General features: G+C 31.3%; 4 protein-coding genes, 2 long non-coding RNA genes and 1 other non-coding gene across 15 annotated transcripts; 3 read left to right on the top strand and 4 right to left on the bottom strand.

Annotated features, from left to right (window-relative positions):
- The first annotated feature begins 18,730 nt into the window (after positions 1-18,730).
- On the top strand, positions 18,731-25,429 carry LOC112801945 (zinc finger CCCH domain-containing protein 41). The gene is made up of 5 exons (XM_025844903.3): positions 18,731-19,139; positions 20,251-21,128; positions 22,213-23,424; positions 23,760-24,092; positions 24,624-25,429. The coding sequence occupies exons 2-5, from the start codon at positions 20,349-20,351 to the stop codon at positions 25,056-25,058; spliced, it is 2,760 nt and encodes a 919-aa protein (XP_025700688.1). The 5' UTR covers positions 18,731-19,139; positions 20,251-20,348; the 3' UTR covers positions 25,059-25,429.
- Positions 25,430-27,099: 1,670 nt separating this feature from the next.
- LOC112801944 (protein RST1) lies at positions 27,100-43,755 on the bottom strand. 4 transcript variants are annotated; one of them, XR_003202147.3, is made up of 26 exons: positions 43,207-43,707; positions 42,361-42,645; positions 42,184-42,267; positions 41,817-42,093; positions 41,120-41,370; positions 40,714-40,897; positions 40,431-40,618; positions 40,188-40,288; positions 39,775-39,850; positions 39,328-39,459; positions 39,160-39,241; positions 38,989-39,061; positions 38,494-38,653; positions 38,273-38,403; positions 38,093-38,184; positions 35,614-35,720; positions 35,328-35,540; positions 35,149-35,226; positions 34,641-34,823; positions 30,206-31,102; positions 29,816-30,112; positions 28,748-29,395; positions 28,418-28,568; positions 28,112-28,230; positions 27,414-27,929; positions 27,100-27,330 (listed from the first exon to the last, which is right to left on the bottom strand). XR_003202147.3 is itself a non-coding variant. In XM_025844900.3 (25 exons), the coding sequence occupies exons 1-25, from the start codon at positions 43,582-43,584 to the stop codon at positions 27,549-27,551; spliced, it is 5,553 nt and encodes a 1,850-aa protein (XP_025700685.1). In that variant the 5' UTR covers positions 43,585-43,755; the 3' UTR covers positions 27,100-27,548. The 4 variants fall into 4 exon arrangements, 2 of the variants coding, with proteins under 2 accessions (XP_025700685.1, XP_025700684.1); XR_011882252.1 differs by having other exon boundaries at positions 35,614-35,705; XM_025844900.3 differs by having other exon boundaries at positions 27,100-27,929; positions 35,614-35,705; positions 43,207-43,755.
- Positions 43,756-63,464: 19,709 nt separating this feature from the next.
- LOC112801943 (oleosin 5) lies at positions 63,465-64,415 on the bottom strand. Its single transcript, NM_001405420.1, has one exon. The coding sequence runs from the start codon at positions 64,283-64,285 to the stop codon at positions 63,755-63,757; it is 531 nt and encodes a 176-aa protein (NP_001392349.1). The 5' UTR covers positions 64,286-64,415; the 3' UTR covers positions 63,465-63,754.
- Positions 64,416-65,949: 1,534 nt separating this feature from the next.
- On the bottom strand, positions 65,950-72,582 carry LOC112801941 (uncharacterized). Of its 6 annotated transcripts, none has more exons than XR_011882250.1 (5): positions 72,441-72,555; positions 72,201-72,325; positions 71,970-72,007; positions 71,722-71,836; positions 65,950-66,236 (listed from the first exon to the last, which is right to left on the bottom strand). It is a non-coding gene; the product is annotated as an uncharacterized lncRNA (long non-coding RNA). The 6 variants fall into 6 exon arrangements; XR_011882248.1 differs by lacking the exon at positions 65,950-66,236 and adding an exon at positions 67,517-67,885; XR_011882249.1 differs by lacking the exon at positions 65,950-66,236 and adding an exon at positions 67,517-67,885 and having other exon boundaries at positions 72,201-72,355; positions 72,441-72,521.
- Positions 69,822-71,290, top strand: LOC112801942 (uncharacterized). Its single transcript, XR_003202145.3, has 2 exons — positions 69,822-70,387; positions 71,062-71,290. It is a non-coding gene; the product is annotated as an uncharacterized lncRNA (long non-coding RNA).
- An 8,843-nt stretch (positions 72,583-81,425) lies between the features above and the next one.
- Positions 81,426-81,824, top strand: LOC140173242 (uncharacterized mitochondrial protein AtMg00810-like). The gene has a single exon (XM_072196032.1). It carries the CDS (start codon positions 81,426-81,428, stop codon positions 81,822-81,824), a length of 399 nt encoding a protein of 132 aa, XP_072052133.1.
- Positions 81,825-86,596: 4,772 nt separating this feature from the next.
- On the bottom strand, positions 86,597-89,285 carry LOC112801939 (uncharacterized). The gene is made up of 3 exons (XR_011882245.1): positions 89,144-89,285; positions 88,826-88,888; positions 86,597-87,537 (listed from the first exon to the last, which is right to left on the bottom strand). It is a non-coding gene; the product is annotated as an uncharacterized protein (transcript).
- Positions 89,286-117,120: the final 27,835 nt, after the last annotated feature.

Here is a 117,120-nt window from a genome sequence, read left to right as displayed (position 1 = left end):
AACCTCCCCTACAATATTTTAAGAGCAACAAATCAGTCAAATAGGCTCAGTTTTATTTTCTGTACTCAAATGAACTGAAAATAAAGCAACTAATGGACTAAAATAAGCACAAGTTGGAAAGTATATTACCGCCATGATTTATGGCCAGCGCATTTGCTACCTTGTCAGGTGTTATGTATATTCTCCCATAGAGAATGTCCATGTATCCATAATAGTCATCATAGCAACCAATCAATTCTCTCAAGAACTTGTGAGAGACGTTCATTTCTGGGACATTTGCTAGTGCACCAAATCTCATTTCTTCAACAATATCTTTCTTTTGCTAACTCATTACCTTGAACACCCTCGTTATTGCTTTTGTCTGGCATTTGAGATCGTGAGTTTTCTGCAAGGTTTTGAAATAGTATGTTATGATATATTTATAATACAAAATAGAGTTTATTTGAATGAAAGGTGATAAATATATTTAATGTGTATACATGCTTATGTTATAGCGCGACTTTGGCATTTTTGTCACCATCATCTTTTTTATTTGAGGTAATGACCAAATCAGTACCCGAAAGATTAAAACACTGACATTTCGGTACCTGACTATTGTAATTGACAAAAAGGTACCTGATGAGCGGATAATTTATACGCTTTTTGGCATTGTTTTTAGGTAGTTTTTAGTAAGTTCAAGCTACTTTCAGGGATGTTTTCATTAGTTTTTATGTTAAATTCACATTTCTGGACTTTACTATGAGTTTGTGTGTTTTTCTGTGATTTCAGATAATTTCTGGCTGAAATTGAGGGACTTGAGCAAAAATCTGAAAAAGGCTGACAAAAGGACTGCTGATGCTGTTGGAATCTGACCTTCCTGCACTCAAAATGGATTTTCTGGAGCTACAGAACTCCAAATGGCACGTTCTCAACAGCGTTGGAAATTAGACATCCAGAGCTTTCCAGAAATATATAATAGTTTATACTTTATTAGGGAATTGATGACGTAAAGTGGCGCTTAATGCCAAGTACATGCTGCTGTCTGGAGTTAAACGCCAGAAACACGTCACGACCCGGAGTTGAATGCCCAAAACACGTTATAACCTGGCGTTCAACTCCAATAAAAGCCTTAGCTCGTGGATAGATCAAGCTCAGCCCAAACATACACCAAGTGGGCCCCGGAAGTGGATTTATGCATCAATTACTTACTCACGTAAACCCTAGTAGCTAGTCTAGTATAAATAGGTTAATTTACTATTGTATTAGACATCTTTGGTCTCAGTTTTGTTTTATTCTTCATCTGAGGAAACTATTGATCACGTTTTAGGGGCTGGCCATTTGGCCATGCCTGAACTTTTCACTTATGTATTTTCAACGGTGGAGTTTCTACACACCATAGATTAAGGGTGTGAAGCTCTGCTGTACCTCAAGTTTCAATACAATTACTATTATCTTCTATTCAATTCTCTTTTATTCTTATTCCAAGATATACGTTGCACTTTAACTTGATGAATGTGATGATCCGTGACACTCATCATCATTCTCACCTATGAACGCACGTGACTGACAACCACTTCCGTTCTACATTAGGCCGGGCGGATATCTCTTAGATTCCCCAACAGAATCTTTGTGGTATAAGCTAGATAGATGGCGGCATTCATGGGAATCCGGAAAGTCTAACCTTGTCTGTGGTATTCCGAGTAGGATTCTGGGAATCTGGAAAGTCTAACCTTGTCTGTGGTATTCCGAGTAAGATTCCGGTATTGAATGACTGTGACGAGCTTCAAACTCCTGAAGGCTGGGCGTTAGTGACAGATGCAAAAGAATCAATGGATTCTATTCCAACCTGATTGAGAACCGACAGATGATTAGCCGTGCTGTGACAGAGCATTTGGACCATTTTCACTGAGAGGATGGGATGTAGCCATTGTCAAGGGTGATGCCTCCAGACGATTAGCCGTGCAGTGACAGCGCATAGGACCATTTTCCCGAGAGGATGAAAAGTAGCCATTGATGACGGTGATGCCCTACATACAACTTGCCATGGAAAGGAGTAAGAAGAATTGGATGAATGTAATAAAAAAGTAGAGATTCAAGAGGAGTACAGCACCTCCACATGCCTATCCGAAATTCCCACTATTAATTTACATAAGTATTTCTATCCTATTTTATTTTCTTTTTATTATTAATTTTCAAACTTATCATAAACCATTTAATCTGCCTAACTGAGATTTACAAGGTGACCATAGCTTGCTTCATACCAACAATCTCTGTGGGATCGACCCTTACTCACGTAAGGTATTACTTGGATGACCCAGTACACTTGCTGGTTAAGTTGAACGGAGTTGTGTCCACACATAGCAAAGAGCCATAATAATGATTCCATACAATAACAAAGAGTACTACATTAATGTGATCACAATTTCGTCCACTAAGTTTTTGGCGCCGTTGCCGGGAATTGTTCGAGTATGGACAACTGACGGTTCATCATGTTGCTCAGATTAGGTAATTTTCTTTTCAAAAATCTTTTTCAAAATTTTTCTTTTCTTTTTCGTTTTTCCAAACTTTATTTTCGAAAAAATTAATAAAAATCCAAAAAAATTAATAAAATCATAAAAATCAAAAATATTTTGTGTTTCTTGTTTGAGTCTTGAGTTAATTTTTAAGTTTGGTGTCAATTGCATGCTTTAAAAATTTTTCTTGCATTTTTCGAAAATTCCATGCATTCATGGTGTTCTTCATGATCTTCAAGTTGTTCTTGACAAGTCTTCTTGTTTGATCTTGATGTTTTCTTGTTTTGTGTTATTTGTTATTTTTCATATGCATTTTTTGTTTGTTAGAGTCCAAGCATTAAAAAATTTCTAAGTTTGGTGTCTTGCATGTTTTCTTTGCATCAAAATTTTTTTCAAAATTATGTTCTTGATGTTCATCATGATCTTCAAAGTGTTCTTGGTGTTCATCTTGACATTCATAGTGTTCTTGCATGCATTATGTGTTTGATCCAAAATTTTCATATTTTGGGTCTTTTTTATGTTTTTCTCTCTCATAATTAAAATATTCAAAAATCAAAAAAATATCTTTTCCTTATTTTTCTCCAAATTTTCGAAAATTTGAGTTGACTTAGTCAAAAATTTTCAAAATGAGTTGTTTCTTACAAATCAAGTCAAATTTTCAATTTTAAAAATCTTATCTTTTCAAAATCTTTTTCAAAAATTATATCCTTTTCATTTTTTTCTATTTTTCAAAAATTTCAAAAATCTTTTTCAAAATCTTTTTCTTACCTTTATATCAAATTTTCGAAAATTAGCTATATTAATGTGATTGGTTCAAAAATTTGAAGTTTGTTACTTTCTTGTTAAGAAAGGTTCAATCTTTAAATTATAGAATCTTATCTTTTAGTTTCTTGTTAGTAATTAATTTTAATTTTAAAATTAAATCTTTTTCAAACATATCTTATCTGTTTCAAAATTTGATTTTAAAATATTTTATCTAACTTCTTATCTTCTTATCTTTTTAAAATTTGATTTTAAAATCTTTTTCAACTAACTAAGTAACTTTTTGTTTGTTTCTTATCTTTTTCAAAACCACCTAACTACTCTTTCCTCTCTAATTTTCGAAAATATCTCACTCATTTTTCAAAAATTCTTTTTAATTAACTAATTGTTTCACGTTTTAATTTTAATTACATCTTATCTTTAATTTTCAAAAATTACTAACCCCTTTTTCAAAATTATTTTCGAAATTCCCCTCTCTTTTCTTATTCTATTTAATTATTTATTTACTAACACTTCTCTTCACCTCTCCTATCCTTACTCTTTATACAGACTATTCATTCTTCTTCATTCTTCTCCCCTTTCTTTTTCTACTAACATAAAGAAATCTCTATACTGTAACATAGAGGATTCCTCTTTCTTTTTTTTCTTTTTTCTCTTCTCTATCATATGAGCAGGAATAAGGAAAAAGGCACTCTTGTTGCAGCTGATCCAGAACCTGAGAGGAAACTAAGAGAAGCTAAATTACAACAATCCAGAAGTAACCTTTCAGAAATTTTCGAACAAGAGAAGGAGATGGCAGCCGAAAATAATAATAATGCAAGGAGAATGCTTGGTGACTTTACAAAGCCAACGTCCAAATTTGATGGAAGAAGCATCTCCATTCCTGCCATTGGAGCCAACAACTTTGAGCTGAAACCTCAGCTAGTTACCTTAATGCAACAAAACTGCAAGTTTTATGGACTTCCTTCTGAAGATCCTTATCAGTTTTTAACTGAGTTCTTACAGATCTGTGAGACTGTAAAGACGAATGGAGTTGATCCTGAAGTCTACAGACTCATGCTTTTCCCTTTTACTGTGAGAGACAGAGCTAGAATATGGTTGGATTCACAACCAAAGGATAGCCTGGACTCCTGGGAGAAGCTGGTCACTGCCTTCTTGGATAAATTCTTTCCTCCTCAAAAGCTGAGCAAGCTGAGAGTGGATGTTCAAACCTTCAAACAAAAAGATGGTGAATCCCTCTATGAAGCTTGGGAAAGATACAAGCAGCTGACCAAAAGATGTCCATTTGACATGTTTTCAGAATGGACCATATTAGATATATTCTATTATGGCCTATCTGAATTTTCGAAAATGTCATTGGACCATTCTGCAGGTGGATCTATTCACCTAAAGAAAATGCCTGAAGAGGCTCAAGAACTCATTGACATGGTTACAAACAACCAATTCATGTACACTTCTGAGAGGAATTCCGTGAATAATGGGATACCTCAGAAGAAAGAAGTTCTTGAAATTGATGCTCTGAATGCCATATTGGCTCAGAACAAAGTGTTGACTCAACAGGTCAACATGATCTCTCAAAATCTGAATGGATGGCAACATGCATCCAACAGTACTAAAGAGGCAGCTTCTGAAGAAGCTTATGATCCTGAGAACCCTGCCATGGCAGAGGTTAATTACATGGGTGAACCTTATGGAAACACCTATAACTCATCATGGAGAAATCATCCAAATTTCTCATGGAATGATCAACAAAAGCCTCAACAAGGCTTTAACAATGGTGGACGTAATAGGCTGAGCAATAGCAAGCCTTATCCATCATCTTCTCAGCAACAGACAGAGAATTCTGAACAAAACACTTCTAATTTAGCCAATCTAGTCTCTGATCTGTCAAAGGCCACTTTAAGTTTCATGAGTGAAACAAGATCCTCCATCAGAAATCTGGAGGCACAAGTGGGCCAGCTGAGTAAGAAAGTCATTGAAACTCCTTCCAGTATTCTTCCAAGCAATACAGAAGAGAATCCAAAAGGAGAGTGCAAGGCCATTGATGTGATCAATGTGGCCGAATGCACAAGGGAGGAGGAGGACGAAAATCCTAGTGAGGATGACCTCCTGGGACGTCTCTCAAGCAAGAAGGAGTTTCCTATTAAGGATCCAAAGGAATCTGAGGCTCATATAGAGACCATAGAGATTTCATTAAATCTCCTTCTGCCATTCATGAGCTCTGAAGACTATTCTTCCTTTGAAGAGGATGAAGATGTGACTGGAGAGCAAGTTGCTCAATATTTAGGAGCTATCATGAAGCTGAATGCCAAGTTGTTTGGTAATGAAACTTGGGAAAGTGAACCTCCCTTGCTCATTAATGAATTAGATACCTGGATTCAGCAAATTTTACCTCAAAAGAGACAAGATCCTGGCAAGTTCTTAATACCTTCTACCATAGGCACCATGACCTTTGAAAAGGCTTTATGTGATTTGGGGTCAGGGATAAATCTTATGCCACTCTCTGTAATGGAGAAGCTGGGGATCATTGAGGTACAACCTGCCTTGTTCTCATTACAATTGGCAGACAAGTCATTGAGACAAGCTTATGGAATAGTGGAGGACGTGTTAGTAAAGGTTGAAGGCCTTTACATCCCTGCTGATTTCATAATCTTAGACACTAGGAAGGAAGAGGATGAATGCATTATCCTTGGAAGACCTTTCCTAGCCACAGCAGGAGCTGTGATAGATGTCAACAGAGGTGAATTAGTCCTTCAATTGAATGGGGACTACCTTGTGTTTAAGGCACATGACCATCCCTCTGTGACAAAAGAGAGTAAGCATGAAGAGCTTCTCTCAGTTCGGAGTCAAGAAGAGCCCCCACAGTCAAACTCTAAGTTTGGTGTTGGGAGGTCACAACCAAACTCTAAGTTTAGTGTTAAGACCCCATATCCAAACTCTAAGTTTGGTGTTGGGACTATACAACATTGACCTGATCACCTTTGTGGCTCCATGAGAGCCCACTGTCAAGCTATTGACATTAAAGAAGCGCTTGTTGGGAGGCAACCCAATTTTATTTATCTAATTTTTATTTTATTTTATTTTATTGTTATTTTGTGTTTTATTAGGTACATGATCATGAGGAGTCACGAAAAAATAATAAAAATTAAAAACAGAATCAAAAACAACAGAAGAAAAAAATCACACCCTGGAGGAAGCACAGACTGGCGTTCAACGCCAGTCAGGAGCATCTGGCTGGCGTTCAACGCCAGAACAGAGCATGAATCTGGCGCTGAACGCTAGAAACAAGCAACATTCTGGCGTTTGAATGCCAGGAATGTGCCTAGAGGAAAAGCTGGCGCTGAACGCCAGTAACAAGCATGAAATTGGCGTTCAACACCAGCAACATATTACATATGGGCGTTGAGCGCCCAGAATGTGCACCACTCGGTGTTTAAACGCCAGAATGGTGTACAAAGGCATTTTACATGCCTATTTGGTGCAGGGATGGAATTCCTTGACACCTCAGGATCTGTGGACCTCACAGGATCCCCACCTAACATATTCCCACCTTACCTCCTAATCCTATTTCACTCTTCCCCATGTCACACTTCCCAACAACTTCAATCTCTAAATCTCTCCTCCCAATAAACACTCTTTCCCAAAACCCTTCACCAATCACCTCAATCTCTCTTTCCCATCACCTCTTCACCACTCACATCCATCCACTCTTCCCCATAAACCCCACCTACCTTCAAAATTCAAAAACACTTTCCCACCCAAACCCACCCTTCAATGGCCGAACCTACCCTCTCCCATTTTCCTATATAAACCCCTCCATTCCACTTCATTTTCACACAACACAACCCCCTCTTCTATACCTTGGCCGAAACCTACACTCCCCCTTCTCCTCCATATTTTCTTCTTCTTCTTCTTCTCTTCTTTCTTCCATTGCTCGAGGGCAAGCAATATTTTAATTTTGGTGTGGTCAAAGCATAATCTTTTTTTGTTTTCCATTACCATCAATGGCACCTAAGGCCAGAGAATCCTCTAGAAAAGGAAAAGGGAAGACAAAAGCTTCCACCTCCGAGTCATGGGAGATGGATAGATTCATCTCCAAAAGCCATCAAGACCACTTCTATGATGTTGTGGCAAAAAAGAAGGTGATCCCTGAGGTCCCTTTCAAGCTCAAGAAAAATGAGTATCCGGAGATCCGACATGAGATCCGAAGAAGAGGTTGGGAAGTCCTAACCAACCCCATGCAACAAGTCAGAATCTTAATGGTTCAAGAGTTCTATGCCAATGCATGGATCACTAGGAACCATGATCAAAGTATGAACCTGAATCCAAAGAATTATCTCACAATGGTTCGAGGGAAATACTTAGATTTTAGTCCGGAGAATGTAAGATTGGCGTTCCACTTGCCCATGATGCAAGGAGATGTACGCCCTTACACTAGAAGGGTCAACTTTAATCAAAGGTTGCACCAAGTCCTAATGGACATATGTGTGGAAGGAGCTCAATGGAAAAGAGACTCCAAAGGCAAGCCAGTTCAACTAAGAAGACTGGACCTCAAGCCTGTGGCTAGATGATGGTTGGAGTTCATTCAACGCTCCATCATTCCCACTAGCAACCGATCTGAAGTTACTGTGGATCGGGCCATCATGATTCATAGCATCATGATTGGAGAGGAAGTAGAAGTTGATGAAGTCATCTCCAATGAATTCTACAAAATAGCCGAAAAACCCTCCACCATGGCAAGGCTAGCTTTTCCTCACCTTATTTGCCATCTATGTTACTCAGCTGGAGTTATCATAGAAGGAGACATCCCCATTGAAGAGGATAAGCCCATCACCAAGAAGAGGATGGAGCAAGCAAGAGAGACCCTCCACGGATCTCAAGAGATGCATGAGGAAGCTCATCATCAAGAAATCCCTGAGATGCCTCAAGGGATGCACTTTCCTCCCAATAACTATTGGGAACAGCTCAACACTTCCTTAGAAGATTTGAGCCACAATGTGGAACAATTAAGGGTGGAACATCATGAGCACTCCATCATTCTCCATGAAATAAGAGAAGATCAAAGAGCAATGAGGGAGGAGCAACAAAGGCAAGGAAGGGACATAGAAGAGCTTAAGAACATTGTTGGACCTTCAAGAAGAAGACACCACTAAGGTGGATTCATTCCTTGTTCTTATTTCTTTCTGCTTTTTGGTTTTTATGTTGTGTTTATCTATGTTTTGTGTCTCTACTTCATGATCATTAGTATGTAGTAACTATGTCTTAAAGCTATGAATAAATTCCATTAATCCTTCACCTTTCTTAAATGAAAAATGTTTTAATTCAAAAGAATAAGAAGTACATGAATTTCGAAAATTGTCCTTGAATTTAATTTAATTATATTGATGTGGTGACAATACTTTTTGTTTTCTGAATGAATGCTTAAACAGTGCATATTTTTTATCTTGTTGTTTATGAATGCTAAAATTGTTGGCTCTTGAAAGAATGATGAACAAAGAGAGATGTTATTGATGATCTGAAAAATTATAAAATTGATTCTTGAAGCAAGAAAAAGTAGTGAAAAAGCAAAGGCTTGCGAAAAAAAAAACTGGCAAACAAAAATAGAAAGAAAAAGAAAAAGCAAGCAGAAAAAGCCAATAGCCCTTAAAACCAAAAGGCAAGGGTAAAAAAAGGATCCAAGGCTTTGAGCATCAATGGATAGGAGGGCCAAGGAAATAAAATCCAGGCCTAAGCGGCTAAATCAAGCTGTTCCTAACCATGTGCTTGTGTCATTAAGGTCCAAGTGAAAAGCTTGAGACTGAGTGGTTAAACTCGTGATCCAAAGCAAAAAGAGTGTGCTTAAGAGCTCTGGACACCTCTAACTGGAGACTCTAGCAAAGCTGAGTCACAATCTGAAAAGGTTCACCCAGTCATGTGTCTGTGACATTTATGTATCCGGTGGTAATACTGGAAAACAAAGTGCTTAGGGCCACGGCCAAGACTCATAAGTAGCTGTATTCAAGAATCAACATACTTAACTAGGAGAATCAATAACACTATCTGAAATTCTAAGTTCCTAGAGAAGCCAATCATTCTAAACTTCAAAGGAAAAAAATGAGATGCCAAAACTGTTCAGAAGTAAAAAGCTACAAGTCCCGCTCATCTAATTATAATTAATATTCATTGATATTCTAGAATTTATAGTATATTCTCTTCTTTTTATCCTAATTGATTTTTAGTTGCTTGGGGACAAGCAACAATTTAAGTTTGGTGTTGTGATGAGCGGATAATTTATACGCTTTTTGACATTGTTTTTAGGTAGTTTTTAGTAAGTTCAAGCTACTTTCAGGGATGTTTTCATTAGTTTTTATGTTAAATTCACATTTCTAGACTTTACTATAAGTTTGTGTGTTTTTCTGTGATTTCAGGTAATTTCTGGCTGAAATTGAGGGACTTGAGCAAAAATCTGAAAAAGGCTGACAAAAGGACTGCTGATGCTGTTGGAATCTGACCTCCCTGCACTCAAAATAGATTTTCTGGAGCTACAAAACTCCAAATGGCACGTTCTCAACGGTTTTGGAATGTAGACATCCAGAGCTTTCCAGCAATATATAATAGTCCATACTTTATTTGGGAATTGACGACGTAAAGTGGCGCTCAACGCCAAGTACATGCTGCTGTCTGGAGTTAAACGCCAGAAACACGTCACGACCCGGAGTTGAACGCCCAAAACACGTTATAACCTGGCGTTCAACTCCAATAAAAGCCTTAGCTCGTGGATAGATCAAGCTCAGCCCAAACATACACCAAGTGGGCCTCGAAAGTGGATTTATGCATCAATTACTTACTCATGTAAACCCTAGTAGCTAGTCTAGTATAAATAGGTTAATTTACTATTGTATTAGACATCTTTGGTCTCAGTTTTATTTTATTCTTCATCTGAGGAGTCTATTGATCATGTTTTTGGGGCTGGCCATTCGGCCATGCCTGAACCTTTCACTTATGTATTTTCAACGGTGGAGTTTCTACACACCATAGATTAAGGGTGTGAAGCTCTGCTGTACCTCAAGTTTCAATACAATTACTATTATCTTCTATTCAATTCTCTTTTATTCTTATTCCAAGATATACGTTGCACTTCAACTTGATGAATGTGATGATCCGTGACACTCATCATCATTCTCACCTATGAACGCACGTGACTGACAACCACTTCCGTTCTACATTAGGCCGGGCGCATATCTCTTAGATTCCCCAATAGAATCTTCGTGGTATAAGCTAGATAGATGGCGGCATTCATGGAAATCCGGAAAGTCTAACCTTGTCTGTGGTATTCCGAGTAGGATTCCGGGAATCTGGAAAGTCTAACCTTGTCTGTGGTATTCCGAGTAAGATTCCGGTATTGAATGACTGTGACGAGCTTCAAACTCCTGAAGGCTGGGCGTTAGTGACAGATGCAAAAGAATCAATGGATTCTATTCCAACCTGATTGAGAACCGATAGATGATTAGCCGTGCTGTGACAGAGCATTTGGACCATTTTCACTGAGACGATGGGATGTAGCCATTGTCAAGGGTGATGCCTCCAGACGATTAGCCGTGCAGTGACAGCGCATGGAACCATTTTCCCGAGAGGATGAAAAGTAACCATTGATGACGGTGATGCCCTACATACAGCTTGCCATGGAAAGGAGTAAGAAGAATTGGATGAATGTAATAAAAAAGTAGAGATTCAAGAGGAGCACAGCACCTCCACATGCCTATCCGAAATTCCCACTATTAATTTACATAACTATTTCTATCTTATTTTATTTTCTTTTTATTATTAATTTTCAAACTTATCATAAACCATTTAATCTGCCTAACTGAGATTTACAAGGTGACCATAGCTTGCTTCATACCAACAATCTCTGTGGGATCGACCCTTACTCACGTAAGGTATTACTTGGATGACCCAGTACACTTGCTGGTTAAGTTGAACGGAGTTGTGTCCACACATAGCAAAGAGCCATAATAATGATTCCATACAATAACAAAGAGTACTACATTAATGTGATCACAATTTCGTCCACCAGTACCTAAAAAATTTTAAAAACTGACAAGCGTGTCCATGTGCTTGCCGGACCAAAGCTCCGGTGAGGACAATGCTGACCTGGAGGCCGAATTTTGCTGACAAAACATGTTTTATTTGAGTTATAATTTTCAATTAACTAATTTCTTAGCCTAGGTGGAAATTAAAGTAATTGAAATTGATTTGCCCCCAAATTAGAGGTCTTTGCCCTAATCCCCAATACTGCTCTCTTCGTTCACTCGCGGGAGGGGAGCCAAAATTGGAAGATGCATATAACAAGGGCTCGTGGAAAAGCTGCAACGGTGATAAGGCAGTCATCGATGCAAGGCTTTGACGTGGATGGTGCTTCTGGTATTGTGAACAAAAGTTACGATGGCTGTTGCTTTTGTCCCCTTCCAGTGGTTCCGTTGAAGTCGAAGACAAGTAGCAACCCTGATAGATGATTTCTACGCTGCCCTATGTGGAAGGTAAGCTTGGAATTTTGATGAATATGTAAGGAATTAATGCAATATCCCTTCTTGGTCTATCGTCTGTACTTATTCAATTGTAGTTATCGATTGTTATCTGATCTTTGAGATTTTCGTGTTGTGCTAGAACACACAAATACATTGTGGATATTTTTAATGGTTGGATGAAATACAAGAGGAATGTGTGGAAGGAGAAGTTTCTTCAGAGAATAGTAATATGTTGGGCAAATCAGAAGCAAAAAAGAAAAGCAGAATCGATGTCAACTGTGGGGATGGCCAGGAAATTGATAGGATGATGATGGTACTATCTGTGGTGAATGACATGAAGGAGCAGCTGAAGAGGGTTGAGTTGTGCCTAATTTTTGTGTGTATATTAGTTGGGTTAAATGTGGCTTTGATTATGTTTAGTTTGGCTAAGTAGGTAGATAGTGCACAGTATAATTGTATAACAATGACAGTTTGGAATTTTGTAATCTTCTCGTCATTGTAAATGAGATGATTTAATATATGCTGTGAACAGATTTGTGAAGAAATTATTGTTGTCCTCATGTGAGCAAGATATACAAATTAATAGTAAGCCATGTAAAATAGATCTGTGAACAGAATCTCAATAAAAGACCAGGAGATATAAAAGGAAGTTATAACCATTAACTATTCAGACTAACAAAGTTTAGACCCCAAAATAAGACTAGCAAAAAGACACTTATGTTCATAGTAGCTGCAACAGACCCAAAATGACATTAGCAAAACACAGAAAGACTTGGTTTGCACTGACATGCCATAATGGCACTTGGGTTTATGTTAACTAAATTATGTCCAAACAAGAGCTAACAAGAAACTAAAAAACCCAAGATCAAAATCAATTCAGTTCTTGTCATTTGTTGATGGATTTGATGGTGGTGGTCCAGATGGCTTTTTCTTCTTCAAGGATGGGGTGGGCATGAAGCCAGTGAACCTGCTCTGTATGGTTGGACTTGCTGCTGCCATGGTCTCCCTAGTCACAGTTGGTGGCCTAAATGGTGCTGTACGTTGGGCCTGAAGATTGGGCCTCACTAATGGACCCTGTGGCATTGACCCAGACCCACTACATGGGACTGCAGCATTGGATGGAGATGCAGGAATTTGGGAGCTAGACCCAAGATCAGGCCTGACAACCCTAGGTTGAGCAGGAGGTGATGGTGCAGCTGATGCATTTTGTCTTGGAGTGGTTCTGCCCCTTCCTCTTGGTGAAACTGGATTGCCCTTTACAAAAGATGGTCTGCCCCTCCTCCTTGGAGTTGGTGCTGGTCCTGAAGTAGGTGTTGGATGGACCAAGTTGGTTGCTGCTGGTATAGTGCCTACATTAGGGGGTGCAACATTTGTTGTAGTGTTCCCAACATGTGTTGGACTAGCCAAGTTATTCTGCATCAATTTGTCCATTCATGAAAACAGATCCAAGAGTTTGGAACAACAAGGTAACATGAATCACATTGTATACCTTATCAGGCTGACTTTGTGGATGGTTTTGAGTGAGGGCTTCCTCATCTGCCACATGTGCAGCGTGTGCAGCCTCCATGGTCTCCTCCCAATTAGCTTCTTGCTCCCTAGCTTCTTCCTCATCAAGATATGGTTTTTCAGCTCTTCTTCCAGTTCCTTTCACAGGAAAAGTTCTGCTATTATGTCCAGACTTACAAAGAGGACATAAGTAAGGTAAATCAGCATTCATCAAATTTACAAATGGCAAATCAAATGTAAAATAAATAGATATTAATATTACTGACCATCTTGCAGATTTGGCATGTTATCTGTCAGTATCTTCTCTTGGCCTTGTATTGGCTCCCAGAACTTTCCTCAGTGCTATCCTTTCTCCTCTTCTTGGTAGGTCTGCCAATTGGCCTCTTGTATGGAGGGGGCAGACATGGCAGCCATTCGTGATGTTTCCAGTACTCTTGACTCGGTATGCTGCTAATGTGAAACTGGTAAGTCCTATTATATGCCTCGATGGTGAGCTTGTGATGGACATAGTCTTCAGGCTTCTCATTCTTTCTCTGGATTGCTGCAATACCATGACAGCACGGTAGTCCAGTCAACTGCCATTTTCTGCATGAGCATGTCCTCTCTCGTGTATTGACTCTCACTTTATGTTGCCACTTTGTTACCTCAAACTGGTTGTGCTCATCATCACCACACCATTGTGCTTCCCAGTAGTTAGCTTGTCTTTTCTCTTTCTCTAGCCTACTGACTTGTACAGGGGCTATCTGTCCAGTGTATGCCATTAGTGATTCCTTGTGAGTTGCCATTGTCTTCATGATATAGAACCTAAACTCTTCAAGCATTGTCAAAATGCTCTTCCCCCGCAGACCCACAATTGTTGAATTAAATGACTCACAGTTATTGCTTGTCAAACTATCTACCTTTGGCCATTCTGAAAACTTAGATCTCGACCACTGTTCTTGTTCAAATTTGGACAAATACTCCCATGCTTGTTTGTTGATCCGTTTTACAGTTGCCAGTGCATCATTGAATTCTTGATCAGTAGTTGCTTTTGCACATTGCCAAAATGCTGCCTTAAGTTCCTTATCCTTCCATCTCTTGTTCAGATTTCTCCACATATGCATACAACAAAATTTGTACTTGACACCCGGCATCACGTCCTGCAATGCTGGTATTAATCCCTGCATTGAATGGTAACGACAATAAATTAGGAGACATTAGAGAAGTTACTTCTAGAAACACACAAGAATTCAAATACAACAGTCATAATGCACATCACCTTCTGCTGGTCCGACATAAAAACCAACCATTCTTATTATAGTCCCCTATGTCAGTGTGCAGCTCCTCCAGAAAGAATCTTCAATTTTCCCTAGTTTCTACATCAACAACCCCATACGCTATTGGAAAAAGTTGATTGTTCGCGTCCTGACCAACAGCAGTTAGTAATTGCCCTCCAAAGTAGCCTTTCAAAAACGTCCCATCCAAAACTATAAAGGGTCTACACCCTGCTTTAAATCCATTCTTGCAAGCAGCCAAATAGATGTACAAGTTCCTTAACCTAGGCAACCCCTCTGGCTGTGGAGTAGTCCCTATGTTGGCTCTTGAACCAGGATTAGCCTTCATGATTTCATTCAGATAGTCTCTAAGCCTTAGGTATTGATCTTTCTCTGTTCCCTCAATAACTTCTTTGGCCTTCTCCATAGCCCTATACATCATCCTCTCATTAACTGATATGTCATACTCCACTTTAAACCACTCTTGTGCCTCCCTCTGCAGCATATTGGGATGGATTCTGAGCTTTGGCACCAGTTCCTCAGCAACCCAAGAACAACTAACTGACTTACTCTTGTTGCTTCTGGGACACGTATGTTCGTCCACAAATGTCTTTATCTGAAAGGATGTTGGGTAGTTGGTCCTGGCACAGTAGCACAACGAAGGGCAGTCGGGGTCATAGCAAATCACCCTACACCTCTTCTTCTCATTCCTCAGATAGAATACCTGTCTCCCAATTTGTATGTTATACTTCTGCACTGCTGCTTTGAATTGGTCCATGGTCTCGAACTCCATATTCAACTCCAGAGTTATTTTCCCATATGGCGTGTTGGGATTATGTTGAGAAAATACAGGTTCCTCTTCATCGTCAGATGCAGGAGGGCTACAGAGTTCTTCAGACTCATATTGGTACATCTCAGGTTCACTTTCACCATCTTCTCTATTCGGGTTAGGCACCTCTACCTTTGGTGCTTCATCCTCCTTTCCAGGTACAATTCTTTGCCCAGACGGTTGAGGCCTTTGATGATTTCTCCTTGTGTTGGTTCTCTCAGTTGTTTGTGTTACATTATCTGTTGCAGAATCATTTGAGATACATGAGAATTGATGCAATGCTTATTCACATAGCCTCTAACACAAAAAAAAAAACAAGAAAGAACTTTACTTGTTGGATTCTCTATAACATGTTCCTCTTGGCTCAACTCATCCACAACTGGTTCTCCAAAATCAGAACCTTCATTCGGATCATTAACATCATCAACATTGGTCTCGTATGTGGGTTCATTTACCGCTTCAGCTTCTCGAGTATCACTCTCAGGAACCTCATTTTCGGAAGCTCTTCTTTCTCAGGATAAACCACTAGGTGGTGGTCTTGGATGCCTCTTTCTAACCTTCTTAACATCCATCTGTGGAGCTGATGCTCCTTCAGTTCCTTTCTCCTCATTAGCAGCTTCTTCCCCTGCACCACTCTCACCTTTGTTCGACTCCTTTACATCACCAGTGGCCTCATTTACAACCTCCTTCACAGTCTCCTTCACAACAGCACTCAAAGCCATATTCAATTCATTACTCTCAGCTCTGGTCTCTTTCACACCTTCATTCTCCTTCTCATTAACATCGTTCACATTATCACCACCTGGATTGACTTCAACCACATTATCACTGCTACCATCAGACACGACTTTTTCATCTATGATTTCAGGGTTCACATCAATGGGGTGATCAAAATATAGGTGTACAGTGTTGTCATTCTTCATCGCACTCTCACACATCCTCATCACTTCAGCATCTGTCCTAAGCACTCTAAGACCCTTACCTAAGTCTAAACCAGGTTCTAACCAGTACACCTCATTGTATCTAGGGTAACCCAAGTCTAGAAATAACCCCTCAACAAAAAATAAATTACATGTCTCCACATTCACCTTGTGTATCTCAGTTACCAAACCTCCATCCTATATCACATTACCGTCCCCACCCCTTTTCAAGGCACCCATGTGATGATAAACAAACGTAACAAGATGATCCATCTAAAAAATGATTTACAAGCACAGAAAACAAACAACAAACATGGCTCACTACTAAAACAATCAAAATGATCATAATGATGTCCACAAAAGTCACGTAAATGAGAGGATGGAATGAAGGCGAACTTACCTCCTCGTAGGTTTCTTCCTAACGAAGAATGGAGTTGTGATGATGCCACTAGCAAACCCTCACACTTGACGCTCGGACTTCGACAATGTCTCTCTCCTCGTTTTCCTTCTTCTTCACGCCAAGATCACAGAACAACGTCTCTCTCTCTCTCTTTACTTGACCTTTCAGTTTTACTCCTAGTAAAACACTAAGTCACAGTATGTAACCAACTAGTTATAGCACTTGTTAATTGGGGATTAGGGCAAAGACCTCTGATTTGGGGGCCAAATCAATTTCAATTACTTTAATTTCCACCTAGGCTAAGAAATTAGTTAATTGAAAATTACAACTCAAATAAAACATGTTTTGTCAGCAAAATCCGGCCTCCAGGTCAGCATTGTCCTCACCGGAGCTTTGGTCCGGCAAGCACATGACACGCTTGTCAGTTTTTAAAATTTTTTAGGTACCTTTTTGTCAATTACAATAGTCAGGTACCGAAATGTCAGCGTTTTAATCTTTCGGGTACTAATTTGGTCATTACCTCTTTTTATTTTTGTTGTAAGAACAAAAAAATTTGGTCAATACTTCACTCAATACACCGACAAGCACAAGCATGCATATTTTAATCAAGTGAATCAAAATCACCAACTCCAATAAACCGAACTCCATTCATGTTTGAATAAAACGTGTTAAACATTCAATTAGCAAGAAAAATATTTCTGCATGCAAAAGAACTCAACTGAACACATAATAATCAGGTGAATCAAAATAAGCAACTCCAATGAACCGATCTCCATTTATGTTTTGAATAAAACGTGATAAACATTCAATCAACAAGAAAAATATTTCTGCATGCAAAAGAACTCAACTAAACACTTAATAATCAATTGAATCTAAATCAGTAACTCCAATGAACCGATCTCTATTCATGTTTTGAATAAAATAGGATAAACATTCAATCAACAAGAAAAATATTTCTGCATGCAAAAGAACTCAACTGAACACTTAACAATCAAATGAATCTAAATCAACAACTCCAATGAACCGATTTCCATTCATGTTTTGAATAAAACGTGATAAACATTCAATCAGCAAGAAAAACATTTATGCATGCAAAAGAACTCAACTGAACACACTAACAATCAAGTGAATCTAAATCACCAACTCCAATGAACAGAGCTATATATCACAGAAAAAAAAATAACAACACATTTGCATTTGTATGCCCTAGTTACGCAAAAAAAAATGGAATCAGAATAAGTCGATCTACTAAATGAAGCAACTCAATCCAGTAAACTTTAAATCCAATTAGGAGAAACGCGAGATTGCGAGATTTTAAACGAACAGTAGTTTTTTTTTCATACCTTTCATAGTCTCTGTTCTTGTTTTTGTTTTTTTTTCTTCTTCCTTTCGAAACCTTCTCGCAATTCTTCAGTAAAAGCAGTTTTCGCAGAGAATACGAATGAAATTTGAAAAATTTTGAGAGAGATTTGGACTTCTCCAATAGCGATTTCAAGGTTGAAGAAGAAACGTTGTTTTATATTCAAAACGTGAATGAATGTTAACATTTTGGGAGGTTTGGTTGCGTGTAATACACACTTATTTAAATGGGATTGAATTTTTTTATTGGGACAACTTGAATAAATTTAAATAAAAAATTATATAAATGTATAACTCATCTGATATTTATATTCTCGTAATATTATTATGGATAAAAGCATTAGCCTAACTTAAATTGATGTAATCCCAGCACTATAAAAGTATAAACTGATTTGTTTGGATCAACAGATTTTTTTTTTTTTTTGTTTTACTCAAAATTACTCAAAATCTACACATATTAATCAAAATCCAAATAATAACAAAATATTACTCTCTATTTTTCGTTTATATTTTTGCTGAACATTGGTACACTTTTACCTACATTGGGTAGGGCTATTTTATTAGTTTAATATATATATATATATATATTCTAATTGAAAATAAAACCTTTTTGTAAGGGGAAAAAAACAATACATATAAATTAAATTCTTAAAAATATTTTGTTTAAGCTAGCTACTCAAATATCCGTGCCCTAGCTGATTAATTATTGATGTGATTAATTGGTTAACATTCAATTAGTGACTGAATTCAACATTGTGATGCAAGGACGGACAAGCTCACAAGAAAATAATTACATTAAATCTATTTATTATTTATTATTTTATGTTTAATGAAAAGAGAGAGAAAAGAAATTAATTAGAAGAAGAAGAAGAGGAAGAAGAAGAATGAGGAAAACATATGATTAAGGTGTGTTGTTGGCTCCTTCGTTCAACTCTCTCAACCTTCTCTCTCTCTCTCTCTCTCTCTCTCTCTCTCTCTCTCTCTCTCTCTAAGCATTGAGAGAGCCGCACCCACCAATACCACACTCTCCCCCCATCTGCCACCCGCCTCCGTCGTCAATCGCCGCCTCCCACGGTTGCGCGTGGGTCCCACGACTCACCCCTCTCTAGCTAAGGTTCTCTCTCTCTCTCTCTCTCTCTCTCTCTCTCTCTCTCTCTCTAAAATTCTCTGGATAAGATAGATTGTTTCGAATTTTGTCTCTCTCGTATCGTAGAAGGAAATTGCTGCGTGCGTGCGATACCTATGGATATGAACAATTGATAAGTCTCTTACTTGCAGCAGTAAATTTTTTAGGAGGGATTTGTAATTTGATAGTTTTATTTTTCACAATTAATTAACCCTAGGGCGGGGTGGATGTACGGTGTAGTTTGTGTTATTGGATGGTTTAGGAGAGACGGAGAAAAATGGATGGGAGAAAACGTGGGGTTTGGGGGCAGGGATTTTTGGTTAGGGCAAAATAGTAGTTGGAGAAGAGGTGAGAGGGGGGAGGGGGTTCTGGGGGATTTGAAACTATGGAGAATCACTTTGGGTTAATTAGTGTTTTTAGCAGTGTTGATGATCCAATGCCGAATGTTTGAGTGATTATGGATGTTGGAAATTAAAAAAAAAAAAAAGGAAGTAGTGCTGGAGTGGTGGGATTTTTATTTGTGATTAACAAGCAGCTTTAAGTTGTTGATAATTTTCTTATGGTATGTATGCTTGCTTAGAGTGGTGATGCTGAGTAGCTGCGTATATGGTTGGTTCCTAATATACATGGTATGATACTGTAATGTAGAATCTGTTGCACAATTTTTAGGAATGTAGGGTTACTCTGTAAGTAATGAATTTCATGCTTGTTATCCATTGAATATTTCTTACAGTTTGGCTTATTTTTATGAAGTTAACATTTGATCTCCTAGGGCAAGACCATTTCTTTCTTTGTGGTGCTTCCTGAGCTTTAAAGGAATAATATCAAATGACGTATTGATCATATTACTCCCTGTTAGGGCTTCATCTTTCGATTTTTATTAAAATGTGCAACTATAGATTTCTTTTTCATCGGAAATTTTCTGCAATAGTGCAATTCAAGAATTGTCTGTGCCCCATATTCCTTGGGTCATCACTGATTGCAAGGATAGATGATTGGAGACCGTGCTACAAAATGCATATATAAATAGCAAATATCATGCACAAATGTATTCTCTAACCTTGCTCATATTTGTTGTCCTAAATTTCTATTGATGTAGGCCCTTTATTCTTTTGGAACTCTTCCTGCCAACATAAGCTGGTCATACCTCGTTGGGCTTTGGAAGAGGATAGCATAAAACTTGTTATAACAGAATTAATGGAGCTGAAAGTTTCATCTCCAAAACCAGAGTCTGTTGTTCCATCTGATTGTGTAAGTAGCGATCCCGAGGAAAAGGAAGTTAGTGATGATGATGATGACGATCGGAATCATAAGCATCGGAGGAGGGAAGCTCGTTCTCAATCTTCAGAGAGAGATGTTTCAGAGCCTGTTAATAACAGGCCGTTCAGAAAACGTAACAAAAATTTTGGGAATCGGCATCCTTTCAGGGAAAATGAATCTCTAGGATTTGAAACAATGAAAACTTACAATGATGCCACCACAGATAAAGAGTTGTATTCTAAGTTTGAAAGAAGGCGCCCTGGATTGACTTCAGGTCCTCGAACACCTTTGGACATGAGACTACGGGCAAACCAACCTTTTACTGGAGATCCAAGTGTTGGTAGGGGAAGAGGTAGAGAATCTGGTTTTTGGAACCATCGGGATCCTAGGTTCAGCTCAATTGATGTTGCTACTCAATTGGTTCCAGGCTCTATTCCTCCAAGCCTTTATACTGGGCGAGGATTACCAAATGTTTCAAATGCACAAAGTGCATCCTGGAACACGTTTGGTTTAATTCCAACAGTACCCAATGGAGGACTAGATATGCTCCATCCCATGGGTTTACCGGCAGCTCTGAGACCTCCTATTAATCCATCACTAAATGTGAATATTCCTCGCCAACGTTGTAGAGATTTTGAGGAACGAGGGTTTTGCCTTAGAGGTGACATGTGCCCAATGGAGCATGGTGTTAATCGGATTGTTATTGAAGATGTCCAGGTACACTTTTTTGAAGATATTTCCTGTTGTTTTATTAATGAGTTGTTTAATCTTCAACTGCTGTAGTCATTCCATAATTGAATAAAATAGACTGACTGATTGCTTGTGAAATCACTTCAGAATTACTGCACAACAATTGTGTTCCAGTTATTCATATTACGAGGGTGTTATAATTAGGGGAAAAACAATTAGGCCATTTTTGTGGGAATATATAGTTTGTGGAATTATTTGGTGTATAATTGTGCACTCTTGTATGCAAATTATATCTGACTGAAGCAGTAGCCATCCTATAAATGTGAAATGAAGCAAAAGGATTAAAGTGATCATAGGACAGCAACTTATGCAATTTTGGTTAGCACAGGATACGTGCATGGTTATGGTTTCCTTATTGCCCACGAACTTGTTTAATGGGTGGTCATTTCTACATGAATGGCAGCCCTCTAGCATCCTTGATTTTCTCTCTCCTTGAATGTGATCCTTATATTATCATTTCTTTCTATTAAAATTACTTTTCATCCATATATAGAAGAATGGGGATTTTTTTTATTTGGACCTGCTATCCTGACTTAAATGTTGTTGTTGCATCAAGCATCTGTTTTAAAGCAATGTCATGTCTTGTTGAACTAGTAACACAAACCTTAGTTAAGTGCGCCAGGTGCCACAGCATATCATTTTTGTTTTTCGCACTTTGGGTGTATGCCATTGGTAACCAACCCAACCCCCAAGGAGTATGGGGATGATTTTTCAATTGCTCAATGTAAAAGATATTCTGTGAAATTTTTTCCTCTTGCTGTCCCTTTTATGAGATTCCTTTTTTATTTTTTTTTTGGGGGGGGGGGGGGGGGTGTTCTTGACCATAAAATGTTGACAACTTTTGTTGATAAAATGTTAACATAAATTATGTGGGTTTTTTGGAACAAATGTGCAGAACATTCAGCCATTTAATGTTTGAGCAGCAATATATATTAACATTATCATTGCTGTAGTGTGTGTTGGTTGCTTCATTGAATTGGATGCTGCATAGTTCCTTTTCTATATGGTTGAATTCATTGCTAAACTAGAAGTTAATTTATTGTTGCTTCAGAGTCTTTCACAGTTCAACCTTCCTGTTTCGCTTCCAAGTGCACATCTAATTGGAGCTCCGGCAGGATCAGGATCTCTACATTCAGTAAATGCTTCCACCACAATAGTGAACAGCAAATGTATACCTGGAAAAATTAGCAAGTCTGGAGTTGGTGATGATGTCTTGCCATTGGATGGTGCATATCCAGGTTCTGGTTGCACAAGTGGAGCAGCCGATGTTTATGATCCTGATCAACCCCTTTGGAATGATGGCGCTCTGGAGTCTCTTCAGTCATCCAAGATCGAAGAAACGGAGGCATTTCCTAGTGATGCTTCTGCCCACCATCATATGAGGTTATCAGAAGTTCCAGATGGTGATTGTCCAGTGGGTACTACCAGAACTTCTGTCAGTTCACAGGGTGCTAGTTCATCTGTCTGGGCCAGAATTGGTGGTTCAAAAAACAGATATGACATGAAAGAAAAGACAAACTCTACCATGAATCCCCTTCATTATCCTGAGAATCAATTGAAGGAAGATAATGATGAATTAGTTGCTGCTCAAACTGCTTCCTCTCAAGGAAAGCAAATGATAGCAGATGATACTGACCCAAAAGCCTTGGATGGTTTGATGAAGGTACAAACTGAAAGCATGCGAACTTTACGGAAACCTTCGCAAAAGGCATTACGCACTCTATTTGTTAACGGTATACCTCAGAAAAGCAACAAAAGGGAGGCACTTCTTGCCCATTTTAAGAAGTTTGGGGAAATTATTGACATATATATTCCATTGAACAGTGAGCGAGCTTTTGTGCAATTCTCCAAGAGAGAAGAAGCTGAAGCTGCTTTGAAGGCCCCAGATGCTGTAATGGGTAATCGTTTTATCAAACTATGGTGGGCTAATCGTGATAGCATTCGCAGTGAAAGTACCACAAGTGGGAATGGTGTAATTGTAACTCCCCGTGGGCAAGCATCAGCTTTTGTTCCATCCATTCCTGTTCTCGCTGATAGGGGAAAAGATATACATCAATCTGATGCTTCAAAGACTAATGCTGAATTATCAACGCAATCTGATCAACCAAAGCCGGTCATCTTGGATGGGTCCAAGGGTCCACCTCCCATACAAAAGAAGCTAGAAAACCTAGAGCAATTAAAGGAAGAACTGCGCAAAAAGCAGGAAATGTTGGATCAAAAGCGTAATGAGTTCAGACGCCAATTGAGCAAACTTGAGAAACATGTAAGTTAAAATATCCTTGCCTTTAATTTGTAATTAATAATACATTGGTTATAAGCACATTGTTTTTTGGCTTTTGCTAGCTTAAATGGCTATAGACCTATAGTAAGTAGTGTGATCCGTTTGGTGTCAGGTACACTGCCTTCTATTTTCGGTCCAAGTCAAGGATATTACTAGCAACTAATAAAATGGCTTTTAGTGACTTGTCCTTTGCATAACTATTAAAAATTGGACTTACAATTCAAGGATGATTACATATCTCCTCTTACTTTATCTTATCATCTTGTTTCCTGTATTGATATCATTCCTCCTCATAATATAAACTTTGATTTTTTCAGGCTACAGGAGTCAAGGGTGAAGTAGTAACCGAGCAAGCTGCCAAGAGACCCAAAACTGGCATGGCATCTGATGTTGCCAAACTAGCTTCTTCGCAGTTGTCTGATGCTGATACTGGTATGGCATCTCCACATGCAGAGACAACTGCTGATAAAAGCAAACAGTTGGTCAATACTGTATCTCAAAGTCCCAAACCAATTACTACAATGAGATTGCAAGAACCCACAGGCCTAAAGCAGCCAATGCAACCATTTGCGCCTGTAAACAGATACAAATTGGATAATCGTCCCACTGCTTTCAGAATCATGCCTCCTCTGCCTACTGGTCTAGCAGATGTAAGTTTCTCTGCCTATCTTCTATTTCTGAACTTACTAGAATGGATTTCCTTACCTGCGTGTGGGTAATACAATTCACTTGACTATTACACATTATTGTTCAACACTTCCACATATCTTCATGCATGAAAATATCAAATATTGGATTCAGAGTTTCAGATGTGTTCACTTACATTCATAAAAGGTTTTACTTCTTAAATTTTAAGATTTTGGTAACACCTTTGACTAAGCTATGCCATCATGCCAAGTCGCATACATCCTTAGGATGAACCAGTGTTAAGTATTTCTTGTGTTTTAACACAGTAGATGCGGGTAGTGCCTTCGAATTGAAGGGTGTCATTTTTTAGCTGTTGTAAAGGTTTTGCGTTAGTTTTCTGTGGTGCATAAGAACTTGGTTAACAGAACTCATTTATTGTGTATCACACAGTCATTTTGTGTTGGACTTGTTCCTGTATTACTATTCTATATGGGACAGAATCAGTTTTAACTTATTATATTTTAGCTGAAATAAGTATAACTCGTTTTTGTTAGGTTGCCATTTTGAAGGAACACTTCTTACCATATGGCGAACTTTCCACTGTTGAACTAGAAGCTTCACAAGTCAATGGTAGTAACCAACAAGAGGCACGGATAATTTTCACCACTCGACGTGCAGCCGAGAGAGCATTCATTAATGGAAAATGCTGGAAAGACCATAACCTAAAGTTTGTGTGGCTGACACCTAGTAATTCTAGCAATGCTGCTGGTAGTAGAGAACATTCTCCTCCTGCTCCCAAGGAGCCTTTAGAAAAAGACCAACATCCTGAAGAACAATTGGAGAACTCTGCTAACCAAGAACCAATTGTATCAGATGATGATCCCAAAAGTTCCGAAATCAATAACAGTTCAGAGCATATGGAAATGGAACAAGGTGAAGATGATCTCCAGGGTACCCCCAGGCAATCACCTGATGCTAATGCCTGTTGAGAGGGTCTAATTATCAGATTTGTACAGCTGAGGTAAAAATTTTAAATCTATGAAACTATAATTTTCGGGAGCCTATTTTTTCAATTTATGAAAAATTTTAATTTTCCATATGTTCCTTTTTAACTATTGAGACATGTAAATTTCATCTTTTTTGGCTGCCTCCTCCTCCTCTTCATGTATTTGGTGGTATTAGTTGAATGGTTCAATGATGTTCTCAGCTTTGGATAGTTCAGTTGTAGGATCAAAGTTTTGATTATCAAAATTATGTTAGAAGCCACCGAACGGTTGCATAACAAATGTTTGGGAACCCTTCCCTTTTTTAATGTTTGCAGTTGCAGTAAATATAATTGAAGCTGTTAGTTTTTACTCCATTATGCTTCTGAATGAAACCTTTCTCTGTCGTTTTTTTTTTCTTTTTTTTAACGAATAAATTTCTGCTGAAGTATTTATAAAATAGAAAGAGCATTGATGTATTCCATCCACCCTTTTTATTCGTATGGCCAATAGGGAAAAAGAACCTTCATCGTTTGATTCTTTGCGTCAATCTTTCTGATAAACTTTTTATGTTTCTGAATAATATTAAACGTTAATCATCCGAGTTTAAAACGAAGTCGAATGAGAAGCCAGAAGTGCTACTATATGTATTTTCAATTCTGGCCATTGTATTCTATGTAAGTCTTACTCTCATTCTCGAATTATTGTTTTTTTATATTAAAAAAATGTTCTGTTTATTAAAAGTTGATATATCTAGATGCATTTACTTAGATACATCAATTTTAGTGAACCTCAAAAATTGAATGAGAGAATAAATTTGAGGAGACAATAGATTGCATTATTGCATAAATCAATGAAATATTGCGAAACTTTCAGATAAAAATCCATTTGGTTTAACCAAATCAGTTAAAAATAAAGATATCTATTCGTGTGTTTGGACGAATGATATATATGTGTATATATATACACACACAAATGTCATTTCTTTGTATACTAAAATTGTGTAGTTTAATTTATTTTTAATCTGTATTTTGTATTTTAATATGTATATTATATTAGTGGTTTATTTTGATAGTTGATTTTAGTATACACCTAACATGTTTAATACCTAGATATATAACACCATTAAAAAATCATTTATAGGATTTTCTCCTTCTCCTTTTTCCATATTTTTTTGGTTAATATTTGTTCATGATATTTTCTGCATTGTAGAAATAAATAGTTTCTACAAAATATGAGCCCATGTTTGAGTGGTGAAAATTGTCATTGAAATAAATAAAACAAGTAGAAAAATAAAAAACAACTAATTTGATATTTATAAAATGTAATTTAAGTAAAAAACCACCCTTGTTTACGATCTTGATACATTGTCATAATATCTTTTCCTAAACAATTAATTTACCAATTATAATTGGATTAAATTTAACTTAAACACTTCAAACATAAATATACCTTCACCATTGAGGCATATCTAATAAAACCAATATTTATTGCTTTTCTGGTTGAACTAAGATTTTAGAACAAAACCCACGATTTATGTCATTTTCCCATTTAAACCAAAACCATTTAGAGATTTACATTTTCATTTTCTTGTTTTAAACCCCGATTCATATACAATAAAAGAATTTACACGGACGTAACCAACTAACCATTCTTATTTTATGATATTCATGCAATATTGTATTTTTATTTAAGTAAACTTTTTTAGATCCAAACAAATTATTTGAACAAAAGAATTTTTAAATATCGTAAAAAATTACGTTCCCTTTTAAAATTCACTTTTAATGATTTTGGTTCGAACATAAGTTTATTATTCCCTTTAGTATCAATAAGATGGAAAAATGGTTAAAATTACTAGTTCCTATTATCATTATCTTCTAGTGGCAGTAAAGGAGAAATCTTAACGTAACTCTAATAATGGCAACCCATGAACAAGTGACAACGCAGCCGTGCAGGTGACCCATCCGCAGAGACCTTAGCATCTGAATCTCTACTACATATTCATTCCATCAAGTTCAAAACTTAAATTCAACCCCGACAAACAATGTAAAAGATGAATGTAAAATATACTAACATCTAGAATTTTAACCATTGCATCCAAATCTTACAATGTACAGCATGCTTGTATAGAAACAAGGAATGGTACAACATGCATTCTGGTTAGCTTTAGTACATTGGAAAACCAAAACTGTACATAATCAGCTGTTTGCTTTGCAAGAAACATCTGAGACGGTTGACTTCCACCCAATACTGTCCTCTATCAAACTCCAGAGTTCACCTAAACCATGGAAGTAAATTTGAATCTTAAAGATTAAAACTCGATTTAAAGACACAATCTTGTGAGCTTGTTATGAGTTTAACCTTGAGAAAAAAGCACAATGGAATGGTGCAAATTCTCATGCAAAGAACATTGTGCCATATGCTGTTGTGTTCCTTTACGCAAATTATTTACAAAGAACACACTTCATTTTTAGCTTCAGGATATTCCTGTCATCTTCAAGAATGTAGTTCCCATCTCGGGATAACCATGCTGGCGAGCCGAACCTGCTTTTCTAATGGCAAGTAGCCTTTAAGTAGTACACAAGTATGATGCACCACTTGCAGTAGAGAATCAGCGCCTTGATTCTCACTCTCATCAATGGATTGCGAACCAGGAACATAGGAACCATCTGCTATCTGAATTGTCCATTGGTATATGCGTTCTGCTGACAAAAAGAGATGGGAAACAACTGTTTCTGCAACAACATCCCAGCTCTTGTCATCAAGAAGAGACACAAGGATGACTGGTAGATCGTTCAGCACCGTTTGTTGGTCAACGATCATAAAGGGCATATATTTGCAGCAGGTGGCAGATAGCAAACCAAGAAACTGAAATGCCTGCAGAGTAAATAAGGAGATTTATTGTAAATGGAATAAGAATCACAACAAATTCAACTTGTACAATTTCAACAACATTTTGTTCTACAATTAAGTATAATTTTAAAAACAAAAATATCAAACCTATGATCGCAAAAATACGTTAATTTCTGAAGACATTAGCATTGACTATCAAATCCTACCGTGGAAGGAAAACTAGATATGCAGCTAATTTCAACTGTGTCAATAAGCCACTGTCTTTTAATACTTCGATCTGCATGCTGCAAAGCTGCTGCAATTTCAACGAGTACATCCCAGAATCCTGCAAAATATGAAATTTTAGCATTGACATTTAAAATGAACACATCCAAGCTTAACATGCCTCCAAGTTCCAAATAAAAGTAGCAATTCTAACTCAATTAAGAACCATTAACTGCTTAACCCTAAATTGATCTGTTTTCCTGTGCTCTAGAAAGTGTTAACATTGGGTCCCATAGCAGAAAACTTACCTTGGATTTTGGAGTTTAATACATATGATTTCATTTTTCCAAGTTCAACAAGTGCAAGGGAATGACTCTTCACTAGCTTGATCTTCATAAGGACCTTCTTTCGCACATCAACGGATTGGACAGCACCATGAACAAACTCCTCATATGAAACCTGTGTTTGTAAATGATTGCTTAGGTCACAAGTTCAAACAGACCTTTGATATATTATAAGCTTAATGTCACTAAACTTAGTGCAAAAGCAGCTGAACTAACTGCAAAACATCAGCATGAAACAGTAAATAATATTCTCAAAAGGAAAAGCTGATAAAGAGACAGTTCATGTATCCATACCTTCAGAAAATCCAATAACCAACTCTGTGGAGCCCTCCCTAAGCAACTTACTGCTTCAGCCCACTCCTCTGCAGAACTAACATTCCCTGACACTGTACCGCCAGAAGATTGCATAAGTGGCAATAAAGTAAATAGAACTTCCATGCACCTCTCAACAAGGCAAATGTGATCAGAAGTGCCCACAGAAACTTCATCTAGGCACTCATAAAGACCCTTCCAGCATGAAATACGTAACAAGCTGCCAGAATTTTCACACGAGGTAAATGAAGACAAATGATTATTTACATCACCAAAAAGCTTTTCAAGCCTGGAGCTTGAAAATACTTTTACAAAGTCTGCAAGATGAATTAGCAGACATGACTGCAGGTTTATTTCAAGTGTCCTGAACCTAGAGAAATCAGATAGCTCATCAAGAAAAGTTAGGAGTGAATCAAATTGATTTGCGTGAGCTAATGCAAACTGTACGCATTGCTCCCTAAGAGTACCCATCTCAAAAGCAGAATCTGCTTGCAACAATTCGACAACTTTGGCCTCGTATCTCATACAACGCCTGATAATTGCTCCCCAATCCAAACTAGGCAATCTGGGAGCTCTAGAAAGGCACCTTAATACAGCAACAACTGTAACAACATGTACAATAGTACCTGGCTGAGAATAGATAACGAAAAAAAAAATGAGAACAATCAGAAGAAATGAACATGTATGTTGCAAGTCTATCAAATATAAAGAGTCCTTACCTAAATCTGGAATGAAAAGTAAAATAGAATGATCAGATACAGTTATCACAATGGATTGGCATTCAATGATGTTATCATGGCTATTTCACATCAAATGGAGGAAAAACAATTCAGTTTGAACATATCATTTGTGAATAATTTGAGCTAATTCTGTGAAATGCCACATGATTTTTTACACAAACTATAACTTCGAACCCAAAACTACCTTCAAGTGAATGATTAATTGGACTAGAAATAAATGACATAGTTTACAAAATCTGAAGAAGGAATTGCATATGTCAAAGATTAAGAACTCCAGAATAATTTGCAAAAATAAAGGTAAGAGATCTACCACAGTGTATTTGAAATCCATAAGCCACGAACTGAGTTTCCAAACCACATTGTCCTCAGAAACACTTTGAGAAACAGATTTTGAAGTAGTTTCCGCTACATTATTATCACTTTCAATACCCAAATGTTCCTTGGACCATAAATGATGTCGAAGGAAGCCAAGTACCCAGGAAGCATATTGTTGTAGCTGATGATTATCAGAATGTTGTGCCACGAGAAAAATTTCTTGCACCAAAGATGTTAAGTATGGTTCAACAACAGAACTCATTAGAAGAGGACCCACAACAAAAGACGAATCCTGTTGTTAACATGGAGAGATGTTAAGATATGAAACAAAGAACAAAACCAAATATTAACAAATATGTGGGAAAGATAGCAGCTAGTAAATTACCTTCTTCTGATAATCAGTTTGCTTGGTGTAATTTGGAAAATCCACATGGACCAAAATCCCTACGCCAGCTCCCATAGCATTAACAACTCCTAGCATACCACCAAGATGGACCAGAAAAGGGAAAGGGTTGGAGTAACATTTCCTGAACAGTTCCAGCAAACCTTTAATGTTTTCGGCCTCAACAGGGTGAACGCCTTCATTAAGTATACAAGAAAGCACCGTCCCTGCTCCAACACATGATGCCATCATTAAATTCTGGTGCAAAATGCCAGACTTCTTCACAGAGATTAAGTCAGAAATAAACTCTTTAAAGCCAACCACAATTTGGTCCAACTCAGTATCATCCATCAATTCCATTCTCTGGCAAAAAGCAACTATTGTGGGAAGTGCAAGACAGGACCCTAGTGCTAAAACAATCACAGATTCTTCCCCATGGGAACTAGTCTTCAGAACTAATGAATTCACATATGGAAGCCATGATAATACCAAGCTTTTAATCTTGAGAACAGCTTCTAAATTTCCAGCTCTGTATACTGCACTAATGGAAGTAGCCAAACCAAGAACCAGACCAGCAACACCCCATATATCTTCTTCAAAATCATCACTGTTACTAAATGATTGTTCAAGTACCTTAGCATTCACCTTATGTGAACCAGGTGGAAAGCATGAGCATAGACTGTCCAAAACAACAGACAAAGATCGAGTTCCTTCACGTATCACTGTAGCTAAGGCTGTAACAATTTTTCCTAGCAACTCAGATTCTGGAACCATGTTAGCTTCGTTTTCAACAGTGGAGTTATCAGCAGCTTCAACCCTGGTAAGAAGATCTTGGCATGATAAACCCAATCCAACACCACATGCCCCTTTTACAAGGGAACTTCTGCTAGCAAAAAGGACCTGGAAAAAAGCAGATTTTTTTTTTTAAATTATCCCTCTGGAAGAGTGTAAGTATGTGTACAACTACACTTCTAAATACAACCTCGTAACTCATAAGAAAGCTGTCGAATCAATACAGAAGTCAACTACCACATCAGTGACAAGTTTTTTTACACATCATCACCTCCTGTCTTCAATCAACCCTCAAAACTCATCCATGTGATTTGGACCTAGCTTGGAAAAAATGATGGGACCCCTTAGAAAAACTGCATTTTTTAGCCTCTCTTACTACACAGCACATATATCCAATGGTGTTCTTCAACTCCCTATTCATGCACCCTTGCCCTACTACAAAGGTGAACAGGACCCCAAGTATGCTACAGCATGTGTATAATGTCATACAGGTTTGAATTCTTTTCGCCATGAAGTTTTTATTTGAATCACAAAGCAAAGACAAGGGAGAAGGTGGAGTTAAAAGACTCTGCTGCAAACACTTGCATTACATCTAACATATTTATAGCATTCTTAACCTAAAACTGCTATTCTTTTCGTATTAGAATAGATTTTGTTTCCAAAAATATTTTCTTAAACACAACCCTTTTTTTTTTCCAGAAAGAGAAAATAATAATACAATAGAAATACTCTGTTGACTAGATCAAATCAAAATCAAATTCCTAATTCCTTTCATGAATCTTTTATGTAAATAGAATTAATTATAAATCTTTTCCTTTTTTGGTTTTAGCTTAATTTTAGGGATTTTATAATTAGAAATCTTTCTTTTATTTTAGGCTAGTATTTTTTCCTTCTTTCCTATTTTCTAGTTATTTCTATTTCTGTAATTCTTCTATAGAGAGGCTGATTCCCTGTACATTTGATAATATAACATATTCAAACACTTCAGCTTGGTATCAGAGCAGGATCTCTGCACTTAGCCTCTGATTTATAGCTATGGCTGATAGTTCCTCAGTCATTAATCCTGAACAGAAGGAGAACACCACTCCTACTCCATCAGATTTCAAATCTGAGCAACGGATACTAGTTAGTGGTGACTCCCATTCAGTTCAGATCACCACATTTCGACTCAATGGGTCAAACTACCTTAGGTGATCTCAATCAGTTCAGATGTATATCCGTGGAAGAGGGAAGATTGGATATCTCACCGGTGACCGAAGCCAGCCTAACATCACTGACCCGCAATATAATGTGTGGGATACCGAAAATTCTATAGTGATGACATGGCTGGTGAACTCAATGGAGGAGGATATCAGCAGTAACTACATGTACTATACCACTGCCAAAGGATTGTGGGAGTGTCAAGGAGATGTACTCTGATCTTGGGAATAAATCCCAGATTTATGAACTTACTCTAAAAGCTAGAGAAATTCAACAAGGGAGTGACAATGTCACCAAATATTTCCACACATTGAAGCGGGTGTGGCAGGATCTTGACCACTTCAATAACTACAAGTGGAATTCAGCCGCTGATGCCAAACACCACCAACAAACAGTGGAAGAAGGGAGGATATTCCAGTTTCTTGCAGGCCTCAACGTGGAGCTAGATGAAGTTCGTGGCAGAATTATTGGAAGAGCAATCCTACCCTCAATTGGAAAAGTATTTGCTTAAAGTTAGAAGAGAGGAAACTCGTAGAGCTGTGATGATGGGGAAAGGCAAGACTGAACAGACTTCTTTGGAGTCTAATGCACTCTTAGTGGCACCTGCTGCCTAGGAACATAGAGGAAGCACTAGATGATCTCATGATCCCAACTGGAAATTAGCAGTGCTGGAAGAGTGGCATGCACTCAAGAAGAATGAAACTTGGGAGATTGTAGATCTGCCACAGAATACAAAATTGGTTGGCTGCAGGTGGGTTTTTACCATCAAGTGCAACGCTGATGGAAGCATAGAGAGGTATAAGGCTAGGTTAGTAGCTAGGGGATATACACAAACCTATGGAGTAGACTATCGAGAGACTTTTGCTCCAGTTGCCAAACTCAGCTCTGTGCGGATTCTCTTATCTCTTGCTGCAAATTACAATTGGCATTTACATCAATTGGATATAAAGAATGCTTTCCTGAATGGGGAGCTAGAGGAAGAGGTGTTCATGAAACTTCCACCTGGATTTGAGACTGAACTAGGGAGGAATAAAGTGTGCAAACTAAAGAAATCTCTCTATGGATGAAACAATCCCCAAGAGCTTGGTTTGAACGACTTGGAATGGTGGTGAAGGGACTTGGTTATACTCAAAGCCAAGCTGACCATACACTTTTCTATAAACATTCAGCAGCTAATAAAACTGTCATCTTAATTGTATATGTGGATGGCATTATTCTGACAGGTGATGATTTTTTGGAGCTAAAAGACTTGAAGGAGAAGCTTGCCAAAGCATTTGAAATCAAAGAACCTCATTAAAATACTTCCTTGGAATTGAATTTGCAAGGTCTAAGGAAGGCATTTTTATGAACCAACAAAAGTACATCCTAGATCTTTTAAAAGAGACGAGATTACTTGGTTGTAAAGCTGCTAAAACACCTATAGAGCCTAACCTAAAATTGAAGCCAGCTGAACTAGAAAATGTAATGGACAAAGGAAGATATCAACGGTTGGTAGGGAGGCTAATCTATTTATCCCATGCACGCCCGGATATAGCCTTTGCTGTGGGCATGGTAAGCCAGTTTATGCATTCACCTAGTCAAGAACATATGGATGCTGTCTTTAGAATCCTAAGGTACTTGAAAGGGTCGTCTGGAAAAGGGTTACTCTACAAAAAGCATGGACATTTTCAAGTAGAAGCTTATACAAATGTGGATTGGGCTGGGAATGTCATGGATAGAAGGTCAACATCTGGATATTGTACTTTTGTTGGCGGAAACTTGGTTAGTTGGAGGAGTAAAAAACAGAGTGTTGTGGCACGAAGTAATGCAGAAGCTGAGTTTAGAACAGTGGCTCATGGAATATGTGAAGCACTATGGGTAGAGAAAATCCTACAAGAACTAACAGTTTCCATTTCTCCACCAATTGGGTTGTATTGTGACAACAAATCTGCAATTTCCATTTCTCATAATCCAGTCTTGCATGATAGAACTAAACATGTTGAAGTTGACAAGCATTTTATCAGGGAAAAGATTGAGAGAGGATAGATTTGCATCTCATATATTCTAACCACGGAACAATTAGCAGATTCTAACTAAAGGATTACCCAAGAAGACTTTTGATAGCATATAATAAGCAAGATGTCAATGAATGATATCTTCAAGCCAGCTTGAGGGGGAGTGTTGACTAGATCAAATCAAAATCAAATTCCTAATTCCTTTCATGAATCTTTTATGTAAATAAAATTAATTATAAATCTTTTCCTTTTTTGGTTTAGCTTAATTTTAGGGATTTTATAATTAGAAATTTTTCTTTTATTTTAGGCTAGTATTTTTTCCTTCTTTCCTATTTTCTAGTTATTTCTATTTCTGTAATTCCTCTGTAAAGAGGCTGATTCCCTATACATTTGATAATATAACATATTCAAACACTTCAACTTACTCAAACAAGAATGGGGGGAAAAAGCACCTCAAGAAGTCCTGTGATGTTATGATATCTCTGTTTATGATCAGTTACATGAAGGCAACTTGAGATAAATCCAACAGAAATTCCAGCAGACCATTGACGGTGTTCATGTTCATGCTGAAGCAACCACTCCAAGAGAAACTTTGAAGCAGCAGATTTAACAGTATGAACAGATGGAGGCAAAACCTGAAATAGAAAGGCCAAATCTCATAACAATCTGGTGCTTATCACACAAGACTTGCCATTTCTTTAATGGTTTGTGATTATTTTATAGGCAATAATTTTTTGTGGGATTTTTTTTTTTTAATTTATTGTATACAAATAAGTTAAATCCAAATAATTCAATCACTGCAAATGATCATTTATATAGCAAAATTTAAGTCATTGTTAATACCCACATAATCAGAAGTTTGATAATCCTACCAATGGCTTATTGAGATGCCAACAGGCAGCAGTGGAGCAAAACTTGAGGGGAAAGGAAAAGTGTGCATAACTATGGAAAGTTTCTCACCACACAGAGTGCACCAATAGCCAGTGCAATATTTTCAGCAGCTCTAGGTATAGCTTCATCTGCTAGTGCCATCATTCTCTGCACAAAATAAAAAACAGAAAAGAACATGTAATAAGATAAATTTGTGTAAAACTTGCATATAGAGCAAACAGGATATCCATAACAACATTAAGCTAAACCTTTAAAATATCACTGGCAGCTTTAGACGTTTTATCTAGGACAGCCTGTGCTTTTGTATCATAGGACGCAATGTAAGCCTTCATCCAACGTCGCACAAAGCCTTTCCACGATTGCAGTGCCATAAGTGCAAGCATGATATTTCTTGAGAGCTGAAGAGAAGAAGCCATTTCCACTAGAGCATTTCCATACGCAGCATGTACATCTCTTAGCCTCTGAATACTTATGATATCAGACTAAAAGTGAAGCCAATTCTAAAAAAATATAGCTAATCTTTTGGTATCTTACTTTTGATTCCTGATAGGCTTTCACGTCTTTAGGAGTAAAAGAAAAAGATAACAAAGCTGCACCAGGCAATTTTCTAGCTTCACTAGTGTTACCTGCAAATCGGAAGTCTGTGTCGGAGCATATTCAAACAAGGACCAAATTAATACATTAGACCAGGGGTGTGCATGGCCCGACCCGGCCCGTAGATCCAGCCCAGCTCCGAACATTTTAAGGGCTAATTTGGTGTGATTTCACCAGGTCTAGGGTCGGGTAAGGATCTCAAAAATAAATCCGGTCATTATTTTGGGTCGGGTCCGGGCCATGGCTCGGGTCATCCGATCTTGGCCCAGTCATCACACACAATTAATATTGTGTTATTAATAATGGATGATGGCTATTCTTATGTGGTATTTAAGTATTGTAAACCTTAATATTTTGTGTTATTAGTCATTATAGTTAATGTTTTATGTTTAAAATGCACGACTTTAGACTAATGCATAATATTGTGTTATTTGTATTGATTTAAATATTTGGTGTTATTAGACAATATTAGTATTGATTGTGGCTATGCTTTAATTTTAGAGAAGGGTTAGTTTTTGTTATATTTTTCAAAGTGAATTTTACCATGTCAAATAATGGTTGGAGTCTTGGAAATTTGGATATTTTCACATGCTAGCTTACAAGAATGTATCAAGGTAATGTAATGTTAACTGCTCAGTTTTGACCGGTTTTTATCCGGTATAATCGTGGCCCAAAAGTGTGTAGGTTTCATCGGGTCTAGGGCCGGGTTCGGGTCTAACAAATAGGCCCGGTGTATATTTCGGACCGGGTCTAGGTCATATCAAACCCGGTTTCACCTAACCCATAAACACCAAAGGGTAAAGTATTAATTTTGTCTCAAACATTTCAAAAGTGACTCAATATTATTCCCATTTTTAACCACATCAAGAATACTACCAGAGAATATATACCTTCTCAAACCCCATTCAGCAATTTAGCAGAGAAGAATATGGGGTTATATAGCACGATGACGATTGGCAATGAGGAAAAAACCCATAATATTATTAATCTTTTATAATTTAATTTTTCTTTTTTAATTTTATTGTTTTTTAACTTTTCTAAAAAAATTATTTACTGTTGTTATATCATTAGAGTTTGCCACATGCAACATTTAATAATATATAAGGGTGAGCACGGGTCGGGTTGGTTCGGGTTTAGGGTTAAATTAGGTTAAATTAGAACCGAACCAATTGAATTGTAATTGGTTCGTTTTAGTTTGGATTTTTTTGGTGTATGTACCGAACTAAATAAAACCGATTAATAACGGATTGGTTCGATTCGGGTAATTGGGTACCTGATGAAACAAAAATTCATAAAAAAAAAAACAATTTTTATCTAAAAAATTCTGTAAATACAATAAACATGTAAAATTAATAGATGGGTTATGCTAGGTAACCAATAACTTTCTTGAACAACATGAACAACCACCAATCAAATCAAAACACACTACACCTCCAAATTACCCACCTAAATCTTAATATTAGAATAACCATCCGCACACCTAGTAAAATGAAAATCCGATATATCCATTGTTCACATTGTTTAGTATTTTCATTGTCTACCTATACTTTTCCTTAATAGAAATAATCCAAACATGTTAAACACCAAACACATTAAAAATTAAACACATTAAAATCCAAACATATTAAACACTAAACACATTAAAATCCAAAAATGTTAAATACCAAACACATTAAAATCTAAATACAAAAGTGCAATAGAGAGAAACTCAAAATCATTAAAAGACATATATATTTTAAATTTTTTTTGTTTAATTAATACATGATCGGGTCTACGGGTTGGTTCGAGTTCCGCACCTCCAGAACCGTTACCCAAACCAATTACTAGAGAGAGCCATTGGTTTGGTTCGGATTAGACCCGATTACCCATTGGTTCCAGAACCAATTTAATTGGTTCGGTTCGAGTTCGGACGGGTAATTGGGTACCCGCTATCCGTGCTCACCCCTAATAATATATGTCATCACTTAGTAATTTTTGTCAGAGTTAATGGTGATGATAAACATTGAATCACTTTTGAAATGTTTAAGACACAATTAGGACTAAGAATATTAGGGACAACATTGATACTTATTCCAAACATTTGGAACAAAAATAATACTTTGCCCAAAATATAAAGTAGCAAATTTTCTGCCACCGCACTAAAGGAAATATTGACCCCTTTTTTCTGCATTGTCATTTCTTGTCAACTTAGCTACAACCACTCTAGTACTCCGTTTAGATTTCAGGAAATTCAAAATACATTTATTTCTAATTATCTTCTGAACTAAAAATGCAAACGTAAAAGTCACAGGGAAAAGAAAAAGGAACACCATTTAGGAATTTTAACTCCTTTTTAACCCCTTTTTGGATCTTCTTAGTAAGCATGCCATGGAATTCTTATTAAGAAGAAGACAAAAATGGAAAGCTAATACTGCCATACCTGAAGAGAATATAACCTGCGGAAGTACATCCACCAATTTCTCAATCTTACTTCCTGAAACTCTTTTCTCCTTGACCAATCGTCGGCGATTTCTAAAACAAAAAAACACAATTTTAATGAAGTTAATCATATTATCCATTCATCAGATTAATAAAGGTATTGTATGATATGATGTTTTACATGTGCTCATGTGTAATTATCTTGACTTGAAAATCCTCCATGGCCTTCAGTATTTTGGGACAGGTCTCAGAAACAAACAGCTCCAAAGTTCTTTTCTTAAAATCTGCAATACTTTTTTCAAGCTGTGACACCTGGAAAATGGTAATATAACAATATTAATGGAGAAAGTATAACTCCTAAAATAACAACATTTCATACATTCAGAACCAGGCAAAGTATACTTCATATTGGCTAAGAGCTTCCAGGGCTGAAACTCTAGCTTTAGCCCACTGGGCCTCCTGACTAGAGGTAGCTACGCCCCAAATAATTTGCACCACACTCTTTGATGCTTCTGGATAGGCTTCTGCATCCATTGCACCCCACCTTAAAAGAAAGCAAATGCTGCAAAGACAGCAAATTATGAGGAAGTGTTCTCTGTTGAGACAAAAGGATTACAATTTAACATGAAATTCAAGAGGGAAAATAGAATTAATTTGAAATACCATTCTAATGCAAATCTAGTAGCTAAAAGAAGAACAAGGTTTCCAATAGTAGACAGAACCAAATTTGTCAATGCTACTTGATAAGAGTTGGGATGCAAAAGCCCAGGGTAAAAACTATTCTGTTTAGCCTGTCAACTATTTTCGGAAAAAAATAAAAATAAAAATACCCCCATCACTGGTATAGTACAAGTCAAAAAAATACAAGCATATGCTCAGAACCTTAGACATGCTTACCTATGTGCAAGAACAGGATCAGAATGGTATCCTGAAACATGCTTGGCAATGACACCCCATGCAGTGTAAAAATCTAAATCAACAACACAGCATATCCCATTAAAATGCTTTAATACGTCTTGATACTGTATTATTCCAGAAGATCTAATTCAAAGACAAAGTTGACAGTACCGATCACATCTGCTTCACAAAGGTGGGCAAGTCCTTGCAAACCAAGAACTTTAATTACAGGATCTGGGTTCTCAATGCAAGTCTGTATATTTGAACATAAGACCATGATTGCCAGAAAGCATGCATTGAAGGTTAGAATCAAGAAAACAATATACAGGCAGGGCATACCGAAACAGACAAGATAAGGTCAACACCCCTATCAGGGCTTTTATAGCAAATATCTCGAATGGAAGCAGCCATGCTTATACAGATAGCTCTCTCTGACATGAAATCAGTGAATCCTTTGGGAAGCAAAACACCCTAAACATGGAGAAAATATAAAATAAATTAAGGTAATTTTGATAGAGTAAGCTTCAAAGAAACAAAAGGGATAGTATAGTGACAATTTTATATCCAATATACTACTTTGTGCAAGAGCCCTTTGAATCTGAATTGTGGACTCTGGAAAATGCAGTCTCCATAAATAATAGAGTTAGTCAATGGAACTAATAATTCAATTTGTTCAACCTTGCAAATACAAGTTTAACTCATTATGCTACCAGTTCCATTTCTTTTGGACTAAAAGAGTTGTCTCTGCCTGAAGTATTGACAGTGTAGACTGGATTAGAAACTTACTTGCAAACTTGGAAAAGCTCGATCATTGATCTCCCAGGTTCGACACAGTAATCGAGTTGCTGTAGCATATAGCGAGCTGCATAATTTTTTTAAAAAGAATAATATAAAAACCTGAATTGCATGGAATGAGTAATTGAACGTAGTAAGAGTTCTAATTTATACAAAGGAATAGCAGAAACTATTCATGAAACAAATTGTATTTCAATGTCATTGTGGTCCCTTTTTTCAACTAAGTATGTATAGAATTAGAAGCTCAAATTTCAATCACTGGGACCAACTCTTGGATACTTATTGTCAAAAGGGACATCAATGGCACAACATTATTGCTATGCTAGATAAACAGATATGAGATATCATACGGCAAAACTACGACAATAGTAATATTTATTCTCAATATCTAATCGAGTACTCACACTTTTGCATCTTTGTTAAGCATCGGCAAGAGAGTTTGAACTACCAGTGGAATCATTGCTGAATGTGAAGCAAGTGATGGCAGCATTTCCAAGATTTTTAGCTGCAACAACAGTTTTAAAATGTGTGTGCGTGTGTGAGAAAGAGAGAGAGAGAGAGCCAAATAAAGGACCATACTGACAAATAATCGAGACAAATGAACAGTATGTCGAGCAATAAGTGCCAGTGAAGAAGGGAGAAATTACCAACATATCATGGCTAGCAACATCTTTTCTTGTGAATATATTGCTGTAAAACATAATGGTTAGCAACAAAGGAACTCCCAATCTGGGATCCATAATGGCAATAGAAGACAAAGTATCAACAGCAGCAGCCCCCATTGATGGATGAATCAACAAAACACCAACAACAGCACCGAGTAACAAGGGCATCTCTGCAAAAGCATACATTGAAATAACATCAATCTCTTGCATCCTTCTAACAAAACAATGCCAAATAACTCCATTCCCATAGGCTAGCGTCTCATACCAGTCAAGAATACTTCCTGAAAATGTGTGAGAGGTAATAAAGACTTTCGCCGGTCAATAATTGACAAGCAGAACCCTCGTACATGGGAAACCCAAGATATTGGTCTATCATGCATTATTTTGGTTTCATTTGTGCCATTCAAAGCCAAATTTAGAAGGAAGATTTTGGAAGAATATCCTCCATCCTGAAACAGAAGAGTGATAGTATTTCTAAATTATATTATTACTAGTTCTAATTCTTATTATTATACTTCTGTCATTCTAGTTACACTATTGGAGAGCTTGTAAATGAATATTCAACCTACAGCATTTTAATCCCTATATTCTCTGTGTTAAATGAAAGTTGGAAGGAGGAGAATAGAGAGTGGGGGAAAAAATAATGCCAGACAACAACCAAAAAAAGGAACCTGATACCACAGATGTTGCACAAGTCTTGAAAGTATAGTTCCTGGTGTGCTTAGATAGTGAGCTCCCTTCTCAGTTATTGGTTTATCATTTGGCACCACAAACATTTTTACAAGGAGCTTCTCCAAAACGAGAAGCAAATCGGCAGCCAGTCCTTTCACACATTTGGAAGGAGAAGACATAAGGCTGACAGTGGGAAGTAAAAACAAAATCTCTTCAATTGGAGAGGATTTAGTTCTGCTAATAGCATCATCTGCATGGGTAATTATCATAATAAACAAATTATATTAAAAAAATTGTCATTATACAGGATAACTTTAAAATTTTGAGCTGGAGCAAATTACAGCAGGAAGAAGTGATATAGCTACTCCCATATCAAAGAACTATATATGGCTATTCAGAATCCTGGAAGATAACATGCATAAACCACACATAGCATACTTGCCAAGTAGCTAACAAACCAACCAACCAAAAAAATTGAACCGAGTTCATCACACCAGGAAGAAAGAGTATGCAAAAGCAATATTATGTGCATAACCTTGTCTACAAAATACAAATGTTATTGGCTTAGGTTAACTTGAAACTCGAGGATTCTAAAAAGAAACTTGACAGTTTTAAAAAAAAAAAAATCATACTTCAAATTATTCAGTTTGAATGTATGAATAAACTCTGAAATCAGGACAATTATAGCAAACTTACCACTATCATATTTCCACTTCAGGACTAAGAGAAGAAGTTTCAATACTGAAGCCTGTTCATGCTCAAGTTCTGATTGAACAAATATTGTGAATAATGCTACCAAAGTCGATGACAGACCAGGTACCCATTGCAGCCCAAGATCCTTCTGTACAGATAAGAGGCGCCTTGATAATTCAAAGATGGGCTCGTGACCACTTGGGTACCACTTAAGACAAGTGAGCAGGGAAACAACTGTTTCTAGAAATTCCACAGAAGAGTTTTGAGCCCCAGTAATCAGCTGTTGACAGGGACCAAGAACAATATGAGTACAGGGTAGTACAATAAGCACCAGTGTGGACTGCGAATTACAAGAATACAAGGTACGTACCAATTTCTTTCTGGCCAGAGACTTCAGTACCACTATATATGCCTCCGTCATGTGTTCTACAGTATATACAAATTTATTGTAGTCCTAAGAAGAGCCAATAAGCAATAAAGTAAATAATAACCATGAAAAACTTATTTAACCCAAGATAAGCAGTTCTTCTTTCACAATTGCACTTACTTCTGAGGTCTCATGTGGAAGATACTTGAGGCATCCAACTACGAGTCTAAAAACAGGAATAGACTCATAAGGAAATGAGCAACAAAATGAAGCCAAAGATGAGACCAGTTGCATTGCAAATGAAGTGGAAGATGACTCAGAAACTAATAATCTTATGATTGAGAAATTCAACAATGGCCTCAAGAATTCACAAACTTCGTCCATTCCCAGTCGCTTATTTTGCAACATAAACATCAACACTTGCTGCAGCAGTTCAGGTTGAACTTCGGAACGGCTAGACAACACCTGCCAAATATCAAATCACACTTAATTCTATATTTACTACAGAAATGAGATGATAAAAAATGTAAAGTCAGTTTCATTAGCTTACTAATTGCTTTATGCACATGTGACATATTGTTCCAATAGCTAACAAAAAATACTATGTGCATGCCAAATATCAGTCTCAATCATTATAAATACATGTGTTGTTTCACACACTATTTTGTATTCCAACATGTATTCTGTACGCGACACATGGTTGATAATTATCACTACTCAACCAGCTAATTCTATTCAACTAACTTTATCACATGTCTAACACACCCAACTAAATGACATTTTCTCTGTTGCATTGTGTTCTGCATTTTCCAGATACTTGCACAAACCTACACACTCCTCAGAATTTCTTACAGAATCCCTTGCAAAACTAACACGGTATTTGCGGCACAAGATACCAATAATTATGAACTCAAACTAAAATGTTGATTCAAAATAACTCATAATCATAATAATAATTCAAAATTGAGCTGTTATATTAACAATCAAGAAGCTGATAACGGATGCAGTGAAAACGAGAGAAGAAACCTTGACGAAAGGGTGCGTTTCAGTGGAAGAGAATTGCCACGTGGCATTGTTCTTCTGGAAACCGTAACGAACAAGGAAGCCCAAACCCTTGACGAAAACGGGGACGAATCTCGTGTGGGATCCTTCGAGGGCAGAGTGGAGCTCCAGCAAGGCGAATTGGAGGGGGACGACGGAGTCCGTTACGAGGCGGCAAAGCTCGCGGACGGAAGTGTCGACGACGTTAGGGGAAGAGGAATTGAGGCATTGGGAGATAGCACGCCTTCCCGGGTCGGAATGCGGGTCGGATCGAATGTTCTGGAAGATTGATGCCACTGCGAATTTCTGGAGGGAAGGTTGGGGGAGTCGGGTCTTTTCGAGAAGAGGGTCGTAGGAATCCATGGAGTCAAGTGTTGCGACCTCCAGGAATCAAATTCAGAGAAGAAGAAGAAACCAGACTAAGATTTTCACTGAAATAAAATAAACAAAATTATTATTTTTTAAAATCCTATTTTTCAATACGATTTTTATTTTTTAATTTAGTGTTCTTTTTTATTGAGTTTGCACAACTCCGCGAACTTTTACGTCAATTTTTTCTAAATATACTAAACTCAAATTTTTAAGTTATTATCATCATATTAAAAATACATAAAAATATACAAAATAATTTTTTTAGATTTTTTTTGTGTTATGTTTAGTCACAAAAAAAATATACAGACATAATTTTTTTAATATTACTGATAATAATGACAAATATTTTTATTGTTTTTAGAAATATATAGATATATAAAAATAAGTCATATTTAAAATAAATTTTTTATTATAAATAAAAAAACATTATTTCCTTAATAAAAATATGATTTATTCTTATATACGCTTGTATATTTTTTTATACTCTGGAGACGATAATAATAATTATCATTATTTATTATAAAATTTATAAATTTGAGTTAACCATTTTTTATAATTTGAACGGGAACTAGCCGGGATTATGCGTACTCTATAAAGTTTGTCTAGGTGCGAATAACTTGCTCTGAACCAAAAAAATGTATTAAAAAAATTAATGTTAAATTAGTTTTAAAAAAATGATTTTTTAATTTTATTTTAGAAAAAAAATCCAACCAGGGTGTTTTCTTTCTGAGCTCGGACTTTACGTTAGTAAAGTATACTTTAACCATATCTACTAACCTTGTAACTAAGGGCTAATAATTTGTTGATTAAGATCTCTTAAAATAAAAGTGTCAGTAAAATGATAGAATAAGAATAAAATAAGAGATTAATTAATTTTTGAAAAAAAGGCCTAATTTTTAGTTTAAAGATATATAAATTTTTTATTAATTAAAAAAAATAAATTACTATTTTTACTTATAAAAATTTAAAAAATTGTCAAATTTACTCATAAAAAAAATTACTATTTATACTTATAAAATATGAATTCTATACAATAAAATTATTCAAATACTAAAAAATTACATAAAAATCCCAAACTACCTTTATCATAATCGTTTTTAACTTTTTATTGAATTCAGAACAGAGTGCTACCACCTAATGCCCCTACAACAAATTAATTGTCAAACTCAAACAGGATATATGGGAAATTGAATGAATGAGTAATCCTCACCTGAGTAGGGGTGTTCATGGATCGGATCTAATCCGCAAGGCTACCGGATCAGATCGGATCCGATTCGCACACTAATCGGATTGGATTGCAGATTTTGTGTTGGTATCCGCATATCCGCGTATCCGCAAAAATAAAGAAATAAATAAGCAAATATTCTTTTTATGTTTTATTTTAACTAATAATTATCATATATGTTGTATTATTTTAATTTATTATTTAAGAAAATTATGTTTAATATTATTTTAAGAGTAAACATATTTAAAAGAACAGAAAAAATAAATTTTATTGATATTTTTTAAATAAAAATAAGCTTTTAAAAATATTTTTGTGTTTTACGGATATATCCGATATCTGATCCGATCGGATCCAAGCTAATAAAACTGCAGATCTGAGATCCGATCCGATCCGGTGATTTTAGTGCGGATCGGATTAAAATTTTGGCCATATTCAATCCGCGTTCACCCCTACACCTGAGCCAAATTCTGAGAGACAGGGGTGAGCTAGGGTTCATTGGAGTAGAAGAGAGACAGAGAGTAGGGACTGAGTTAGGGTTCGGTGGAGGAAGTGCGAGACTGGTGAGTGGCTCGCTGGCGGTGATCTGGACCGAAAAAAAATGACTAGGACGGTGAGGGTGGCTCGGGTTCGTCGCAGATGGTGGAGACAACGGTAGTTCGTGACGGTTCTGGCGGCTGGAAGTGCAGACGGCAATGATGGCATGGCTGTGATGGTGTGGTTCAGAGGTCTATGGTTCTTGAAAAGGAAAGAAGAATGGAAAGAAGAGGAGAAGGAGAAGTGAATTAAGGTTCGGTGGTTTAAAACAGATGGCGAAAGAGATAGAGAGAAAGAGAGAGAGAGATCGTCCGCGGTAGTGGCGGCGGCGGCTGGCATGGTGGCCCGTCGGCGATACTAGTTCGGTGATGAAGAGAAGATAGCCACGGTAGGTGAGGGTGGTCAGCGGTAAAGAAAGGAGAAGCAGAGCACTGTGGCTCGAGGGTTAATGGCGGCGGCAAAGTAGGGACTGGTGCGAAGGTCCTCTGGTCAGCGAGGGCGAGACATAAGGAAGGAAAGAATGAGGGATGGCCACGGCGGAAGGAGGACGGCAGCGATGGTTACTGACGTTGAAAGCTGCAGGAATAGAAATAGAGGCCACGACATTTGTCACGGAGAAAGAGAGGTGGCTCGCGGCTGAAAAGATTGCTACTAGAATTGTTTGAAAATTAATTGATTATTGGTGAGAGACAGAGGATGAGGTTAGTGGGGAAGGGAAAAATGATGCGGACGATGATAAAGGTAATTTGGGACTTTTATATGATTGTTTAGTGTTTGGATAATTTTGTTGTATGAAATCCATATTTTATAGGTATAAATGGTAGTTTCTTTTTTTTATAGGTAAATCTGTCAGCATCTTCAACTTTTATGGATAAAAATGATAATTTACTCTTAAAATATAAAAATATTTTTTATTTTTTAAAACATGAGACATTTAAATTTTTTCATTTAAAATATATAATAACAAATTAGTTTTCTAGAGATATTTAAATGTTTTATATTTCAAAAAATAAAAGATATTTTTTATCTATTTATTTTATTAATAATATATTAAAAGGGCGCTAAAAAAAGCCTTCAGATTCATTTTTAATCTTCTATGTTTTACTCAACTTAAATGGTTCTAGACTTCTAGATCTATTGTTAGCTTTTTATTCCTCTTTCTTCATATATCTCATTATTTATTTTTTACGCCTTAACATCCCATTAAATTTATCAAATATTATAAGAAATAAAATCAATGTCAATTCCACTTTAAGGTTCCATTAAAATTATAAAATGTTACATCTAATAAAGGTCCCACTAAAATTAATGTAAATTTCACCTTAAGTTCTCATTAAAATTATAAAACGTTACACCTAATTATAAAATTTAATGTACAAGAAAAAAATAATTTATTCTTAAGATCCTACTAATTAAAATGAACAAATATTACAAGAAATAAAAAATAAACTTATAAATTCTCTTAAGCTTTCACTAAAATTAGGATAATCAATCTATTTTAAATGTAATCAATTATAATATTAATTTTAAAATGTAACTAAACAGGTTTTTAAATATAATTAAAAATAACATAATCTACTTAATATACTAAAACTGGGTTTTCCCTCAGCTACTAAAGGTGACGTGTCGATCTCTCATGCCTCCGTTTTTCCTCCAAAACGAATAAATTTTTTTTCTATTCTAAATTATTTTATTGTAATTATATTATAATTAATACTAAATGAATAATATATAATTATACTAATTTAGCAACATATCTTCATTATAATTATATCAAATCAATATTTAATGCACTATTAAACTATTTATCAATTATCAATTAAAAATACTTTTAATAATTTTAATGATAATAATAATATCAATAATAGTAATAATAATAATAAAAAATCTTTGTTACCCGATTCACGTATATCAAATAATTTTTTTAAATTATTTTATAAAAAATATCTTTAATATAATTATATTGTAATTAATATTTAATAAATAATATATAATTATACTAATTTAGAAACATATCTTCATTATAATTGTATCAAATCAAAATTTAATGCATTATTAAACTACTTATCAATTATCAATTAAAAATACTTTTATTCATTTTAATGATAATAATAATATCAGTAATAGTAATACTAATAATAAAAAATCTTTGTTACCCGTGATATGATGAAATTAATATATAATTATACTAATTTAGGAACATATATTCATTATAATTGTATCAAATCAATATTTAATGCATTATTAAAAAATTACCTTAATAATAGGTAATTTACATATTTATTTTTGTTTTACTAAAGTTTATATATAGTGTTTTTCTGTGGTACATGAATCTAAATTTGAGAGTCAATTTATAATTTTATATTTAATGTTTTATCTTTTTTACTACTTCATAGAATAAGAATGTATTCTTCGTTTTTTATTGAAGTTGATCCTTTTAAGGTACAATTTATAATTTTTTATAATATTTTTCATATACTCATTCTATTATATTATTCTTTTAATAATTTTTTATTTGTTGTTACTCTAAGTTATTCTTATCGTTTAATGTTCCAGTTCGATTGTCTTTTGCCACAATCATTTACAATGCATCACATCCATGAAATACCTCATCGAGTTGTCTTCACTGAAACTGGATTTTTTCCCGACTAATGAAAGTGAGGTGTCACTTTCTCGTGAACCCATTTTTCTTCCAAAATGAATGCATTTAATGAATAATGCATAATTATACTAATTTAGAAAAATATCTTTATTTTAATTATATAAAATCAATATTTAATTTATTATTAAACTACTTATCAATTATTAATTAGAAATATTTTTTATTATTTTAATGAATAATACATAATTATACTAATTTAAAAAAATATTTTTATTATAATTATATAAAATCAATATTTAATGCATCATTAAACTAATTATCAATCAAAAATATTTTTAAATATTTTAATTATATTTATATCCTTCTAATTCTTATTCATTATCCAATGATTTTATTAGTGGCAAGTTGTTAACCTATTTATATTGATAATAATAATAATAATTTTATTAGGATAAATATCAAATTCTATTCCTAATATAAAAATATAAAATTTGATTCCTTCCATTTTTATTTTACCACTATAAAAGACCATGTATGCTAGAAGAAAATATCATTTGTTTACCAATTACTCTTTCATTTGATAGCTTTTACAACAATTCTTTTTCTTCCTATGAGGCATCGTTGCAAGAAGACAATTATCGTGGATACAAACTACACACTCTCCAACTTTCGTGCTTATCATTCGGAGCTCTATAAAATATGTTATTTATGAAGTATTTATAGACCATGATGTTATCATGTATGTATAAATAAAAACTGTTTTGTATTTAAATTTAAGTCATTTACCTGTTTGTGATATATTGTAGTGTGAAATTACTTTCAATATGTGTTATGTAATGATATTATGTTCTAATTTAAGTTTTTACTTTAGAACTGTATTATAATTTTATCTCATCATTTTTTCTTAGATATCAAGTTGACGTATTTTTATTTATTATTATTATTATTGAAACGAATGTGATATGAAATGTACCAAAAAAACTCTCACATTTAATTTATTTTATTGTAGTCTTCTATCTATTCTATTTATTTTTATTTTCTTCTTATTCATTTTATTTTCTTTTCAAATGTTATGTAATCTATCATAATTTATACCAATCTACTTCTATTTAATATACTAAAATTGTGTTTTTCTTCAACTAATGAAAGTAAGATGTCACTTTCTCGTGAACCCATTTTTCTTCCAAAATGATTGCATTATTTCTCTCTTTTAAATTTATTTTTAAAAATTATCTTTAATTGATATAATTATATTATAATTAGTATGTAATGAATGATACATAATTATACTAATTTAAGATAATCTCTTTATTATAATTATACTAATCTCTTTTAAATTTATTTTAGAAAATTATCTTAATTATAATTATATAACAATATTATACTTAGCATTTAATGAATAATTCATAATTATATTAATTTAAAAATATCTCTATTATAATTATATAAAATCAATAATTAATGCATTATTAACCTAATTATCAATCAAAAATATTTTTAACTATTTTAATTATATTGATTTTAATTATATTAATATAATTCTATTTTTTATTCATTATCCTAAAATTTTATTAGTGACAAGTTATTATTTTAATGGTGACCTATATAATAATAATAATAATAATAATAATAATAATAATAATAATAATAATAATAATAATAATATAGAAAATTATATTTTAGAGAAATATAAATTGATTATTAATAATTAGTTATTAATAATAATGATAATTATATGATTAATTTTTAGTAATCATTAAATATATTTAATATAAGTAACCAAGTTTAATTAATTAACAAATGAAAGAAAATATTATCGGACGATTGTAAAAGCAACAATATATAGATCTATTTATAACCAATTTAATATTAATAACGATAATTATCGTTATTATTCAATAATAATAATAATAATAATAATAATAATAATAATAATAATAATAATAATCTTTTTTTTTATTAAAACACTCATTTAATTGAATTAATATAAATATTTAATGAAAATAAAGAATGGATTTTTTGGTAAATTTGTTAGTTGCTCAACCGATTCATCTTATTTATTGTGATTGAGATTGATATATAATCATAAAGATTTTTTTTTCCTCCATTAATTTTAGTAAAGAAATCCATGACGTAAAATAAAATAAAATAAAGTCAGTATCTACTTTTTTTCTCAAAATTTTTTATATTTACGATAAATATTAAATGTAAAAAAGAAAAAAATAATATTAATTATTATCACTTTTATTTATTTACATTCATAATTAAATTTAATATAATTATAGTAAGTTTCTATAATTATAACAATTTATATCTGTTACATATATAGCAATTATATTATATATAATTATATATCTCCTCTTTTATATATACTTATTAGCAAGTATTTCTATTTATATAATCTACTTAATATATTAAAATTGGATTTTTTTTCAACTAATGAGTGAGGTGTGAATTTCTCATGAATTCATTTTCCCTCCAAAATGAATGCATTTAATGAATAATGCATAATTATATAAAATTCATATTTAATACATTATTAAACTACTTATCAATTATCAATCAAAAATATTTTTAATGATAATAACAACAACAACAACAACAACAACAACAACAACAACAACAACAACAACAACAACAACAACAACAATAATAATAATAATAATAATATACTTCTATTTAATATACTAAAATTGTATTTTTCTCTAACTAATTGAAGTGAGGTGTCAATTTTTCATAAATTCATTTTTCTTCTACAATGAAAGCACTATTCTCTCTTCTAAATTTATTTTACAAAAATATCTTTATTATATTTATATTACAATTAACATTTAATGAATAATGTATGATTATACTAATTTAAGAAAATATATTTATTATAATTATATAAAATTAATATTTAATGCATTATCAACTAATGAAAGCGAGGTGTCAATTCTTTATGAATTTATTTTTTCTCCAAAATGAAAGTACTATTCTCTCTTCTAAATTTATTTTAGAAAAATTAAAATTCCATGCTGAATATATGTGGCAAGTAAAAAAAAATAAGCAAATTCATGGAATCAAATCATATTTCTATAACATATAAAGAATGTATATTTTTATTATATAAAAATTTAATTTCTGCACTTCATGATGGGCGTGACATACTTCTTAGCGTGTTTCTTAATTTATTTTTTATAACTCATTGAATACAATTTATTATAGCAAATTAATTATATCAACTAATTGATTTGATTATGTATTTAAATATCACACTATTTATTATAATTTATATCAATCAAATAATTGTAATTTATTATATCAATTATTTTAATTTATTAATTTATAAGGTACATAATAACATAGATGATTTATTACTTATAATGATTAAATACAATAAATACATATTAATTTAGTTAAAAAAATCATTGTGTCCTATGTTTTCCTATTTATTTTTTCTAATTCATTAAATCCAATCAATTATAATAAATTAATTATATCAACTAATTAATTCAATCAATTATTTTTTAATTTATTTTTTGAATTCAATAAATTAAATAAAATTAATTATACTAATTATTTGTATTGACTAATTGATTTGATTAATTCTTACAAATATTTTTGTTTAGCTTATTTTATTTATTTAAATATAACTAATTAGTTATTTAATTTTATTAGGATAAATATCAAATTCTATTTCTAATATAAAAATACAAAATTTCATTCATTTCATTTTTATTTTACCACTATAAAAAATCATATATATTAGAAGAAAACATCATTCATTTACCAATTACTCTTTCATTGGGTAGCTTTTACAATAATTCTTTTTCTTCCTATGAGGCGTCGTCACAAGAAGGTAACTATCATGGATACAAATCAGCACACACTCTTCAACTCCCGTGCTCATCATTCAGAGCAATATATGATATGTTATCCATTAAGCATTTATAGACCATGGTGTTATCATGTTTGCATAAATAAATAAAAAATTCGCAATTAAGTTTAAGTCATTTACCTATTTGTGTGGTATATTGTAGTGTGAAATTACTTTTAATTTGTGTTGTACAATAATATTATGGTTTAATTTAAGCTTTTATTTTAGAATTGTGTTATGATTTTATCTCATCATTTTTCTTAGATATTAAGTTAATGTATTTTTATTTAATATTATTGAAGCAGATGTAATATAAAATTTATAAAAAGAAAAAAAATTCATTCAATTTATTTTATTATAGTCTTCTATTCTTCTATTTCTTTTTATTTTTTTATTCATTTTATTTTCTTTTTAAATATCATATAATTTATTATAATTTATACCAATTAATTAATTATAATTCATTATATCAATTAGTTTAATTCATTAATTTATAATATACATGATAAAATAGATCATTTGTTACTTATACGTTTATTTTTTTAAATCTAAATCTGGATAATTATATTTTCATTTTTTGTTATGAACAAAATATTATTAATAATGAATAATAATTAACCACTCATACTTTTAATCAAAGTGTTTGGATGATTTTTATATTTATTAATATTAATTATTGATTATTTTTTCATAAATAAATTATATTATAATTTGATGTTATTTCATAATTGATTAATGTTCATGAAACTATGTTACTCTAAATTTTATATTTTATAAATATTTTATTTAAATATAATTTTTTACCATAAAAATGTATTATTTTTAATAATATCATAATTTTATTTTTTAATTATTCTAATTGAATATTTTATCAAATACTAATTAAAGTCATTCTTCCATTAATACTGAAATAAAGTTACAAAAGGGTCCATAGGGTAGAATAAGTAAAATAATGTGATACCCACATTGCAATATCCAAATGAAACAACTTAGAATTCAAAATTTTTATCTTTCTCTTTCTCGCCGTTTATTATATTATCTATTCTATCTATTCTATTATATAAAAATCGAATTTTTACCTTTAATGATAGAATCAACGTAGCATGCTTCTGCTTTTTTTTGTTTAACTCATTAAAGTCAATTCATTATGATGAATTAATTATATCAACTAATTTATTTGAATAGATATTTAAGTATCACACAATTTAAAATTATGTATATTAATTATTTGATTTAATTTTTATTATATATAAATTTAAGAAATAAATTAAAATAAGATAATTTATTACTTATTTAAATTGAATACAACAAATAAAAATTAATTTAGTTAAAAATTTAATATTTTCTAATCTTCTATACATAAAAATGACAAAACAAAATTATAAAAATAATCTTTTTATCACTTTTGCTATTTTAATTTTATTTTCTTTGCTTTTTTTTATTTATGATTTTATTTTATATTAACTTTGTTTATTTAATAATAAAATATACTCATATTAATTCTATCATATAATAGAAGTTTAACCCAAGTTCAAAATGCTAAAACAAAAAAAGAAAACAGTGGCTATATGATTAGAGAAAAATGTATAATAATGACAAAATATACTAAAACTTGGATTTTTTCTCCAACTAATAAAAGTGAGGTATTAATTCCTCATGAATTCATTTTTTCTCTAAAATAAAATCACTATTTTCTTTTTTAAATTTATTTTAGAAAAATATATTTATTATAATTATATTACAATTAACATTTAACGAATAATGCATGATTATACTAATTTAGAGAAATATTTTTATTATAATTATATAAAATCAATATTTGATACATTATCAACTAATAAAAGTGAAGTGTCAATTCCTTATGAATTCATTTTTCCTCCAAAATGAAAGTACTATTCTCTCTTCTAAATTTATTTTAGAAAAATATATTTATTATAATTATATTACAATATTACAATTAGCATTTAATGAATAATGCATAATTATAATAATTTAGAAAAGTAAAATAAAGTCCAGTAATTTATCTTCCGATTGCACACGTGTATAGAATAACTTTTAAGAATGAGTCATGTATAGTAAATACGGTCGATAATTGTAAAATTGTATACTAACATTGATATAATATTATTTCACATATATGTTTTGCAGGTATCAAAAAAAAGTGTTGAGTTGTTTTTTAGTAGATTTAAATTATTTATTGTTTATTAGAGAATTTTATGCATTAGAATTCTCTAATAATTTCTTATTTATTTTGAGATAATTTTGATATGTTCTTACTTGGCAGTAAAACAACATATAAAATTTTGTTGGTGGGTCTAAATATTATTAAGTTATTTATGGTCACATTGAATATATATGTTTGATTTATTGAAGAAAGTAGATTACTAAAACCAATTAATAACTAGTTTAGAGTTAATATATTTAACACTAGCTTAAGAAAAAACAAATAATACATAACATATTATATTTTTATTAATCAAATTATTATAATTTAAATTAATTTTAATAAAATAATTTAAAATTATAATTTCAATCTTATCACGTGCATGGCACGGGTGATTAAACTTGTTATATATTATATAATCAAATATTACAATAATAATTACAACAATCACTTTAACGGTCACAAATAACAAAATAACAAAGAATAATATAAATATATGTACATTTAAATATATTTTTTAATTTTTGTATGTAATCAAATATTATAACGGTATCTACAACAACAGTTACTTTAACAATCACAATTAACAACTTCTATCTTTACATTATGTCATTCTCATTGTATTTTTATCTCATCATAATAACTTATCTATATATAATATTAAAGGATTCTTTTTTAACTTTAATTTTTTATATTCTTTTATCCTTTATTTTTATGTAAGTTACACTATTATTTTTAATATTAATTCTTTTTAAGAAGTATAAATTTAATTAAAAACTAATTTCTTCTTTTTTCCTTTCATATTCATCACTCATTTCTATATTTACTATATAAATCAACATTCACTTCATATATTTTTTTATCTCCTCTCACATAATCTCATACCTCTTCTTCTTTCTCCTTCTCCCTCTCAATTCTTGCTAATCTTTTGTACAACTAAAATTTGATTGATAACCATAGTTTTTATTTTTAGTTTTTTTTAATTTGCTAAACGTATGTATTAGATAATTGTGTGATTGGATTCATTAGTTTTTCTATTATTTTATGTAATTGTATTTATGAGATATATATTTTCTTTGTCGCCTATATATCATTTCTTTTTTCTTTCAGTAATTTATATATTTTTTTAATATTATTTAGTTGTAATAATATTGTTAAAAATATATGTTGTCATGATTCATGAAAAATAAAATAAAAAAATAGATATCATTTTTAATTATCAAAATATTAATAATATTCATACTTGTATTTTATCTAATAATTTTATTATTGTACTATAGTATTTAAATATAAACTAAAGAAAATAAAAGAAAAACTAACTATTTAAAAATAAAAATTAAAAATAAATATTTAAAATCGGATGAATAAACTTTAATTGAATTTTTTTATTACTTATTATAATATATTAAAAGAGAGCACATGGTAGTTTCACAATCATTTTTAAATATTTAATTTTACTCTATATTACCACATAAGATTTTTTTTCTCTAGACGGCATAATCTTTTATCATATATTATGCCATAAGATTCTCATGGTACTTTTATCTCATCATAATAATCTATTTTTCTATAATATTACAGGATTTGTTCTTAATCTTAACTTTTCATATTTTTTTATCTTTTATTTTTATGTAGGTTACATTATTACTTTCAATGTTAATGTTAATTTTTTTTAATAGGTATAAATTTAATTAAAATATAACTCCTCTCTTATCCTTTCATGCTTATCACTCATTCTTATATTTATTATATAAATCAACATCCATTTCACACATTTTCTTTATCTTCTCTCACATAATTTTATACCTCTTTTTCTTTCTCTTTCTCCCTTTTCATTCTTCCTAATTTTTTGCACGACTAAAATTTGATTGATGACCATAATTTTTTTTTATTAAATTTGATAAATGTATGTATTAAGTGATTGTGTTAATTAATTTTTCTATTTCTTTGTATAATTGTATTCATAAATTATATAGTATTTTTGTCACCTATATATATCATTTCTTTTTTCTTTTAATGATTTACATTTTTTAAATATTATTTAGTTGTAACAATATTGTTAAAAATACATATGATCATGTTTCATAAAAAATAAAATTAGAAGATTAAATATTATTTTTTATTATCAAAACTTTAATAATATTCATACTTATATTTTATCTAATAATATCATCACTGAACCATACTATTTAAATATAACCTAAAAAAGAAAAAAAGTAACTATTTAAAAAATAAAAAAATAATAATATGAAATCAGGTGAATAAATTTTATTGAATGTTTTTATTACTTATAGTCTAATTTATGTATAATTTTTTATAATTATTAAATTTTGAATTAATTTTTATATTTTAAATTATCATTTATCATCAACTATTATAAAAATTAAATTAATAGTTATATGCTACTAGACAAAATTTTAAACGTCTTAATTAATTAAATTTAATTTATTTTATTATTCAATTAAATTATAAAATAATAGTTAAATACAATTATTATCTATATTAAAACGGTATATTTTTTCTTTATATATCTTTTTTGTTGAATAATAATATTATTAAATCATATAAAATTGTCAAATTAAATGAATATATTGTAGAATATTTTTTATAAATTAACTTCTAAGTTTAATATTAATTTACATATTATCTAATATATCCTAAGTAATATTAGCAATTTAAATTTATATTATATAATATAATTAATTTAGTTCTCCACGCATCACGCGGATTTTAATCTAATTTTTAATTAGTCGAAGACTTATTTATCTTCGAAATAAAAAGTCAGAGACCTATTTATTATTTTTTTTATTTTTAAATTAAAAAAATTAATCACCAAAAATACCCTCAAATTATTCAAACACTAACAATAATAACATCCAATTTATTATCGATAAAAATACCTTTCAATAATTAGAAAAACCTGCACGAAATACCTAGTCCTCAAGGAAGACGTTTTCCGTTAACGAAAACATATGTGTGACAAATAGAGATGCCTAACTGGCAACCCATTCCCAAATTTCTCAATTTCTTAATCTTAACCCCCAATTTTCTCCCATCTTATTCTTATCTCTTCTCTGATATCTCCACTCTCTTACTGTCCAACTCACTCATTTATCATCTCCAGCACTTCTCTGATTTTCAAGAAATACTTCAGGTGGTGACAACGATGATTTAAATGAAAATTATGAGGAAGAAGTTGGTAGTGGGAACTAAGAGGTAGTTAACAAGGTAGAGGCAGCTCAGACAAAAATAAAAAAATCACAACCATAAAATCAAAAATCCTAAACTCAAAACAGTTAGAAATTCACAAAATTCAGAAGCACAAAAGCGCAGAATGAGTAAAGGAGTGGTGAGTAGTGGCAAAGCGAGGCACAATGCGAAATGACGGACGATGAGTAGCAGCAAAACAAAGGTAAGGTAGCAAATGACGCAAAGTAGCACAATGGTGATGAGTCGAAGCAACGAAGAAAAGGAAAAAAATTGATGTGAGGCGAAGGAGACGCAAAACAACGGCAAAGGGCACCCGAGCTGACGAAGGCGAGACAGCGTAAGGTTGACAGAGGTGAGAGTGCGCGAAGCAAACGGAGGTGAGATGGCGTGAGGCTAACGGAGGCTAGACGACACGAGATGACGAAGGCAAGACAACTCGAGGTTGAAGACAGGAAAGCTGCAACCATGGATTTATAATGAGAGTGAAGAAGGTGAGGCGTAAGGTTATGTATTGTGAGACATTAGAGAAGAAGTGCGACATTAGAGAAGAAAGAAAATGATAAGAGGAAATTTGGGATTAGGGTTAAGAAATTCGGGAATTTAGAAATGGGTTCTCAGTCAGGCATAATCTTTGCATGTCACATATGCCTCTTCATTTGCCACATCAGACATTTTCGTTAATAGAGAACATCGTTTTGAATGGTTGGATATTTTGTGTATATTTTTTAATTATCAAAGAGTATTTTTGTCGATAACAAAAGTGGAGGTTATTATTGTCGGTGTCTGAAAAATTTGGAGACATTTTGGGTAGTTAACCTAATAGCATATATAAAGAAAGGGTAACTAAGCGCGTTAGTTATTATTGAATTAGAGTTCGTAGATTCTAAAGTATTGATATTTGTGTATAAATAAAAGTTTAGAGACTCTTCAATGTATTGTATAGAACACATATTAATAGTTAACATTCATTCTTTTTTTTTCTGCTATTGTTGTCTGTTTTACTTAGTTTTGAATAGACTTTATTTTCACATGGTATCAGATAGCGCACAAGATCCATTTAATCAGAAATTATCAACAATAATCCATCACCTGCTGCTGCTATTCAGACATCACCATCCGTGACAATTCTAAATCCCCTTTCTGTTCTTTTATCAGATAAACTCAACAATGATAATTTTTTCATCTGGCGCCATTCAGTTATTCTTATAATTTCAGGTCAAGAACTTCAAGATCATCTGGAAGAACAGAAGATTCCAACAAGATATGCATCAACTGCTGATGAAAAGGCACAAAATGAAATAAAAACATATAAAGAATGGAGGCTTAATGACTACAATATCTCTTTCTAGCTTTACTCATCACTAGATCCCTCTTTCAAACATCAAGTTATTGGTTGTCTTTTTGCTCATAATATTTGGAGCCGACTTCACACTCGCTTTGCATCACAAACAAAAGCTCGTATTAGGCAACTTCAACTGCAACTAAAATCAATCAAAGAAGACTCGTCCAGCATCTGATTATCTTTTTCAAATAAAAAAAGTGGTAGATGCACTCGCCACTGTTAGAGCTCCTCTAACTGATGTAAAATACACCAATGTCATTTTAGATGAATTAAATGAAGATTATTAGTCATTCTTGACAGATGTCACTGCAAAAGATACACCCTATTTCATTCTAAACCTTGAAGCTCTTTTGATGGCTTAAGAAGACATTGTGGAGAGATTCAAGAAACCAGAACCTTCAATGGTACAGGTCAATTTCACTCAATCTCAACCTTTTACTCAGACTAATTTTAATTTTGGCTATGCAAGAAACATACAGCCTACACCTAATAGAGGCACTTATAGTCGAAGAGGGCGTGGAGGAAGAACGAATCGTGGAGGTAGAGGTTCTTGGAACTCAAATCGGTCACAATGTCAAATTTGTGGCAAGCTGGGGCATATTGCTAGTTACTATTATTTCATATTTGACCAACAATTTCAACATGCATAGCAAAATTCACCCAACTCTTCTATGCACAATGTACTCCTTCCACCTCCCCCATTCCATAATCACAAAGCAATAATTGCTACATCTGCTACAATTGTTGATCCATCTTAGTATGCTAATTTTGGCGCTTCTCATTACTGTACTCCTGATAAGTCAAACCTACAACAAGCACAAGAATATCATGGACAAGATCAAGTTTATATTGGCAATGGTTTAGGTATTAAAATACAGCATATTGGTAATTCATACTTGCATCATAAACCAACAGAAAAAATATATCATTTATATGATTTATTGCATATTCCTTCAATTGCACATAACTTTGTTAGTGTATCTAAATTTGCTAGAGATAACAATGTGTATTTTTCGTTTTGGCCTTTGTTTTGTGAAATCTCAGGCTACTAAGGAAGTGCTTCTCCAAGGCACAACAATTAGTGGAATGTATCGTTTTGAAAAAGTGTCTCTTCTTACATTAGACTCTAGACAATTTAATACACAAGTTTTTGTTGTTCAAACTTTGACATTGGATACTTACCACAAAAGATTTGGTCATCCAACTTTACCAATTGTAAAGTAGATTGTAACTAATTGTTCTTTATCTTTGAATAAATAAAATACTTCTGATTCTAGTGTATGTGAACATTACTGCTTGGAACTCCAAAAGCTCTTTAGGTAGCAAAATTCTCAGTCTCTTCTAATTCTGATTTATTATCTAAAAGTATTCAAAGTGCTCTCCACAATTTCTTATAGAAAGATGCTATGCTCACGGAATATAAAGCACTACTATATTACAATACATGGTTCTTAGTTAAATTACCTGATAATGAAAAAGTAGTTAGTTATAAGTGGATATTTGCTGTTAAAAAAATGTGAAAGGTGAGATCATTAGATATAAAGCTAGGTTGATTGTAAAAGGTTTTTTTCAAACTGCTGAAATTGATTTTGATCAAAATTTTTCACCTGTTATTAAACCAGTTACAATTAGGATGATTTTAACCATTGCTTTATCAGAAGGTTAGAAAATGTAACAATATAATTTTCACAATACATTTTTAAATGAAACTATTTATGAAACTATTTTTATGTCACAGTCTCTATTTCTGTCACTCTAATCCAAAACTTGTATGCAAATTAAATAAAGCTATCTGCCATTAAACAAGCCCCAAGGATTTGGTACTTAATAATTATTTTCACCCTTCAAATTTTTGGCTTTACAGTAACAAAATTTAATCCCTCCCTATTTACTAGATATACTTCTACTTCTACCATTTATATTCTTATTTTTGTTGATGATATACTTATTATTAGAGATAACAAAACTGAAATAAACATTTTTCTTAGCAAACTTCATTCTATCTTTTTTATTAAAAAATTTAGGTGAACTCAACTTTTGTTAGGTATAAAAGTTATAACACATTCCACTTCCTTAATTTCTTTGAACCAAATCAAATATATACATAACCTTTTAACACGTGCTGACATTAATGAATCCAAACCAAGCATGACTCCAATGGTAAGCTCTCTTAGATTGATTGTCAATGTTGGAACCCCTTTTGAAAATCCAACTTTATATCGCTCCATAGTGGGTGGGTTGCAATATGCAATAATTACAGGACCTGATATCAGTTTTTCAGTGAATAAACTGAGTCAATTTATGTCCAACCCCTGCCAAGAACATGGGCTGCAGTTAAACGAGTCGTGAGATATTTGACAGGTACTGCTGAGCTCAAATTGCAATTTCATCGATGCACTGATTTATGATTTTCTATTTTTCAAACTCAGATTGGGTGAGTGATCTTGATCGATGATAGAAAATCTACAATTGGATTTTGTGTGTATTATGGTTCAAATTTGGTGTCTTGTAAGAGCAGTAAACAACTCATGGACAGTCGAAGTTTAACTGAGGCTGAATATAGAGTCCTAACAGCAGTGTTCATGGAACTCATTTGGATTCAAAATCTTCTGGCTGAGTTGCATCAACTTTGCCCATATTCTCCCACTGTATTTTGTGACAATATATATCTCAGCTATGTTGCTTGTTTATAATCCAATCCTACATAATCGGACTAAACACTTTGAATTAGATCTCTATTTTGTTTGAGACAAGGTGATTAAAGACTTCATTATTATCACACATATTTCATCAACTGAACAATTGGTAGATGTATTAACAAAACCTCTATCATTAGCCAGCTTTGACAAATTTAAAAACAAACTCAGGTTAGCATCAAAACCATCATGAGTTTGTAGTGGATAATAACATATATAAAGAAAGGTAACTAACCGTGTTAGTTACTATTAAACTAGAGTTAGTAGCTTCTAAAATTTTGATACTTATGTATAAATATGACTCTTTAATGTACTGAACAAAGCACACATTAATAGTTAACACTCATTTTTTTTCTTTTTCTGCTATTGTTCTCTATTTTACTTAGTTTTGGATATACTTTATTTTCACATAATCCGAATTAAAATATTAAAACTCATATACAATGAAAATTATAAATTTAATGTAATTAATCCTTTACTGACCGTTTTATCATTTTTTATCATTTTAAATAATATAAATTCATGAATTATTATATATTTATTTTTATATTTATTTAAATAAATAAATAAAATAATCACTTAATTAATTTAAATTGATTAAATAAAATGAGTATTTAAATTTGGATTAATCATTTTATCTGTATTTATTTATTTAAATAAATAAAATAAATATATCATTTAGCAATGTATGCAATTTTTTGTTTTGAAAAATTATGATATTTTTTATTTTATAATTCTAATATTATATGTACAAAAATATACAATAAAAAATTTGATAATAAATAAAGATTGTATAAATTTTAAAGAACAAAATATTTGTTATGCTTAATATCTTTAGTTTGGTCTTTATTTATATTAACTCCACTCTTTATTTAAATAATTTTCTGTTGACAAAATTACTCGAAGCCGCCTATGCTTTTTTGAATCCAATTTTTTCACTTTATTACATATCTTATTTTTATTATAGAAAAATATATATAACAATATCTTATTTATTCTGTAAATAAAATATATGCATAATCTGTCGTATATAGATATATGCATTAAAAACAATTCATGTATTAGTGTAACTTTTTTTTTTTATATATAAGCCATTACGGGTGAATTTCCTAAAAATAACTCAAACTGTGCGTTACACATCGTTGTGCATCTACAAAAATTTATTGACGTGTTGTCCGATATAATTAAAAAATATATTACTAATGTAAGTGTCGTTATTTTACATAACTAAAAATAATTCTTTTATAATACGTCTGTAATAATAGATTATGCTACCATTATTATAGCAAGTGTAAAATATTAAAACGCCCAAATATTTTTATATTTCACACAAAAATTCTTAATAAGAAAAAAATTTAGGCGCAAACTAATCTACACCATGAACTAATTCATGACATCAACAACTGAAGCAAAATAAAGAAAAGCAACTGGTCCAGCAGGGACTCAGAATAGTGTCATTATACAAATTTGGACACACTGCACTTGTGTTCAAAATTAAAGGACTGATTATCACAGTTTTCATCTGTGATATCATCCAAAGAAAATTGCAGATGGTTGCAAAGATTTTGGGACCATGGCCCCATTATTATAGATATATAGTTCAATTTGATTCAAAGTGGCAATTGTTCTTTTGCTAGAAGAGGTTCCTTGATCACCTAAAAGTTTTGAGTGTGATGTTATGATGAACTGGAACAAAGACTATGAAGTTGTATGGGTCAGCAACAATGAGAATGTGACATCTAAAAATTTTATTATTTAGACAAATTTTATTCGCTTATTTTTATAGCAAATAAAATAAATTTTGACCGGATATTAATAAAATCACCTGTTTAATTTGAACTTGCAAGTTAAAATACTACTTTGTCAAAAAAACACTCCACTTCCTCTGAAATTGCTATATTAGTTCACCTTTCATCACTATTTTAATTTTACCAATAACTTATCTATTACAAAAATAATTAGATATTAACCTTTTTGGTTGTCTAATTTTTTTTTTTTTTCTTTAACTTTTCTTAACAACCATAATTTCATGTACTTTTCTTGTATCTTTAATTTAATTTAATAAGATTTGAACCCATAAAAAATATTAAAAGGTGATAAATAAATGCCATATAAATCCTGTTCAATTCTGGTACTTGGACACCATAAATTGTGCTAGCTTATTAGCTTAATGTTAAGATTATTTGATGAAGAACACTTAAACTAGGTTTATATAACACTGTTTAAAGAAAAATATAATAATTAACAGACTTGTTGAACACATTGAATATAATATAATAATAAGTGGAACAAATACAAATGTAACAAAACAAGATATCTAGAACACTTATTAATTAACATAAAACACAAACATAGCACAAATTAGTTAACAAAGACCAAAACACAAAATGAGACCTCCAAATTCAAAAGTACCAAAAGGTACATACATGCATAATAACTATTATTTTTTTTCCAACATAATCGATCAACCCTAAATTCAAATTCAAACCCGTTCCTTTTTTTTTTCTTTCTTTCTTTTTTTTTTTTACTTTATGATGATGACCTCTTAACATCCTGGGCCTTAGTCTGTATCTCTTGGCCAGCATCCTTTGTCTTCTGCCCCACGTAATCCGCCATGTCCGCCATGCGCCGCTTCACTGAGTCCAGCTGATCCGGCACCGTCGTCCCATGTACCTGTCGGATGAAGTTAATCATCCATGACAAAGACATCAGCCCGGTTAGTCCACATGCTCCCGCCGTGAGAATACCAGTGACTGCAAGTCCAATGGTAACGACCGCGGGAACTATAACCGGGCTGAAGAAGATAAAAACCGGGGTGGCAATTGCCAGCCCGATTATGGTTCCGAGAAGTGAAAGGCCGGAGAGGAGCAACAGAGTGCCCCCAGTGGGGACGCCGACGAGGACGGCGATGATTTGAGAGGTGGACGGACCTCTCTCGGGGAGAAGAGTCTTAATACCACCACCACTAACATCGTAGCCGCGGCGTGGAACGTCGACGCGTTGTGTGGTGGGGGTGTGAACTTGAACCTGGTGAGGTGCACGATCAGTAGCAGTAGCCATTGCTGTTGTTTGATTGTTAAGAGAAAAGAAAAGGCCCTTTTTGGGATTCCTTTTGTTCTCTTTTCTTCCTTAGGTTTTTGAAGATTAATAATGGAGAGTGGGAAGACATTGATATCGGTGCTTGTGGATGAGTTTGATGAGGTGGTGGGTTTGGAGAACGGTGGACTTGTAGATGTTGACACGTGCTTGTGACATGCATGCCGGTGCCTAGTAATTTATTAACAGTGTAACTAGATATTTTTTAAGGTGAAAGTTGGATTTAATTTTAAGTGAGGTTGATACTTGAGATTTGTTAATTAATTTAAATAATTTAATTAAATTTTTATTTAACGAATTTTTTTAATTATTAATTTTTAATTATTAATTTTATATAAAATTAATTATAATTAAATTTTTATTATTTTTAAATATTAATTTTTATTTAATTTTAAAAAAATAAAAAATATTTTTTATTTTTAAATAATTAATACGTAAAAATAAATATTTAAATTAATTAAATAATAATAAATTTTTAAAAAATTGATCAAATACTAAATTTTTAAAAAATAAGTAACATCTTTCGTTTATTAGAAGGATAAAGGATTTTCATGATGAGGAAGAGCACCTTTCAATCGTTTCATTATGTTCCTATGTTTAAGAAAGTAACACTTACATTATTTTCTTCCCTTCATAAAATGCACAAAAATGGAAGGCGAAGATTGCTATGCAGTTTTTTTTATATAAATTATTTGTTAATTAAAAATTATTAAATAATTAAATATATTTAATTTAATTATTATTTAATAATTTTTAATTATAATTTCATATAAAAATAATTGTATATAAATTTTTATTTATATTAAACTATAAGTATTTGAAAATGCCTTTATTTTATTTTATGTTATTTTTCATAAAAAGCCCAACATCGTATCATGCTAACAAAATTGTGTAAGAACTATTTAAATTTATAAATATTTGTCTTTCTATTTTAGTTTAAATTTTTAAGATAAATAATTTTATTATATAATATCAAAATTTTTATAACTAAAATGATAAAGTTTAATTTTAGTTATCACAAAAAAATTAAACAACAAAAAGTAACATATAATTATTTACATAATTTTATCTAATAATTTAAGTTTTTATATTTTCTAATAATATTATGTATATATATAAATTAACAGTTATACACTTAGATTGATTTTTTCATTTTTACATAGAGATGTTGGAAGAAGTAAAAAGATGCGGAATCTAAACTCTAATATTCATATTTAATGGATTGGGCATATGCTTTTTCTATATAATACACTTATTTATTTATTTATTTAAACGTGTTTATTTTAAGAAGATATAAGATGTGTGTTAAAAGTTTTGCTATTACAAAGGCATTTACAAAAATATATATGCATTGATAAATTGTGGAAAATATACCTATGTTTTCATCTTTGTCACCATAAAGTCAATTTATTTGGTTTTAGCAACGACTGTGACTAAATTTTCCCTTCTTTTTTAAAATTACAGGATTAAATATATCCAAATAGCTTGAAGAACTCAAATCTACAAGGAATATAGTCAATAGACTAGTTTAAAGTGAAGATCATAGTTATGGAGAGGTTAAACGGGGATCATTTATAATTAATGTATAAATTTTTTATATTAAGTTATCCAACAATTGGATATTTATTTATATTTAATTATAAAATTTATAAAAGTAATACATATTATTAATTAAGTTAAATATTTTTGTATAACTTAATTATTTTTTATCGGATGTATGTCCTGCAAAGGGAAATTAAATTAATGATTATTAAATAGATAGGAAAATCAAATTTTGAAACTTGGGTTTGGCTGTGGCCTTTTCTTGTTGAATGGAGGTGTTTTTTTTTTTTTTGACACATTAGTGTTGTTATGCTCTGCAAAATTGTTGTGTTGTTCGCATTACAAGGAAACAGGTGCTCTTTTCTGCTTGGATCTGCGTATCATTGCATGCAAAATGTGTCAATATAAATAAAATTATAAATTATATATGGGACTCTTATGGTGTCTCCGAGTTCATCATTTGCTAGGTTAGATAACGTAAGGTTAATTATGGACAAAGAAAACTAGCATGTATAGAAGAGTAGTTCTTTTCTTTTATGTCTATAATAAATGGTAAAAATTCCTCCACAATTATTTTTTAAAAAAATTTAAAACTGTTCCTGACAATTATTTCAAAAAATAATAAAATTCACAAAAAAAAATACTAATTCGATTTTTAAATTTTATTTTTATGAGACTAATTAATCCTTGTACTAAAAAAGTTAATATTTTTTTTGGCACATGACCTAATCAATACAAAAAAATAAAAAACCGGATTGAATGTGATTTTTTAGAAATTTCGTTGTCCTTTTAACATAATTATCAAGAATAAAATAGAGTATTCACTTATTATTTTTACATGAGCTGTTAATTAAAAATTAATATATAATAAAATTATTATATAATTTAATATATAATTAAATTTTTATTTAACCACTGTTTGTAAAAAACTTTTACGTGAGTGTTCATGCTAATAAGTTTATGAATGTGATACTTGTTGTATATTATAAAAAAATTTCTCTTCGTCGTGATTATGTATTATACACCTGTATGTCTGAGCGTGGAGGCTTATTAAGAATTAGAGAAATGATCTATTGGAATTTATGATTTTAAATGTGATTTCTTTCTAATCACCAACCTTTTTTTTTTTACAAAATTGTTCATATAGACGTAATTAAAGATGAATTCAAAAATATTATTACAAAAGATTAATATAATATATATTATTTAAAAAATATATACAAATAAATTATTAATGTAAGATTATTATAAAAATATATCTGTAAATATATTTTAAAATATAAAAATATGTATATATTTTTTGTTAATAGAATAATATACATTAATTTTTTATATTATAAAATTTATCGATAATAAAATTTGTATATATTAATTTTTTTAGTAATTTTTTTTAAAATAAATCAAAAGACAATTAACAAAAAAATTATCTTTTATTTTATTTTTAATCTATTTTTTGCAATATTCATAACTAAAATAAATTAAACCATATTTCATAATTTACTACTATTAATTTTTTTTTCAAAAAAAAAAAACTTGAGGGACAAAGCCTCCAATCTCCCTCTATATGTCCGTCCTGAACGCATCTTTTTAGAAATCTTACTATTTTCAAGACCACAATTATTAGTATTACTAGTATAATATAACATATAAAAAAAATAGAAAATTGTTGCAATATATTAAAATTCACATTTTTAGTAACAAATTTTTTTCTAACGACTAATTTTCTGTTAGCAAATGTCTCTATAGTTGCAATTTTTCTAAATTGTCATTATTTTGGACTGATTTCATTTTTGTATCAACAACAAAAAAATGTTGGCAAAATGTGGATTATTTCAAGAGAAGTTATTAGCAAAAGATTGAAGTTGTTAGCAAAACAACCAATTTGGGTTGGTTGAGTGGTCAGCTCACTCGTCGGCTTAAGCAAGTGTCGGAATTCGAATCCCGCCTTGTGCATGCAGCAACCCATTGGCCAGCAGCAGACCCTTAAATGGAGCTCAGATCCGCGACAGATTAGTCCTTAACCTGTCGGATTGGGAGATACCGTGAACAACCATTAGTGTGTATTTTTATTTTTAATATTTTTTAATTTTTAAATTTTATAAAAAAATAAAATCTTATTTTTTATTTGCACATCTTATTTTTTTGTTTCACAAAATTTTAAAAATAAAAAATACTGAAAATAAAAACTTAAACTAAACACACTCTTATCACAACAAAAGGCTTGACCCTTGTGGAAATATTATTGCTGAATGGGCTTCTCTCACTTACTTTCTCTAACAACAAAACCTCAGGAATCATGCATTATTGGCCCAATATTGCAAAGGCCTTGTATTAAGAAGCAAAAATGTTATTTAAATAAATAAAAGAATGTTATTTAAAAAAGTTGGTCGAGTAGTCAGTTCACTCGTCCACTTAAATAAGTGTCGGGGTTTAAATTCCATTTTATGTATGCAATAATCTATTGGTCAGTGGTAGACCCTTAAATAGAGTTCAGATTCGCGACGAATTAATCTTTAACTTATCGAGTTGGGGATATGAAATGTTATTAAAATAATACATTAATTGTTTAAAAATGTTGTTACCATAAAAATATTTTTTGCTCTTAAACGTTTTCTTACATTCATACAATTAGATTTCTATTTGTATAATTATTTAAATGGTTATAACTTAAATCATCATCTATAATCGATCAAAAACACACACCTTTTTTTTTAGTTGTTTTAATGATTCTTATGTCCTAATAGCTGAGATATGCTATAGTATAAATTTTATGAGTTCACATTCTCTTTATTTTGTGTTTTTTTTTTTGTAAAACTTTACATAATACAAATAAAATGTTTAAATTAGTTTTTGAAAAATCACAAGAGTTAATATAGTGCCTAAAATACTTAATATTTCAATTTAATTTGTACAAAGATACCAATGTTAATTAAATTGGTCTTTCTAATAAATTTTTGTTAATGTGCCATTATTAATGTCACACATGACACAATAAAAACCATGAGATGTGATCACTTTATTTTATAGGTCAATCTATGGTACAGATGCTATTTGATACAGATTTATAGATATTCTCTTTTAATGAATATGAGATGGACACCTGGCTGATTTGTTGCAGGTAGGGGTGGCAAACGGGCCTAAACCCGCCGGGCCGGCCTGCGTAACCCGCCAAAAAAAGCGGGCTGGGCTGGAAAATCGGGACCGCCAAATAGCAAAAGCCCGCCTAACCCGCACCGCTTAAACCGCGGGTTTTGGCGGGGCGGGGCGGGCTTCCCCGCCGGGCTAAGATTTTTTTTAGTGAGGGGGTATTTTTGCAATTTTTTCCTAAAACCTAACTTCCCCCAACCTAACTTACAAGAGTATGAAGATAAAAATTAAGTGTTTTGAATTATGTTTATGTTATTTTAGAGACAATATTTATAATTATGTTTTGGATTATGTTTATTTTGCTTTGGAGAGAATATTTATACTTATATTTTGAATGAAAATTTGGTTTATAATTATATTTATTAGATATTTATAATTACAAAGACTTTAATGTTTGTGAATATAAAAAATATAATTTTTTATGCCATTAGAAATTATAAATTTATTAATATGGTTGTGAAATTATATATATTACTTAGTAGTTAATAGTAAAAAAAAAAAAGAAGAGCTTAGGCGGGCTTAGCCCGCCAGCCCGCCAGCCCGCAGTTAGGCGGGGCGGGCTAGGATTCTAGGACCGCCTAATTAGGCGGGGCGGGGCGGGCCAGCCCGCCAAAGGGCGGGCTTCTGGCGGGGCGGGGCGGGCTTCCCCGCTTGCCACCCCTAGTTGCAGGGCTTGTCTCCTGCTTGATGTTAGGGGTGGCTCAGCCAGTAAGCCAAGGTTTTTTTGTTTATTTGTATTTTTGGACATGGCTGAAGGGCCAAAGAATTGACCCAACCCACACAAATAGAACCCAGTCCGACCCGAAGCACTACCCAGTACCCACGCAGAGACCTGCCCTTACCTAACAGCCCCAAACCTCCCTTTCTCCCCTTTCTAGCAGTATCTCTGAAACTTTACATCGTTTGTTGCATGGAGGCAAAATCAGGCAATTGGGTCATTAACCGTGGCCACAATCGGAATCCTCAGGTTCTGCCTTCTTGAGGTCGCCCATGCCGCGTCTACCCCTAGTCGAAAACTCTGTTGCTCGTGTTGAATGGTGACCATTTGTGCCTGTTGACAATGAGTGCGACATCTCTCTAACCCGCATGTCATTTCATTCTCCTTGGACTGCGCTTGCTAATGCCTTGAAGAAGCTCCTTCTCCCGCTTCGTCGTGATTCCGAACCTCACCTCCTGTCTTGCCTCCCCACGTGCATTGAATCTGTCGGCGACTTCTTTCTTGGTCCCTCATCCCCCTCCCTATTGTCTGATATATAAGCCGGTGGAATTGTTGAACGGATTCATCTCCTAGCCCGCGTTGCCCTCGTCTGGCAGCCGACGCTTCCACGGCAGGCGCGATTGGAAGTTGCCGTTGTTCTGGTTTGGTCCTCGTCACAGGTATGAATGTCATTGTTTTTGCTCTGTTCGATTTCATAGTATTCGAAATTCTGTATTGCTTTAGAGGTTTAGAGCATTGGGTAAATTGAATTGAGTTGAGTTGAATATATAAATTTAAATTGAATTTTCCTTTGAAAGTTTCTGGTTTTGAAACTGGCATAAGAGTATGAGTAGATGCTTTATCCTTCTCTGTATTTGTCAACTTTACTTTTGTCTTTACACTACTTTCAATGAGACTTTTGTTCTGGATTTCGTTGAACATTTTGCTTCGTTCTTACTTTCCTCCATTTGAGTTTCTATCACTAGAATGCCTAGTTCTCTCGACTAGACCTTAATTCATGGTTGCTGGTAGTAATAGACCTATGGTGACATTAACTTATTTAGCAAAACATTTTTCAAAGTCCTATTTACATACTAAGTTAGTTACACAAAATCAGTCATTGTATATTTATCTACGAAAATATATTATTTAGCTCATCTTAAATTTGTATTTTGTGTTTGAAACTATATTTTTTACCCGTGGTTGATTTTGCTATGTATGTTGTATGGTTGAATATTTCTTTCATCCGACACTTGAACTGCAATCTTTTTATAACTAATTTGAACCAATTTTCATTTGCAAGCTTAGTTACAGATTGTTTTTTAATTCAGATTAAATTAATATTTGGTTAAAGGTTAAGCCGTGAAGGTGCTACTGAGGGATGCATTTTCAAGGGAATGGAATCCTTTCTCACATTAGTTGTAGTTTCCTTTATACTAGTATGCTTGGGTGGGATTTTTATATGTTACATACAATAGAAATCAAAGAGAATTTAAGTGATGTAATTAAGATTTTTTTGTTTTCTTTTTGGCTAAACTAATTACATTAGTAGTACTTTTAATAAATGTTCACAAAGACGGAAACTATATTGTGCAGTTTTTTAGCAGTATCTTGGTATCATTTTTTTTCGTGATCGAATGCCAACTTGTCTCCACTAACCTTAATATTGAATGCTTGTACTAATAGAGTTATGGGATTCATTTACAATTACTAAGGACTATGAATAATTCACTACCCCATGAACATGGACAGCAATAACTAACTACAGTAACAATCATCAATCATCAAACCATTTGTTTTTTTAAACTAATACGTAGCATTCTCAATTAGACAACATATAGTGTGTGCTTTGCTAGCATTCAATTGTTCTCATGTAAATCCGGTGGCTTGCCAATACTGATTATGCTTGAATTTTGTACATGTAGACTTATTACTATTCATAGAGAAATTTAATGACATGAATTTCGCAGTTTTAATGACTTTTCTTAACTTAACTGGGTCAGTGATGTCGTACCTTCAATATCATATATGGCACCTTCGCCCCTTCCTACCATCAGCAGCAAAAAACAATAACGGTATAATGGGCCAAATTTAACAACACAACATCATGCAAGCTTCACATGATTCACCTGGCAATTCATACATGCAAAAATTTCTTTTAAGTATTTAAAAAAAATTATTTAGATAAATTTAGGATTAGAATTGTTTCTCCAACTTATAAATATCAGAGTCCCGAGAACAGTATGGAATTGGTCAAATTACCTGGACTGATCAACAATGAGTTTTCACTTCGTATCTAACTGAAGTAACAAAACACCAGCAAAATAATAAAATAAAAATAGGTTGGACATACAGTCATCCCATACAGTCGAACAACAGCCCATAATAAAAATAGATATATAAAATAAAATAAATAAATAGGTTGGACATACCTTCCACCTCCTTCATTACCAAGATTAACATATTTGCATAAACATCGCTGGTTTAACATACCTTTTTTCCAGTTCTAGTGTATGCCAACTTCAGAAATCCCTCCTCAGTACACGTCCAAACGGCAATCGCCCTCATCAGCGCTCCGGATTTCTTACTCTTTATCCGATCTCTCCGCCACTCATAACCTCATTTCACAATTAATCAAACAATAAATCCTAAACCGAAACACACAGCGTTACAAGATAAATAACGCACAAATTAAAATACTCTGAATCCCATAAGATAAGGGCCACGACTTACCATAAAGGCCGGACCGTTTCATACCAAAGAAGGGGTTTACGTTACTGCTTCTACGTGTGATGAACTGGGGTTAGGGTTTTCATTTTTAATAAAACGGCGCCTGCTACATTCTTTTTACAACTGTTACTTTTTCCTGGTCTTGGCCTCAGCCCAAAAAAAACTACCCGAAACAAAATCCCATCCAACCCAATTGAAACCCCACTCAAGACCCGAACGAAAAAAAAAATCAAACGCACCTCATTCTCCACAAACACTGTACACGGCTCACAAAGCCTCCTCATGCCATTCTTGCTGCTACCAATGATGCCCAAAAACAAAAACCTAAAAAACACTGGCCCAGCCCAGTTTCAGAAATTCAATTGGGGTTCTGTAAACTTGGCTTTTTCTTGCCTGTGTTCATTAGCCGGCTAGCACTTCCACACTCAAGGGAGACAAGCTTTCAGAGCTCTGCCAAGCCTGTTCCCTGCAATTAAGGTTCTTGCCACTTGTCAACAAATTCTTCAATCTGTATGTATTAATCTGTACCATATAACTGACCTTATTTTATATGTCAGCAATTATCAATGTCACCATGTTTGTTTATTATCTTAGAATAATAAAAATATGAACACAGAACATTTTTTTTTATAAGAGTATAAGACACAAACACAAATTTACATGCAATTCAGACATAGATACACATGCATGTAGTCTGGTTGTTAAGACATTTGTGTCTAACATTATTTGTATCTTAACTTTTTGACAAAATACTAAATACATATATTTTGTGTGCTATTTCATGTCAATATATTTTTTTAAAATTTTTCTCTTACTAAACAAACAATGAACATATATATTACTATATGTCCATGATTCAGATGGACATAACAGCAACTAAATACAATCTTAAAAAGATCAACTTAACTTATATTAGTATATAACTAAATTAAGTCATTAATCGTATATTTTGAGATCAAACTCTTCTAAAATAAAAAAAATTAATAAAAAAGTGAATATTAATTATTTTTAAATTAAAATAATAAAACTCATAAATAATAAATATTTTATAAATTCAATGATAACTAACTAACCTCTTCCAAATGTAACAATTGATATATATATATATATATATATATATATATATATATATATATATATATATATATATATATATATATATATATATATACCAAAAGTGTGCTTTGTGATTTTCATATGTGGACATATTTGGTTTTGAGAAACATAATGTTTTTTTTTTTAAGTTGAGAAGTTTTACAATATGAAAGTGTGATTTAATTGTAACACATTAGCATTAAAATAGGAGGAAGTGTATAGTAAAAAGAGATAAATAAATACTCACATAAAAATAATGAAAATAATTTCTAAATACATGTTAATTTAATAGAATATATAAAATGTTCCAACTATATTTTTTATTAATATCTTTGCATAAAGGCTAAAAATCTTGGATTTGCATGAATGGATGTGGCAGAATTGAAGGCTTTTAGGGTCATGTGGCATGTGCCTAGCTATCCTATATTGGGCTTTAATTTTGGGCATATGTCTAATGTCTTAATGTCTAAATCCATCAATCAAAATTCAGAGCCATGTCTGGGGACCTTTTCTGAACTTGGGCGGTTTGTGGTGGCCCATTCATTTTTCCACCGCTAAATAATATAATCCACATCATTTTGTTTGACCAAAAAATAATCCACATCATTTTCCCAATATTTGTTTTAAATAGAAAAATGAATAGTTCATTTGAATAATGTCAAGTTTTTTCTTAAATTTTTAGTATATATTATTTTAATATTTAAGAGTGTTAATGTATAGTGTTTTTTTTTATATTTTTTTAATAATAAATATATAATCAAATGTGTGTGTAAACAAAATGTATATTAAATAAAATGAAGATAAAAGGATAGCCGAAATAGACAAAATTTAAAGGAAAAGGACTGCTAATTTTTTTAGCAATATGATTATATATAATTAATAATGATGCGAAAAGGGTTAGTTTTAGTATTGTAAAGCATAGGAGATTTGGTCTAAAATTGAATCATATAAACTTCATTAAAAGAGAGACTTATGATTATTCCCGAACTTATATTATAATCACTAGTTGAGGTTGATAAAACTTTGCAAAACCTACAAATTGAAACCGACAAATCTGTTTCACTTTTATCCTATATTTTAGATGGTTGATTGAATTTGATTGATGCAAATTAAGATAATAACTTTGGATTAGACAAAAGCCATAATCAACGATCTTCAAAAATTCACCAGCCAGTTTTGGTTTGAATATGATAATTATAAATTGTATGGACATTATTGTTTTGAATGTATAATACAATAAAAGATTATACACTTAGAACAATATAACCTTGTTCAATAATAAGCAATACTTGATGAACGTATCCTTTCACCGATGAACTAGTAGTTTTGGGGGTAGATTTAAGCTCATATATATAAGTCATGAGTAATTCTAAGCGAGCAAGTTATTGTTCAATAAAATTTTCAATCAAGTATCCTAAAAATCTCAAAAAATAAGAGACATAAATTTTAGCATTTTTTTTCCGTCTAGGTACATTTTTCATTTTTTTATTCGTCTTCTACTACATCCAAGAGTATACGCGAATATAATTGAAAAAAAAACTCAATCCAAATTTTCGCTAAAACTATTAGACCGAATCGGATTCAATATATCTTTTAGATTCCAATCTGATTTATAAATATTTTTAGTCGCGTCTGCATTTTTTTTCCTTTTTCTAATGTTCTTTTGTTTTTTGTTTGTTTGTTGTCACATTTTTTCTCATATGTTATTATTATAGAATTTTTTTGTATTTTTATCCAAAAATTATTTTTAATAATTTTTTGTGTTTTTTTAAAAAAAGAGTATAAACTTTTTAAAAATTTAGTTGTCACCTAATTACAAAAAATACTTTCACCTAATATTTCTCTAAAAAATCATAATCTTATCAAAATTAATATAAAACATCTATATATGTTAAATTCATTATGGTATTAATAAAACAAAAAATTATTCACTAAATGAGATCGACTACATAGATCAAATAATATCATTATATCCTATCATATATATTATTATGTTTATAGTAAAACTATTTATACATAAATTTCCTTTAATCATCTCATATATTATCTTTTTGGATTTTTTTATCATTTATTTTCTGTCTATATTATATTTCATTTATCCTCCTAATTAATAATAAAATATTTTATCAATTTTCTTTTTACATGTTTAAATTATCTAAGATAAAATTCTACTATTTTTTTTTATATAGGCCATATTCTAATTTTTTTTATTTTTGTTATTTATTTTGTTCATACGGTGTGATCATTCATCTATTATACAATATTTTTATTTCTGTTATATTTCATTTTTTATCGTCCAAAACTCTATTCTATATAATATACTAATAGTGTGATAAAATTTGTCTTTAAATTTTAATTAAAGATATTAGTAACATTAGATAATTAACACCATGGTATTGATAACATTAGATATTAAATAAGATAGAAATAATTATAGTTAAAGTGACACCTAAAATATTTTACTAATTAGAGAGTTGTGAATCATAAGAAAATCTTTTTATGTGAATATCCTTTGACTAGTACGCGTGCTTGGCATAATGCAAGAGAAAGAGAAAACATTTGGTGTCTTTTTCCATTTCTGTTCTATTCTATCTCTTATCTATGCCTTCCCCTAATTAAGGGGCCCCCTCATCTATTTCTTCTTTCTCTTGTAGTTTTTCTATAGCTCAAATTCTAGCTGCATAAGTGTGTGCATAATATATATATCATTAAATTAATTAAATATATATTTGTTATTTGTTGCAAATTCCTATAAAAACTTTAGTATCTTGTCATTAATAATTCTTTTTAAAAGTTTAAATCAATACATAAAGTTGTAGAAGCATACATATAATTTATAAATAGTTGGGATGCTCGGTAGTAATTAAATGTTACAATGCCAAATTCATAATTAGTAAGAATGAAAATTGATGAATTGATGTATGTTCATTAACTAATTTATTGAGATCATGTTTAATTACTATATATTGCTAGTTCAAAACTTAGTCCATTTCAAAATGCTAGAGGTGACAAGAGATCTAACATGCTAAATGTAACTTAATTCTAAGAATTAATAAATATTGTAGGATTTTTTTTTTTAGATTATTTTAAAAGAAACCCGATACATAAAAGAAGAACAGGAGAGTTAACAGTAATATTATTTCTTTTGACATTGCCATCAAAAATAGCCAATAGTACACAAAGTTACGGCCAAAAGAATAAAAAATACAAACAACCAAAGCAAAAATAAAATCACTACTCCTGGTCGCATATTTGTATCACCATAGAGTTGTATTACCTTTATGTACATTAATGAAGTCTGAAGGTAATTAGGCATGATGCAAGATCACTTCTTTTGTGATCCAAATTAAACCCTCTTTGAGACTACAAAAAGTGGAACAAACAAACATATAGCATATGTAAGTTTTTGTTAAAGCTGAACATATAGTCTATGTTGGTTGAAAATATCGACTGTGAAGAATATCTTATGATATTTTAATACGGAGGACATATCATGAATCTAAAGTAGTTCTCAAATTGATTTGAGAAATTAATAGCTAGTTGAGACGCCACATTTAGGTTAACTCTATTTTTTTTTTGTTTTGTTTTTTTTTTTTTTTTGGGACCTGAGGTTACCTCTATTTAAAAGAGATTAATATGATGATCTCTTCCTCTTATATATATATATATATATAGGGGCTAGGCGAATTTGAAGACAAATAAAAGAGAATTTACTCACTTTAGTCTTTAAAAAATTTTGAACCAGATATTTTAGCCTTTATTACTCAATTGGTTCCTAACAATTAATTCTGTCAGTCATTTAAGTTCTTTACTCCGTCAATTCTAACAGAGAACAAAATAGTCCTAAAAACTCTAACAGGTGACAAAAATGGTCCCTGACCTCCTCTGTTCGGAAATAATACTATTCTCCCCCAATTTTCATCATATCTCACGTAACACTAACGGTTTAACACTGTAACTTCAAACTATACAATCCACACTCTGTAATTTTAATGTTCACAGGAAAAAAAATTCTCAACTTGTTCTCAACCAATTCATACTCAGAAAACTAATGACTATATCTCTCAAGTACTTGTCATTTTTAATGGATTCCATGAATCTAGACAATAAGTCTGATTTGTTAAGATCCGTCATCATCGCCGCCATCTCCTTCCTCCTCTGCCCTATCATCTCCATGACCATATTGTCTACTACTCTGATTGCTTCCTTCAACTTTTTCTCTTAACCAATGTTCAGTAATTGCTTTAGTTTTCATATGAGCGACAACGGCGATATTGCTCATTGTACTGATAGCTTGGATGTGATGTCGAAATTGTTTGCCAAATTGGACTGCGGAAAAGAAGGAATGAAGCACTCGGGGTCCATTCCAAATGAGAATTTGCATATGATGTCGAAAGAGAATCTTCTCATGATGTCCTAATGTCCAACAATCTATATTGCTTGCCAGAGAGTGGAGAAAGGCGTGCCCATGGGATAGTTGTTGAATTTGATCTTGAGGATGTGGTAGACGTTGTCGGGGTTGGAGATGATACTATTAGCGAGAATATGGAGGTGGATGCTGCTGGTGGGTGAAGTGTGGAGGAGATGGGTGTACTAGTCACAGAGATTTAGGAAGTGTGTAGTCCATGACATGTTGAGGTAGGTGCGACACGCATGGTAGTTACACCATGACTTGATCTTGGAGCTACAGAGGAGGAAGGAAATAATAGAAAAGAAGACTGTGAAGGTGAAGAAGGAGAGTATAAATGTTAGGGTCATGCGAGATATGATGGAAATTAGGGAAGAACAGTGTAGTTTTCGAACAAAGAGGTTAGGGATTATTTTGTTCGCTGTTAGAGTTGTCAGGGACCATTTTGTCTTCTATGAATAATAAAAATAATACTTTTCTAAATAATTTTTCGTTTCTTTCCTAAACTCTTTGTACTATGGTAACATGGTATCAGAGCAGAGTTAGGTTTTAGGGACTCAAAATTCTGATAAATTGACATTACAAATTGCAAATATGCTATGCAATAGTTTTGGCATGCGATTATCACAAACCAATTCTGACAATTTGTCAATTGGTTTCAAACTAAACAGATATAATTATCCATTATGGACAACTCTGATAAAAAATGCAATTTGTGGAAGAAGAAAGAAGAAACACACAAAAGAAAACTGCTTTAAGATTGTGGGTTACTCAAATTGGTGGAAAAATAATCCCAAGTCATTGAGAAATTAGAGTAAAAGAGCCACCGTTGTGAGCATCCCAGAGGTCACCAGCAGCGGGGGCGAGGCCAGAAGAGCAGAAGCAAGTTACGATGGCAAGGTAGCAGCGGCAGTAACGGCAAGGACTACTGAACTCCTTGGCTGCTTAGCCCAGACGGCGACTCAATATAAAGGGGAGACCCAAAATCTGAATCAAATTAAAAAGACAAATGAATGGAATTTTGATTGTGGGGCTACCGATACTATGACTCATGACCTCCATGATTTTAACAGCTTGACTATACCCTCAGGAGCCTATATTGAAACAGCTAGTAGAGAATTAATTGATGTTAAAGGAGTAGGCTCCATTACTTTTTCAGAAAAATTGAAATTAAAAAATTGTCTCTATGTCCCTGCACTATCATTAAAATTATTGTCTGTTGGCCAAGTAACAAAGGAACTAAATTGTGTGGTACTCATGTACTCTACTTTTTATCTTTTACAGGATATTCTTACGAAGGAGATCATTGGGCGTGGTACTGAGCGAGAAGGCCTTTACTACGTTGATAAAGTAGCACACCAGGGTCATGCCATGCTTGCTCATGGAACGATTACTAGGCAACTTTGGTTATTGCACAGGCGTCTCGGACATCCTTCATTTGGGTACTGCAAGTTTCTATTTCCTAGTCTTTTTGCAAGTAGTACTGAACCTCTCAAATGTGAAACTTGTATTTGTAAAAAAAATCACAGAGTTTCTTTTCCTCCAACCAACACTAGAGTCAATTCTAATTTTTCTCTAATACACTCTGATGTGTGGGGCCCAACCCCTATTTTCTACAATAATTTTCAATATTTTGTGTTATTTGTGGACGATTTCTCTCGCATGATTTGAGTATATTTTTTAAAACACAAATCTGAAGTACCTGATAAGTTCTTTGCATTCTACCAAATGATTCAAACTCAATTCAACAAGAAAATTCAAGTACTTCACTCAGATAATGGTGGAGAATTTATAAACCAATCAATGTGCGATTTTTTTTATAAAAAATGGTCTTATCCATCAAACTTCCTGCCCAAATACACCCCAATAAAATAATGTAGCTGAGCGGCAAAATCGTAAGTTAATTGAGATGATCTGAGCCATGCTTTTTGATGCACAAGTTTCAAAATTTTTTTGGCCTGAAGCTATAGCGACCTCTGCCTACTTACTAAATTGCCTATCTACCCAAGTTCTCCACCACAAAACACCCTTACAATTCTTGACTACTCAGACTACAATCCCACCTATTCTAACCTTACCACCTTGAGTATTTGGATGTTCCGTCTTTGTCCATATCTCCAAAGTCAATAGAACCAAACTTGATCCTTGTGTAGAAAAATGTGTTTTCATTGGGTATGCTACACACTAAAAGGGGTATAGGTGCTACAATCCAATCACTCGTCGTATTCATGTGACCATGGATTGTAATTTTTTAGAATTCGAATTTTACTTCAGCTGCCAACATGGCATTCAGGGGGAGAACAAGAAAGAACCACCAAATTGGCTAAATAACCTTTGTTGCCCAGAAACTATTCAAACAGAGCAAGTAGATGGAGCCACTGAGCATACTTCACTCAACGTAGAAAATAACTCGGTATATACAATCAGTGAGAGTCCTTTTGAGAATGTCAAACAAGAGGTAAGTAATTATCAATCTGATAATTTACTCCATATTTTTAATAAGACCACTAACAATAACAGTATAGCACTGAAACATGAAAAACCAGAGTCCAATACCTTTATTCTTCCTCGAAGAAGAAACAGAGGGATGCCTCCTGATCGGTACTCACCAGAACAAGTTTTCCGTAACTCAAGATACCCGATAAGAGTGGCTAGTGAAGGAATAGCAGATGTTGCAAAGGCTTTTTCCACCAGAATCTTAACATAAGACATTCCAAGAACTATCCGAGAAGTCAATGAGAAAGTTGAATGGCGAAAAGCCATGAATACAAAAATTGAACCTCTAGAGAAGAACGGAACTTGGGAGAAGTGTATCCTACCGACAGGAAAAAAGTCAGTCAGCAGCAAATGGGTTTTCACCATTAAACACAAGGCAGATGACACTATTGAACAATACAAGGAAAGGTTGGTGGCCAAAGGTTATACACAGACCTATGGTATCGACTACACTGAAACTTTTTCACTGGTTGCAAAGATTAATACTATCAGGGTGTTGTTTCCAATAGCAGCAAATGAAGATTGGCCACTCCATCAATTTGACATCAAGAATGCTTTCTTGCATGGAGAGTTGAAAGAATAAGTGTATATGGAAGCTCCTCCAGGTTTCTCAACGGGATTTAGAAAACATGAAGTTTGCCGGTTAAAGAAGGCTCTTTATGGGCTTAAACAATCTCCACGTGCCTGGTTTAGAAGATTTACAGATGCCATGAAAAGGTATGGGTACAAGCAAAGTAACTCTGATCATACCTTTTTTGAAAAAATGGGGAGATTTAATCACTTGCCTAATAATTTACGTGGATGACATGATTATAACGGGAAGTTATGCTGAAGAAATTGAAAAATTGAGAAAAAACCTATTTATAGACTTCGAAATAAAGGATTTGGGAAGACTAAAATATTTCTTAGGAATAGAGATTCTACGATCTAGCAAAGGAATCTTTATTTCCCAAAGAAAGTACAATTTGGACCTTCTGGCAGAAACAGGAATGGTGGATTACAAACCAATAGATATGCCTATGCAAGTTAATCACAAGTTGAAGATAGTAGAAGGTGCCACCCTAGCAGATAAGAAAAGGTACCAGCGACTGGTTGAAAAACTAATTTACTTATCACATACTCAGCCTGACATAGCTTATGGTGTGGGAATAGTAAGTCAGTTTATGTATAAGCCACAAGAAAATCATATGAAAGCGGTCATGAGGATAGTTCGATATTTGAAGGGAGCTCTAGGAAGTGGAATCATTTTCAAAAGGAATGGCTATTTGAAGGTTGAGGCATACACTGACGCAAATTGGGCGGGCAATCAAAATGATAGAAGATCAACAGCTGGTTACTTTACACTTGTTGGAGGTAACCTTGAAAAAGTAAGAAGCAGAAAGTTGTAACTCTTTCAAACGCAGAGACATAATTTCGAGGGGTCATTAAAGGCATAACTGAAGTATTGTGGATAAGAAAATTGATTACTGAGATTGGGTTTCCACCACAATTGCCAAACCTTAAAATGTGACAACAAAACCGCAATCAGCATTTCAGAGAATCCCAAACAACATGATAGAACAAAATATGTTGAGGTAGATCGACACTTTATCAAAGAAAAAATTGAGAATGACATTATTGAGCTTCCATTTGTGAGATCAGAAGATCAGTATTCTTACTAAAGCTGTTTTAAGACAAATTCTTGTTAAAGTTCTAACCAAGCTGACTATTGGTGATCCCACTACTCACCTTGAGGGAGAGTACTAAAATATTATAATTAGGAAACAAAATCAGAAAAATATCAAAGAGGATTAGGACAAAAATCAATATAATTTATTAGGATATTATTTCATAACGAGTGTACTCTTAACGTACTCGTAGTCTATATATTAGTAAGAATCTTATAATCTTATGATAAAAAATATGAATAATAAAAATAATACTTTTTTAAATAATTCTTCGTTTCTTTCTTAAAATCTTTATACCATGATAACAAATACTCTAAATAAAAATTAGGGTTTTAAGGCTGAAAAGTATGTAGAACGTGAATTTCAGGTTTTTATATAATGCCACATTTTACCTTATATAATTAGTGCATGTTTACCCATTTTGATTTATTTAAATCTTATAAATTAATTTGAAGCACTATGTTAAATACAATTAAAAGGTGTCCACGTCAAGTAGTCGACATCATAGTAATACTACATAATAAAGTTTAATTGTTCAAATCAATCATCAGCACACCATAAATTAGTAACTGTGAAAAGAAATATGACAAAAAAAAAATAAAAATCATAATTCTAAAAACGAAACACTTAATTGGTAATTTTTAAAGACTAAATTGATTGATCCGTTTGATTTCAAAAATAAAAATCAATATTACATGTCAAAAGAAGTATTGGATAAACTTGGAATTTTTATGATATCTAAATCAAACAAAATATCACAATAATTTTTTTTAATCTATCAAAATTAAAGATTAAAATTAGTCATTATGTATTAAAAAAAATAAAATAAATAATTTTTAATCAACTAATTTTAAATACTATCATTAATAATTATTAATTTTATATTTTTTAAAAAATAATATTTAAATAATCATTAATTAATGACAATTTATAAAATGGAATTATGTTAAAAAATATTGGCTAGTTTGTTATTGGCTAATTTTTTTATTGGTTATTTAACAAAATTGATTGAAAAAATATACGGAGACAGCATTTATACTAAACAACGTAAACAATAGATTAAAAAATGTTTAATTAATTTTAAAAATCAAATTTAAAAAATGTTTTAATTAATTTTAAAAATATTATTTTTAATAATGATAATCAAAACTTAACCTAATTCTCATTTTTATTCCCACTCATTCTACAAATCATAATCTCTCTTAGGACTATTCGTTATGCCTCCATCTTCACTCGTCATCGTTGCATCGCCTCTTTCTCCCTAGCGTCATCATCCTCCATCGCCCGCCTCCCCTTTATGTCGCACTCCTAAAAGAAACATCCCTCTAAAATTAAAGAAATATCCAATCCATTATTAAAGAAGCATCAAAAAATATAAAAAGAAATGTAACGTCCATTATTATCACAGGACAGACGAGTAGTTACGTTGATTTCTCAAATGATGTGACACAGAAAAGAATTCAGGACGATTGCGACGTTGCTTTTAGAGAGCACAAACGTGACCGAACGCATATGAAGAGGACCAACTTTTTCGTCCGGAATGCGCGGCGCGACACAGAGGAAAAGAGGACGAACGGCGGCATTGCTTGCAGGGAGCACGGTCGCGGTGCGACAAAAGAGAGAAGACAGCGCACAGTGACACTAGAACACATAGAAAAAGAAGGTGCAACAGCGGCATTGATAACAGGGAGCGCGATGCAAGGAAGAAGAAGGTGCAATGGTAGTGTCAGTTGCAAGGAGCACAGGAGTGACGCAACACATGGGAGAAGAAGGTGCAGCAGCGGTACGGTGCATTACTTCTTCAGACAATAGCCGTGGCGAGGTGCGTTAGTGATGACGCGACAAAGAATAAAGAACGAAACAATTATGATAAAAAGAGAGAAAAATAGAAGATGAAAGGTTAAAACTATAGTGAATAAATAGAGTGAAATATTTTTTATTTTAGTAAGCTTAAAATGCAGTCTATTATTCACTTTGTTCACATCTCTATTGTCTACTTAACCGAACTCATATAGACAATAAAGTAGGTGACATTAATGGGAAAGTACCCCGGTATATCCGCATCACCATGAACGTCACTTTTCATAACTTAATAGGTTAAATTAAACAATGATAAATATATTTCTATATATAAATATTATATATATATATATATATATATATATATATATATATATATATATATATATATATATATATATATATGTACCATTATAGTCACATTCAGTTCACATGCAAGCATAGAAACAAGCTAAATAACAACCCCCTTTCAAGAATCCTATAATATATTACATGTCCCTTTGCATCAAACTTCATAATAATGATAATAATGTTGTAATACGGAGCCATAGAAGAAGAAGAAGACATGGTGAAATGCTTGTTTCGCGGCAACACCATCACGTACGAGTAACAATAATATTCCTTTTTGGACCATCATTTTCTTAGAGATTAATAATAATTATTATAAGCTAAAGACATATATGTATGTTATGTCTTTGTAGCGTGGGAAATTAAAGTCAACAAATTAACAGTTCAACTTGCCTTTGACCAACACGAAATCTAAAAGGATAGGTCATATGAATTATTAATTGTGGTAAGGTCACACCCACCGCTTCAATTTGTTTGGTTCACATTAAGCATATTGCAATTTTAAATGAAAATCTTGAAAAAGTAAGACCCATAATAATTTATAAGGACATAGGTGGTAATAATAAGTTTCTTTCTTCCTCTTTATAATTAATATAAAACAAATTTAATTTTGAATTACATTAAAATTACGTCAGCAAAATAGTATACCCAAAACCTATTAGAGAAATGACAGCCATTCTTATTAGTAATATATTTTAGAATTTAGAATATACTATTTTGCTGATGTAATTTTGATCACAGTATTAAAAATTTTACAAATCATCAACAATTAAATTTATATATTTAAATAGCTTTTTAAATACTATATTTAAAAATTAATTACTTTTATTAGAGAAATATTAGAGATTAATATTTTTATTAATATTAGTCAATATTTTAATTTAGATCAACACTCTATTTTTATATTATTACAATTTAAAACTTGTGATTTAAAATTTAGATTTTAATATTTAAAATTGACCAAATATTGACCAAAAATAATAAATTTTATTGAGTATATAACATTGTTTCTTTTTATTAATACAAAAATATATAATTGAATGACAGCAAAATAAAAAAACTTTTTATACCGTTAATATGGGAAAATTAAATTTTAAAAGTATTTGAAAGATTAAAATAATTAGTTTAAAATTATTTTATTTTGCATTGACTAGTTACCATTATAATAAATGTGTAATATTTATAATTACATACTCATGCTAATAATATAAGTATGTAATTATAGATATTACATACATAAAATTATAAATTTTAACTAAATGAAATCACGTTCAATCATTATTTAATTTCCTGATATTGCCAGTTAAAATTCATATAAAATTTAGTACAAATTCATATGTATTATTAATATTAGGCTATAATATATGTAGCCTTTATTTATGCATAGATAGTTAAACATATATAATGAGGCATAGCATGTTGTGTAGCCATCTAGTGAAAACCATTTTTGGAGACCTTGACCTATATATAGGAATATTTAATTAAGTCGGTACATGCATGAATTTGGACTTTGGAGTGCATGCTTGAAAAGGTTTTGGTGCCAATAATAGTATAATAATGTATAAATATATGTATGTTAGTTGAATGATAAAAATAAAATAATAATTAAATTAAAAGTAAGACCAGTTAAGATTCTATTTAGCTAAGACCTCTTGGAGACTTTTACATATAATAATATTGTTAGTCAGTCGGCATTGAACTTGAACTTGCCATGTGTGGGGCCACTTGGATATAGTTTTCATAGCTATCTCTTAAATTAATCCATAATATATAACTAAATTTGGTATCATATAAATTAATTCTTTAATTCACAAAAAATAACAAATTAATTATGATTTTTATTAGAATAATATTAAACAAATTAAGCTTTTTTCTTGTAAAATTTTAGACAATTTAATTAAATCATGAATCAATTGTCAATATTTTTTATTAAATATTAAATTATCCAATACAATATTGTTAGGGACAAATTTAGAATATCACTTTTTTCTTTAAAAAACCAAATATTTTACATGGACATATGTATAAGTTATATTTTTTCTTTTATGTGGTATGTTAATTTATAATCTGCATATATACATACACTCTATTGGCGTGTATGATAGCCGCTTTTATCTTTGAAGTTCAAATCAATTTATTAAATTTATTATTATAACTAATATATAGTGTTTGTTTAGTTTCATTTTTTATGACACAATAACTATACATTAAAAGTAATTATAATAACTAGTGCAATAAGAATTAAGGAGTATAATTTGAAAATATTAAATTCGACTTTCTAGCTAGAGCAGTTATTTTACAAATAAAAAGAAAACTATTACTAACAATCATTAAAACCATATTAATTAGGTGGAATAAATAATAAAACTCTTATTCATACATTATGTATATACCTTGAGAAACCATACAGTAACATTTACATATATACAAACACATTGAAACCCCTTCACCAAATACTACTTTACCAAAGCAAGTAAACCCTAATTAAGTTTTCAAACAACAATAACTTGCACATATATAATAAAGTTAAAATTCACCCGCAGTTGTCTTTATATGAAGATATTTGTTAAAAATTATTAGACAATTTAATATGTTTAACTAAATTATCATCTAATATATATTTTTCAACTATTAACTTCACATAAAGATAATTATACGTGAGTATTCATATCACCATATAATAACCACTAATAATTATTGATTCACATATATATATATACCTAGATAGATATATATGAATCAAATCAACCTCTATGGTAACCATCCCCACCACCACAAGTATCATCATTGTTCCAAGCTGAAGAAGAAGAAGAAGGGAAATAAAAAGAACCACCACCTCCTTCACCCAAATTATTATTATTGTTGTTATTATTATGATTATTCCTTCTTCCTAAAGTAGGGTTAGGAACTTCATTGCAATATCTCATCAAATCAGCATTTGTGGCATCAAGCTCCTTTTGGAGCCTAATAACTTGTCTTTGGAGCACTGAAATTGCACCAACACAACCATAAACTGGATCCTTGATCCTTGCTTCAGCCTCATATGCAAGAGAATTCACCGCGTCTTCCCTTTGATGAGGCTGAACTTCATTTAGAAGCTTGCTTACATTGCTTGCGCCGAAGATCTTGTGAACGTTTGCGAATTTTTGAGGCTCTTCCGGCGGGAAATAGGGCGCGAAAATGCAATCCGGTAAGCATTTTCTTCTCAAAAACTTGCATGCCGCACATGGAGAATTTGAGTAGCTTGAAGAAGAAGATGATGAAGCCATATATGTGATCTTCTTGCCTTAACAAATTAACTCATCAAAATCATACTCAATTACAAATAATTAAATCATATGCTAATTAAGAAGAGATAGACACAGAAATGAGACATAAAGTTGTGCATATTTTTATTTTTAGTGTTTTTTTCCTATTGTCTCCAATTATTCATAAATAAAATATTAAAAGAAAATTATGTATTTTTGTGTATTTGCTTTATTTTCAAACAAATTAAAATATTTTAATATCTATGTATTTTTTTTATTACCATGAATCAGATATCAAATGTAATAACCTACATAGCTTACTCTCAAATAACATAGCTAGAGTTTTTTTTTTCCTGTGCAAATTAACCCTGCCATAATATATTGGAACTTCATTTTAATAATTTGAACATTTTTGTGTGCATATATATCCAATGATTAAAAAGATCACAAACATACATGCATATATCTTCACATAATTCTAAATTTGGATAAAATATATGTGTCTTCCTAATATGTTTATGTTATGGTGGCTACGATAATTATGACATTTTAAAAAGTGATAGTAAAGTTAGAGTAATACTTTTTTATTATTTAACAATAATTTTTAAAAAATATTGCTAAAAAATATTACCAAATATATATAAAAAAATAAGTATACTTTTAATTTTAATACAATTTTATAGCCACAAGAATTATCATAAACATAATTATACTAAAATTCACCGAGATATACATATCTCACTGAAATTCAAGAAATTAAATATAAACTTAATTATTATCTCAACTACTGAATCAATTGTGCATATATATGTGATTTATCAACAATTCATCAGAATTTAATCTTTTCCAAGTAAAACATATTTAGAGATCAGAAGAAGCCAATCAAGAATGATATATAGGTGGATCATTTTCTCAGAAGCTGTGGTATGTTAATTTTTCAAACTTTGGTTTACTTTGTGTGGCTTAAGCAGTCTTAATGGGATCCAAATGCAACTATATATTCATCATGGATTCTCAGACTGCCCTACCCAGAAAATTAAAACCAGTTTTTAATTTGAATTTGAACAAAAGCAAAATGAAATTAATTAAGCAAAAATTAAACATGTAATAATCATTAATTACTAGCTAGTATATATAGTACTTGGATGATTATATATATATCTTCATTATTATGCAACAAGCATATATAATTCTAAAAAATAATTAAAAACATAAAAATAATATCTTTTGATCCACCCTAGCTAGCTAGGACTAGGGTATGATGTTGATGAATTGGAATTGAATAGGTATAGCTATTAAGATCATAGACAAGAAAGTTTTACCTACCAGGAATCTTTTTTCACTTCAATTGGACGTGTGTTGGAACTTCCTTCAATTTTCAACTATTCTCTGTCGGAGCAACATATGCATAATAATAATAATAATCATGCTATGTACTCAACTATTCACCCCCAGAAAAAAATTACTATGACATGCTTTAAAAATAATAATAATAATAAAAGCAAAGATCAAATCTCAAAGCACTATTAATTAATTTCTATATAGATCAAGCAAAACGGTTAAAGGTAAAAAAAAAAAAAGAAGAGAAATTAAATACATAATTTCAATTTAAAAGGAAAAAAAAACTATAATATATATACCTACCTTATAATATATTGGTTTTTTGTATTTTGAAGAAAGAATATGTAGAGGGCTATATAGATCTATCTATATTCCTTTATAGTGTGAGTGAAAAAGAAAATTACATTGAAGGGTGTGATAGATCGATGATATTTCTTGGATTGGAATGAAAAATCGAGTACTATTAATGGATGTGAGAGTTCATGGGGGAAACCCTAATTAGTTGCAGGACAAGATGAGAGAAAACCGCAAATACAGTGACAGCAGAGAGTGTTAGGGACAAAGAGCATTTCAATTCCAAAGAGATAGAGAGAGAGAGAGAGAGAGGAATGAGAAAGATAACGGGTGCTATAATGTTAGTGAAAACTATCAATGACTATGACACTACCTTTATAATAAAATATAATCATATATAATATAAATAAAAACACTGTTCAAAATAGTAAGGTTAATTGTACTAATAATTTATGAGTTTAATTTTCATCCACTCACTTACCGTATAAAGTATTTTATATAATTATATAATTATATTAATTTTTTTATAATTATTTATATTATTAATATAAAAAATATTTATTTTATTAATATAATATTACCTAATTAAATATATATGTAAAATTATTGTATACTAAAAGTACGTTAAAATTAAATTTTTTTAACTATTCTCTCTTTCTTAAATAAAAAAAAAGAAAGAGACAATTGAAAAAGTAGAGTAATTTTGAATTTTTTTTTTGCCGATGACTAATTAATTCTCCTCACTTACTAATTATTGTTTATTTTTTAAATTAACGATTTTTTCTCTTTTTATTTATAAAATATTGATGTATTAATATAAATTAATTTTCAGTAAATAAAAATAGAAAAAACAATTTAAGAATAATTGAGTAATTTGGAAAGTAATTATTCTCTCTTCAACTTACACTTAATTGAGAGTTAATTATAATTGTAGAGAATTAGTTGAAAATATGGTTCTGGCTAATGGGAGAATATTTCAACGGAAAAATTTCAGGGGGTTAACATTTTTTTATTATTTTTGTCTTATATTTAAACTAATTTCTTTTTTTTTACACTAAATTATTAGTCTATTAAATATTAAAGATATAATTATTTATGTTTCTTCTTTCTATTAATTTAAATTTTTAGAAAAAATAATTTTATGATATGGCATTAAACCTCTATATCCAAAAAATTTAGAGTTCAATTCTTAATAAATTTTAAAAATAAAAAAAATTATGTCAAAATAATTAACCTAAAAAAACTTTGGTTTAAAACAAATATTAAAAATATAATAATTTATGTTGTCTCTTTTTATCTATTTAAATTTAAAACAAAAAATTTCATGACACTAAAATTATCTCCATAAAATTGTCAGAATTTGAAATGTCAATAATATAATATTAACTAGCTTAATAATATTAAGAAATTAAGTCTTAATTAGTAAAAGCCTGCTTGTTCGTCAAGAATTATATGAACTTTTTATACCAATAATTAATTTCTGAAGTGTGATTATATCATAATATAAAGAGAGGGTACGTAATACTCCTTACATAATAAACATACACACAAAATTTTGATTAAATATAAATAATAGACATCGTTCTACCTTTAGCAAATAAAAACGGACTTATTCTTTTAAGACTTTAAAATCATCAAAATAGACATGTGTGTCTAATTTATACTAATTTTTTAAATATGCTTCACAAGAAATTAAACCGTACCTTTAACTAACTAATTAAGTGCTAATTAAAAATACAGATAAACAATTAATTAGAAATTATATACGTATATACACCTTATTTGAATCTTCTTAGTTAATAAAAGAATTTAGGTGATCAATAATAATTTTTAGTCATCATATAATTAAAAATTCTATTTTCACTGCCTTTTCTTCATAAAGTATAGTGTAGGATCATATTCGATTAATTAATTTTATTTGTTTTTTCTTTGGTTGGGTATATATTATCTATAAAATTGTTGGTAATGTAACATGACCCTATATATACATTTATTTTTAAATTAAAAAGATATTTTCCTAATTTTATAATATTATTTGAAATAAAAAATGAAAGGAGGAAAGCAAAAAAGTAAGGTTTAATTAATTTATTTAATATGTAGGACAAATAATAGGAGTAGCCGAGTAGTGCTAGTGGAACTTTTATTAAAGTTGTATTTCCTTCCTCTTTAATTATTATTATATATATTCCTTTTTTGCTTTCCAAATAAGGTAATATAAATATATAATGAAACCTTTTATGTTGTTTTGCTTTTGAAGAATATAAATTTGATTAGTTCCCAGATATACTTAGATATAGGTATCTAAGCTATTATAAAGAAGAATAATATGATTAATAATTTATTCACGCTAATGATGCATTTCTCCTATAAGCGTGGTGTTGTTATATATGTATGTTAGTTCTTATAATACCCTAATTTATGAAACAAAAATATAGCTAGCTAGGAATCTAGCTCGCTCAAGCTAAGGACTACTCCCAAAAAACTTAGAAAGATGACATTTTTTATTTTTTCTTTTCATACTTCTACCTTTTAAATATGCCGTTTGATTGATAAAAGAACACACTTTAGTCCTAACGCTTTTTTATTTCCTTTTTTTTTGGGTCATGTTGGAGGAATTGTAAAAATAAAATGCAAATTGCAAAAATGGTATAGATTTCTCAAATGCAAGAAATCATATGCATTTTATTGTGAACAAACTATGATTCTAAAACTCGATTCGAATCGGTTGGTCGAATTGATCAAACCAAAAATTGGTAAAAAAAACTGTTCAAATTAGCAGAAAAATTGGAGAACAAATGAACTGAGTAAACGCCAAAAGAATTTTGGTTTAATTCAGTTCAAAGGCAAATATAGGAAAAAAATCAAGAATATTTCTATTTCTTTAATTTTTCGTTCATCCCTCAATTTATTGGCTGATTACAAAAGATCATTTTCTAGCAAAACTAGATAGCTAATTTTTACCTTTGAAATATCAATATGTTTGGTGACGGTTAGAAATCGCCGCAATATATACTCCAGAATTGTCGCAAAATGTCAGTTGCATTGTAGTGATACATAAAATGGTTTTGAAATTTAACTTTTAATTTAATTTAATTTCTAATTTTTAATTGATTTAAATTGTATCCTAAAATTTTAAGGCGTGATTTAAATTGGCTTTTAATTTTTATCTAACTCCGTCACCAAAAATGACATGATAGATTTAGTTTAAAAGAGAAGGTAAAAAGAGAAGTAAAACCAACCCAGAATAAAAAATCAAATCTAAAACTTTTTTCAATTAAGAGAGAATCTAAGAGATGAACCACTCCATAACATGTAGTGGAGCCTTGATCAATTCCAAAGCAAGCTCCACTATAGTTTTCATACACAATTGGATCCAAACCTATTGTATATTTTTTTATTAATTTATTCTCTAGTATATGATGTTTTTTTCCTTTCTCTTATGCCAGAAAGAAGAAGACGACAAAAAAGATTTATGTTTTGCTTGAGAAGAAAAGGAAAATACGTTTATTTCTGGTTTTAAGTAAAAGTAAATTAGAGTTAAATGATGTAATTAGTATAACAAATTTTTCAAAAACAGAAAGTGATAAATTATTTTAGGAATCTAATATTGTTGAATAATAAAAAAAACAAAAGATGAAGAATTGAAATTAGCACCTGACTCATTTTTATCATTCATGAAGAGAACTAGAACGCCGTCAATTTCAATTTTCTCATTACCCTTAGCTTCCACATCAAGCGCTTTATCTACAGCACCTTGTTGCTGTTGACAGAGAAAGAGAGCTTAGAGGAGACAGAATTGTTTAACTTTGGAGGAGCCACAGTTGATTTAAAATGACGGTGGTAGAGTAAAAAGTGTTAACGAAGACATGTTCTTTCTTGAAGAGGAGAGAATAGGGGATTGTTAGTGTAAAACTCGCGAAACTAATAAATAATTGGCCAATAAATTATTATTATTTAAAAAAATTAAAAAATTAAATTTTATAGTTTAGAATGAAAAAAATCATTAAAATACAAATTTTGATACTAATTTTAAAGATTTTGTGGGAACTTCAGCATTGAATCGGACCAGTTGAATCGGACCCAAACCGAACCCAAGACTCAACCCATTTTAGCCCACACTTAAATGAACTTCAGCATTTTCTCCCTTCCTTTAATGAAACACGCTGAGAACTTTGTGGGAAGAAGAACATTGATTCCAAACCCTTGTTCTTCATTCAATTTGGCAGATCTTTCAATCCGGAGTTCTGATTGTCGCACCGTTTGCGGCCACACGATCGCCGTGACGAGCTCTACAAAATTCATAGAATAATTTGGTAAATACCTCACTATTTTTTGCTCAGCCACCCTCTCCTAATTTCGAAATTAATGTTTTGATTTTTGAGATTTTGTTGAATTTCGGTCTTTAGGATTGTTTTAGCATTGTGAACTTGCCGGGTCTCATCCCAAATTTTCGTTGGTAAGGTGAGAAACCTCTAACTCTTGTGAATTCTTAATGACTATGAACCCTAAGTTTATTTTGAGTGGCATTATTTGGTATTAGATTGGATTATATGTATTGGAAACCAAATTGGTGGTGTTGAAATCTTGATTTTGGAACTTTAGAGGCTGGGTCTTCTGTTTTGGTGAGCGTTTGGTGCATTGGCTGTTGGTGGAATGGTGGTATTTGTGGCGTTCCATGTAAGGTCCCACATCGGTTGGGGAGGGGAACGAAGCATGCCTTATAAGGGTGTGGATACCTCTCCCTAGCATGACGTGTTTTGACAAGTGAGTGTGGGAGATTTCGGCTATCATCCCTATCATCAAAGGCAAAACCATGAGGCCTTGTGTGCCAAAGTGGACAATATCGTGCTAGCGGGTGGTTTGGACTGTTACAGATGGTATCAGAGTTGGAGCCCGGATCGATGTGTCAGCGAGGGCGCTAGGCTCCCTTAGGGGGTGGATTGTAAGGTCTCACATCGGTTGGGGAGGAGAATGAAGCATGCCTTATAAGGGTGTGGATACCTCTCCCTAGCATGACGTGTTTTGACGACTGAGTGTGGGAGGTTTCAGCTATCATCCCTATCGTCAAAGGCAAAACCGTAAGGCCTTATGTGCCAAAGTGGACAATATCGTGCTAGCGGGTGGTCTGGGCTGTTACATTCCAAGCTTAGCGAGGAATCAGCCAAGGTATGGTTTTGGTTTCTCGTAGATAACGTATAATGTAATGTGAAAACTTAAGCTAGTTGACCGCAGGATAAGTCACTAGGTGTGATTGTTGATGTTTAGTGATTTTTAATAAATATGTTGAGTCTATTATAAAAATGTGAAGGTATGTAATTGTTATTTATGAGGTTGATGATAGCTAATGATGTTCGTAATGATTGATGAGGATAATAAATTGTGATTGATGATATTTTAATGAATAATGTTTGAAATTGGGTTGGAAATTGTTGGAAAAAATTGATGAAATTGAATGCATTGACAATGGGAAGTGTTTGAAAAATAGATGAATAAGACTTTGGGAGCATTGGAGAGGTTCTCGATGTATAACAATGGTATATGAGTTGAGGTTTTGGAAAAATAAAGATTTTAGTGATTGTTGGTAAAACTTGATTTTTAACCAATTTTGGCTGTCCATATCTTGAGTCTCGAATTTTGGATTTGAATGAAATTAGTTCCACAATGAAGATAATGTCAAGAGCTTTAAAACAGTTTAAAGTTTGTGAAAATTGGAGTTTTGTAGAGAAAGTTATGGACGTTGGAAGTTAGGTGCAGAAAACTAAAATTTTTCTAAGTGCAGAAAACCAAAATTTCTGGTGTGTGTGCGTATGCACAGAACAGGGAGTGCGTTTTGGATTGTGCGTGCGCACACTATGATGTATACGCACAAGCATGGAAAGGCTTGTTGTTGCGTGTGCACGCACACATTGGTGCATACGCATACCACCCTGTTTTACACTAAAAATTATTTTTCACTATTTGACCTTTTCGACAAGCCTGTAAACCTCCAAAATACACGGTTTTGATGAAAATTCATTATTTTTGAACTACCAACCATTCTTTTGATTTTTCAAACTTCTAAAAACTCTGTTTAATATTTATTAGTGAGGTTTTGTGTTATGAAGTAATGGTTAATGAGTGAAAGAAGATAGAATTGGTACCAGAGAAGTTGAAGAAGGGGATATTTGATTTGATGAGATGATAAAAGTAATGAATGAGGCAATTTTGAGAATAATACAATATTGAGAATGATGAATGAGACAATTGATGATGATAATGATAATTGATAATGATGAGTTGAAAGTCTATTTGGCTTGCATATTTGAGACAATTGTTGACCCTCTATACATAAGATGTGACTGGACACTTTAACTCTCTGGGTTCTCCCATGGGCATGCACATATATATGAATTGAGTTTGGAGTGTTGTCTCCCCCATATCAGTTTGGGATTCTTCCCATTATTAATTTTGAGTTTGGGGATACGCGTACAGAGGAACTGTCCACGGTTAGCTACCAGGACATGTCGGGCTGGCTATGTAGCCGACAGATAATATCATCAGCCATAGGACAGGCATACATCATATGCATTTGAATGATTTGCTTGAATGTGTATTATTTTGGATTGCCTAATTATTCACTTATGTCTAATTGCTATTTGCCTAATTGTCGTACATGTACTCTATATGTGTGTGCTTTCACTATATTGATTGTGTTTGAACAATTGATAGTCTCCTCGTTTGGCGGAGGAGTGATAAGGGCAGTTCCACCAGAATTTCGGGGGGTTAGAGGAGGTGAAGGTGAAGTGTTGAGTTAGGATTAGATTCGAAATTTGAGAACCTTAGACAGTTTACCTAAATTCTGGTTTAGCTTATTCCTTAAATTTTAAATATGAGTATTGGAGTTTTAGGATTGCCTCTGACTTTTCCAAGATCTTATATATTATTTATGTGGGCATCATTACCATACTGAGAACCCTTAGTTCTCATCCCATACATGTGTTATCTTTTTCACATGCAGGTCGAAATGCATCTCGATGAGCGTCTGGAGGTTTCTATGGCAAGCGAAACTGGGATGTTATATTTTGGGTTGTTGGTTATGTATTTATGTTTATATATTCTCCTATGTATATATATAACTTATGTTTAATCCTCCTAGAGGTTTTTCGGAGAATTAGGGGCTTATTTTATGTCTTTTGGGATCTCTGGATATGATTATATGTATGTGTATGTTATTTTCCAGCCGACTTTACTTTTGCAGGTCGAGTCTGAAGTTTGATATCCTGTTATTTTGGTACTTTATATATATATATATATATATATATATATATATATATATATATATATATATATATATATATATATATATATATATATATATATATATTCATGTCTTATCCTTTTCTGTTTTATCCGATTTTACGTTTTTGAGGATGATGCATTTTTTTATTTTTGCGATTTTGCTTAACTTTTCTTCAAGGCTCCTAGTTACAAACTCTTTCAATTATATCTATGTATATATTTTATTTTTAGAGATCGTAATACCTCACCACTTTTATGTTTTACGAATTTAAACGTAAAGTTCTGTGTGGTAGCATGTTACAGTTAGTGTGGATATGAAGAGGAAGAGAGAGAAGGAAGAAAAAAGAAGAGTGAAGGGTTCTTTCTTAACGTGTTCTTCCAAAATATAGAAGACTTTTATGTGAAGTTGAATGGAATAGGAAAAATGAGAAGTATGTAGTGAGTTTGGGGTTGGAAGTGACTCGACGGCTGTGGTGGAGGAAAATTACAGTGGCGTGAGTCTTGTGTTATGATTTTGAAGAATGGAGATTTGGGTTTACTTCACGATCGAGGAAGAATACAAAGAGAGAGAGGAAAAGAGAGAAACAAATGTATCACGTCATTTTTCATCACGCCTTAAAATTTTAAGATATAATTTAAGTTAATTAAAAATTAGAGGACCAAATTAAATTAAAGATTAAATTTCAGAGATCATTTTAAATATTAACGCATACTTTATTAGTTTAAGCTCATTTAAGTTGTACACAATTTTATTTTTTCTTTGGTTAACAAACTCGTCAATAAATTTTGTATCAAGTTAGATTTTTAAACAGAATTAAGCTTATACTTTTAGAAACTTTTAAAAATCACAAATCAACAGAAAAGAAAAGAGAAGGGATAGAAAGAGATTGCTCTAAACTCATCGAGGACTATCAGAGAACTGGAGAAATATAAAACTACTCAAAATTCATCTTAAAGAAATGCTAAAAGGTCGAAGTTGATATTTAATTTAAGAGTAATGCTATGAAATTAATTTTTATTAGTCAATATCCAATATTAATTAATTTTTTAAAATTAATTTATTTACCTTAACTTATAAACCCTAAATCATAAATCTTAATATAAATTCTAAGGTGAGTTCTATCCAACCCCCTCTAAATCAACATGTAAATTACCCCTTATGACATGGCATGTTTTAATTGGTTGTTTAGTTTTAGTTTGAGTTAATTTAACTTAATAAGAGTTAATATATTAACTAAAGTAGAGTAACTTTGTAATTAAATATTTTTATAAGAGAAAAGAATATATAATTTCTGTAAATATTAAAAAGTAAAGTTATATTTCTTATCATTGTTCAGAAGCTCAATGCCCATTTTTCCATTCCTCTCTGAAATTGAAAGAAAAAATAACTCAACCTGTACCCCACTCGTCTTGCTTCGGGTGTGTTTGGCAAACGCGTTGGAGAGGAGAGAAGTACGTTTGAGCTTCTTGAAAGTTTCACTTTTATGTTTGACCATTTTTATTTTTCTGAACGCAGAATTGATTCTGCTTTTGAAAGCACGTTCAGGAGAACCTAAAATTTGTAGCCTCTGCGTTTCATGGTTACTTATTATCCTTGGAAAATTAGATGAAAATTTTATTTCTTTTTTACCAACCCTACCCTTCATTTTCTTCTTTGAAAAGGATACCAGTAACTATTACCTTCACAATAATTTTTTGTAGTTCTTCCTACTTCTTCATAATTGTTAGTTCTAATTTATTTTTTCATTAAAATAGTTCAGATTTATTTTAATCACTAACAAATTGAATATTTTAATTTTTTTATTTTTAGTACTCATTTTTATATTTTAATTTTTATATTTTTTATTATATTTTTTATTTATATGATAAATATTTTTATATTATTTGTGTAGTGTTCTGATTTCTTATGTTATATTTTTATGAGTTTTTTTTATCATTTATTATACTATTTTTTATATGTATATTTTTTATGAAATTTTTTTTATTTTTATTTGACTTTGTTCATATGATTTTTTATTTATTTTATTGTATTTCTTTTATTCATATGATAAATGTTGTTGACTTTTTTTATGATATTTTTATTATTTTTTTGCTTATATGAATTCTTTTTTTTTTTCTATCCTTTACTGCATTGTATTTAGGTTGTGTATGAAATTTTTTTATTTTTTATTTGATTTTATTCATACAAATTTTATTTATTTTTTATTGTATTTTTTTGTTCATATGATATATATTGTTGATTTTATGAAATTTTTATTATTTTTGATCTGTATGATTTTTTTTCTATTTTTTGATGTACTCTATTTTTGTTTTGTATTAATTTTTATATTCTTTATTCTGACCTTGTAAAATTTGTAATTATAATTATTATATACTACGTTTATTATCAAAATTTTGTATAATATAAATTATGATCCTATAAAAAAGGATAAAATAAATAAAAAATTAATTATAAGTAACAATAAAGCCATAAATAATGAAAATTTATAGTCCAAAATAATACTAAATTAAAGAGTACTAACAGTACTAAAAAATTATAAAATATTTTCTTTTTGTTTGACATTATAAAATTTATAGTACTCTCTTTCATATTTTTATTTTTTATTGTATTTATTTTATTTATATGATAAATATTTTTTATATTATTTTTATTAGTGTTCTGATTTTGCATATATATAAAAAAATTATTTAAACTGATGTCTCTTTTAGTAATTTTTCATCTAAAAATGATTTTGAGTAATATAATCCAAACAACATTTATTTTACTACAATCAATTTTGATATAAAGATTGTCAAAAATAAATCACGTTAATCCAAACTAACTTTTCATCAAAATCAATTTTACAAAAATCAATTTTATGCAAATTTCTGTTAACAAACAGTAATCTAAACACACACTTAGTCATCCAACGTGCTCCATATCTACGTCCTATATCAAGATCATCATGATGATAACCTGAAATTATATTATGTTGGCATAACAGCTTACTAAAATAGTAACCATTCACGCAGACAATGAACAAATGATCTGAACAAGTGGCCCCACGGATAAACTCGCGTTGATGAATTTTTCACCGTTGTAAATACCAATGGCTGTACTGCGTCAATATATTCTTTAATTTCAATTAGGAAACAGAGAGCAAGTGCGATAGTTTCAATTGAAGGACAATTTTGGGGGAATGACACTGATACTCCGTCATCTTCTTCTTGATGCTCAAACCATGCTGGAATTTCTTTCCTAAGGATCAACATTTGCAAGAAGTCTTCACGATTTTGGGTAGCTGATTCTGCAAAGCCACAACATGCCTTTGATATAATATCATCAGTTGAAAACAAGGGTTCATTTGTTCGGAGCATGATTTGGGGAAGAAACAAAAATTAAATTTTTAATAGTTTAGTAAATTATACAATTACCCATTTTGGACTATAATTTAATTACCAATAGTTTAACTATAGTTAACATAATCACCAATTAGAGAGTGACATGTCCCAGAGGGTAATATACATGTTATTATAAAAAGAGTAGAGTAAAATTCACCAAATTCTAAACTAAAAAATTTAAACCTTAAAATCGACTAATTTTTACTAATTAAAAACAAGCAAGTTCGCACTACTTTCTGTTAATTTAATTAGGAAGAGTGAACTGTACATCAACCACATTCCATGTTAAACAATTGGAAAATGTTATAAAATTAGCTATTTCATGAGATTTTATTTTTACACACACAATTAAATTATTGGAGCGTTTAACTTCCTCACACTAATTGAGAAGAAAGCATGTGTGCTGATGGAGCGACAAACCATGGCCACTCCCAGATTACTGATTTTGTGCTATTTCTTTTGTATTTATATCTCTAATACTTTCTAAATCTCTATTGTACAAATTGTACGTTTAGACCATTGGCTCTCTATACTTTTTCGGGTAGTGCATGTGTACAATGGGTTAAACCTTTGGTCTATGAATAAAATAAACATCACTCACACTATTAATGTGAAGTTAATTTTGGAGTTCACCAAGGATCGAACCCTTGACTTTTCGGGTCTAGAACTCTAATACTATGTCATGAATCAATTCATCCCAAAAGCATAACCTAACAGGACAATGTAACACTAATGGTTATATCTCTAATACTTTCTAAACCTCTATTATACACATTGTACACTTAGACCATTGGCTCACTATACTTTTCCTTTTTATTAACATTTGATGGATACGGAAAAGGTATTTCTGCCCCGGAGGTTTTTTTATTTAGTTTTTTTTTTTTACTTTAATTCTATTGTTTATAAAATAAAATTTTAAAAAAATAAAATATTATTTCGGTTCTTAATGTTTGGATTAAGTACTAATTTAGTTCCTAATATTTTAAACATTTTATTTTAGTAGTCTCAACAAGTTTCAAATATTTTATTCCAATCCTAATAAATTTTGAACAAGTTTATATTGTCTTATCGTTAAATTTGACATAAACAATTAGCAAAATAAAAATTCAATAATATTTAATTTTAGTATATAAATAAAATTAATCCACTAATAATCACTTATATAAAAAAAATTTTTAATTCTAGAACGTTAATAATAAATTGATAGAATTTAAAAAAATTTTTACAAAAAAAAATTAACAAAAAAAAATGTTATAACTTATAAAAAGATTATGTTTATATTTTTTAACACAAAAAAAAATATGCAATATAAAAATAATATTACGAGCGTTTATATTTATCATTTTATTAATTATTCATATCAAATTTAATGATAACCCGACATTAATTTTATTTAAAACGTTTAAATTATTAGAAATCAAATTACTACTTAACTCAAACGTCAAGAATCAAAATAAAACTTTACAAATTACTACTAAAAAAAAAAAATCACTTTCACCGTCTCATATGCATCCATGTTCTTATAAGCTTCTTCCTCTTTATTCCTTTCCTTTTTGCAGAGATCACGGTTTGCTTTTAAGGATTAGAAAACATATCCCATGCAAATCTCTGTCCTCCGAAATTGTGTACTTACTATTGACCCTCAATTATTGTGAAAATCCTTATTTATTATTTATTTATTCACTGTTTAGCTTCCATTATTGATTATCATGCATGCACCATCATCATCATCTCTAACTAACTATGCATGCTTCACGGTTCATATATACACATACAAACAAGAGGCTGCATAGTTCAAAGTCAAATTAATTAACTCGTACCACATTATGCCACATGGATAGTCAATATGATTGAATCTTTTCGTCCCCTCCAAAATTTTATTATTTAATTTTCTCAGTTTTAAAATCTTCATACATTTATTATAATTTAATGTATTTAGTTAACATCTAAATAAATGTCTCAAATTTTTAAATTTATCGAACTTTTAAAAATTAAAACGATGTAATCTTTTTATAAAAATAATAATGTCCATAAACTTTAATTTATAAATAGTAATCAATTATTTGTATATATTTATAAATATTTTTTTATTTATTCTTTTAATAAAATAATAAACCATCAGAATAATCAAATTTATTTTTATAATAACATAATAAAAAAATTTATAAACACAATATATTTTTCTATAATTATATAGTATTGTTGAATAATATTATCTTCTAACTTTTAGATTGAATCTAAAATTGCAGTCGATCTTTTAAAAATATAAATTAAAAATATACGTGTAGCAGAATTTTGTGAATATTCTAACTAATTTATCCGAATCTTCTCTAAATTTACTTTCTAAACACTAAATTAAATAAACGGTTTAATATATGGCAAATGTATATTATTTAGTCTATAATCATAATCTTATAATTGCATGTATACGCTCTCATCATATGAAGATGCCAAATCTAAACAAAAAGATTCGTCTCTTATATCTCAATCTTACAAATTTGTATTCTACAACTATGACATATGATATAAATTTAACAATAATATATAATTTTTTGAGTGTTTATACAATATATATATAATTTTTTATTAACTTATCCCAATTATAATGCGTAGAACAATAATAGTTAATCAAAAATTTGAAGGCTATTTATGTCTAAAACTAAGATTAATTAATAGCTAAATAAAAAATAATAAATTACTTCGCTCATCAATCAAACACTCGCGTTAAAATTACATGACTTGAAATGAAAAAATATAAAAATAAGAACAACTATGTTATATATATACAAAATATTAATTATTAAATTAGCTAGTTATTTGTATACAATATATATTAATTATTAAATAAATTATATATTTAATAATTAATTTTTATATACAAATAATATTTTTAAATGCGAGCAATAAGGATGAGTTGCCGACGTAGAAAACTTTTGTTCCGATGAGAATCATAATTAGCATCTCTATCTTTAACGATGTCAGCATATCAATTAATCCATGGGGAAGAGTCAAGTCCATCATTTCTATTACTCCATATATAAACAAGAATATCCATCTTTTTCTTTTCTTTCCTTTTTACCATAAAATAAATGATTCAAGAGTTATTTATTATCATACTCCACATAATATAATGAAGAAATTTCCTCCACCAAAGAACATGCATGCCGGGTCTTTCTCAAAGGTCACGCATGATGCATTTTCCACAGGACAATATCCAAATGAGAAAGGATAGGCTAACACGTTTTTTTTAAATAACGTAAATAATAAATTAAAAATAGGACTTAATTTTAATTTTAAAATTTAAATTTTAAATTAATTAAGTTTATTTATATTTAATGAATCTGATATATAGTTTATTGTTCACATTAGTTGTGTTTGTTTCTGAAAACATCATAAAACAAGACACTGAAAATAATATACAAAAAGATAAAGACACATAATTTAATATTTTTGTATTATGTTTAGTGATAAAAGTAGAACAAATTATAAAAATTTAATTTATTTTTTTATTTTTTATTTAAAATTTTTTTAAAAAATATATAATAAAAAATTAACAAAAATAAAAAAATAAAAAAATAAGTTGTATTTTTTATTAGTATTTTTATATTCTTTTTATTAAAATAGATATAAAATACACTAATTTAATATCTTTAGACACAATATTATTATCTATGTCTTATTTTTTAAATACAATTTTCTTTTTCTGTGTTTTGTCCTAATATTTTGTTTTTGTAAATAAACACAGGCATTATTCACTATAGCTGTTATCTAGCTAGTAAAATTGTATATCCAAATTCGTAAACTCATAATCAATAATAAAAAAGATCAGTTGCTTAAACTATAGTTATTAATTTTTATAATATATTAAAAAAATTAGAGTTATTAATGAAGCCCACAAAGAGAACCTAATCCAAAAGATTAGTTTATTGGGCAGAAAAATTATATGGGTTAAGTACTAATCATTGGCCCAAGAAAATCTTGTTACTTATCTTAATCCACCCTACCAAGAGTGTTGGCATATATGGACCTCAAAAATTTAAAATATTATGTGTATTATAGGTGCCTTCTATCTATGGTACCTATTATCTTATTGTACCTATGGTGACTACAAAGAAGTTTACCAATTAGTTGTGGACATTTGGTAACTGAAAGCGTATCATTAAAAGTGTTGCTTAAAGAGAAAGTGTTACCCTTAATCGTTAACTTGGCTCTGATACCAATTTTTTAATTTGGATTTTTCTTTTAATTTCTTTTTCGAAATTTCTATTGGTACAGGTGCTTTATAAAAAGTTTTGATCATAACTTTTCAATCTTGTTTTAGTTTATAATATTCTTTTTTGCATGGATTATTGTATATAAAATTTTTTATCTGTTTGTCTTTTTCTTTAATATAATTTCTCAAATCCTCAATAACTTCTTTTATTTCTACACTTTCTCCTGTTTCTAAATATCTGTTTAATTTTTCAATTTCATTTTCCATTTTTTCTTTTAACAGCTTTAATTCTTTTAAATCATAATATGGTGTCCCAGGCATTTATAAATTTTTTAAGTTTAGCTCCAACTTGTTTATATTTGTTCTTATTTCTATCCTTTTTATTATAAGGTCATTAATTTCGAATTAAAGATTATTTAATTCTCTTTTATACTCCTTTATTTTACTTTTTAATTTTTTCGCCCTTTTTCTTTTTATTTTATTTTCTGGTCTTTCAATCTTTGTATACTTCATTAGTTATCTTAGAATTTCTGCAAATTCTATCATCGATTCATCACTATTTTCTAGAGATTCTATTAATTTTTCTAACTCTTCAACTTCTCCTTTCAATTTGTCATAGATTATTTTTAGAGTTTCAAATGCTCTTTGATTTATTTCAGAAAACTGTAAATAATTCAACCGACTTTCTCTTTCAAAGAGCTCTTGTTTCTTGTCTTGATAGGTTACATATATTTTCTCTTTATTTATTGTCATAACTTAGTGTTTAGGGTTTCATTTAATTTTTCGACCTTTTTTGTTAATTCTTTTATTTCAGAATTTTCTTCTTTAATCTTTAACTTAGATAAACTTAAAGGGCTATTAATTTTGGATTCTCTTATTTGAAAATTCGATGAAACTAACTTTCCTGATAGTTCTTTTAGTAAAAGAACTGGGTTTTCAATAGCTTTATATTTTGGTATTTCTGTTTTTACAATTTTCTGAAATAATTCATCGACATAAATTCTTTCTCTGTTTTTAAATATTATACTATGATGGCTATTTGTTAAAGCATAATTTATTGCATATGTAATTGAAAATGGTTCATCGTCTTGTTCCATTAGATTCTTTCTGTGAAATTTATAAGCCAAACTTATAGATCTTCCAAGATTTTCAGTTGATAAAGGTATAGCATATCCAAGATGGACATTGAATTTAACATTTACGTTTGCCAAGTTTCCATGAACAATTCCAATTATTTGATCTATTGGGTCATCAGTAATTCTTTTGTCACAGATTGCTAAGCTTATTGGTGAATTAATTCCTTTCATATATGTAGATTTGATTAAGACTTGTATAGTACTAATATGAATCCATCCAATTTTAGATCTTTTTTGTTGATCCTTAATTTTCTCAATCTGTTTACTCAATTCTTCGTCATTTATCAGAGCTATTTCAAGTTCTCCATTAGCAGATTTTATCTTTATAGAGGCTTCAAGTTGAATTTTTCCATAGTATATTATATTTTTTCTATTAAAAACTTCTTTTAAAAGATTTTGTTTATTAAAATTTTCATTTGACTTGAGATTTAATTCTGTTTTTAGAACAGCCTATTTTTCATTATCTAATAAGGCAGATAATCTATAATAATCAGATTCTTCCGTTAATTCTAAACTTTCTAAATAATTCATAACTATGAGATTAAGATAAAGGCGTACCTTTCTGGAGAAAAACTTCCTTTATTTAGAATATTTTACATAAGATGTTTTTATCTCCAGAGGGGAGATTGTAGATACTAACTCCAGAGGGGAGTTTAGAATTGGTTTTTCCTAAGGGAATTCTTCTTCAAACTATAGAATCGCCTCGGCCGCTTCCTCCTTGCTCTCCTAGCATATGAGTACTCTTAGCCTTCTGCTTTCTATTGTTTGATGCCTTTTACAATTGCCTAAGCAACCTATTTATAATGGTTGGGTCTGATGGATAATTTCCATCCTTACCCTTCTTATGACGTCATTGCTTACGTCATTGTTTATTATCTTGCACCAGCTACATTGTTGGTGCTCTATGACCTAAGCGCTTACGTCATTATGCAATAATGTTGAGAGATGCTTCAGATGTGCTGTCTTCTCCTTTCATCATGTGACCTTCAGATGCGTTGTCTTCTTCCTTTATCATGTGGGTTGATTCCGTTTCATTATTGCTTTCTTCAGATAACTCTGAGACACATAGCTGGCACTTGTGGTCTTCTCTGTCTTTTATCAAATAGCAGAGATTCCTCTTTATCCCTTCGGGGAGTTTTTCTAAGAGTCCAGATAAGTTGTAGAATGCTGATTCAAATTCCACTAAGAGTCTCATCTCTCTTTCTTCAATTTCATTCTTTTTACTAGACACAAGCAAAGTATTTCTGCTTTTATAATTGATTCTTGTGTGAGATTCCCTTGTTATCTTTTGAGTTCTTTCGAAGACCCTTGCTAGTGTGCTGGCTAGTCTTCCTTCATGACTGTAGATTGTTAAATCTTGAACTTGATCAATTGGTTGAAAATTTCCTGGGAAGACGGACATGAAGATCACTTGATGTGCTGGAACCAAGCATTCTTCTTCTTCATTAAAAATAGGTTGACTATTCGTAAATTTTAGGGATATATCCCTTGGATTTACGTTGTCAATCATATTTTTAAATCTTTTTACTGCATCAATAAATCCTGCAGGAAACTCACTAATAATTTTCAAATCATTAAAAATTAAGATTGTATCAATTAATCCATACTGGAAAAACTGATAGGTGTCAGATGGGGAAGCCTCTGGAAATATAACCAGCTTTGTTAGCTATTCTTTGGCAATAGGATAATATCCCAAGATCGCCCTCTTTTCTGCAGTCCAATTCAAGACTATGTTAAGGGTTTCTCTGAGATTTGATCTACAAACCCTTTTCTTTTCCTTGATTTCAGCCCTTGTAGGAATGTTTCTTATTATCCCTGTTCTCTGGGTTTGAATTGGAGCTTTATCTGCTCTTTTTAGGGTTTGCTCTGGATGAAGAGCTTCATATTCTCTAAAAGATTCCTTTGCCTCTTCCAGTGTTAAAAACCCTCCTTTATGAATTATCCTTGATTGCTGTGTAAATGGTGCTGCTTTTTCCCAGGCATCATATACTCCTTTCATGAGGCCATTATAAATTACATAATATTTTTTATCTTGGGTGGATTTTTTTATCATTTCAGCAATTGTTTTATTTTCTGGAATTTTTTCCTCACCTGATTTGTCCACCACGCTTAGCTGGCTGAACTCTGATGGTTTTGGTTGTTGTGTCGATTTCATTGCTTCGATGGCCTTCTTGAGGGATTGGATCTGTGTCCTTATTTGCTGACAATGCTTGCATTTTTCGAGTTCTTGTTCGTATTTTTGAATTTCTTGATTTAATGCGTTGTAGACGAACTCCATTCTCTTGTTAATGTATCTGCAATAACATTTTTGTCACCCTTAATATATTCAATTTTTATTGGATATTGTAACAAAAATAATTGCCATCTTACCAATCGTCCATGATTATAATCAACTTTCAAATTATATCGTATGAAACCTGTTAAATAACTTGAATCTGTCCTTAATGTAAATTCTTTGGGTAGTAAATCAATTTTCCATTTCTTAAGAGATTTAATTGCTGCTAGAGTTTCCCTTTCATGAGTAGTATATCTCTGTTCTGTTGGAGTAAAAGTCCCTGAAATATACCTGCAAAGTAATTCCTTTGGGGGATATTTAGAATCTAGTGATTCTTTTTCTTGTTCCAACCTTTTTATAGCTTTCTTAGCTTTTAGACATCCTGACCAGGTTATGTCTGAAGCATCTGTTTCTACTATTAAGTAGTCATTTTCTTCTGGAATATAAAGTTCTGGAAGTTTTTCACATAATTCTTTAATTCTTTGAATTTGTATGCTATCTTTTTCATCCCATTTCCATACTTTTTTAGTACTTATTTTTGGAAATAAGCTTTTAGTGTATTCTGTTATATTCTTTAAAAATCCCTGATCAGAAATATAATTTATACACCCTAAAAATCTTTGTAATTGTTTTCTATCTTCTATTTTATTAGGAAATAAATTTACCTTTTCTAGAACATTTGGTTGAAGTTTTAGCTTTCCTTGAGTAGATAGAATTAATCCAAGGAACTCTATTTCTTGTTTTGCTATTCTTGCTTTCTTTTTACTAAAATCCTTTTTCCTTGCATCTTTCTAAAACTATTAATAATTTTTGAAGGTGATCTTCTTTATCCTGTTTTGTAAAAATTAGTATATCATCAATGTATACTAAAACAAATTCATTTAACTCTTTTAGATTTTCTTCCATAAATCTTTGATAAATACCTGGGGCTTGCTTTAATCCGAATGGTAATACATTCCATTCATAAAGCAACACACTTGTTGATTCCTTTGTTGGGCAAGTAAAAGCAGTTAATTTCTTTGTTTCTTCGTCTAAACGAAGTTGCCAATATCCTGATTTTGCATCAAGAGATGAAAATCAAGTTGCTCCTTTGATTTTTTCTAAAATAGAATCTTTTCTTGGAAGTTTATGAGTATCACCAATAGTTGCTTCATTCATTTTCTTATAATTTATTACCATTCTTCGTTTTCCCCTTTTAATTTCATTATTGTTTTCAACGTAAAAAGCTGGAGCCGCATGAGGACTTTTACTTAATCTTATAATTCCTTTTTCCAAAAGGTCTTTACATTCTAATGAGAACTCTTCTCTATCTCTCGCGGAATAAGGAATTTTATTTGGAACATTTATCTCTTTTGTGGGATCTTTTAATTTAATGCTTACTAATTCGTTATTTGTATTTTTAATATCTAAAGGATTTTCAGCACAAATTTCATCCAAGAGTTCTTCTATCTTTATTTCAAGATTATTTTTTGGAATATTTATCTGAAAGTATAGATTTAAATAACATGTTTCTAATATAGAAAATATTTTAAACTTTAGGATCTTATCTATAGTAGTAGTTGGTATTTTTATACGTTTTGATTTTTGATTTATTAAAGAATCGTGTGGAGCTTTTAAAACTATATATGTTAATTCTTGAATGAATGGATGATATAGTTTTAAAAAGTTATTTCCTATGATAAAATCCATTCCAGAATCTAACATATATATAGATGGAACAATGAATCTATAATTTTGGATAAAAATTTCAACCATCTCTGCTTTTTGGTCAATTTTATGTATTGATTTGTCAGCTATTCTAACTTTTAATGGTTTCTTTAATTTTTTCCAATCAAGTTTTATACTTGAACTAGCAAAGCATTGTGTTGCCCCAGAATCTATGAAAGCATTTATAAACTTTTCTGTTATTTTTATAGTAATAAATGTAGCATTATTACTCAGTCTCTGAGTCTGTTTCCGAGACATATTCAAAAATATAGTCTAAGTTATCATCAGATTCTTCTAATGGTTCCATGAAACAAGACTTAGCAATTTCTATTTGTTTAGTAAGATCCTTTTTATCCTTCTTTTTCGGGCATTCATTTGCGTAGTGCCCTTCTTCTTGGCAATACCAACATTTACAATTTTCTTTTTTATTCAGGCAATAGTTATTTCTTTGTCTTTTGTTTTTATTGTTATTTTCTTTTCTAAAATATCTCTTTTTTCTCCAGTTTGGATAGTATTTTCTTCTTCTAAATTGATATTTTCTTTTTCTTTGAAGATTTTTATTAAGACCATATTTTTGAGGTATCTCTTCATTATCCTGACAGCAAATTCTGATTATGTTTGCAAATCTTTTTTGAGTTACTTCTTGCATACAACGTTCTTTTATTTCCTCTCTTATAGCAGAAGTTGCTCCACCAAAATTATTTTCAATTGTTCCTCTATTTATTTCTCTTATAAATCTTCCCATTATAAATTCATTAGCAGGATATGTAAGTTTTGTTATGTACATACTAAGATAATGATTTTTATCTTCTTCTTTTAATTTGTAATAATGTATTCTATATTCACATATATAGGACTCCACATTACATAAATCATATATCTGAATATTAGCTAAATGGTTTTTTACTTCTTGATATTCTTTATTATAAACTTTTTATCTATGATCTATAATATTTTTTCCAAAAAATTCTTTATATAGAATCATCATTATATATAATATCTTATCATAAGTTGTTGTTTTTGTTTCTAATTCTTCTATTATTTGGTTTTCTATTGATGTCATATAATCTCTTATAGTTCCTTTAGTATGAAATCCTATGTAATTCCAAATGTCCCTTCCAGACAATTCACCAAGTTTTGGATTAGTAAAGGCTTCTAATAAGAAGGAATTCAACCAGTTTTCGAAAATTTCTTTTTCGTTCTTTTTGCAGTCTAAATCGAGCACTCTTTCTCCTTCCATTTCCTGGATTTTAGGAACGTATTTTGATGGTATTTTTGCATATTTTGAATCTTTATTTATAAACCCTTTTTTAAAAGCATAATTATCAAAACCTGTTTCCCATTTAAATTGAGATTGATTATCCTTAGATGTTCCAGCTTTATTCTTTACTTGTATTGGAATAGCTGGTTCTTCGTCACTTGAATAATCTAGAATGTGTTCTTCATTTTCTATATTTTCAGAATTTACTAATTCTTCCTCTATTTGAAAACCATGTTCCATAATATTATTTTCTTGAGCCATTTTTAATTGTTTAAAAAGCATTGTAACTTCTTCTAATTTTTCTTCAATATTCATAATTTTAGTGGTGGTTTTACTTTTAAATCTGTTATCTTAATTATGTTTTGAAATTTTTCTTCCTTGGGATTCTCTTTTTTCTTATTTCTTTGAGATTTTATGGATGTTAATATTTCTTCAAGCATATCTACTATAGAATTTAATTGTGGGTTAAAAGTATGATATAGATGTGGGGAATCATTTCCATGGTAACATTTTTTAGAAATTTCGTGTGAAAAATAAGTTTTTTCAGGTTTTTGAAGTCCTTCAATAAAACTTATAGTAAAATAAAGATTTTGAGAAAAATCATTTTGTATTGATTTTAAGAATTCGGTGTCATTACAGTTGACATTAGTTAAAATCATTAATTTTTGATCTATTAATTTTGATAACTTAATTATTTCTTCTCTTAAATCTTCTAATTTACTTTTTTCCATTAGGTGACGCTTTTCTTTGTGAAAGGTTACACTTTTAAGTTAAAAGTGTAACCTTAGCCACCACTAGTTACCATAGACATAGCCACGAGAGACTTGGCTATATTAAAAATTAATCATCACATATTTATATATAAATATATATTATTTAATTTATTTTAATATATATTTTATATTTTAATATATATTTATAATTAGTTTAATAATTAATTTTTTATTTATATATAATATTGTTGCTTAAATTTTATTTTATCTATCCAAAAAAATCTTAATTAACAAATATTTTCATACTAATTGACAATAATGATTCCATTGGCAACACTAGTTATATATCTAAATCAGTGTAGTCTCGTACTCGTACCTATATATTCCAAGTCCTATACCTTCAACCAAAATAAAAAAGAAAATATTTTTCATTTTGCTTTTTCTGATCTTTTGCCACGGCTATATATATATATATATATAATAATTTGTTTCCTGTTTTATCTTTTCATTCTCCCTTTTTTCATTCTTCTCTTGTTGGATTGAAAATAAAAACCCTATTCGACTTGATGACCTTGCCGAAAGGCCTAAAATAAAGTTGCAAAGATTATCATATGATCATCACAATCATTAGAAATTAAATATGGTTACACAAAAATTGTATATGATGATGATGGATTTGTGAACTCACTTGATAACATGCTCAATTAACAAATTAATAGCGATCATGCATCATTATTCTTTGCTATTATTATCCCATTCTTAAATTGAGATCCTTTTCAATGGTAGGCGATTTTTTATTAATAAGCTGCAATAATAATTACTTTTAGGGTAATATAGTTTTTTTATTTTTTATTTTTAATAATAACTCCTAATTCTATAAACTAAAAATTAATCTATCACTATTAGTTAATAGATTATAGGATTCAAATTCCGATACTATCAAAACTAATTTTTAGGATAATAGCTGAAAATACAAGGATTTGGAGGAAATTTACTTTTAAATGATATTATATTATAATAAAGCCTACTAGCAGGCCAAACAACATTGCGTCACCTTATTTATTCATTCATTCGTCATTAATAATTTACCACTCTTTTTTTTATATTCTCTAGTTATAAAAAGATTGATATCAATATCACTTGTTTTAAAAGTTTTTTTTTTATAATCCTGCTAGACATTCAATTCTTTTTAGCAACAAAATTTAATTAAGTTGACCCAAATTCAATAAAACTCACTCACATGACATACGCATAAAATTACGCCTTTTTTTTGTTTGTGTTTCTTCTTCATATTTTTTTGTACACCTCATTTTTATTTTTCTATTGGTGATGGTGTTGTTAAATTTTAATTTTTGTTTTTTTTTTCCTTATCTTTTTCATCTTTCTTTGATTGATTTTTTTTATTTTATTCCTCTTAAGAAAGAAAAACAAGAAGAATTATAAAAAATAAAATAAAAAAATGAAAAAAAAAGAAGCAGTAAAAGATGTGGAAGAAGCAGAAAAAAATTTTGAATTATGCAGAATTTATCAGAATAAAAAATATCGAAATTTCTTAACAATAACATGTAAATTTCTAAGTTTTGACACCAAAATTTTGCTACAAAAACACAAAATGTCTTCTTTAATACTGTCATTTTTTTTTGTTGCTCTTATTTCTTTTTTTAGGAGCATTGCTTCTCATATTAGACTTAAATGAACATGTATATATTATATTACAATCTTATTTAGTTGAATAAATGTAGGTTCTTCCTCTTCCTATTGTTTTGAATAAATGTAGGTTATTCCTCTTCCTATTATTACTAAGTAATTTCGGTGCGTTCTGGATTTAAATAAGGGGCACTTTTGGTTTGAACTTATTTTGAACTGAGTTTGTTGGTGTATCGTCATCATTAAGGAATTTCAGTGCATTCTAGAGATTTGAATTGTTATACATATAAGAAGAAGACGATGATGATGACAACAACAATAACGATGATGAGAATAATTGTAACACCCTTACTTTTAGCACATCATGATCATTAATAAAGGCTCAATATTAAATAGTTAATAAGAAAAACAGGTTAGTAACGTCTTACTTTTAGTACGATCATGACATATTGGAAGTTGGGTCGTTACAATAATCATGACAGAGGATGAGGAGAAGGAAAAAGAAAAAAAAGATCGGAAAAATTCAAATGACAAAAGGAAGAAGAGGAGGAGGAGAAGATGGAGGTTGTGATGTGGTGGTAATAAAATTGTGAAAGAATAGAAAAAGAAAAGAAAAGATGAAGAAATTTTTATTGATTGTTGATTCATTGAATTATGAAGGTAAAACTATATATATATATATATATATATATATATATATATATATATATATATATATATATATATATTGTTGCTTACGAAAGATAAAAGTAAAGATAAAATAAGATAAAAAGATAAAATAAAGATAAGATAAGATAATAAAGACTAAAATTGTAACTAAATTTATGTATTTTGTTGGGCTGAATTTGTGGGCCGCGAGACTTCTTTATTGTTGTCGTGGGCTAAGGTAGAAGAGTGGTTTAATACGCTCCCGCAAGTTGGATGATGAAAGATGTCAAATTGTCAAGAACACTAAGCTTATTGAGATTAAGATGGAAGGGTTGAGAAGATAAAAGCTTGGTGACGATGTTAGCTAGCTGTCCAGAAGAGGAAATGAGGAGAAGTTTTATAACTCTAGCTTGAACTTTTTGTTGAACCAAGTGGCAATGTTTGGTTCGTTCATGAACTGCCTAAGAAGAAACAATAGCCTGTTAAAGATTGCCGAGTGTCAGGACATCCGGCCCAATCAGAGTCACTGAAGCCAAGAAACTGAATTTTTGATTCTCTTAAAAAAAAAGTCCTTTGCTGGGACTAATTTTCAGATATCGTAGCACATGCTTAGCATCTTGAAGATGAGATTCAGTAGGAGATGACATAAATGGTCTTAATTATTGAGTGGCATACATGATGTCTGGTCGAGTAGTGGTGAGATAGATAAGACGCCAAACCAAACGGCGATATACAAAAGGGTCAGATAGTAGGGGTATTTTGTCTTGATATAGTCTTGTGGTACTATCCATTGGAACAGAGGCAGGTTTAGCACCTAATAAACCAGAATCCTCTAAAAGATCAAGACAATATTTTCTCTGAAAAAAGTAAATTCCCTTTGCTGATTGAGCAACCTCAATACCTAAAAATTATTTTAATGGATCTAAGTCTTTAATTCAAAAGTGTTGGTGTAAAATATACTTAATGGCAGTAAGTTCAGAAATGGAATTTTCAGTGAGAATAATATTATCAACATAGACTAGAAGGATAGAAATTTGAGTACCATTGAATTTAACAAATAGAATATGATCAGATAAGGTCTGCTGATATCCATGAGATATCAAAAGATGAGAAAGTTTGTTATACCACATACGACTAGATTGTCGTAAACCATAGAGTGACTTTTACTCACAATATATATCACGATGCGAAAGTGTATATTAAATCACAATTCTAACCATACACGATTAGAACAAATGATTTTATAATTTTGATCATCCATATTAAATCACTAAAAATATATATCATGATGTGAAAGTGTACATACATACATACATACATACATACATACATACATACATACATACATACATACATACATACATACATATATATATATATATATATAAAAGTGATTGAAAAATTGTTTCAATCTTTTTTAACAAAAACTTTTTGTATTATTGTAGAGCTAAACTGTAATTTTTTTTTTGTGAAAAAAAATTACAGAAACGACTTTGATATATTAGGGACCGAAATCTTGAAAATATTATTTATATTTGAGTGTGACACCTATTAAATCTAATGCTATGAAAATCGGTTTGATCAAACCAGAAAATGTTAGCAAGCACGGTTTGGACAGAAGGCAAAACCGTCAAATCCAAAAATCGGAGTTGGGCCACCGAACCGGCCAGGAACTGGGCAGTCAAATCGAACCGAACTGTGATCCGGCCGAATTTTGAGATTTTGCCAAAAAATCGCTGCTTTTTGACTTAGAACCAAAAAAGGAACCCGAGTCTTTCACCCAGACACCCACAGCACAAACCCCTCTCGAGCCTCCAGCCCTCCACTCTCACCTCGCTCTCAGTTTCCACTTCCGACGTCAGTCTCCACCTCGAGCTTCCGATGCAACCTCTGTCCAGCCACCGCCGCCGTTGCAAGGTCCGTGGAAGCCATTCAGCGTCGCAAGTTCCTTTCAGCCAGCTTTCCATTCGCGCAACCAACTTTCCTTTCAGCTGTCAAAATTGCAGCCACCGCCAACGCTAGTTGCCGTTGCGCAGTGTCTTCCTGTCGGCACCAGCTCTGTTCGACCCTTCCACCCCAGCCACCGACCCTATCGCCGCCAGCTCTGCATTCTTTCCTGTCTTCTACTAACCCTAGGTATAAATTTATAATAATAATCGTTGAAGTATGATTAATTGTTGGTTCTAAATCTTGTTGTTGATTGCTTGAAGCATGAATAATTGTTGTTGATTAATTGTTGGTGCTGATTGCTTGAAGCATTAGTGATATGTGCTTCAAATGTTCGTGATATGAAGAATTCAAATGTTATTTAGAAGATATTAGTTTACATTTTTAGAATATTTTAATTTAATTTGATATATTTTGATTTTATTTATTTAATTACTAGATTGGCCTTAGATTTATAGGTTTTAGGGTTTTCTTTGAGATTGTATGATAAAGAAATAAAAGATAAATAAGAAGATAAGGATTTAAACTTAATAAAAAAAGATACATTGAAATTGAAATAGAAATAAAAAGGATAGATTGAAATTGAGTATAAAGAGAATCACTCTACTTGTACCCAATTTCTTGACGCAACAAGAATGTGACTCCTCAACCTAACTTGTCAACGCCATAGTTTTAGGAATTGAATCGAAGGGACTCATCAACCTTCTATGCAATTCCCCAATGCAACAAGAGAGAGACTCCTCAATCTCAATTGTCCACACCATGGTTTTATCACGAAACCAAAAAAGAGATTTTCAAACCTCTAAATCATTATATACTGCGACTACAATAGTTAAGGAGGTATTTATAACCTCTTATTAAGTTAAAACAAAGAAAACCCTAAATAACTCAATTCATTTCATTCTTGGCATTCATAACAAGGCTTTTCATTTCATTGCAAGAGTGGTGGTACATCTTGATGAAGCTATAATGATGTAACTATGGATAAATCACAAACTTGATATCTAACACACTTTATTCCACAAACAAAAAATTCACATGACAGACAAAAAAAAAAAGAAGAAGAAAGAAAACACATGAAGATTTGCATAACCTCTTATCTCCTCTAGTTGTTCTATTAGGCATATCCACAAACAAGTCTCGCAAGTCACAAGGATTTAGATAAGTGAAAGATTAATTTATATACAGAGGTATTAGAAAGAAGCTTGATTTGGAGGCAATTAATTAATAATGACCAGCGATGATGTATTACATGATGATAATAATGATGAGTAGTAAGATAAAAGGGGGTTGGTTGATGAGTCTAGTACTAATAATAAACGGTTTCGAGGAGGACCTCAGAGATAATAGATATTTTCATCTCTTTTTTTTCTTTGCTCACAAGTCATATGTTGTTGCTGGTAGAGTAGGAGTAGTCGTATTTATACAATAAAAATTAAATCTAATTATATATTTATAGATGATATTGATGCTGATTTAGATTAAAGTGGTGATGGTGGTGGTAGTAGTACATGTTATCAATGAAGCAAATCTGCAGCAAGTTATGGCAAATTTTGATGATTGATGACAAACATGAATGTTGGCATTTTATGTTCGGTTAGTTGTTTTTGTTATTTGACTTTTGAGTTTGTATTTAAATGAGATTATAACATTCTGGTTTATATAGTACTTTTAATTTGAATGATATTTTAAAATTTATATTAGACTATAATTATATTTTAGTGTGTTTATTTATATTTTATTTATTATTTTATTATAAAACAATTTTTTCATTTCAATT

Source organism: Arachis hypogaea, chromosome 5, assembly GCF_003086295.3.
Source record: "Arachis hypogaea cultivar Tifrunner chromosome 5, arahy.Tifrunner.gnm2.J5K5, whole genome shotgun sequence".
Classification (NCBI taxonomy): domain Eukaryota; kingdom Viridiplantae; phylum Streptophyta; class Magnoliopsida; order Fabales; family Fabaceae; genus Arachis; species Arachis hypogaea.
This window is presented reverse-complemented; position numbering and strand designations above follow the sequence as displayed.

Coding starts and splice junctions, on each gene's coding strand:
- LOC112801945 (XM_025844903.3), top strand. CDS start 20,349: ATGGAGCTGAAAGTTTCATCTCCAAAACCAGAGTCTGTTGTTCCATCT. Junction 23,425..23,759: donor TGAGCAAACTTGAGAAACAT/GTAAGTTAAAAT, acceptor TGATTTTTTCAG/GCTACAGGAGTCAAGGGTGA. Junction 24,093..24,623: donor TGCCTACTGGTCTAGCAGAT/GTAAGTTTCTCT, acceptor CGTTTTTGTTAG/GTTGCCATTTTGAAGGAACA.
- LOC112801943 (NM_001405420.1), bottom strand. CDS start 64,285: ATGGCTACTGCTACTGATCGTGCACCTCACCAGGTTCAAGTTCACACC.
- LOC112801944 (XM_025844899.3), bottom strand. CDS start 43,584: ATGGATTCCTACGACCCTCTTCTCGAAAAGACCCGACTCCCCCAACCT. Junction 38,404..38,493: donor AAGCTCTTAGCCAATATGAA/GTATACTTTGCC, acceptor ACCATTTTCCAG/GTGTCACAGCTTGAAAAAAG. Junction 38,185..38,272: donor ATAATTACACATGAGCACAT/GTAAAACATCAT, acceptor TTTTTGTTTTAG/AAATCGCCGACGATTGGTCA.
- LOC140173242 (XM_072196032.1), top strand. CDS start 81,426: ATGGTGGATTACAAACCAATAGATATGCCTATGCAAGTTAATCACAAG.